Below are 144,179 nucleotides of genomic sequence, written 5' to 3'. Positions count from 1 at the left end.
AAGACAATTTTTTTACAATTTTTTCTTTTCAACTTTTTCACTTTTTCTTGAATTCTGACTTCAAATTCTGAGGCTGTACATATATATATATATATATATATATAGCAGATATATCCCCAAATCAATGCATAGGAGGACACCCACCTGCACTAGCACACTTTGTGTAATGGATTGTGCAGATCTCTGCCTCCCTCTCTCTTCTCAATGAAAAGTTGTCAGGATCGATGGGGTCAATCAAAGATTTTTCAATTGGTCAAAAAATCTCAGAAATTATCCCTTTTGCCATTGAAACCAATTGATTTTGCCTCCAAGATGCAGGGCCAGGACAAGGGGTAGGCATGAGGGGTGGCTGCCCTGGGCGCAATGGTTTATTGCAGGGATGGGGGCACCCTGTGCCAGTTGCTTTTGTTACAAGGCTGACCGGAGTAGTGATATCGACATCACTAAGAAGGGGGAGGGTCGCAGTTTGGCATCTTTGCCCTGAGCGCTGGATGACCTTGTCCCAGCACTGCCAAGATGTACCCATAAATGGCCCAGTCCTTACCTGAGTGTCATATCAGGCATTTGATCGGGCCAAAAGCAGGTCATTTATATGTAATATTATTATTAGGGCAACAATCATATTTTTTAGTAACACAGATGCTAAGAGCTCTTTATAATGGCAAAACTAATTGTTCAAAGTGCCATAAATAATAGCAGCCAATTTTAAATCTTTGAACATCAGTTTGACTGACCGAAGCTAATGAAAGCCGATTGTTATTAGAGGCAAGTCCACGCTATTAATCTTTGTAAAATGTTAATAAAATATAACGAAAGCCAAAACCTATTTTTTGTTTTGGATGCGGTGAGGGAGCTTTAAAACCTCACTTTTTTTTTTCTGTATTGATGTTGGAATGATTTTCAGTTACTTCTTGTTCCCTGCCACTGGGACAGGACATAATGGCCAATCTCTTCAACAAAGACTTTTTAAAAAAACAAATACATGCAACTAGAGCAGTCTAACTATAAATTGAATAACAAAAGAACTGCTGCTAACACCCAAAAAGTGATTTCATCACATTCATAACAGAAATATATAACTCAAACATACAGTGTAGCACAGCTCAGCTGAAATAATTAATAACTAACAGTATAGTGCCAGCAAACAATATCATAAGGCCTCTTGCACACTGCAGCTTGAGAAAGCTCAGTACAGCTTTTTGTTTTACTGAGCTAAAACACAGCCCAAAAATTGTAATGTGTCTACGCACACAGGCGGGTAAACAAGTGCCATGCATTCTTCAGTAAAATAATAGAAAAACCTGCTTTTTTGGTCAGTATTTTACGCCTCATGTGCGCAAATAGGTGCGCAAATTTCCATTTACATATTATGCAGAACAAGAACACGAGAATAAGTTTTCTTGCATTTGTGTGAAATATCCGCGTAAATACACGCACTAATGAAACAAACAAAAAAAAAGCGTCTGAAAAAGTAAATGCTCAAACAGGAGTATTATGTGCAAGAGGCCTTAATGTGTACACAACTACATCTATAGCTGAAATCAATAAATAAAGTGCATAACTGTCCATTCAGCCCTAGAAGGTTTTACCCCCTTAAAGAGGTTGTAAACCCCACATTTTTTTTTTCAACCTGCAAGAGAAACACATAATGAGCTAGTATGCATCGCATACTAGCTCATTATGAAATACTTACCTCAGAACGAGCCCCCGCCGTGCCGCCTGCTTACCTCTATGATGGGCGACATGTCCAGTTCTTCCGCGATCCCGGCATCCGGCCATCTGATTGGCCGGAGCCGCTGTGACGTCACTGCCGCGCACGCGCGCGGGAGCCGACGGTCACGGCACGGGGCTCTGAAGGAACGGCACCAGCAGACGTTCCTTCAGAGCGCATGCGCCAGTGACGTCACTGGCTGCATGTAAGGTAAATATCTCCTAAACGGTGCAAGTTTAGGAGATATTTACAGTACCTATAGGTAAGCCTTATCATAGGCTTACCTATAGGTAAAAGTGTCAGAGGAGGGATTACTTCCTCTTTAATGACCAGGCCATTTTTGCAAAACAGAACTGAGTTGCTTTAACTGACAATTGCGCGGTCGTGCGACGCTGTACCCAAATACAATGAATGTCCTTTTTTCCCACAAATAGAGCTCTCTTTTGATGATATTTGATCATCTCTGCGATTATTTTTTGCACTATAAACAAAAAAAGACCGACAATTTTGAAAAGCAAAAACAATTTTTTTTTTACTTTCTGCTATATAACATTCACAATAAAAAAATTCAAAAAATCTAATTTCTTTATCAGTTTAGGCCAATTTGTATTCTGCTACATATTTTTGTAAAAAGAAAAATCACAAAAAGCGTATATTAATTGGTTTGCGCAAAAGTTATAGCGTTTACAAACTTTGGGATATATTTATGGACTTTTTTTTTTTTATTATTGTTTTTTTTAGTAATTGCGGTGATCAGCGATCAGCAGGACTGCGACATTGCGGCGGACATATCTGACACGGTATGACCATTGACACCAATACAGTGATCAGTGCTAAATATTATGCACTGTTACTGTATAAATGACACTGGCAAGGAAGGGGTTAACAACAGGGGCGATCAAGGGGTTAACTGTGTTCCCTGGGTGTGCTTTCTAACTGTGGGGGGAGTGGAGTGACTGCAGTAAGAGAGAGATTGATGTTCCTGATTAGTAGGAACACACAATCTCTCTCCCTTCCTGTCTGACAGAACAGCCATCTGTCTCTGTTCTGTCAGTCTCCTTGACAATCGCGGGAGGCCAGCGGACTGGCTTCTGCTGTGTCTAATCACAGCGGGAGTGTGGCGTGCTCGTGCCCCCTGGAGCCTTAAAGTAAAATCACATACATATACATATTTTGCGCTTAAGGTCCGCCCTGCCGCAGTATATGTACGATGTACGATGGGCGGTCCTTAAGTGGTTAAATGATCTTATAAACCGTCTTGTGGATCAACATCATAAAAACTGTCCAAAAGTGGTAAATATTCCACCACCATATAACAAGTCAGTAAGTTAAAATATTGTGATCCCTGCGCTATGTAATATGTGGAATATGCTTACAAGACTGCTGCTGGGGTATAAGGCGTATGTTCCTCCCAGGCATTTTGTTGCATGTACCCAGCGCTGTCTAACCATGAAGTGCCTAATATATATCCCTATTCGTTATTTGTACAAAAACATAATGTTTAAACTACAATATATAATTATTATAGAAAAATAAAAGTGCAGTCAGTGCAAAAAATGTGCATGAAAAATAAGTCCTTTAACCACTTGCTGACTGCCGCACGACTATTTACAGTGGCAGTCAGCCCCTTACAGGCTGGGGGGACCTGTGGGGTAAACCCATAATGTGCTAGTATGCTATATTTATGCTAAACTTACCTGAAAACGAAGCCCTCCTGCGACGAGAAGTCAGCACTGCAGGCGCCTCCATCTCCATCTGTCTTGCTTCCGGGTTTTTAGGACTCCGGCTCTTTGACTGGCCGGAGCCACGATGACACCATAGCAAAGGGCTCTGAAGGAATGGCACAGGCAATGTAAATATTTCCTAAACGGTGACCGTTTAGGAGATATTTACACTACCTATAGGTAAGCCTTATTAGAGGCGGACCTATAGGTAAAAGCAAGAGAAAGATTACTTTGTCTTTAAGCAGTGCTGGCTGAAAAATCATATATCGGCTCACAACCACTATTCAAGATGATCGCGAGATGATGTCATGCTAAAGGCTCTGCCCCCCCAGGGCGGAGCCTGGAGCATGATGTCATCCCGCCGCCATCTCGAATAGTGGTTGTGAGCCGATATATACATTTTCAGCCAGCACTGCTTAAGTGCTTTTTGTTGCAAGCAGAGATGTATAGGAGGCAAGGAGGCAAATAAGAAAAGTAAACACGAAATCAAAATGGCTAAAATCAACTTTGAGAGACAAATAGCGGAGGATAGCAAAAAAAACCCAAAGAAATTCTTTAAATATATCAACAGCAAAAAAACTAGGGCAGAGCATATTGCACACATAATTAGCGATGATGGGGGGATGGTTACAGAGGACACTGAAAAAGCAACCGTGCTGAATGCTTTTTTCTCGTCAGTCTTTACACAGGAAACGGAGGGGTACACTGACCATGACTGTATGGTTAGTAGTAATACACAGGATTTGCCACTATGGCTAACAGAGGGTGAAATCAGGGAAAGGCTGGATAAACTTAACACAAACAAATCACCAGGGGATGTACCAGGGGATTGGAAGAAAGCTAACGTGATTCCGATATTCAAAAAGGGCCAGAGGCATATCCCGGGAAATTATAGGCCTGTCAGTTTGACATCAATAGTATGTAAACTTCTGGAGGGGATGATAAGGGACTATATCGTAGAGTTTGCTAAAGACAACAACATCATCAGCAGTAATCAGCACGGGTTTACAAATGGGCGTTCTTGTCAAACCAATCTCTTAGCATTCTACGAGGAGGTGAGCTGTGAGCTAGATAGGGGCAGACCAGTGGATGTGGTGTACTTGGATTTCGCTAAGGCGTTTGATACAGTTCCCCACAAGCGCTTAATTTATAAAATAAGGTCTGCAGGTATCGAAAGCAGGGTTTGCTCTTGGATACGGAACTGGCTTAAAGGGCGTGTCCAAAGGGTGGTAATAAACAGCGCATACTCAGACTGGTCTGAGGTTGTAAGCGGGGTGCCCCAGGGCTCAGTCCTGGGACCAACCTTGTTCAATTTATTCATAAACAGCATTGAGGACGGGATCAGTAGTTCAATATCAGTTTTTGCAGATGACACAAAATTGGGCAGGGCAATAACTGCACAGCATGAAGCAGATATCCTACAGAATGACCTGGACAAAATTACAGAGTGGGCAAGGACATGGCAAATGAGGTTTAACGTGGAGAAGTGTAAGGTTTTGCACTTGGGGACTAAAAACATAAAAACACAATACACGTTAGGAGGGGAACCCTTGGGGGAATCAGAAATGGAGAAGGATCTGGGAGTCTTGGTTGATGATAGATTAGGCAACAGCATGCAATGTCAAGCGGCAGCTGCCAAAGCCAGCAGAATATTAGCATGCATAAAGAAAGGGATGTATTCCAGAGATAAGACTATAATCCTTCCACTTTATAAAACTCTGGTCCGACCGCATCTGGAGTATTCTGTCCAGTTCTGGTCGCCAGTCCTCAGGAGGGATATGTTGGAGCTGGAGAGAGTCCAGAGAAGGGCAACTAAACTAATTAGGGGATTGGAGGACCTTGACTATGAAGAGCGTCTACAATCGCTTGATTTATTCTCCCTGGAGAAGAGACATCTGAGGGGGGACATGATAGCAATTTATAAATATCTTAATGGGGATCCCAGCTTAGAAAAAAAGCTGTTCAGTCGAAGGGATTCCATGAGGACTCGAGGGCATACAATGCGATTAGAGGAGAAGCGTTTTAATCACAGGCAACGTGGGGGGTTCTTTACTGTTAGGGCTACAAGATTGTGGAATTCTCTACCACAAGAGGTGGTTTCTGCGGGTAGTATGGTGGCTTTCAAAAGACTCTTAGACTTACATCTCAAGGATCAGAACATTCAGGGGTATGTGAGATGAGTACAGCCACACACACCTACACAGGTTGAACTGGATGGACTATTGTCTTTATTCAACCTCACCTACTATGTAACTATGTATAGTAACTAAGTAGAACTACTTCACTACTGTACTTAAGTACCGAAAGGCGGTATCTGTACTTTCCTAGAGTAGAATTTTTTTCTCCTACTTCCACTTTTACTTCACTACATTTTTTCGATGATTTCAATACTTCTACTCCAATATTTTTTTTTTGTGCTGCATAGTTACTCGTTACAATTATAAAAATTACCACTGCCAGAACAGTAGATGGCAGGTTTCATGAAGTTCAAAACATGTGTATTATCAGCGCATACGAAAATAAAAGCTACTGTATGTATAAATAAAAGCTGCATTTGAAATAATAAAAAATAATATGGTGTTCAAACTTTTGACTTCTTTCTTTAATAACTACATAACACAGTACTTGTACTTTTACTTTCAGTACTTGAGTAGCAAAATTTTTTAAAAAAACTACTTGCAATACTTAAGTACAAAAAATGTTGAATACTTTAGTACTTCTACTCAAGTCACTTTTTGATCGAGCACTTCCACTTCTACTCAAGTCACTTTTTGATTGAGCACTTCCACTTCTACTCAAGTCACTTTTTGATCGAGCACTTGTACTTTTACTCAAGTATTGGTTTCGAGTACTTTATACAACTCTGGTTGCAAGTAAGACTTTTATAAGACCATTTCCCAGTAGAGTGAAGAGGGGTTGGAAGGCTAAAACCTCTTCTTTTTTTTCTTCTTGGTCTTTTAATGCATCTATACGTGTCTCTGTCTGCACTGAATTTTATAGTCAGGTTGTTGTCCAATGTGCCTTTGAATGCCTTCTGTCACTGTTATTCACCGATGTGTATTAATATAGGCCTTTATATACTTTAAAGGCAAATCAAAAGTACATATCTGTGATATTTTTGTTTTGTTTTGAATAAAGGGACTTTATATATACTGTACATATTAAATATTGGGTAAGAAATAACTCCTCTTTGATTGTGACTTTAAAGGCAATAATATCACAGCATAAATATATATAAAAAAAATATAATTTATTTTTTCCAAAAATATAAATTGTTAAAAACATGATTACATAAACCATGATTGTATTCAACAAGCAGCCAAGATGACACATCATATATGTTGCAATGTTACTTTAGAAGTGGTTTTCCCCAGCCACTGCTGGACAAATAGCATGGTAGTTGGGGTTAACCAAGTATTTCACAAAGGATTGGGCTATCCAATGTTTTGAATTAAATATCAAAAAACATTCTTCCTCATGGACATTATATCCACTTCTGTAACATAAATTAAAATTGTTTTAGAAATACATACATCAAAATGTGAAACTATTAGCTCTTCATTAGCGGTTAATAAATACAAAATACAATGTAGTATCTCCCCCTCTCTGAACCAACATACATCCCATGTAGGGCAAAATTTTTGTTTCCAAAGGAAAAAGAGGTAATGTTTTATATGGTGGAATGCCAGAGTCAAATCCACTTCCACAAAATAGAAACATCATAGAGCAAGAAACAGACAATCCGTACTTACATTAAGAATGAAATCCTTTAAAGTTCCTCTGCAGGAACAAACTCCCAATATTCAACAAGTCTAGATAAAAATCTGACTTGTGTCTCCAAAACTCCTTTCCCCTCCGAGATGCGGGGAGAGAATGGCGCCAACTGCGGCCCCCGGCGTCCTCCACATATGGCGCATGCACGTCGTGATGACCTCATGCGATGCGGATGGGGAGATGACATTTGATTTGATGATAATTAATTATATTAAATATTAGGTGCCTTTATTTTCCAGTTACATTTTTTTTCGTGAATAGGTAGGGGTATTATGAACCCTTTACAGAATTACAAAAAGTGTCCGGTATCCAGAGGCTCCCTTATTTTTAAAAGAAATTTACAGATTCCAATGGAGTCCACCCCATATTGAGGGCATGTGGCCTGGTTCAGGAGGGAGCGGCACATGCTCATCTCCCCCTCCTTTCCTGGCCAGCCAGGTTGAATGCTCAGATAATTCATACCACACACCTGAAGGGCCTGGTAAGAATTATGGGGAATTCCCATGCTTTTTTTTTTTTAAGTTGTATGGAATCCCTGACCACTTTGTTTAAGAACAGAAATACAGTGCCTTGAAAAAGTATTCATACCCCTTGAAATTTTCCACATTTTGTCATGTTAAAACCAAAAATGTAAATTTATTTTATTTGGATTTTTTGTGATAGACCAACACAAATTGGCACATAATTGTGAAGTGGAAGGAAAATGATAAATGGTATTCAAAATTTCAACAAATATTTAAAAAGTATGGCGTGCATTTGTATTCAGCCCCCCTTAGCCAATACTTTGTAGAACCACCTCTCGCAGCAATTACAGCTGCAAGTCTTTTTGACTATGTCTCCACTAGCTTTGTACACCTGGAGAGTGGCATTTTTGCCCATTCTTCTTTGCAAAATAGCTCAAGCTCTGTCAGATTGGATGGAGAGTGTCTGTGAACAGCAATTTTCAAGCCTTGCCACAGATTTTCAATTGGATTTAGGTCTGGAAGTTGACTGGGCCATTCTAACACATCAATGTGCTTTGATCTAAACCATTTCATTGTAGCTCTGGCTGTAAGTTTAGGGTCATTGTCTTGTTGGAAGGTGAACTTCCGCCCCAGTCTCAAGTCTTTTGCAGACTCTAACAGGTTTTCTTCTAAGATTGCCCTGTATTTGGTTCCATCCATCTTCCCATCAACTCTGACCAGCTTCCCTGACCCTGCTGAAGAAAAGCATCTCCACAACATGATACTGCCACCATCATGTTTTATGGTGGGAATGGTGTGTTCAGGGTGATGTGCAGTGTTAGTTTTCTGCCACACATAGCGTTTTGCTTTTAAGCCAAAAAGTGCAATTTTTGTCTCATCTGACCAGAGAAAATTCTTCCACATGTTTGCTGTGTCCCAAACATGGCTTCTCGCAAACTGAAAACTGGACTTCTTATGGCTTTCTTTGAACAATAGCTTTCTTCTTGACATTCTTATATAAAGGCCAGATTTGTGGAGTGCACGACTAATAGTTGTCCTGTGGACAGATTCTTCCACCTGAGCTGTGGATCTCTGGAGCTCCTCCAGAGTTACCATGGGCCACTTGGCTGCTTCTCTGACTAATTCACTTCTTGCCTGCCCTGTAAGTTTAGGTGGATGGCCATGTCTTCGTAGGTTTGCAGTTGTGCCATACTCTTTCCATTTTCGAATGATGGGTTGAACAGTGCTCCGTGAGATGTTCAAAGCTTGGGATTTTTTTTATAACCTAACCCTGCTTTAAACTCCACAGCTTTATCCCTGCCCTACCTGGTGTTTTCCTTGGCCTTCATGATGCTGTTTGTTCACTAAGGTTCTCTAATAAACCTCTAAGGGCTTCACAGAACAGCTGTATTTATACTGAAATTAAATTACACACAGGTGGACTCTGTTTACTAATTAGGTGACTTCTGAAGGCAATTGGTTCCAATAGATTTTAGTTAGGGGTTTCAGAGTAAAGGGGAGTGAATAAAAAAATGCACACCACACTTTTCAGATATTTAGTTGTAAAAAAATGTAAAACTATTTATCATTTTCCTTCCACTTCACAATTATGTGTCCCGTGGTGTTGGTCTATCACATAAAATCCCAATAAAATACATTTACGTTTTTGGTTCTAACATGACAAAAATGTAAAACATTTCAGAGTATGAATACTTTTTGAAGGCACTGTAAGCGCCTGGGAGTTGTCATTTTCCCGGCAATGTAAACACACTTTTTTCTTTGTAAATCTCAGTATTGCTATAGTAAGCTTTATACATTGCACAGATGCGCCACTTCAAAGGTAGGGTCAGGGCATCCTCAGGCATGTAATTTATTGGAATTTAGCATTTTCAATGTTTCACAAAGCATTACTAAAATTGCTGCTAAAATTGCTTTTGTACATGTCCCTCAGGGGGGTACCCAGCCCCACTGACATTTTTCTCCTGCCTACTAGTCTGAAAAATAGGCAGAAATTATTTTTAATATTCAACTCCTATTGGGTTTTAAATGAATGCAGAACTATATGAATATGCCGCACATGTTGGTACCGCTATTAAAACAGGCAGCAGGAATTGTTTAATTTGATGCAAGCCATTTTAAAGAGCTATACTGCCAGAAAGGTGTAATTGGGTTTATTGAGTGTGTTTGCTGGATTAAAATAAAAATCACAGTCAGCCATGCCCAGTCCTTTGCTGAATCACCACTTACCTTCTTCTCATCTTCTAAACATAGGAGGGAGGTATTTTGTAGTCCAAGGGAAGAGATGGTAGGGCCAATTAAACTTCTTGAGATAATACAGGAATAGTGTACAAGACACAGGACAGCTGTGGATTTATAAGAGGATCAACAGGTATTTGATCACTTAAAGTATATGTGAACTATTTCTTAAAAAAAAAAAAAAAAAAAAAAAAGTAATGTGAAATTGTAATGCAAGACAACACATTTATTTCACAGTTAAAATCATTTACATGAGCGATATTTAGTAGAGCATGAAGAACGAAGAATGCCGGCACCTCTGTAAAATGCAGTTAAGAATCCATTTATTCAAGCTACGGTGGATACAGCACAAAACAGTCAACGCGTTTCTGTCTAACTGGCCCTACTCATGACTGACCCTACTCGCCTGAACACCACTTAAATAGATAACTTTCTCACATGTGTAATCCTAGTGAGGGCTCTAAGGGATGGGAAGGAGACTCCTTGTGATGATCAGCAGCTTTTGCCGTCACATAACCCAGCTGATTTCCATTAATTTTTTTAGGACTTGGCTTGGGAAGCCAACCCACACACCTGTGTCTTCCATGTAGAAGGGATATTCGCACTGGTCCCTCCTTGTCTCCCCTTGGGATGATTGACAGATTCTGCCAACGTCATTTCAAGCTGCCATACAGGGCAGGATGAGGGGCATGTCAGCAGAAGTCTTCCCAGGGGACCTTGGGAGCACAGCATCCTGTAACTCCCAAGTAGAAGCAATAGGCACAAACTAACCACACTAGGACAAATCTACTTCTGTTTTTGGCATGGACAATTTAAAACAAAAAAGAAGAGGTACAACCAGGGTCACCAGGTATTTAACAGCAGCTAAGAAATAAATAAAAATACGACAGGCTTCATTTATCAAAAACACAGTCACAAATCTGAAATACAGTAAAACCTTGGTTTGAGAGTAACTTGGTTTGATAGCGCTTTGCAAGACAAGCAAATTTTTAAAATAAATTTTGACTTGATATACAAGCGATGTCTTGATATACAAGTAGCGTCATGTCACAACTGGGTATAAAAGAGAAGAGAGGCGCCTCTAAGTGTAGCAATATTGTTACATTTAATGAAGGTTCAATATTTAGCAGCTCACATGGTTGATGATTAAAACAGGCACATCTAAGTATGCAGGCATCCGGGGTAAAGCTGTCCACATAGACCATCCTCTGCACCGCCATCTTCATCACACCCTTCCACGCTGCACTCCACGAGCGATTCAAAGTCTCGCTTTCAGATCACTCTACTGCAGGGTAGTCTTCCCAATCACAATTGCAGACTGACATCGGTGAGAGCCAGTGGTTCAGAAGATGGTCTATGTGGACAGCTTTACCCCGGATGCCTGCATACTTAGATGTCCCTCTTTAATCATCAACCATGTGAGTTGCTAAATGTTGTACCTTCATTAAATGTCCCCATAGGCGCCTCTCTTCTCTTTTATACTCTGTAGCTCCTGCTGGATTTTGCTTCTAATCCCCTTGTGGAGGCTCCATTTGTGGATGGACATTTTATGATGACACAACCTATCACATTGCTATAATCTTTGTATATAGACCAGTCAACCTTTTTCCAGGCGAGGCACACCCCAGAAATTATGGACAGTCTCAAGGCACCCTTTAAAATTATGGACAGTCTTGAGGCACCCCATCCTAAAATGTAAAAACAATTCTAATAGTTTTACATAATGCAGCAACATACACACACACACACACGTAGGACACCCAACGTTAGAGGTACAAGTTGGTACTGACTAGTATGCCAATGTTTCTCTTTTTCCTCAGTTTTCTCCATCACTCATCTAATAGGACACCAAAACTTATGGAGAGAAGCAGGGTAGAGTCAAACAAGCATGCTACGCAGGAGACTGACATCGTCCTTATCAACTGATGATGCCATAGGTCGTTAGCAGGTTGGCAGCTAGAAGGTTGTAACAGTGCACAATGAAAACCTGTGACTTTGTGTAACATAAAAGGCAGGCTTCATCCACCTGCTGCCTTGTATACAAATTTTGGTAAATTTTTGGGGCATTTTGCTGAGGCACCCCTGAAGAAACTTCAAGGCACACCAGGGTGCCTGGGCACCCTGGTTGAAAAAGGCTGATATAGACTATAAACTGAAAGACTTATGAATAAATGGTTGTGGAACGAATCATCTGAGTTTCCATTATTTCTTATGGGGAAATTCGCTTTGATATAAGAGTGCTTTGGATTACAAGCATGTTTCCGGAACGAATTATGCTCGCAATCCAAGGTTTTACTGTACTATATTTACAGTAACATACACTTTAACAGATATACAGACAGATATAACAAAATATTGTAAATTGCATCTTAAACAGAACAATTTTTAGGGTTTATGGCCATGTTAACATTGCTTGGGGGGGAGGGGGTGGAGAGTAATAAGTACAGTACTAGGAAATTTTAGTTGTCATTTACATGAGAATTCAACACAGATGTTCTCATCTTTTACAATTCATTCCATTGCAGCTTATAACGACAAATGGTTCACAGTCTGTAAAAAAAAATACAGATTTACCACTTATCGACCAGAAGGTTTTACCCCCTTAGTGACCAGGCCATTTTTTGCAATTTGGCACTGCGTGATTTTAACTGGTAATTGCTTATTCACGCAATGCTGTACCTAAACAAAATTTATGTCCCTTTTCCCCCACAAATAGAGCTTTCTTTTGGTGGTATTTGATGATTTCATCAGTTTTTATTTTTTTGCAAAATAAACGAAAGAAAATTTTAAGAAAAAATGAAATTTTCTCATTTTTCTTTTATAAAAAATATCAAATAAACTGAATTTTTGTCATACAAATAGGCCAAAATGTATTAAGCTACATGTCTTTGATAAAAAAAAAAATCTCAAGAAGCGTATATTTATTGGTTTGTGCAAAAGTTATAGCCTCTACAAACTATGGTGTATATACTGGACTTTACGCAGCTTTTACGTTCTGACTGCATCTCATTTCTTGAAGTGCTAAAATGTCAGAGCAGTACAAACCCCCTCACATTACCCTTTTTTGGAAAGTAGACACCCCAGGGAATTTCCTGGGAGGCATGTGAAGCCCACTGAAAATTAAATTTTTTTGTCACAGCTGTTTAAAAAAAATGATAAATATATATATATGCTTTTTGTACACAAAGTTGTCATTGAAATGATAGATTGCTCACGCATGCCATGGATAAATATGGAATTACACCCCAAAATACATTCTGCTGCTTCTCCTGAGTATGGGGATACCCCATGTGTGAGATTTTTTGGCAGTCTAGGACCCCAAAAACCAAAAAATCTTCAGGCTTTCTAAGGGCGTAAATTGTTGTTGTCACTCCTCACTACCTATCACAGTTTTGGGGACCATGAAAGAAGCTATTTGCTGAGAGGCATGTTGAGTAATTTGCAGATCACGTTTTATGTCACACAGTTTTAAAAATTGAAAAAAAAAAAAAAAAATTTTCTTTCTTTATTTTTCAAAACAAATGAGAGCTGCAAAATACTCACCATGTCTCTTAGCAAATACCTTGGGGTGTCTACTTTCCTGAAAAGGGTCATTTGAGGTGGTTTTGTGCTATCTTGGCATTTCATGGCCTCCGAAACTATGATAGATAGTGAAGCCCCGTACACACAAGTCGAAATTCGGCCAGGAATTTTTGTCCGACGACCGATCTGCCGATTTTCGGCTTGTTAGTATGATGCTTCCGACAACCGACTTCCGACTTTTCGGCCGAAAATATTCTGGTGTGCAGGCTATAAAATTTTTGTCCTCCGTCAAAACACGTCCGATTTTCATGCAGTCAGTACAGATTTCGACAGGGAAAAATCTTATGAGCAAGACTGGGCATGTTCAGAGAAGAAAGAACACAAAGAAAGCAAACCAACACATGACATCACTTCTGAAGTAGAATTCTGTCGTGCGGGAAAATTCATGTGCAGTCTAGAGCACATTCCAACCAACAAAACACAACTCTGGACAAAAGACAGACGATCGGTCGGCGGAAATTCGTTGCGTGTGTACTAGGCTTTAGGAGTGAAATCAACAATTTATGCCCTTAGAAAGCCTGAAGGTGGTGATTGGTTTTCGGGGTCCTGTACGCAGCTAGACTGCCAAAAAGTCTCACACAAGTGGTATATCTGTACTCAGGAGAAGCAGTAGAATGTATTTTGGGGTGTAATTTCCCATATAGCCATGGCGTGTTTGAGCAATAAATCATTTAAGTGACAACTTTGTGTAAGGAAAAAAAAAAAACACTTGTCATTTTCCCAAAACTTGTGGCAAAATATAAAATATTCCATGAACTCAACATGCTTCTCAGCAAATAGCATGGAATATCTACTTTCCAAAATGGGGTCATTTAGGGGGGTTTGTGCTATCTTGACATTTCAGGGCCTCCAAAACTGTAAAAGGTAGTGAGGAAGTAAAATGAGCAATTAACGCCCTTAGAAAACCTGAAGGCAGTGATTGGATTTTGGGGTCCCGTACAAAACTAGACCCCCAAAAAGTCTCACACATGTGGTATCCCTGTACTTAGGAGAAGCAGCAGAATGTATTTTGGGGTGTAATTCCACATATACCTATGGCACGTAATAGCAATATATCATTTAGTGACAAATTTGTGTAAAAAAAATTGTAAATTCCCAAAACATGTGGCAAAATATAAAATATTCCATGGACTCAACATGCCTCTCAGAAAATAGCTTGGGGTGTCTACATTCCAAAAAGGGGTCATTTGGGGGTGTTTGAACTGTCCTTGAGTTTTATGCCCAATATTAGAAGCTTATGCCACACATCACCCACTCTTCTAACCACTTGGAGACAAATCCTTTTCTGACACTATTTGTTTACATTCATTTTTTTTTTTACTACAAAATTACTTTGAACCCTCAAACATTATATATTTTTTTGAAGCAGAGGCCCTACAGAACAAAATGGTGGGTGTTGCAATTTTTATTTTTATTTTTTGTCACACAGTATTTGCACAGATTTTTCCAAAACGCAATTTTTTTAAATTTAATGCACAAATATACTATATATTGCCCAATTGTTTGGTAAAATATAAAAGATGGTCTTATACCGAGTACATAGATACCAAATATGACATCCTTTAAAATTGTGCACGCCCGTGCAGCAGCTACAAACCACATACATTTTTAAAAGCCTCTAAAAGCCTTTACAGGTTACCACTTTAGATTTACAGAGGATGTCTACTGCAAGAATTACTGCCCTTGATCTGATGTTCATGGTGATACCTCACATGCATGGTGCATTTGCTGTTTGCATATGACACCAGATCAATGCTTGCATTCGCCTTTGTGTGCAAACAAGATAGGTGTAATCAGATGCTTTCCCAATTTTCCAATGGCGCTGTTTATATCCAGCGAAAAACCAAAGTCATGAAATACTCGTAGCTTCCAGTATCTTAGGCCATAGAGATGATTGGAGCCATTTTGGTCTCTAATCAGCTCTATGGTCAGCTAATGGAACCACTGGCTGCAGTCTCGGGTTACCCGGTGGGACAGGAGAGCCCGAGAAAACAATGGAAGGCGGCAGGAAGGGGGGGGGGGGAATTCCCTTCCCACTACTTGTAAAAGCAGTCTAGTGGCTAATTAGCCACTAGAATTGCTTTTACATGAAAGCCAACCAGTGGTTGTAAAAAACAATACCAAGATTATGCCAAAATTTGCAGGCATCATCCTGGTATGACCACTCAAAGTCCAGCGAAGTACCAGTATTTTGCTGGTCCTTGTTGGGCATATATTGTAAGGTTCTTGTATTTCATGCAACCTGTGGGCTGAACAAAAAAAGAGAACCTAACAGACCCCCTCCATTCCCATTGATCGATGTGGATGAAGAAATCCCTGCCAGTAAGTGTGTGGTATGCCCACCATTAGACCTCCCAGCATTCACCCACTTCTTATGATGGGCATACATGCAATGTTCTTTTTTTCCTTCAGCCCAGATACCTCCATTCACATTGATCAATGACATTTCCGCCAAGAAAAGTGTTAAAAAATATATGGCGAAGCATAGGGGACTGCAGTGGAGAAATCAACTCCTACAGTGCTGCAATGATTGATTTATGTATATGCTGAGAGCAAATGCTGTTGCTGTCAGAATAAACAAATCAGTGCTGAGGCTGATGGGCATACCTGCAAAGCAAACAATGGTTAACAATAAAACACAGTAACAATAAAACATTACAATATAATAGTATAGAGTGCAGTAAAACAATAGAATGGGGGCATCTGCAAAGAAAACTATGGTTAACAATGAAAAATTCAGCAACAATAAAACAATACATTATAATAGCATACAGTACAGTAAAACAGTAGAATTGTGGTATTTGCAAAGCAAACTATGGTTAACAATGACAAACAGTAACAATACATCATTACAGTATAGCAGTATATTATAAAGTACAGTAAAACAGTAAGAACAGAAAAATAGCTCAATAAAACGACAAAGAGTTTTGGCTTTTCTATTTTTTTAAATTTTTTTTATATTTGTTTTGTAACTGTAAAAAAACTTTAAATGTTGCAGGCTAGGGTCTCTCAAATGCGATAGCCGTCTAACATCTTTCGAGACCCTGTGTGAAAGTGTGCCCTAGACTGTGCCGTGCTGTACCTTATACTAATACTCTACTGGTGTGTTTTCTACAGACATGACATCTTCTTTGGAGTGTTCTTTTGGTAGGGGTGCCAGGGAGGACATCCAGAAAATGCCTCTCATGTATCCTGCTCACTGGATTGTGAATTTGGGCCATTGCACCTTCTGGAAACAGATCTCTTCCTCGAATTTTAGGAAGGATCCACTTCTTCCTGACACTTTGTATAGCACATAAGCGTTCAGCAGAGCCAGTTGGAATAAGTATACAGACACTTTTGTGTACCAGCAACTGGCCTTATGGGCAATTAGATATGCCGCCATCATCTGGTCGTTGAAGTCCACCCCTCCCATGTTAAGGTTGTATTTGTGGAAACAGAGGGGCTTCTCAACAACACCAGTCGTCGTTGCAATTTGGACTGTCGTATCTGCGTGAATGGAGGACAGAACGAAAACATTCCGTGTGTCCCTCCACTTCACTGCAAGCAATTTATTACACTTCAAGCAGGCTCTCTCCCCCGTCTAAGTCGGGAATCTACAAGCCGTTGGGGGAAGCCCCAGCGATTAGGTCGCACGGTGCCACATGCACCAATTCCAGAATCAAAAAGGTGACTAAAAAGTGGCAAGCTTGTGTAATAATTGTCCACATATAAATGGTACCCCTTTACGAATAAGGGTTACACCAAGTTCAAAACAATCTTGTCGCTGCTCCCCATGTAGTCTGGGCAGCTGGGGGGGCTCCACGATGCTATCTTTTCCCTTGCAAATCCGGAAACTACATGTATAGCTTGTTGCCCTGTCACAGAGCTTTTACATCTTGACCCCATATCTGACACGCTTGCTGGGAAGAAATTGTTTAAAGCAAGGTGGACAGAAAATGTAATCAGGGCCTCAATAATGCAGACAGCTTGTTGGGGTGTATACAGGGCTGCAAACTTTTGGTTGAAGTGATTTACAAGGGGCCGAATTTTGTGGAGCCGGTCATATCCAGGGTCACCCCGAGGACGGCAGAGTTCATTGTCATTAAAATGCATGAACCGCAAGATTTGCTCGTATCACTCACTCTTTTTTGTAATGCCCATGATGAGGGATTGGCCCAGAAAGGCTACGTTGATACGTTTCCATGGCAAGGGACAAATTTAAATTTGCTCCAACAAATTGATTGGCATATAAATTGCTTTGATCCACAATAGATCTGTACAGATCTTCTGTAAAAAACAGCTTACAAGAATCAAGGGGAGTAAAATCGTCTGTTTCCACCTGATTTCTGGGTTGGCCAGTGAATGGGGGAAGTACAGATGCTGCAGAAGTGGTGGGCTCCCAATCAGAATTTGCAAGCGCATCAGGAAGAACACTATGGGCTCTACGGGCCTGTGTTCGAATTCTTGGTGGCTGCAGGACACTACTTGTGCTAGCCACCGCACCAGCTTGAACTGCACTTATGGGACATGTCCCCAAGTGTTACTGCAGTGCTGGTTTGACTATGACCAGGATGTACTAGGCCGCTAGTGCTTGCCAGTTCTCCAGAAGGTTGAGCGTTCCTAGTACCAACACTCTGCTGCATACCAGAACCCTGCAATTGTTGCACCTCAACAAAAGAACAGGGTCGGGTACGCCTGGCCTTAGCACGGACCACTACCCTGTCGTCAGAGCTATCTGTCAAGGTGTCGCTGCTCTCTACTGCAGGTGATTCCCTGCAACCACGTTTCCATGGGCACCGCAACACATTAATTTGAATAGGCTATGGTACCTGGGGAAAAGGTCCTTGCACCTTTTACAAAAGCACATCCACAGGAAAGCAGCATAGTGCTATGTGGTTCCAAGCATCGGTAATCGCACTGCATTTTCTAGTAGGTGGGGATGCCATTAAGGATTAATGGCACCCCCTATGCGTCTGCTAACAGCAAAATGTTTTTGATGCAGGTGTGGGAAAGTGTGTGAGTACATGCAGTCCCACACTTGCATATAGTGTGATCCTAGCCTTAAAGTGGTAGTAAACTCTCAAAGTTCAGTTTTCCTCATTTAAATAATTAACACATACTGTGCAAATCACTGTCTTTGGGTCTCTTCTATCCTACTTACTTTTCTTGTAATCCGTCGCTGTTAACTTCTATGACATCACCAGGGCATGCCCATAATGTCCTGATTTTACAGTACGGTTCTCGTGCCGTTAGTCCTTGCAAAAACATTCTGTGCCACAATCACGGCCTCTCTGTGGCATCACTCCACAATCCCGCAAGAGCAGGGGCTCAATTGGGATATTCACTATGTCAGGCAGGGTTGCCATAGTAATCACAACTAAAACGAGGCTTGGCTACAAACTCACTGTGCATGCGTGAGTTTACGTCAGGGAGAAACAGAAAGAACAGAAGCCCAAAGTGCTGCTGACATGCAAGACAGGACTCAACATGGCGCCAGTCGGACAACAAGCTGCAACAAGTAAGCGACATCACAAGGGGTCACTAGCTGGGCAGAATGTAATAAAAAACATGAACATACTGGCTGCATTGATAAGGAGCGCCCAAAGGGGCAGAGTTTACTACTGCTTTAAGCCTAGTACACACAAACAGAAAATCATACGACAAATACCGCTTTCTAAGCAATTGTACGATAATCTGATCGTTAGTACACAGCTTTCAAGAGTCAATCAGGACAGGTCCTGTAAATTTATCTGAAGGGACAAAGACAAAAAAATGTTCTCGTATGATACCAGATCAGACGATTTTCGTTTAATCAGAACAGTCCGAAAATAGAATATGAATACAATACAATACAATACGTTACATCACTTCTGAATTTTTATTCTGTCGTACGAGAATTTTCGTAACTTTAGTAACCTCTTAATTTTCGATATGAGCTAGCATGCAAAAAAAAAACAGACGATCATTTGACGGATAATTTCATCATGCGTACCAGGCTTTCGTTTGTTACTGGCCGGATTACCAGGTGAAAATAAGGGGAAATAAATGATTAACACTAATAAATACTAATGCATTTAATGATTGTTGAGCTTCAATATATTCGATTTTTATTTTTAATTAACTACTGCTTTAAGTAAAGCTGCTTACTGACTAAAGTGTATGTCAAGCCAAAGTAATTTATTTTTTTACATTTGGAGCGGGGAACAATAACTCCTGCTGTGTTTATACTGCTATCCGGGGCTTCGTTAAAAAGGTTTACTTTCACTCCCTGTTGCTGGTATAATGCCTGACGATGGAAATAACGTATTCCCAAAGCTTGCATCTTTAAAATCTTAAGCAAGTCAATAAAGGATTTCAATTCAACTTCAAAGTTTTGCCGCTATTAAATGTATACCATGGTACACGACTCTAGGTAAAAAAACATGTACAATATACTGTTTAACTAATGCACTATATTAATAAAACATTTTTATGAAAAAGTGCCCCCTGGTGGTTTGATTATTTTGTTCCAGAGTGATGACCTAAAGCCTGGTAACATTTTTGCTGTTCTCATTACAGGATTTATGTGGATTCGCCTCCAGAATCTGTTTCACTGCTTGATTATCTGCTGGGAATTTCCTTTTCCGTTGTAGGTTTTTTTATCGTGGTAAAAATGTATTTTACAAAAACAAAGAACAATGCTTCAAATTGAGTTCCCACAACATTATCCCTTTTTGGTCTGAGCACACATCTAGGGACATATTTAAAATAAAGGACTGCTTTTTTACCAATATTCTCTTCTAGGGTTTTGTTCAGGCATCAGATTCCAGCAGTTCAAAAATATATTGTTATTTTCACTTTGGACTGCTGTCAGGATTGGAATATAAAGTAATTGTAAATGATCACCTTGTAAAACAACCCATTCAAATAGAGATGAAAGGCAAAACATTTCTGTGTAGGTAAAAAAAATTATAAATACCTTTTTTCCCTTTTTTAAAGTGATCACATCTATAAGAGCTGGAGCAGGAGAAGAAACAGCACACTGAGCTTCCCAGTGAATGGCTGTGCAGTTGTGGCATGTCAGGACGAGTCTGATCATTGGAGGAGAGAAGGTTGAGTTGCCAGCATAGCTAAAGAAATGACCACAGTGTGTTCTCCTGCTTAATGCAATCAGTTTTTAACAGGAAAGCAGCGGGACAGGCGGGAACACCAGGTATTTTACACAAGGGAAGCAATATAGCGAGAACAGGGGACTTTTTCATACAAGTACATGATACGGGATAATGAAATGTTGGGGTAACAAAGCTTTGAAGCTTTTGTAACCCTAAAAAAGGGGTTCCGGGGTTTCTTTTGAACCAGAAAACGCCCCTGCCAAAACTGCTGATAACAGCCTATGTGTGCATGGACACATAGGATAACATGCTGAGCAGTTTACTGGCTGAGGCAAAAACGTCTGACGCCAAAATTAGCAGCTTTAAGAACGTCCAATGTGCATTAGGCCTAAGGCTGGTTTAGACTGTTGCATTGCGTTGCAGTAGCAGTGACCAGCTTTTATTACAGGAGACTCCTACAGGCAAAATGAAAAAGTTGTTTCCTACTGGATTACTGCACATATCTGGAAGAAATACAGAAAGACAACAAGTAAGGATACACCTGACTCTTGTATGTATACAATATTTGTTTAGTCCAGATTTCAGCTTTTAGGATTAAAGTGTATCTAAACCCCAAAGCAGCAATTTTATATATTGCAGCCACCAGATGTGGTGGCTGCCTTTGTTTTCTTTAATTCAGGCTGTTTTTCTTTTCTTTCACCTGGTACCAGTATAACATTTCCTGTCCTAGGGGGACAATGATTACTCAATGTACTGTATTTATGGAAGGGCAACATTGTCACCCTAATGTGGACTACAAACCCCTCTCCTCATCTCAATTACATAGCACCTTTAGGCCTCATTCATATGGGCACTGAGGCCCTTAGGCCATCTGCCAATGCGGCTTGAACCTCCAGGTGATGTGTCCCGGCAGCCTATGTAGGTGTATGGGGACGCAGTGGCTGCACATACACAGTCGCTTGTCCTAATTTGTCAGGAATGCTGGTATGGATGAGTGACCCCAAACACAAACAGAATGAAAAATAGAGGCTCTTGAAGCTTAGTTTTCATCCAGATGTAAGTCTTGTTGAATGGATCTTGAGCACTCAGGAGACATAAAATGGGGGGACAGACCCCCCTTCCTGAGGGGATTAGGTGAATGGAAGGAAATGAGCACCAAATAATCAATCAGAAGTCCATATATCTTTTATTCTTTATAGCAAAGTCACAACCAGTAGAAAAGAAATAGCCGACACATTTTGGGGGCCAAAGCATCCCTCTTCATTAAGTCTGGAATACAAATACATAAATAGTAAAAAAAAAAAAAAAAGTACATAAAATCAAAAATTAAAAACCGAGAAAAACACCTAAGAACAAGTGGATACAGTAACAATACTTCATATCAATCATAAAATATCAAATATTTCTGACTCACCCTTGTGTTTTTTGTTAATTCAGTCTTACCTTTTAACACAAGTTATCGCAAAAAAAAAAAAAAAAAAACATGCTCATGTGTCCTGTAAATCCAGTGTTGGTCTGCTGGGATTCACCGCTCTGTGCCGTACACTGGTTCCCACACCACCATCTTCCCTTCTGACATCATTAGGAGCCGACTGTTTCTTCCTGGTTCAGACAGCCAGCCCCCCCCCATGATGCTCTGCAGGGTCTGCCCTCCCCTGGATGGTGTATGAAAGCTGATGCATAGCCAAAACCTTAGGAGAGGAAGAGATGTCATTCTCTCCTAGGTGAGATTGGTTGTTAGGTGGGTTGGGGTTGGGTGGGTTGGGATGGGGGTAGAAGGTACAAAAACTGACCTGATTACCCCATCCACACATTTAAAGTGGATGGGGGAATCCTCCGCGCTGAGCTATCGTATTTTGATTTGCCTGATGTCAGAATACACTGATCAACATTGCAGGCTATAGCTGGTTACGCTGATCGAGCTGGAAAAATCCAAAAGAGTGGTCAGTGCCATCTTAAGAGCATTATAGGCCCCCGAGCAATGCAGTGCACTGGGGCCCCGCCTACACAATCACCCACGAGAATAAAAATGCAAATTATCATTAAGGCTATTTTTATTGGTACCTCCAACAAAATCAACGTTTAAAGATTAAATTAATAAATAATAAATCATTTTTTTAAAAGGCTATAAAAAAATTAATAAATTAATAAATAATTTAAAAAAAGGCTAAAAAAATGTATAGATATTTTTTAAAAAATGAAAAAAATAAAATGCACTGATATCCTGATTAATTTGGGCATCAATTGTATAGAAAATGAAAGTGACATGCAGATCTTTTGGCTTTCTGAACATACAATGACAATATACATTTCTGTACATAAAAAAAAAAAGTTTGTACTTACCGTTTCTGTCTTTCTAAAGCGGCGGGTGGAGGAACAAACAGGTCTGGGGGCCTGGCTACCAGGTAAATTAAACTGGAGGGAATCAGATTGGGGGAAATTTCCACCCTGCATGGGGCCCCCCGGGCAAGTGGGGCCCCCTGGGCAACTGCCCAGCGTGCCCATTCGGAAAGATGGCCCTGAGAGTGGTTGTACAGAAGTTGATCAGTAGACTGACTTCTGTATAACCAAAGTGCCAATACTTTGATTGAAATTGTGCTAAATACAAAGCTCAGCAAGGAAGATTTCCCCATCCACATTAAATGTATGAATAGGGAAATCAAGGTATTTTTTTTTGCTTAACCCACTGGTTGGATGAATAAATCTAGTCATCTGTGGGCCACTTTATGCATGCCTCCCATGTGGCAGTGCTTGGGCCTAAGGGCAAAGCCAGGCTGTGGAAAAGGATAAGTTAGCATGTAGGGCGGCATAGGAAAGCTTGCAATGCAACATTCCCAACAAGAAATGTCTCAAGAACAACAAAAAGCATTTCAGTCCTAGTAAAATATACAAACCAAACATTTATACTGTTTGAAAAATTAGAGTTTAGATAAACACGGCACTGATAAATGGAAAATATCTTCGTGCTAAGTTTTGGATTCATATTGGCCTCCTGCTCAGAAAGGAACATATGGTCATAGTTTAGACAATGCAAGGGACTTTTCTAGTATACAATAAAATATACACATTACACTTACATGTTTATACATTTCTTGGAAGCTGCTGCAGTAAAAAATAACCTAATTGGCTGAAGAAACTCGGGTGGTAAAAACAAGAGAGTATAAAGAGTAAAAATGACACGTGCATACCCTTGAGAACTATCCTGGAAGTGCTACTGAGCAATAGTTAAGTGGCAGTTCACATTTTATGATTTATTACAAAAGAGCTGAAAAGAAGTGTGTGCTCCAATCCAAACAGTATACATATAAAATATATGAGGTGCTAGAGGAATAGGTTACCTAATATACCCGGTAACCCTGTGTTTGCTTCTATACATGCTTCACACTTTTAGAAAACTTTTGCATGAAAATGGGGATTCGCATATATACATGTTTAAGCTATCCACTTACACCACCGTGATTCGTCTTTGGCCTTTCCCTACTCTACCAGCAAAGTGCCAAATACTTACATTCACATTTGGGTTGGTTTACTAAAACTGGAGTGCAAAATCTGGTGCAGCTTGGCATGGTATCCAATCAGCTTTTATCTTCAGCTTGTTCAATTAAGCTTTGACAGAAAAACCTGGATGCTGATTGGCTTCTATGCAGAGCTGCACCAGATTTTGGATATTCCAGTTTTCGTAAATCAACCCCACAGTGTACTTAAATATAAATCTAGAGGCTGATTTACTAAAGAGGTTAAGAGTCTTCAGACAATAAAATGTGTAAATATTCACTTCCATTATATTCAGTCATGTGAAAATTAAATTTCCTCTTTACGTATTTCATCTGTACACGATTGGACATTAAAGTGAAGATTCACAAAACTTTATGTTTGAAGATTCCCAACTTCTCTGGTAAATCAGCCAAACTCCAGGAGTTATTTGTTTTGTATACTTACACTGGTTAAACTTAGCACAATGTATGAATACCTCACACCTGATGAGTAACCAGGGAAGCTGAAAATCTCTGTAGTAGTACCATCAAAGCTGGTCCATCATAGTGTCATTAGGGGCACTGATTTCCAGGGAAGTAACAGAAAGAATGGTGCCAAATAGCTAAATGTGGACTAGTTTTAGCAGTGAACCTTCTACAACCCATGGGGGACCCCTGTTTTGGCCCAAGACTCAGACCATACAACATTTGGGAGGCACTGTCTGGACGTAAAAGGGACCCTCCCCACAGGCTGAGCAGCTCTAAGTACCAGATAATGTGGACTGACAGATGAGTCTGAGTGGCAGTATTCCATCTAGACTATATTACCAAAAGTATTGGGACACCTGCCTTTACATGCACATGAACTTTAATAGCATCCTAGTCTTAGTCCGTAGGGTTCAATATTAAGTTGGCCCACCTTTTGCAGCTATAACCGCTTCAACTCTTCACCTCTTCTGGGAAGGCTGTCCAAAAGGTTTAGGAGTGTGTCTATAGGAATGTCTGAACATTCTTCCAGAAGTGCATTTGTGAGGTCAGGCACTGATGTTGGAAAGAAGGCCTGTTTCGCAGTCTGCACATTAATTCATCCCACAGGTTTTCTATCAGGTTGAGGTCAGCACCCTGGGCAAGCCAGTCAAGTTCCTCCATTCCAAACTCACTCATCCATGTCTTTATGGACTTGCTTTGCGCACTGGTGTGCAGTCATGTTGGAACAGGAAGGGGCCAACCCAAAACTGCTCCCAAAAAGTTGGGAACATGAAACTGTCCAAAATGTCTTGGTATGCTGACGCCTTAAGAGTTGCCTTTACTGGAACAAAAGGACCCCTGAAAAACAACGCCACACCATAATTCCCCCCTCCACCAAATGATTTGGTCCAATGCTCAAATCAAGGTCCATAAAGACATGGATGAGCGAGTTTGAGGTGGAGGAACTTGACTGGCCTGCACAGAGTCCTGACAATTACCCGATAGAACACCTTTGGGATTAACTAGAGTGGAGACCTTCTCGTCTGTCCAAGAAAAGTTGAAGCTGTTAAAGCTGCAAAGGGTGGGCCAACTCAATATTGAACCCTACGGACTAAGACTGGGATGCCATTAAAGTTCATGTGCATTTAAAAGCAGATGTCCCAATACTTTTGGTAATATTGTGTATGTTGTCTATTCATTGTGGGGTTCCTTAAAGGTTAAAGTGATATTAAAGGCTTTCTTTCCTTTTTTTAAAAATAACAAACATATCATACCCACCTTCTCTATGCAGTGCTTTTCCACAGTGCAGCCCGCATCCTGCACTGCTCGAGTCTGTCACTGGCGCTCTTCTGCCTAGTGCCCCCAGAGTAAGCAGCTTGTAATGGGGTACCCAAGCAGGTTGCTCCTGATCCTTGGCTCTGCGTGTCCATTTAGCACAGAGCTTTGGCTTGGCCCTGCCCCCTCTCTCTCCTTATGGGCTCACTGGCTGTGATTGAAAGCAGCAGGAGCCAATGGCTCTCGCTGCGGTCTCAGCCAATGAGGAGGGGGAGTCCCTGGAGAGCCAAGGCTCTTGTGCACATTGCTGGATCCAGAAGGGGCTCAGGCAAGTATTAGAGGGGCTGGGGGAACTGTTGCACAGAGAAGGTAAAAAGCCATAAACCATTAGAACCACTTTAAGTTAACTCTTAGGAACATGTTACCATATTTAGGGTGTAACATGTTCCCAAGCACACACTTGCTACTACACCTGGAGCATGTAACCACTGGCAGGGGTTTGTCCGCACAGCCACATCATATATTCACAGAGTAAAATAAACTACAAGTTCCATCATTCACCGCGTCAGAAGGACTTTTAGTTCTCAATGGACCATAAGTTCCATAGTCAGCACACTCATAGTCATTGACACGTCCTCTAGTTCGGTAACTGAAACCCCATGTAGAGGTACGGGCAGAGAGCTGTAGAAAATGTCTGCAGGAGCCATACATTGCACCCGTGATCCACTGATTGCTGGTGCAATGCTTTGCAGACTCCTGTGGAATTAAAAAAACTTTTTTTCCTGCAAAACTATGTGCATTTATTATTATTTTTTTTTAAAAGGTAAACTTAGCCTTTTAGGGCTGCAGTGTATATTTGCCAGTTTTTACCTGTGAATAACAAATATAGAAAGCAAGTGATTTATAATGTACATGGTATCAACAACACTGTCCTGGTGAAGCAGTTTAATGCCATAAAATGTGCCTATTATGGTGTTAATTTAGCATCAATTAGAATGTGAATCTATACAATGGGTGGTTGATGTCATGTGGCATTGTTTTCTTACTGTATGTTTATATTTTTCTTTAGTTTTGGGGGGGACAAAAACTTTTTATCATATATAAATTCTGTAGATAAAAATTATCTTTTGAGAATCTTGCATACACATGTTTTTGTGGTCTAATATATTTCTTGTTTATTTTAAGAAGTACTGCATAGAGTGATAAAAGTTAACAGTTTAGTATACATTTCGACCACTAGGTGGTGATGATGTGTCATGTTTGACAGTTTAGAGAGCCTAGTGCTGACTCGGAGTGTCAACTGTTTTTGTTCTGAGTTTGCCAACAGCACTGCTCCCATTTGTGTAATTGTATTTATCGGCATTTTTTACTAAAAAAAAATGTATTCTTACAAGGTTATTAGAAATTAAATATTTAGTTCTTATCTTTAATGTTAAATATTGTATGGTTTTGTATTATAGAAGCAACACAGGTACAATGGGCTGGGCTAATCACACATTAGAAGGATACAGCCTTCTTCACTCTAACTGGACAAAAATACAACTGCATTGTGTCAAATGTACGTACTGCTTAAAATTGCAAATATGTTTAGTAAAAGCGTTTCTAAAGTCACAGTAAGCATGGTAAATCGACACTGGTATATAATCACAGGTACATCTAGTTGTCTGCAAATCATTTCAGGACCCCAGGAACCCCTGACTCCCTGGTATGCTAATTTTGACCAATTCCTATGGTCAAGAGTCTGGCCTGCTCCCTCCAACTCCTAGCACCTCAAGCTGATGGACCTATAGTTGCCCCTGTATTGTCACAATGTTTTTTTTAATTAGCTGTATTATACTGTATATTTGCACAGTAATGACTGTCAGTTGTTTTTGGGGGTTTTCTGAATATTATCACAAGTGCCCATTTGTTGCTCATGAATTGTCACCTCTGCCCGTTTATTGCCTGTGTATCATATAAATTCCCTATTTCTTGCCCGCACATTGCCACAATTGCCCATTTGTCACCTTTGTATTGTAACAATTGCCTGTTGTTTTCTGCTTACCGCCACAATGCCCATTAGTTGCTCTTGCACTGTCACCATTTCTCTTTGTTGCCCATGTATTGTAACAAAAGCCTCTTTCTTGCATGTCTGTTACAATTGCATGTTTGTTGTTTGTATGTATTGTCAGGATTTACATTTTTCTCCTATGTATTGTCAAGTCAGTGCTGAAAGTTTAGAGGACCATTTCGCTATATTTTATCCCCTGAATGCCTGTCACTATTAAACAGCACTGCTTAGAATGACAAGATCACAATCTGAATTCATTAAACGCATGGGGTATGAGATATAAAAGACTTAAAAAGTTCAACATGTAGCTTAACATGAGGCCCATGAAATTTTTACAAGGTGAAATACCTCGGAGGCACTTGTGCCATGAAGGGTAAAAGAACAGAAGAAAGAACCCATATTTTCATAAATGATTTCCAGCGACCACAGGCGGCTTAGGGACACTGCTACCATGGACAAAGTAAGAACTTTCTTTCCAGATGACTATCCTAAGTCCAACTGACTTCCAAATCCAGTTAAAAGCCACTTCTTCCTTGATCATTGATTTCTTCTATCTTTTTGATGTTAGATCAGAATTCTGGATCCCTATGACCCACTTCTGCAACAGTTTACCAGAAGCCGGCAACAAGAACGCACCGCTCTTCTGAGGAGTCAGGATTTAGGAAGGAGGGTGGGCATCAAATAATCATCTATTTACACCAGAACACAGTGCATACAAATATACGTAGGTGCAGTCTACATTTTATGCAACGCAGTGCACAAGACAACGATGGAGATGAATTTATGCAGACTGGCAGGGCTGCTGTTAGAAATCGCGGACCCCATCAGCCTACCTGGCAGCCCCCCGAATATATCAAGACAATATCTTCTGTGTGAATTTTCCCTTTTTAATTGTTTTTTACATTAAAAAATTATAATTTTTTTAAAAAAATGTTAAAAATTTTTACAATTATTTTATTTTACAATTTTTAAAAATGATTCATTACAATGTTTAAATATTAATATATTTTTTTAACTTTTTCTACAGGACAGGGAAGCCTGCAAAGCTGCGGGGGGGGGGGGGTGGTACAGTGAAAGGAGGACACACGCGGGGGGGTGGATCAGAAGTAGGCAGAACAGGGAGGGGGATCGGTGTCGGAAAAGTAATTACAGGAACGATGCCCTGTGTCTGTGTCTCTCCCTGCAGCATCTGAAAGCTTGCAGGAGGGGGAGAAACTGGCTTTCAGCTGTTGCAGAGAGCTGCACAAGGCTTCCTTCTGTAATTGCCCCTCTGACCGACTGCACCGATTCCCCGTGCTGTTGGGGCCCCCTGTGAGCCCAGATCCCCTAAAGCAGGACTGGTGCTCCCCCCCCCCCCCCCCTATCAGTGGCCCTGCAGACTGGTAAGGGAGAAGCCAAAGTGAGGTCTCTGGAAAATGGCATACATTTCAGGAAATTATAAAGTAAGCATACCTGAGAGAAGAATGAGATCACCATTTACTATAAGGATAAGATATAGAGGCAAAGGACACACCAAATTACTGGAGACCCGATCAGAGCCGAATGCGGCTTTGATCGGGTATTCGGCGGCCATGCAGGCTGGTTGCCCAGGTCTCCCGGTGGGAGTGGGGGAAGGGACCCCTCCCGCTCCTTGTAATGACAGCCGAGCGGCTTCTCAGCCGCATCGGTTGTCATTACAAGACAGGCGACCGTCGGCTATGGACACTGGTACCAGTGTGATGCCTCCAGCTGCAGGCATCACTCCGGTACAAGCACTTTTCCGAAATATCGGCAATATCAGTCACCTTGGTGGCCGATTCCAATATATCGGGGAAAGTGCAGATCGGCTTTCACACCTATATGTGTGTATGTGTATATATACATATATGTGTGTGTGTATATATACATATATATGTGTGTGTGTGTATATATATACCCCTATACAGAAGTTCAGATGTCATGCCTGCCTCCAAAGACGCCCAAAAAATGCACAATAAACGCCTGCAACAAAAACACCCAGGTGTGTTGTTGCAGGCGTTTATTGTGCATTTTTGGGCGTCTTTGTAGGCAGGCATAACATCTGAACTTCTGTATTGGGGTATCTATACACACACACATATATGTATATATACACATACACATATATAGGTGTGATAGGAGCGGAACCCCATCCCTGCAAATAATTTCATTAGCGCAGGCATAGGGTTCCGCTACTTTCACACCTATATGTGTGTATGTGTATATATACATATATGTGTGTGTGTATATATACCCCTACACAGAAGTTCAGATGTCATGCCTGCCTCCAAAGACGTCCACAAAAAAAGCCCAATAAACGCCTGAAACAAAAACGCCCCGGTGTGACAGGAGAGGAGCCCCATCCCTGCTCTACTGCAATTCTAAAACAAACAATCTTTTTTTTTTCTGGTTCTGGACATGCTACAAAGCTGAAACTTCACAGGTGCACTTTTTAGACCCTCCCAGACAATAAATCCAAAGAAATCTCATTTTTTTTTTCAATAATTTTTTCAATAATTGTCTCTCTATCTAAAACGACAATTTTTAAGAACTTTTTTTGTGTGATTAATAGTCCCTGGGGCATGACCCAGAACCCTAGGCACTTTTTAGGGGCATCAAAATGGTGTTTTTTGATTACCGAAGTTCGGGTCCCATCGATTTCAATGGGGTTCTGTAATCCGGACCCGAACTTTCGGGAAGTTCGGGTGTTCTGGTCGAACCAAACTTTTCAAAAGTTCGATCATCCCTAGTAGTAACTTCTGTTTGTGACAAATCAATGCAGTAGATTGGCAGGTGGTAGTTTAGTAATGGGATTACTGGGGAAGAATGCTTTAAATAACGTCCAGAAACAATTAGGTTTACCTTTATTTGGTTAACCAACACTTTTTTTTTTTTTAGTGGCATGTTTTTTGCAATAGATCACCTTCATAAGACAATTACAGTATTAGTGAAAAAACACTTGCATGCAAAAAAATATTTGCAGACGTATATTGCATATCATTCAGGCATTCATTCTGTTGTCCTTTATAGTGATGCATGTTGAGAAACAATCAGTGCCCAGTCTGCCCAGCCCTATGTTCATGTGATTAGTGCAGCTGATTAGAGGGCCCTGAAGCTGCCTTTTGCTATGGGAGTTGACAGCGAAAGGCAAGGAGCATGTGACATCAAGGGAAGGGCCTGCCCTGCTTCACATTAACACACAAACTGGTTTAACTAAAAGTCCAACCCAGACATTCCAAGCTGCAGCCAGTGAACAGGTAACGGAGATCCATGCTGTGAGAGTCTACTGGTTTTTCTTTAGTTAATGCTGGTGCCTTTTCTAGCTAATTGATAACTGACTGCAGGTGGTCATATACTTTTCATATAACTTTTTCACCTAGTGATATGTTTATGTCAATTATGCAAATTAAAATGTTATTTTATGGAATATATGTAAAATATAATGGGAATGCAAAGTTGTTGCTACATAGACAAATTATTTGTATGTGGAACATTTTCAGCAAGTGAGAGTGAAGTTTATAACTTGTAAGCACAGAGGCTGGGATGTTAGAGCAGAGATAGCTCAATTTTGCTGAGCTGCAGATGTGATCTGAGAGTTGTAATCATATAGTATCACCAGCTGTTTGAGAAAAGCAGAATCAAAATCAGCAGGATTGTCGGGGAAGCAGTCAGAAGGAAAAGCAGCATTTAAGCCAGAGGACACCGAAGATAACATGTATTTTGTTGCAGAGTCAAAGAACACTTTCCTAAAGCTAGCAATAGACTAGTGGAATTTCACTTTTGTTTTTAAATATTTGTATTGAATTTTAAATGAACAAACGAACAAATGCATACAGAGTAAATGCGATAAACTTGAAGCGGACGCAGCCGCAAATGTAGAGGATCACATATGGAATAATCATAAAGAGAAAAGAAGGCGAAGAAGAGGGGGATAGAGAAGTGAGGGTGGAATTTCACTTTAAGAGCATTTGTTCAACTTTTTAATCGTTAGTTAGGTCTAGTCGAACTGTTTGTTTTTCGGCCACAGCGATGAGAAAAGGAACAGGATGTAAAAAATGTTCTCAAATGAAAGAATTTCTAACAGTAAATGTGGTTTTCATTTGATCCATATGTTCCAAAATCAAATGTTAACAGCAACAAAATTCTGAATTTGCTTTTGATTGGCATTCATCAAGTCATCAAATGTACTGAAGATTTTTTTGTACATTCAAATAATGCCAGGTTAAGTGTACATATTGTGTATTAAGTCATTAATAAATAGAATCTAGGAATAGTAATAACTTTCTAGGGGCATCTGGCAGCTGTTGCTGCTGTGCATAGGGAGCCTCTAGAAACCTGGTGGGAGTATTTATTAGAACATATTACATGACAACTGTTTTGAAAGGCTATACCCAGAGTGCCCAAAATATGGCTGATACATGAGATCATCCTTCATCTGGTAGGTTGCATGACACATAACCCCTAAAGCAAGGAACATTAATAGATCCCAGAAATATGTTGGCGTATTTGATTAATATTTCCGCAAATAAAGGCCATATTGTGAAACATCTAGTCTCAATTGTAATTGCCACTCCCATGCTCATATTTATGTACTGGGCATTGATTGGTTTGCCTATCATTTATAACTGGGACTGAATAAAGCTGGATACACATTATACGGTTTTTGTTGTTCGATTTTCTTTAGAGTTACCTTCAATCATGTAGTGCAAGGGCCTGCCTGATTGCATGCAATTTAAAAGTGTTTAGGTTTGACCTCATATTATATGGTTTTGGTAAATCTAAAGAAAAGTTGTACAAGAATATTGTATAAAAATGATCTAGTGTGTAGCCAGCTTAAGATCTTTTGCAATTATTATAAAGCTTGTCCATCTGTATGCGATCACAAGATCATGCCCCAATCACTATCACCAGCCTTTCCTCTTGACCCAACATTTAATTTCATTTTTATGAATATGCCCTTAGCCAATAAATGGTAATGCTTTATTTTTTTTTCATTTGAGAATTTTATTACTACCTATGCAGTAAGATTTGGCTATTTAACAATTCTAGCTTTTAATTTGACACATTCAGAGAGATTTACTAAAACTGGTGCACACAGAATCTGGTGCTGTTATGCATAGAAACCAATAAACTTCTAGGTTTTAGCCTAGGTTCAGCTGAACTCGCAAAACATCAAATCCGCATTTCAGTCTGACTTCGGGGGCAATTTTTAGAGACGTCTATGTGGGTTCATGCACAGATGTATATTGAAATCGCCCCCAAAGTCACCAAAAGTAATGCAGGAACTACTTTTTGGAATTGGTGCAGCGCTACAAAGGCAGTGTCACACTGATTCGGACAGTGACATTGCCGGCAAGAAGCTCCAATGTGAACGGCAATCGGCCCGATGTGAACAGAGGCTCATTGTCAAAGTTTAATTGAACAAGCTGAAGTTAGAAGCTAATTGGCTACTATGCACAGCTGCACCAGATTCTGTGTGCACCAGTTTTAGCAAATCACCCTCATTAACTCTAAGGCCCCTTTCACACACTCCGTCCGTCGGACAGAGTCCATTTTTCTCAGCGGGGGATCGATCCGCCGATCCCCCGCTGAGCAGGAGGATGACAGCTGTGTCTCCGGTCCGTTCTCATCCGATCCGCTGGACGGACGGAAAATAGGGTTTCCATCCGTCCAGATTTGACGGATCGGATCGGGTGTCAGCGGACATGTCTCCGCTGACATCCGATGCCCCATAGAGATGCATGGGGGGACCGTTCAGTTCCGCCAAAAAAACAAACAGGCGGATCTGAACGGTCCGCCTGTGTGAAAGAGCCCTAATGCTGGCCATACACTATACCAAAAAACGTTCAAACTCATTTTCGAAAAACGAACACTTGGCCGTGAGAACAGACGATCGTGCCATCATGTAATGACTGATAAATCGTTCAATGGACATAAATGAGTCAGTTTTTTGTTTGTTTTTTTTTTTACATATACCTAGTGCAAACAGTTTGGACAAGAAACACATTAACCTTTCAATTTATCATTCGTTCGGCAGAAAATTTCCAAACTTGTCCTTCGTTTTTTCAGCTCAAAAACGTCACAACCGATTACCGATTTCTGCCCATTACCTGGTTGAAAAATGAAAGAGCTGTCCAAATTAACAAATTTGGGACGATTTTTCATATAGTGTATGGCCAGCATAACACTGCATATTGTCTATATTGTGGATATTTAGTTGTAACTGTAAAACCCTTACTTTTTTTTTTTATATATATATTTTTATTAGAAATTAGGTTTGGAAACTAAATAAATGTTAAAAGAGTTTGTCTACCAAGAAATGATATTTCTGGGGGTTTTTTTGGTAGATGCTGGAGAGTTATACCACTTGATACTTTCTTATACCTGAGATATCTGCACTTGAGTTCCTGATTCTGCACCCATAATGCATTTTATATTTTGTATTATGGAGATTGCAACAAAGGAGGAGCAGGAGCATGCAAAGGTGGTTGCAAACACCCATAAATTCCTGCTGAGACACAGTAGGGCGTTAATATACGAGAAATCTCCCTCCCGTTGTATCAAAGAGACATAGAAAGCCAGAGACTGCCTCTACTCACCAGACTATACCTGTAACTAAAGTATTACTTCTTGGTTGACTGAAGCTGAGGTTTAAAATAATAAATAAAAAATGTGCTACAGCTTTAGTCGCATTACTTACCCGTAATTAAGTATATCCCAGGGTGTGCAGGCAATTGGATCCTAGACAGGTATTTACTATAGGGATGCCTGTCTTCTTCCTGTCTCTGAAACTCAGTTCCTGCAATGGTTACCAGCTTCCGGTTATCTGGCAGAACACCAATACAGATGATCTGATGGGGACATCAAGCTCCTTCCTCCTTCTCCATTGCAAAAAGTTTTATCATTGATTATACAGCTTGTAATACAATCTATAAATGGAGGAGAGTCTGATCAGTCATTGGATTCTCTTCCCAATTCACAAGTCATGTTAAAGCAGTGTAATCAATGATAGAACTCAATTGAGGAAGAGGAAGGAGGTGGCGTTTCCCCATCGCATCTGTACTTCTGTTTTGCCTGAAAACCCAAAGCTGGTAACCAACCACTGCAGCACCAGAATCTCTGAGATAAGAAGAGGACTGGCATCCATGCAGTAAACATTTCCCCAGCATCCAGCTGCCTGCACAACTTGGAACGTTCTGCATTACAGGTAAGTGATTTGACAGATGTAAGTGAAGCTTTAGGGATTTATTTTTTTATCTAAATTTGAGCTTTAACATTTAATGACATTGTAACACAAGAATGTTGTTATAGAAGATTATTTAGATGACTCTAGTGCAATGTTTTTCAGTTTTTCATATACTAGTGTAACATTGAAAAACTGTAAAACACATTCAAGAACTCCTTATGAATTCTAATGTAGTGTCTGAGAAAGTGACTTACAGTGCCTTGAAAAAGTATTCATACCCCTTGAAATTTTCCAAAGTTTATCATGTTACAACCAAAAATGTAAATGTATTTATTGGGATTTTATGTGATAGACCAATACAAAGTTACACATAATTGTGAAGTGGCAGGAAAATGATAAATCATTTTCACATTTCTTTACAAATTATTATGTGAAAAGTGTGGCATGCATGTGTTTTTAGCCCCCTCAGTCAATACTTTGTAGAACTACCTTTCAGTACAATTACAGCTTTTTTGGGTATGTCTCTACCAGCTTTGCACATGTCGAGTGACATTTGTGCCCATTCTTTGCGAAATAGCTCAAGCTCTGTCAGATTGGATGGAGAACGTCTGTGAAGAGCAATTTTCAAGTCTTGCCACGGATTTTCAATTAGATTTAGGTCTTGACTTTGACTGGGCCTTTCCAACACATGAATATGTTTTGATCTAAACTATTCGATTGTAGCTCTGGCTGTATGTTTAGGGTCGTTGTCCTGCTGGAAGGTGAATTTCCGCCCCAGACTCAAGTCTTTTGCAGATTCTAACAGGTTTTTTTCTATGATTGCCCTGTATTTGGCTCCATCCATCTTCCCATCAACTCTGACCAGCTTCCTTGTCCCTGCTGAAGAAAAGCATCCCCACAACATGTTGCTGCCACCACCATGTTTCACAGTGGGGATGGTGTGTTCAGGGTGATGTGCAATGTTAGTTTTCAGCCACACATAGCGTTTTGTTTTTAGGCCAAAAAGTTCAATTTTGGTCTCATCTGACCAGAACACCTTCTTCCACATGTTTGCTGTGTCCCCCACATGGCTTCTCACAAACTGCAAACAGGACTTCTTATGGCTTTCTTTCAACAATGGCTTACTTCTTGCCACTTCTATAAAGGCCAGATTTGTGGAGTGCATGACTAATAGTTGTTTTGTGGACAGATTCCCCCACCTGAGCTGTGGATCTCGGCATCTCCTCCAGAGTTACCATGGGCCTCTTGGCTGCTTCTCTGTTTAATGCTCTCCTTGCCTGGCATGTCAGTTTAGATGGACGTCCATGTCTTGGTAGGTTTGTAGTTGCGTCATACTGTTTCCATTTTCGGATGATGGATTGAACAGTGCTCCGTGAGATATTCAAAGCTTGGGTTTTTGTTTAACCTAATCCTGCTCTAAACTTCTCTACAACTTTACCTCTTATCTGTCTGGTGTGTTCCTTGACCTTCATGATGCTGTTTGTCTGAAAAAAAAAACCTCTGAGGGCTTCACAGAGCAGCTGCATTTATATTATGAGATTAAATTACACACTGGTGGACTCTATTTACTAATTAGATGACTTCTGAAGGCAATTGGTTCCACTAGATTTAAGTAAAGGGGTATCAGAGTAAGGCCTCGTACACACGCAACGAATTTCCGCCGACCTCTCGTCCTTCTTTTGTCCAGAGTGGTGTCTGTTGGTTGGAATGTGCTGTAGACTGCACACAAATTTTCCCGTACGACATACTTCTACTTCAGAAGTGATGTCATGTGTTGGATTGCTTTGTATGTGTTCTTTCATCTCTGAGCATGCCTAGTCTTGCTCATAAGATTTTTCCCCATCGAAATCTGTACTGACTGCATGAAAATCGGACGTCTTTTGACGGAGGACAAAAATTTTATAGTCTGCACACCAGGATTTTTTCGGCCGAAAAGTCAGAGTCGGTTGTCGAGAGCACCATACTAACAAGCCGAAAATCGGCAGATCGGTCGTCGGACGAAAATTCCCGGCCGAATTTCCACTCGTGTGTACGGGCCTTAAAGGGGCTTAATACAAATGTATGCCACAGTTTTCAGATATTTATTTGAAAATTAATGTTGAAAACCATTTATCATTTTTATTTTCACTTTGTGTTGGTCTATCACATAAAATCCCAATAAAATATATTTACGTTTCTGGTTGTAACATGACAAAATGTGGAAAATTTCAAGGGGTATGAATACTTTTTCAAGGCATGTGTAATATCACAACAACCTACCCTATTAGAAGTAGAAGGTTTTTGTATGTGATTTGGAGAAGAATATGTGATGTTGGGCCAGCAGTTCTCTAAAAGTTTACAGAACTTAAGCCCCGTACACACGCACAGATTGTTGTCCGTAAATTGTTGGCCAACGTCCGATCTGCCGATTGTAGGCTTGTTAGTATGATGCTTCCGACAACCAACTGCGAATTTTCGGCCGAAAAAAATCTGGTGTGCATGCTATAAAATTTTTGTTGGCCGATTGTTCCTCAGTCAGTACAGATTTCGGCAGACAAAAATCAGATGAGCAAGACTGGGCATGCTCAGAGAAGAAAAAAACACACGGAAAGTCAACCATCACATGATATCACTTCTGAAGTTGGTTTTTGTTGGCCAACAAAAGTCCAGTGCAAGTCTAGAGCACATTTCAACCAACAAACAACACTGGACAAAAGTTGGCCGATCAGTTGGCCAACAATCTGTGCATGTGTACGGGGCTTAATACCATTGATGTAAAAAGTGTCTTTATGGCTTTTTAAACAATTTACCTCAATTACATAATAGCAAACATAAATTGCATCCATTTTTTTCATGGTAGGCTCCTTATTGAAGTAAAGTAGTACTATTTAGTGTCAGTTCTTTAGGCATTCTTGAACATTTTTAGGCATTTGATATGTCTAGAATACATTTCCTGGTGCTTTCCCACACCTGGGGAGGGAACTGCAGTAGCTGCATAAAGCCTGCTACTCCAACGAATGGCTATATGTAGACGTACTCTTGTAAACACCAATGTTTCCTTGAATCAGTGTTTATATTCATATGTATATATGGCTTCTATAGGCTCCATTTTAAATTATAGAAAGGATACATACACAAGGATTGTGATATGAACGCATGGTTGACATTCATGACAATTTACAATGGAACAACTGGCACTTAAAATATGGTGTAATAGGCACACAGCTGAGTTTAGAAAAGACTTCTCCAAGCAGGTTTGGATTATCTTTGATCTTTCAGAATATTTTACCTGGTTGTGCAACTTCCTCTACTGTGGTTCAGTAGCTCTTTGGTGTTTATTTGCTTTAGCTGGCTTTGTATAGGTCAATATTTATTTTTATGTTAACACCAAAAGCATAAGTAATACTTCTGGCTGGCACATATGTTCAATAGGGCAGAATTGTGGGCATTATAGGGTCATAAGCATGCAAATATATATAGGTACACTATATTCTGCATGTGTTAATGCATATTTGCAGCTTTATAATGTGAAAAGTTGAAAATAATGATATATACAAAAGAATACAAAAACACATCTGCAACTATTCCTAATCCTAGATCTAAAGAGCTCAAACACCTCCTTAATCTATCACATCCTTTGCATTGAAACATAGGCCAAGCAAATGCAATATTGTATTCAAACCAATTGAATGACATCATCATAGCAGGAATGGGGGGTTCTGTTAGGTGGTTACCAGTCTTTATTATTACTGCCTTGGGGTTCAGAGTATTTATTATTCAATGCAGGATATTGTTTACTTGGATAGTTTGTGCTAATTCTGCCCTTGTTTGGGATTAGCTTGAGTTATAATTACAAAGTATGAGCTGGTATATTTACTAAACATAAACAAATAGATTTGTCATTAGCCAAAGGGCTAAACTTGGTGCATTCACTGGTGCTTTGCAAATGAACAGTAAAGCTCTATTCACATATAGGCCCCCGACGAATTGCAAAGATATCGCGCAAATAGAATCGCGGTGCGCCAGTCGACCAAAAGAAGTTCTTGTACTTTTTTTGGGCGACAGGCGTCCTGCGATTCTCTTTGCGTGATTTTACCGTGATTAGTTGGGAGACAATTGCGGCAAAATCGCGCCACGTTTGGGGTGCCATTGCAAGTCACAGGAATTGCATGGGCATCCCCCGACTTACAGTGGTTCAGGATTGCGGCAATTCTGCCCGCGATCCAAGAAGCCTATATGTGAATGGAGCCTAATAGCAAACACTGTTTACTTTCAGCTCAGTGATCTTCAATTAAAGGGGTTAATTTTCATCACACCAACCTCTCAGACTGCTGAGATCAGAGGAAACATTAACCACTTAAGCCTTGGAGGATTTGGCTGCTCAAAGACCAGGGCCTATTTTGCGATTCGGAACTGCGTGGATTTAACGGACGATTGCGCGGTCGTACGACGCTGTACCAAAATTAAATTGAAGTCCTTTTTTTCCCACAAACAGAGCTTTCTTTTGGTGGTATTTGATCAACTGTGCGATTTTCACTTTTTGCGCTATAAACAAAAAAAGAGCGACAATTTTGAAAGAATAACAATATTTTTTCCCAAAAAAAATGTAAAAATCTAAATTTTTCAACATTTTAGGCCAATTTGTTTTTTGCTACATATTTTTTTGTAAAAAAAAAAAAATCGCATTTAGCGTTTTTGGATTGGTTTCCGCAAAAGTTATTGCGTTTACTAACTAAGGGAAAGATTTATGTCATTTTTATTGTTTTTTTTTTAACTAGTAATGGCGGCGATCTGCGACTTTTTTGCGGTACTGCGACATTGCGTCTGACAGATCGGACCCTTGACTGACATTTTTGACACTTTTGGGGGTACCAGTGACATTACTACAGTAATCAGTGCTATACATATGCACTGTTACTGTAAAAATGACACTGGCAGGGAAGGGGTTAACTTTATTGGTGATCAGTGGGTTAAATGTATCCCTAGGGGGCGTGATTCTAACTGTGGGGGCGTGGCTTGTGATGTAACCCCAGAGACATATTATCCTACATAGCAGGATCGTATAGTCTCTGCAGTTACATCAGGGAGAATGACAGACGGCTTTGTTTACATTAGCCGTCTGCCTTTCTCCCTCCTCTTGCGGGAAATCGCGAGTGGCTGGCAAACATCGGAGCCGCCGGTCACTCGCGCGGGGATGTCAGGAAACGAGCGGGGGCGGGAGCGGGCCTCCGGCGACGCGCGCTCGCCCCCTAGAGGCTCGTGGGCAAGTGACGTACTGGTACGTCACTTTGCCCAGGAGGGGCTGACCGCTGCAGTATATAGTCGTGCGGCGGTCAGCAAGTGGTTAATAACTTAAGGGCAGGAAGGTTTTACCCCCTTAATGACCAGGCCATTTTTGCGAAACGACACTGCATTACTTTAACTGACAATTGTGCGTTGGTACGATGCTGTAACCAAATAAAATTGATGTCCTTTTTTTCCCCACAAATAGAGCTTTCTTTTGGTGGTATTTGATGACCTTTGCATTTTTTTTTTATTTTGTTTTTTGCACTATAAACAAAAAATGAGTGACAATTCTGAACAAGAAAAACAATATTTTTTTATTTCGGCTATAAAACATTCCCAAATATCAGTTTAGGCCAATATGTATTCTGCTACATATGTTTGGTAAAAAAAAAAAAAATCCCAATAAGTGTATATTGATTGGTTTGCGCAAAAGTTATCGTGTCCACAAACTAGGGGAAAGATTTATGTTATTTTTAATTAATTAATTTATTTTTTACTAGTAATGGCGGCGATCAGCGATTTTTAACTGGGACTGCGACATTCTGGCAGCCAGATTGGACACCTAACTGACAATTTTGAGGGGACCAGTGACATTACTACAGTAATAGGTGCTAAAAATATGCACTGTTACTGTACTACTTACTGACACTGGCAGGGAAGGGGTTAACAACAGGGGCCATCAAAGGGTTAAATGTGTGCCTAGGGGATGCTTTCTAACTGTGTGGGTAATGAACTTACTGGATGAACACAGAGGCCTTTACTCCTAAATAGGAGGAATACAGGATCCCTGTGTTCATCACTGACAGACCAGCTGTGTTGTGTTTACTTCGGCAGACCGCCGTTCTTTCTCCATGGGGAGAGAGGGTGGGTGCCCGGCTGACATCGCGTCCACCAGACCCGCTGATTGGCTCCCCCTCTAGCCAATTGGCGTGTGCGCGCACCCCCAATATCTGCTACACTAAACGACGTATAGGTACGTTGTTTTGCGTAACAGAGCTGACCTCCTGCAGTATAACTATGGCGGCTGGTCGGCAAGTGGTTAAAGAGAACCCAGAAATGTTCTCTTTAAATTTTGGAGTACATTGATGCCAGAGAGAGTAAGTGCCTGTTCACACTTTTGCGACTTGTCATGTGACTTGAGAGTTCAAAGGCGCATAACAAGCCGCACCCTATTAACAGCAATGGAATAGTTCTAATAGGTGCGACTCAAGTCGAAGCGACTTAGAAAAAGGTTCCTGCACTACTTTTGGGTGGCTTCATCGTGACTTGCATTGACTTCTGTTAATGAAGTTGCAAGCAAGCCGCAGTGTAGTCGCACAGGATGTCACGCGACTTTGAAGCCACATAGATGTGAACCAGGACTAAGGCAACTAGCATTCTCAAAAGAAGGTCAATTATAGAATTATAGAAGCCCCTCAATATGGGTTATCTTTAAGGTTTATAGTATGTAAATCTAAAAAAAAAAATTATTTTGCAGCATACTATTTCTTGGTTGAGGTACCTGCATTAGTTTTCTTTTTTCAGGTTTTTTTCTCCTTTGTTGCCACCAGACTTGACTTTAAAAATGACTGATTTTCTTCTCTCCATTACCTAGAGCAGTGATGGCGAACCTTGGCACCCCATATGTTTTGGAACTACATTTCCTATAATGCTCAACTACACAGCAGAGTGCATGAGCATGATGGGAAATGTAGTTCCAAGCATCAGGGGCTGCCAATGTTTGCTACCTTTTGTCTTGAATTCTTGCTTTTATTTTGTTTTTTATTAATATTCAGGATTTATATAGCACCAACAGTTTGCGCAGCACTTTACAGCGTGAGGGCAGACAGTACGGTTACAATACATTTCAATACAGGAGGAATCAGAGGGCGCTGCTCGTTAGAGACTACAATCTACGAGGAAGGGTCAAGTTATACAAAAGGTAATAACTGTGGGAGGTGAGCTGATGGAGAAAATTAAAGTATAGTTGTAAGGTGGAGGCAAAATTGGCTTCTCTGAAGAGAAAGGTTTTCAGGGATTGCCTAGGATTGTATAGTCAGACAGATTGGGGTAAGGAATTCCAAAGAATGAGAGAGGCTCCGGAAGAATTCCTGGAGATCAGCACAGGGAGGGGGGTTGACAAGGGAACTAGAGAGCAGGAGGTCTTGAAAAATAGCAATTCAAATCCTGGTATGTGATGGTGCCTTAGCATTTCTGTACCTACAGCTTTATAGCTATATATCTGCTGTGTGAGAGGCACTGTGCCTCTAACTTCTCATTTTCCTCAAGATTTGATCATGTCACTCCTGTGCTGCTTGCTGAAGAGAAATCTGTACTGCCTGCATCTACCTGCTTCTGCCTTTTCCATTCTGTCTATCTATCCTCTGTTTCTTGAATATTCCCCTATTAGTCATCAGATCAGAAGTCACCACATAGGCAGCTTTGACATGAGGAACCAAATCTCTACCTCTACAAAGATGGTTACCACACAGAAACACAGTACAGAACAAGGCATGTTAAATTTGTCATGACCAACTGTTAGGAGCTTTGCCTCTGCTTGCTCTTTTTGGGCACACCTTTGACAGTTCAGGTCCTCTTTAAAGCAGGGTTCCACCCATTTTTTTAACCTGCAAGCATTCCCGTGCCCATCTGCAATTTTTTTTTTTTTTAAATACCTTTTTTTCATTTATTTCTTGCACCCGTCTGGTCCGGCCACCTAGGGGATTACCACACAAGGCGATTAATATGGACTCCTGCGTGACATTACTGCGTGACATTACTGCGTGACATTACTGCGTGACATTACTGCGCAGGCACAGAAGGCCAGCTGCAACGAAATCCTGGAAATAAAGACTAGTGGGCATGAGATGCCCACAACCCTGCAATGGACTGCTTCTGAGATCGGGATTTAAAAAAATGTAAAACAATCAAGATGTAATACGTTATTGACTATGTTGAAATGTTAGAGTAAAAGTAGGAACAATGGTGGGGACTGGGGAGCATTAAAAAAAATGATGTTTGGGGACTGGAACTCAGCCTTAGGTTTACAAGTACCAACCTTTAGTAATGTCCTGCTTTCATTACTGAATGTGGATGAGCAAGGGTTTGGCTCAAAGTTTGGTCCAAACCCAAGTTCAGCCAAACCCAGAAGGTAGTTCTTAGTGCCGGGCCAGTGAGCTGCCAGTGTGGGATTCTCTGCCCAGCAGCTGCTTGTACAGAAAGTGGCAGGGATGTTGGGGACATCATTCACCCAATATGGTCACATGGCCTTGTTAGGTCAGAGATGTCACAACCATCCTGCCCCTTTGTTTATATGCAGCCACAGGCCGGGGATTTAACTGCCCTCAGCTCATTGGCTTGCATTGACAGCTGCCTTCTGGGTTTGGCTAAATCAAGCCAAAGCCAATTTTTTTTACTTTTTAGTTTTTTTTAAAGACTTGAGAGACCTCTGATCGAATATTCACAGTAGCATAGAGAAGAGATAAATCTCCTACTGAGACAAAAATTCAGGTGTGGTAATACTAGCATGTTAGCTTTTAAATGGTATCTGCTAGTGTCAACAGAATTTATTATTATTACTACATTCTAGTTAACAATTATACTTATTTTTATTGATGACCATTGACTGTAAGTATACTAGTTAGGATGTGTTGAGTGGGGGAAGGATGTGTTCAGGATCTACCTCCTCCCTTATCAGGTGCCACAGAAATATTTTACTGGGCAATTAGCCATCATTTAGCTATCTGATAGAACAAACAGGAAAGATGAATGTGTAAACACTGTGTTCCCTGGAGAAAAATTGGAGTGGGCGAATAACAGGTATGTATCTAAGCAGCTATTGCCTGAGACACTAAGTTTTAATATTGAGCCAGAACTAAAAATAATACAGCGTGAAACGGCAAGGTTTCTACTGCTTGTCTAGTTATATCCACCCTAGTGCTTATAATGGCCTTGTCTGTACAGTAATTTGGTGCCCTAGATTATCATGTACAGGCCCAGGGCCGCTGATAGGGGGGGACCACCAGCCCTCTTGTAGGGGGCCCGAGCACACAGGGGGGCCCACACAGAGAGGGGGATTAGTGATGGACAACAAAAACAGAAATCTTCCTCCAGCACCTGAATCTGATCTCTTTCCCTCTCCCTGCTATCAGCTTTTATCTGTTGAGAAAGAGACAGTTGTCCCTCACTAATCCCCCTCCCTTGTGTGGGCCCCCCTCCCAGCACAGGCTCTAATGTTATCTCTGCTCAGGAGTTTATTTGTAAATTGTAACTTTGTTTCTCTCTCTCTGTCTCTCTGATCCCGGGGCTCCAACTGCCCAGCCTGTATATTTTTCTCATCTCATCTTTTTTATTTAACATAGCTTTTTTTTTAGATTTAGCTGGAATTATGTGAGTTATGTTATATTTGTGTCTGCTAATAGTGATTTTGTTGTAATTTTAGCTAAATATATCTTTAATATTTTCTTGGGGGGGGCCCTGCCAGGTAGTCTGTACGGGGCCCCGTGATTTCTAACAGCAGCCCTGTACAGGCCAGTAATTCTCAATGTCTCAATGCAGACTCTTTTGTATATCTCAAACACAGAGATGAAAGTTACAGCACACAGAATCATCTGATAAGGGGATGCAGTTCCATCCAGAAACAAACATGAAAGCTTGATGTATGTGGCAAAAATTCCCTAAATAAGGTTAAATTTAGCACAGTGGTTTCCTTTATAGTTTTTGATTGTTATTGGGTTTTTTTTTTAAACCCAAAGTCTTTTGTAAAGGACACTTAAAGGGTCCTCTCACACGGGCTTTTGGCCCGGCGGACTCAGTTTTGCTTAGTGGGGATCGATCCGCTGATCCCCTCTGATTAGGCGGATGACAGCTTCGTCTCCGCTTACTTTGCAGAGACAGACCTGTCAGATCCCTGCTCTCCTCTATGGGAGATCGGATGAAAATGGACCACCTGTCTGTTTTCATCCGATCCTATCCGATCCGACCCTCCAGACAGAGGGAAAATAGGGTTTCAATCCATCTGGATTTCATGGACAGGATGGGATTGGATAGCAGCAGGCGTCAGCAGACATGTCACCACTGACATCTGCTGCTCTATAGGGGTACAATTGCAACACAAGTAATATTGTAATTGAATGTTGTTAAAAAATACCTTTCCTTTTCAATCTACAGCTCTGTAATTTTCTGTAAAATGCAATGACTACCTTGAGGTGTTCTGTACACAGATGGAGTACAGAACGCCCCCCAAAAATGTGATTTCCAGCTAGTGTGATTGGCTCACTGATTTCCCAGAAGTCTACACTAAGATACAAGTCAGATTTAAAGCATCCCCTGCAACAAAAATGTAATTATGGATGAGATACTCCCAATAGGGTCTAAAAGGATGCAAACCCTGCATTTTACCTCATTAGAGCCCTGTAGGTGCAGCAGCTGATTGATAATTAGGAAACCACTCCCATTAGATTCACTTATCTCATGGACACAGACAAACACACAGAGATTTCTTAAGTATAACAAAAGGTAGGAATAGGCAACAAAGTTTGTTAAAATCCTTGTAATGTAAATAGATCACCCAGAGGGGAATGTTTTTTTTATCAGCAAAAGTGGAGTTACACTTTAAGTTAATGAAATCTTTTATGACATTATGTTCTTGTTATCTTGCACAGCTATTGCACCACTGTAAACTTCTTAAATTCTTAGAACAAGGTTGTTCAAATTCTCTATATCAATATTTCTTAAACTTTGGGTCAGCACCCAAACAGGGTTGCAGACATGTTTGTGATGAGTCCTCAGTTGACTGTGTATTAAACAGGGCCTAGTTTGTCCAAGTGCAAAACCAGTGGCAAATGCGGTATAGCACACATGTTTAATTTTCCAGTAATCTGATACGTATTCCCATATCATGTTTGTTTCTATGGGATGAAATGAAAACATAAAAAATATTTCTGCCCATGACTCTTCTCAAAACCTATGAAACAATAAAAACAATACGATTAAAAAATATGTCAACCCAACCCTTTATATTTCTGATATGTGCCTGCTGTACCATATACTTGTATGCAAAAGTATCCTGTTCTCTTTGTATTGCTTCCTTTGTGTGAAGTCCCTGGGGTTCCTGCAAGTCCCTCTGCTTCCCTATTAAAAAATAACTACATTAGGCATGAGAGCACAGCATGGTTAGTTTTCTGGCTCTCCTCCAATAATCAGACTTGCCTCTCCTCCCAATTGCCCCCCGCACAGTTATTCACTGGGAAGTTTAGTGTGCTGCTGTTGCTCTTCCCCCAGCTCTCTATGCTCATTGTGCTGCAGAGAACAGTATAATAGTGGTTATGTGATCACTTATGAAAAAAAAGGTATTTATAATCGTTTTTATGCTGTATGTATATACAAATGTTTTGCCTTTCTTTTATATTTTAAACTGAATGGGTTGCTTTACAAGGTGAGGGTTTACATATACTTTAACAGCATAGATGCATAAGGTACTGTACTAGAGAGGGTGCAAAAATGTGGTACAGAGGGAATTAAGCAGGCAAAGTTGTGAGGTGAAGAGACTCCAGTGCTTATTATTATTATTATTATTATTATTATTATTACATAAAATGATGTAATAAGAGTAGATGTCTATGGGTATTCAGTGTGTTTTACATCAACGGACACTGTGGGGTTGATTTATTAAAACTGAAGAGGGCAAAATCTGGTGCAGCTCTGCAGAGAAACCAATCAGCTTCCAGATTTTTTGTCAAAGCTTAAGGCCCCTTTCACTCCTGTCCGTTCCGTCAACGGAGTCCATTCTGCTCAGCGGGGATCGATCTGCCGATCCCCGCTGAGCATGCGGATGACAGCTCAGTCTCCGCTTTGTGTGCAGAGATGGAGCTGTCAGATCCCTGCTGTCCTTTATGGGGGAATCGGATGAGAATGGACCGCCTGTCCGTTCTCATCCGATCCCATCCGATCCGCTGGACGGATGGAAAATAGGGTTTATAACGTCTGGATTTCACGGACAGGATCAGATCGGATAGCAGCTGGTGTCAGCGGACATGTCACCACTGATACCCGCTTCAGGTCCGCCTGAAAAACTGACAGGCGGATTGGATCGAATCGGATCGCCTGTGTGAAAGGGGCCTAATAAAACAAGCTGAAATTAGAAGCTGATTGGCTACCATGCACAGCTGCACCAGATTTTGCGCTCCCCAGTTTTAGTAAATCAAAACTATAATGTGCTTGATTTTTTTTAAAGGAAAGTGGACTGTTCAATTTACACTTTGCAAAAATAATTTTCACTTAGCTTTTTGAATGTAGTGAAGCTCTGATGACATCCATCATCCAATCATGTTCAAGCAAAATTAGTTTTTTTTTGGGTTTTTTTTTAATTGCTTACCTGGCATATGATTGGGTATTCTTTGCAAAGTGAATTTTTCACACCAATCAATAAATTAAAAAAAATAAAAAAAAATAGCAAAATGCAAATTCTTTGCAAAGCAAACAGCCTGTTTGTCTTTAGTGATTGAACCCTTATGAATCTTTTGTACATAAATGAGTATGTATGGTGCATTAGCACCCTGTAGTTTGACTAATGCTTAACTTCCTCACCTACAGCCTAATATGGATCTAATCCATGCACTGGTAAAGATTGAGATCTGCATAGGATATGCGGATTTTCCTAGCTCACAGTCAATTTGCAGTGATCTATAAAATGGCAGCACTTGAAGTCTGTGATTGTACCCTGAGCTATGTCAACTAGCAGAATCATTTTAAATATTGCTCTTTAAACAAAGGATTCGCTTACATTTCCCTATGGGCCTCCTAGTATTCTTGCGTCATTGTCATTACTGTTTGCTACTACTGATTGCAATACAACTGTAAAGCAAGGGGCATGCAGTGAAGGGTAGAAAGAAACTTTAACCACTTCTGGACTGGAAGGATTTGTCCCCTTAATAACCAGGCCATTTTTTGCAATTCGGCACTGAGTTACTTTAACTGGCAATTGCGTGGTCGTGCAACGCTGTACTTAAAAAAATTTATGTCCTTTTTTTCCCACAAATAGAGCATTCATTTGGTGGTATTTGATCACCAATGAGATTTTTATTTTTTGCTTTATAAACAAAAAAAATTTCTGGAAAATAAAAAGCAATATTTTTCACATTCTGCTATATAAAAAAAAAATTTAAATCAAATTTTTTGATAGTTTTAGGCCAATTTGTATTCTGCTAAATTTTTTTGGTAAAAAAAAAAAAATATAGGCATATTTTGATTGGTTTGCGCAAAAGTTATTGCGTCTTCAAACTAGGGGAAAGATTTATGTCATTTTTTTTTTTACTAGTTATGGCGGCGATCTGCGATTTTTAGTGGGACTGTGACATTGCGGCGGACAAATCTGACCCCTAAGTGACATTTTTGATACTTTTGGGGGGAGCAGTGACATTACTCAGGGCTAAAAATATGTACTGTTACTGTAATAATGACACTGGCAGGAAAGGGGTTAACCCAGGGTTGATCAAAGGGTTAAGCATGAGCCTAGGGGAGTGTTTACTAACTGTATGGTGGAGGGCCTTGTGAAATGAGTACAGAGACCTGTGTTGCTATTTAGAAGGATCACAGGCGCTCTGTGATCATTTTAGAGAGAACAACCGTCTGCTGTGTGACCTGTGTTCTCTCTCAGCGGGGATCGATCGCGGGTGGCCGGCGGCTGCCGCCGGTCATGTGGATTGGCATCCCCACTGCCTAGTGGGGGCGGGAGTGCGCCAGTGGTGGCGCACGCTCTCCCAAAGGACAGCTCCCGCGAACCGACGTACCCATACGTCGATTCACGCAGCCGAGCCAGCCTGCCGCAGTATATCAGCGACGGGCAGTCGGCAAGTGGTTAAAGAGGATCTTCACTGCACTCGAGCACCACAAACCAAAAACACTGTTTTAAGTAATTTTTAATATTCAATGCAAACTTCCCCATGCATCCATGTCTCCAGGCTTTATTTAGTGAGAAATCTCTTTGAAAAACACCCCGCTAGCATTTCTGGCCGTGACCATCTTGAGTAATGGAAAATGATTCATGTAGCATTTACTTCCTGCCCTTAACTCAACTATGCATGCAGGAGTTCTTAGCTGAGAAAACCCCTCCTCCCCTTCTCCCCTCCTAAAGACTCCTGGGATGTATGACATCATTTGCCTAGGCATGGAAACCAGGAAGTAACTAAAGAAATGTAAACAAAATAGTTTAAAACAAGTAAATATAATATACTTTCCTACCTATTTACTAATGCTAGCAGCATGAGGATTAAAAATAATCAATGTTGATTGGGAGAGTGAAGTTCCACTTTAGGGGTAACGTGTTTTCTAATTCATATATAATAAATACATAATTTGAAGCCTTTTGAAGCCAATGTCTGGAATATAGTTGAGTGGTAATCTTATTGCTATAGGCCATACCTTGTTCAGAAATGTTTTTCCTCATACAGCAGAGCCCCTAGGCAGAACGCTGATGAAATAACTTGGAAAATATAACCCCATTTTAATGAATTTAACTTCAGAGAGTGTGTGACAAGGATGGTACATGGAAAGCTACACGCTTTAATACGCATCATTTAAGATGACAATGAGACTATTGACAGAAATGACATGAACTGGGCCACATGCTGCCTTCAGAAATCACCCCCCTGTGGTATGACTATCAGCTGACTGACTCTCGGTCAACTGTCTCATGTTTATTATGGATGAAGACAATCCAAACCCCTCTGTACTTAACTACTTCTGGACCGGAAGGTTTGACCCTCTTAATGACCAGGCTATTTTTTGCTAAACAGTACTGCGTTACTTTAACTGACATTTGCGCAGTCGTGCGATGCCATACCCAAATAAAATTAATGTCCTTTTTTCCCACAAATAGTGCTTTCTTTTGGTGGCATTTGATCACCTCTGCGATTTTTTTTTCTTTATGCCATAAACAAAAAAACGACAATTCTGAAAAAAAATATATATTTTTTACTTTCTGCTATATATTTTTCCCCATAAAAAAATTAAAAGTCAAATGTTTTCATCATTTTAGGCCAATCTGTATTCTTCTACATATTTTTGGTAAAAAAAAAATCACAATAAGTGTATATTGATTGGTTTGTGCAAAGGTTATGGCGTCTACAAACTAGGGGAAAGATTTATGGCATTTTTATTTTTATTTTTTTACTAGTAATGGCGGCAGACAGATCGGCCACCTAACTGCCATTTTTGACACTTTTAAGGGGACCAGTGACATTACTACAGTAATCAGTGCTAAAAATATGCACTGTTACTGTACTAATGACACTGTCAGCGAAGAGGTTAACACCAGGGGCGATCAAAGGGTTAAATGTGTCCCTAGGACATGCTTTCTAACTGTGTGTGGGATGGGCTTACTGAATGAACACAGAGACCTGTGTTCTTAAATAAGAGGAACACAGGATGTCTGTGTTCATAACTGACAGAACAGCGGTCTGCCGTGTTTCTTGTTCTGTTTCCACAGGGAGCGATCGCAAATTCCCGGCGGCCGAACCCGCTCATTGGCTCCCCCTGTGGCCAATCGGTGCGTGCGCGCCCCCACTAACGGTCCCGCGAAGCGACGTACAGGTATGTAGTTTCACGGGACATAGCCGATCGGCCACAGTAAAACTACGGCGGCTGGCCGGCAAGCGGTTAAACAGGCTAAGAAAATATTTGAGAAAAGCATATACGTCTTGTTAACCTTTATCCTTTTTAATTTTACTTTGATACAACTACCATTGCTCTCACCCTTCCCTCTACTATACTATCTAACTGACAATTACAGTATGTGAATTTTTAAGAAAAAAAAACCTTTTAGCAAGACTTTATCAGTCTACTCTGTCTCTATGTATTTCCTGTAGCTTCTTTTAACAGTCATTTTATCATTCCACATCTCCAGAAGAAGTCATGCGGGTATTGTGCAAATAATGAAAGTCATGTTTTTCAACTTTTTTTTTATTCTTTTTTTTTTTTAAATTATGTTTTACACCATTTACCATCCTATCCTCCCGTAGCAAACAAAGCTGTTCAATCACACTTCTCCGTTTTTGTTTTATCACAGGACTCCTGTTTCTGTCTTTGCCTGTTACATTGAGAATTGCCATGGGTAGGAAGCTGGACCTGTCCAAACTGAGTGATGAGGAGGCCAAGCATGTATGGGAGGTTGTCCAGAGAGACATCAGTCTGCGCAAGAAAGAGGAAGAGCGGCTTGAGTGAGTAGACCATGGATCCATTAAAGAGGTTGTAAACCCTCGAAACTTTTTTTTTTTTTTTTTTGCTGCAACCTGAAAAAGAAACCCATAATGAGCTAGTATGCATCGCATACTAGCTCATTATGAAATACTTACCTAAAAACGAGCACCCGCTGTGCCGCCCGCTCACCTGTATGACGGGCGACATGTCCAGTCACCCGTCTTCCGGGATCCAGTCTGCCATCTGATTGGCTGGAGCCGCGGTGACGTCACTCCTGCGCACGCGCGCAGGAGCTGACGGTCACGGGATGGGGCTCTGAAGAAACGGCACCAGCGGCCGTTCCTTCAGAGCGCATGCGCCAGTGACGTCACTGGCTGCATGTAAGGTAAATATCTCCTAAACGGCGCATGTTTAGGAGATATTTACAGTACCTATAGGTAAGCCTTAATATAGGTTTACCTATAGGTAAAAGTGTCAGAGGAGGGTTTACTTCCTCTTTAATATACAGATAAATGGAAAGGGGTTTTTGCCCTGTAGGAAATGTAGGTTTCCATCTGTAGGAAATGTAGGTTCAGAGGCAGGCAATACTAAATGCTTAGAAGACATCATGGGGTTGATGTACTAAAGGCAAATAGACTGTGCACTTTACAAAGTGTAATTGCACTCTGCAAGTGCAGTTGCTCCAGAGCTTAGTAAATGAGGTAAAGCTTCACTTTGCAAAGAATACACAATCACGAGCAAAGAAAATTGCAAAGAAAAAAAAAAACAGCATTTTGAAGTCTGCAGAGCTTCTGCTCATTTACTAAGCTCTGGAGCAACTGCTCTTGTAGCGCACAACTGCATTCACAGTCTATTTGCCGAAATAAAGTAAATCAACTCCTATTTGTTCCTGTGTAGGCTACTAATTATTAAAGCAGACCTTACAGTGTAAGAAAACTGCTTAAAGCGGAGTTCCACTCAAAAGAGGAACTTCCACTCATTTGCTTCCCCCACCCCCCCTCCGGTGCATTTGGCACCTTTCAGGGGGGGTGGGGGGAGGGGAACGGGTACCTGGGTACCCTTCACCACTTCCGGGAGACGGTGTCACGGCGATGTCCCTCGGAATTTTGGCCCCCTCCTCCTTCCCCCGTCGCCGAGCCAATCTGAATGCACAGGGCATTTCACGCATGCGCAGTAGGGACCCGCCTGTGAAGCCGCAAGGCTGTAGCTGTTGGCTTTTAATTTTTGGAGGGGGAGGCTGGAACACCACTATAAGTTTCCAAGACTCAGCATCCAACGTTTGGTTTGCCCTGCCCTAACCATTTAGGCTCCGTTCACATGTCAGCGTATGGATCGCGGGCAGAACCGCCGCGATTCCGCCCGCGATCCGGAGATTATTGCAAATCGCGGGACGCCTGTGCGTTGCCCGTGATTTGCAATAGCCCCCCAAATGCTGAGCGATGTTGCCGCGATTTCCGCCTGCCGAATCGCGGTAACATCGCGCAAAAAAAAAAATTGCGGGACGCATTACGCCCAAAAAAGTACAAGAGCTTCTTTGGAGCGTATTGCGTCCCGCGATTTTTTTGCGCGATGTTACCGCGATTCGGCAGGCGGAAATCGCGGCAACATCGCTCAGCGTTTGGGGGGCTATTGCAAATCACGGGCAACGCACAGGCGTCCCGCGATTTGCAATAATCTCCGGATCGCGGGCGGAATCGCGGCGGTTCTGCCCGCGATCCATACGCTGACATGTGAACGGAGCCTAAAAGCTCTTTTACTGCTTGTTAAGAATATATAAACAATTGAATGCCCGTAGTCTAGACTAGAACTCTAAAGCCCTGTGCACGCTATGAATACCGGACGAATGATCGTCTTTTTTTCTTTTTGCATGCTAGTGTCATTTAGAAAATTAGGAGGTTACTAAACTTATGAAAATTTCCATACAACAGAATACAACTTTGGAAGTGATGTAATGTAAAGTATTGTAATATATTCTTTTGTTTCCAAGCATGCGTGGTCTTTCTTTTCTGATTTTTTTTTTTTGGCAAATACCGTACTGAATAAAGGAAAATCATGCAATCTGTCATGTTTGTCCCTTCAGATAATTTTGGATGAACTGTTGAGATCGGCAAGCTGTGTACTATCTATCAAATTGTCGTACGATCGCTTCAAAATCGACATATTTTGTCAGATTTTCTGATTGTGTGTATTAGGCTTAAGCAAAAAGCTAAATACACCAGTAAAGTACACAAAACAAGTTCAGTGTTAATGAAAAACTAGTTAGCCCACCCTTTTTAGCTCCCTTGCTATACTCCAATGCTAGAGATGCTGGGGGTACAGTCCTCTAGATGTCCAGCACAGATAAGTTAAATAAAGTATGTCTTGTATTTTTGGCAACATTGTAGCTCATTGTATCATTGTTTGGATATGATCTGCCGGATTACTTGCACTTTGCATCTGCACAACTGGTCTTTCAACAATGTTAAAAGTCAGAAACATTGAGGCTTGCCAAAAGATCCGAAAGTAATTTTTCAGCTTAGTGGGTATACTGAGGGGTCTATGTATATAAATTGCTATGAGAATGTCTCAGCATTCATCAAAAAGTCAACATATTTCCTGTAATGATTGTAATATGTGTTTCCGAAATGTAGTGGGCTAATGTAATATTCCCTCGCTTTCATTCTTAAGTAAAAATATCCTTGTCCAATAAAAATAACAAATATGTTATACTTACCTCCTCTTTGCAGTTGGTTTTGCACAGAACAGATCCTCCTCTTCCCCGGTCCCTCTTCGGCAGTCCTAGGCCCCTCCCTCCCTTTGAGTGCCCCCACAGCAAGAAGCTTGCTATGGGGGCAACGGAGGCGAGTCACAGCTCCGTGTTTCCATTTAGACAATGAGCTGTGGTTTGGCTCCGCCGCCTCTCCTCATTGGCTAACTGACTTTGATTGACAGCAATGGGAGCCAATGGCGCCACTGCTGTATCTAAGCCAATGGGGAGAGGAGTCCCGAATGGCTGAGACAGTCGTGGACATTGCTGGATAGAGATGGGGCTCATAGAATGCATTAGGATAAAAAACTTTCTGACTTAACAACTCCTTTAGGAACATGTCAAACAAAATGTTTTGTTTTTTGTTTTTTTGTTTTTTTGTTTTTTTTTATATTTAATAATCATACTTACCTAGGTGGATGCAGTATTGGTCTGGTGCTGCATCTGTTCCCTCTAAGATTGAGAAACAAGCGATCAAACACCGCTGATCGATAAGTTCCCACAGCTTCCCAAGCAGAGAGCTGGTGACTGTCAGTCAGCAGCTCTCTGCTCTGCCCCCCCCCCCCTCGCTTACTGGAGAGTTGGGCTGTGAAGGGGGCGGAAGTGACCGGTTAAGGCTCTTAGCAGATTGCTGAGAGGCTGACCCGGGTGCTGGTCCAAGCATGTGGGCGAATCCAAACTTCATTGTCGCAATCTTGTCCAAGCCTGGACCAGCTCTATGATGTCAGCTGACAGCGGACTTCAGCCCGCTGTCTGCTGAATGCGGGTCACAGGAGTTCAGAACAAACTGGCACTCCTGTGATCCACAGGAGAAGTACAGCCAAATGAGCTTTGGCTGTACTTCTCCTTCAAATATATTCGACTAACAGGAAAAATAGCCTAACACTATAGGCTAAGTACAGTATATTCGACCAAAAGAAGAAATAATGAGTGAGACCTCTGCACAGTGTACAAAGTATATGGAGATTCCTGTGCTGTCTAGGGATGAACTACAGCTTTGTCATGAAGTTCTGTGAACCGCCAAACTAATAGGTGTTCGGCTGGGTGAACCTCTAGCTGCAGCAGGAAGTGAAACATTTAGCAGCGGCATCAGTAATAGTAATACCGCTGCTAAATGTTAGGCTATTTTCCAGTGGCGGCTGGTGAAGTTTTAAGATGGGGGGGGCGCAAGACCCCGCCCTTCCATTTTGACCCCTCCCATTTCTCAGAAGCCCCACCCCTTATAGACTCCACCCATTTTGTCCCCTGTATTTTGCTTGCGTGAACCAATTCTCCCAATATATCACATATTAAGGGGTCCATCAGTACTAGTATATCCCATAATAGGGAGCCTATTATGGGATATACTGTGAGAGACATCCCATTATGGGATACATGGACTGAGAGTGGCACAAACCCCACAGTACAGACCCCCCCCAGCACAAACCCCTCAAGCACAAACACCGCACAAACAACTCAAGCACAAACCCCACAGTACAGGCCCCTAGCACAAACCCCACAGTACATGCCCCCTTCAATATAGTGACCAGTATAAATGCCCCCTTTCAATGTAGTGACCAGCATACATGTCCCCAATGCAGTGACCAGTATACATGTCCCCAATGCAGAGGTATGCGTGCGTGCCTCCAATGCAGTGACCACCAGTGTACATGTCCCCAATGCAGAGCTATGTGTGCGTGCCATCAATGCAGCGACCACCAGTGTACATGTCCCCAATGCAGAGCTATGCGTGCGTGCCTCCAGTGCAGTGACCACCAGTATACATGTCCCCAATGCAGAGCTATGCGTGCGTGCCTCCAGTGCAGTGACCACCAGTGTACATGTCCCCAATGCAGAGCTATGCGTGCGTGCCTCCAATGCAGTGACCACCAGTATACATGTCCCCAATGCAGAGCTATGCGTGCGTGCCTCCAGTGCAGTGACCACCAGTGTACATGTCCCCAATGCAGAGCTATGCGTGCGTGCCTCCAATGCAGTGACCACCAGTATACATGTCCCCAATGCAGAGCTATGCGTGCGTGCCTCCAGTGCAGTGACCACCAGTGTACATGTCCCCAATACAGAGCTATGCGTGCGTGCCTCCAGTGCAGTGACCACCAGTATACATGTCCCCAATGCAGAGCTATGCGTGCGTGCCTCCTGTGCAGTGCTCCTGTGCAGTGACCACCAGTATACATGTCCCCAATGCAGAGCTATGCGTGCGTGCCTCTAGTGCAGTGACCACCAGTGTACATGTCCCCAATGCAGAGCTATGCGTGCATGCCTCCAGTGCAGTGACCACCAGTATACATGTCCCCAATGCAGAGATATGCGTGCTTGCCTCCAATGCAGTGACCACCAGTATACATGTCCCCAATGCAGAGCTATGCGTGCGTGCCTCCAGTGCAGTGACCACCAGTATACATGTCCCCAATGCAGAGCTATGCGTGCGTGCCTCCAGTGACCACCAGTATACATGTCCCCAATGCAGAGCTATGCGTGCATGCCTCCAGTGCAGCCAGTGACCACCAATATACATGTCCCCAATGCAGAGCTATGCGTGCGTACCAAAATGAGAGCAGTGCACTTACCTGTGAGTCACGGCGGCTTCTCCCTCTCCTCTTCTTCGTTCGGCGGCGGGAAGGTCAGCGGCGCTTCTCCCTCTCGGCCTCTTCTGTGGCGGGCGACGGGCGGCGGGAAGGTGACGCGGCGCCGGCTTCTTCTCCGGACTGGACTCCTCTTCGGCGGCGGGAAGCTGACCGTGCGGTGACGGTGAGTGACTGATGCTCGCACCGGCACCACCCCCATTGCAACATCAGCGGGGTCACAATCGGATGTCCTGGATGATGATTGGTCCAGGCTGGAGACTGGACCAATCACAGCCAGGATATCACGAAAGTGGGGGTGTCCTAGCGCAATTACTTGCACCCAGGGTACGCCCCCAGAAGGCAGCCAATCGGCGCCTCTTCTGGGTCGTAAACCCCCCCCCCCCTCCATAGCCACCACAGGCCGGCGAACGCAATTTTTTTTTTAAAAAAAACTTTATTGTTCTTTTTGTAATTTTTTTTTTTTTTTCCTTTTTTTCTATGCACAGGCCGCCACTGCTATTTTCTCTATTGTTTGAATGTTCTTTAACCGCTTTACCACTGGTCACTGTGCTGCTACTGCAGCACAGTGGCTCGTTATTGTCTGGCGACGTAGGTCTACGTCACCAGACATTCCCGTTTTCAGTTACAGCGGGAGTCAGGCCAGGCCATTTTTACAGTAACAGTGCATATTTATAGCACTGATTACTGCAGAAATGTCACTGGTACCCCCAAAAGTGTCAAAAATGTCAGTCAAGGGTCCGATCTGTCCGCCGCAATGTCGCAGTCCCGCAAAAAAAATCGCAGATCGCCGCCATTACGCGTTAAAAAAAAACCCACCAAAAATGACATAAATCTTTCCCTTAGTTAGTAAACGCAATAACTTTTGCGCAAACCAATCAAAATACGCTTATTGTGATTTTTTTTTACCAAACATGGGTAGCAGAAAACAAATTGGCCAAAAATGTAAAAAAAAATTGGTTTTTACATCTTTTTTGGGGGGAATTTCATATAAAAAAATGTTAAAAATGTTATTTTTTCAAAATAAACGCTCTTTTTTTGTTTATAGCGCAAAAAGTAAAAATCGCACAGGTGATCAAATACCACCAAAAGAAAGCTTTGTTTGTGGGAAAAAAAGGATGTAAATTTTGTTTGGGTATGGCGTCGCATGACCGCGCAATTGTCAGTTAAATTCGCACAGTGCCAAATCGCAAAAAGTGGCCCAGACATAAGACAGCAAAATGCTCTAGTGGTAAAGTGGTTAACCACTTGCCGACCGCCGCACGACTATCTACGTCGGCGGTCAGCCCCTCACAGGCAAAGTGACGTAGGGCTACGTCACTAGCTTGTGAGGGTCTAGGGAGCGAGCGCGCGCCGCCGGAGGCGCGCTCCCTCTCCCGCGTGGTCACGGACCCCCTCGCGCGTGTGACCGGCGGACCCGATGTCCGCCGGCCACTCTGCGATCGGCGGGGGAGAGGGAGAAAGTCAGGCAGCTTGTGTAAACAAGCTGCCTGTCATTCTCCCCTCTGTATGAGAGCTGATCATATGGATCTACTATGTAGATCCATTGATCACTCTGCATACAGCTGAAGCCACAGCCAATCACAGTTAGAAGCACGCCCCTAGGGACACACACAGCCCCTCCCTCTCAAATAAAGTTAACCCCTTCACTACCAGTGTATTTTTACAGTAACAGTGCATATATATAGCACTGATTACTGTAGAAATGTCACTGGTAACCCCAAAAGTGTCAAAAATGTCAGTCAAGGGTCCGATCTGTCCGCCGCAATGTCGCAGTACCGCAATAAAAATCGCAGATCGCCGCCATTACGCGTTAAAAAAAAAAACAACAAAAATGACAAAAATCTTTCCCTTAGTTAGTAAACGCAATAACTTTTGCGCAAACCAATCAAAATATGCTTATTGTGATTTTTTTTACCAAACATGCGTAGCAGAAAACAAATTGGCCAAAAATTTTAAAAAAAATTGGTTTTTACATCTTTTTTGGGGGGAATTTCATATAAAAAATGTTAAAAATATTGTTATTTTTTCAAAATAAACGCTCTTTTTTTGTTTATAGCGCAAAAAGTAAAAATCGCACAGGTGATCAAATACCACCAAATGAAAGCTCTGTTTGTGGGAAAAAAAGGACGTAAATTTCGTTTGGGTATGGCGTCGCATGACCGCGCAATTGTCAGTTAAATTCGCACAGTGCCGAATCGCAAAAAGTGGCCCAGACGTAAGACAGCAAAATGCTCTAGTGGTAAAGTGGTTAAAGTGGAACTTAAAGTGGATCTAAAGGCAGAAGTTTTTGATATCCTAATACATTCTATGCATTGAGATAAAAATCCTTCTGTGTGCAGCAGCCCCTCTCAGCCCCCTAATACTTAACTAAGCCCCATCTCGATCCAGCGATGTTGCACGAGAGCTTCGGCTGCCCAAGGACTCTCCCTCATTGGCTGAGACAGCAGCTGGTGACATTGACTCCCTCTGTTGTCAATTTAAAGTCAGTGAGCCAATGAGGAGAGAGAGGGGGAGGGGCCTAGCCATGATCCCATGTCTGAATGGACACTCAGAGCAGGGTCTCAGCCCTTAATACCCCCATAATAAGCTGCTTGCTGCGGGGCATTCAGCAGGAGGAAGGGCCCAGCAGCGCCAGCATAAGGGGAGGATCTGGGCTTGGTGCAAAATACTGCACAGAGCAGGTAAGTATAACATGTTTGTTATTTAAAAAAAAAGACTTTATTATAACTTTAACTGTATCTAAGCATCACAAACTGAAAATGCTATTTAATGAATTTTTAATATTCAAAGAAAACTGACCCATCCATCCACATCTCCATGCTTTATTTTGCTGGGAAATTACCTTGAAAAATCTCCTTTTTATATTGCGCTGCATGTCTCCCAGCCATCATTTCCACAACTTCCTGGATTCCCAGAATGCTTTGCAACTTCCCTTCTGTCCAAAGAAATGTCACAGATTGTTTAAAATAATAGGAGTAGGGCAGCAAAAATTGAAGTTCAATGGGGAAATAAATATAGTATTGGTTCAATTGTGGCCATAGATACATTTCAACACAGACAGGAGTCTAACCCTTCCCCACTCCATCCAAAAATAAAAAAAACAGATTTTCCTAGAGGTACACTTTAGGTTGGATATGGTGGTGCTATAGATTTATTTTCAAGTTTTTAAAAATTTGTACTAATATACAAGGAAGTACGGTCTAACAATAGTCAGATACCAAACAAAAGTTACGGACTTTAGCCACTTGACGACCGCCCACCCTTATATGTACTGTGGCAGGCTGGCTCGGCTGCGCGAATCGCCTTACCTGTACGGCTATCTGCAGGAGTGCTCCTTCTTGGGGGCGAGCGCTCCCGTCCCCACTAGTCAGCGGGGATGCTGATCCAAGGGACCAGTGGCACCGAATGCCGCCGGGCATCCGCGATCGCTCCTCGCTGAGAGAGGACGGTCAGCTGTTGTAAACACAGCAGACCGTTGTTCTCTCTGAAATTATCACAGAGTGCCCATGACGTGATCCTTCTATATAGGAACACAGGTCTCTGTGATCATTTCACAAGTCCCTCCCCCCACAGATAGAAAACACTCCCCTAGGCTCACAATTAACCCTTTGATCACCCCTAGGTTAACCCTTCCCTGCCAGTGTCATTATTACAGTAACAGTGAATATTTTTTAGCCCTAATTTCTGTAGTAATATCACTGGTTCCCCCCAAAAGTGTCAAAAATGTCAGTTAGGGGTCTGATCTGTTCACCGCAATGTCGCAGTCCCGCTAAAAACAACAGATCGCCGCCTTTATTCGTTAAAATAAATAAAAATGACATAAATCTTTCCCCTAGTTTGTAGACGCGATAACTTTTGCGCAAACCAATCAAAATACGCTTACAGGCGGTCCTCGGGTTACAAACATCCGACTTACAAATGACTCCTACTTACAAACGGAGGGAGACAACAGGAAGTGAGGAGGAATCTAGTCTTAGGAAGGGAAATTCACTCCTGTAAGAGTTCCCATGGGAAAAAGGCGTTTCCACTGAAGCTTTTTCACTAATCTTTGTCTCCACAAAACCCAACATTTTCAAAATCCAGTTGTCATAGGGACAGAAAGTGAGGTGAAATCTTCTGAACAGGGGTGTTAACCCTTCCCTATGCTATCCAAAAAATTTTAAATTTATTCTTTTGGCTGGAGCTAAACTTAAAAAATGTACCTGTTCCGACTTACAAACAAATTAGACTTAAGAACAAACCTATAGTCCCTATCTTGTTTGTAACCCGGGGACCGCCTGTATTGGGATTTTTTTTTACCAAAAATATGTAGCAGAATACAAATTGGCCTAAAAGGATGAAAAAAATTGATTTTTTAATTTATTTTTTTTATGGTAATGTTATATAGCAGAAAGTGAAAAATATTGTTTTCAGAATTTTTTGTTTATAGCGCAAAAAATAAAAATCGCACAGGTGATCAAATACCACCAAAAGAAAGTTATATTTGTGCGTAAAAAAAGGACATCAATTTTATTTATGTACAGCATCGCACAACCGCGCAATTGTCCGTTAAAATGACACAGTGCCGACTCACAAAAAATGGCCTGGTCATTAACCACTTAAGCCCCGGAGGATTTTACCCCCTTCCTGACCAGGGGGTATTTTGCGATTCGGCACTGCGTGACTTTAACGGACAATTGCGCAGTCGTGCGACGCTGTACCTAACCTAATTTGACGTCCTTTTTTCCCCACAAACAGAGCTTTCTTTTGGTGGTATTTGATCACCTGTGCAATTTTTTGATCACGTACTATAATCAAAAAAAGAGCGACCATTTTGCAAAAATAACAATATTTTTCACTTTTTTTTTATATGAAATTCCCCAAAAAAATGTAAAAATCTAAATTTTTTTAAATTTTTGGCCAATTTGTTTTCTGCTACCTATGTTTGGTAAAAAAATCACAATAAGCTTATTTTGATTGGTTTGCGCAAAAGTTATTGCGTTTACTAAGGGAAAGATTTTTGTCATTTTTTTTTGTTTTTTTTTTAACGAGTAATGGCAGCGATCTGCGTTTATTTTATTTTTTTTTGCGGTACTGCGACATTGCGGCGGACAGATCGGACCCTTGACTGACATTTTTGACACTTTTGGGGGTACCAGTGACATTTCTACAGTAATCAGTGCTATACATATGCACTGTTACTGTAAAAATGACACTGGCAGGGAAGGGGTTAACTTTATTAGAGATGCAGTGACTATGTGTGTCCCTAGGGTCATGCTTCTTACTGTGCAGGGATGTGGCTGTGTGTGTAAAAGCACAGATCAACGGTCCTACATAGCAGGACCGTTAGATCAGTGCTTTTACACAGGGAAGAATGACAGGCAGTTTTGTTTACATTAGCTGCCTGCCTTTCTCCCTTCACAGCGGACGATCGCGAGTGACCGGCGGACATCGGGTCCGCCGGTCACACGCACGGAGGTGTCCGTGAACGAGCCGAGACGGGAGCGCGCCTCCGGCGGCGCGCGCCCGCCCGCTATTGACTCCCAGGCTAGTGACGTATATACGTCACTTTGCCTGGCCGGGGCTGACCTCCGCAGTAAATAGTCGTGCGGCGGTCGGCAACCGGTTAAGGAGGCAAATCCTTTCGGTCCAGAACTGGTTAAAGGCTCAATATGGAAGCCCACGCACAATTATAAAACATAATAGATTTATTGTTCAACATTAAAATAGGATTTAAAGCATAGGCACAATTGCCTCCAAAACATCCACAAAGTAATGTTACATATGCTCTACTTAGGGTACTGGAAATCTATCCCTAAATAGACTTCTGGTGCCCTAAGTAGAGCATATGTAACATTACTTTGTGGATGTTTTGGAGGCAATTGTGCCTATGCTTTAAATCCTATTTTAATGTTGAACAATAAATCTATTATGTTTTATAATTGTGTGTGGTCTCCTATTTTGAGCCCTCTAAAGTCCGTAACTTTTGGTCAGTATCTGACTAATGTCAGAGCGTACTTCCTTGCATTTGCAGTCCGGATGTGGCCATAAGTTAAAAAACACATTTGTTTATCCTTTGTACTAATATAGTTAGTTATACTAACTATTGTTTTTGCTAGTCTATATCAGTGTTGCCAACCCCCCGGAGTAAAATTTACTGGCAGAATGCCAAAAATTTACGGACGGCACCAATTTTTTACTGACATTGCAAAAATGTACATAAAATAGCCGTTTTCAGTGCTAAACTGTGCAAATATGAATAATTAAACTATAAACATGTAGATACTGCTATTAGCAATGTGTTTAAGTTAAACAAAAGTTTAATGAAATTGTCTTGGTTTAGTCAGCAATAGAAGAGACTGGTGGGGGGCCCAAAAGGTGAATCTCCTCAGCCAGTCTGCTCTGCTGAGATGAGCTCTCTCCTCACAGGAGCTTTTAGGCTTCGTTTCCACTATTGCGACTTGCTGTGCGACTTGACACATGTCAAGTCGCACAGCAAGTCAAAAGCCATTGATTTCAATTCGGCCCGTTTTCACTGCCGCGACGACTTCAAAAGTAGTTTGTGCACTACTTTTGGGCCGACTTCAGTGCGACTTCCCTCTATAATGAGGGACAAGTCGCACTGAAAGCAGCAAACAACTTACACTACGAAGTCGCGCTAGAAGTAGCACGACTTCGTAGCCGCAGTAGTGGAAACGGAGGCTTAAGCTACAATGTAAAACAATTTTTCAGCAAGCATTAGGCTTTTAAATTAAAGTTCTTCTCTGGGCACTCTTAAACCACTCTCCCAATTTAAAAGCCTAATGATTGCTGAAAATGGTTTTACATTGTAGCTTAAAAGCTCCTTTCTAATACAATAAATTGTCTTCAGCTCTGACATTTGTCTTTGCCAGAGGCAGAGCAAACATTCTTTTTAGTAAAATGACTGAAATATACATTAACCCAGGTCCATCTACACAAAATAAATCTATCTGCTGCATTAACTTAACAGGAAGCTCTGAACAGCAAAGACTGCCTTTATGCCTTTATCTGACCGACCTGTGCCTTCCTGAGCTGGTGTCTGTGACTCCCTCTGTGACTGTGGATGGATGCTGGCCGTGTCCGACTCCGTCCTGCAGCACAGTCACACTGTCTCCTCTCCAGACTCCACCACGACGACACAAGGCTCCATATTCCGCCGCCGCGGCCGCCTGCTCAACTTTAAGCTCAGCTTTGCTCCACATTTTCAAATTCTGGCGCCTGGCGGTGGTGTGGCGGGAAATGCGCCATGACATCGAATCAGCAGCACTCAGCGGCGCCTTGTCACAAGTAGGCGTGCCGCACTCACATCTTCTGAGTCCTGACAGCAGCCAGACCCACCCCCCCTGGCCAGGGCTCCGCCCGCCTGCCCGAAAACAGGAAATGATCGGGTCATCTCGGGCATTTCCGGAACTGCACATGCGCAGTTCCGAACCGAGCCGATCGTTGCCGTTTTTCACGGGCACTTTTCTCCTGCTACGGGCATTTACGGGCAGGAGAAAAGTGCCCTGATTTTACGGGCTGTCCGTAAATATACGGACGGTTGGCAACACTGGTCTATATCTCCTTACTATACCATTTGCTTCTCTTTTGTGCGGTGTTACAACAGCTTGGGAGTGTTTAAAATATAACTAAAGGCAACATTTTCTTCTTTTGATAGAGTGGACAGAGATTACAAAAATGTCAGTGTTAGGATCCTTTCACACGAACGTTCCGATCAGATCCGCTTGTCATTTTTTTAGGCGGACCTGATCGGATCCTCCATGCATCCCTATGGGGCAGCGGATGTCAGCGGAGACATCTCCGCTGACACCCGCTGCTATCCGCTTCCGATCCTGTCCGTGAAATCTGGATGGATGGAAACCCAATTTTCCATCCGTTCAGCGGATTGGATCGGATGGGATCAGATGAGAATGGACAGGCGGTTCGTTCTCATCCGATTCCCCAATAGAGGACAGCGGGGAATCTGACAGTTCCATCTCCACACACAGAGTGGAAACGGAGCTGTCATCCGCCTGCTCAGCGGGGATCGGCGGATCGATCCCCCGCTGAGTAGAACGGACCTCTTAGGAAAGCGCATAGTGTGAAAGGACCCTTAGGAAGATTCACCCTCTCTATTTGTCCTGTTTACCATTATCGTTGAAAGTGAAAGTTAAAAGATAAAAAAAATCCCAAATTTTGGGCTGTCCCCAAAAAGTAATAGAGGGAAGATTTTCCAATGGGGACACGTGTTCTGGTGACCTGGGGGTCCCAACGAAATTCCCTTAATTTGCAGGGATCTCCTCTCACTTCCTGTTTGGCTATGGGACAGGAAGTGAAGGTATATCTCCACAATGGGACAAAGATGGCAAAATATAAACCTTACAGGGGTTATAACCCTCCCTTACTCTGTCCAAAATTTAAAAAAAAAAACGTTTTGCCCATAGTTCTACTTTACCTACCCTTCACTGAGGGGGTTATTGACATCACAGGGCAAGTAGTAGTTTAATTTAATGGAAACCAACAAAGCTGTGTGGCCAGGGGCTAAACATGCCTTGGCGATGTAGTGCCAGCAGTATAGACACTCCAGCCTCAGTGCTGCCACCCTCCTTGCTTCCATGTGATACAGTCAATTCAGGTACCTGTATATGCATCTGGTACAGGCACAGACATTTTTCATGTGGAGGAATGGTACAATTGAAGAGAGTGTCTGCAACACTCTTTTTGATATCAATGGATTGCATATAGAATAATAGTTACTATACAGAGAAATTTCTGTCATAGAGGTCAACACCAGTACAGTTCTTTCCCATGTACAAAAGGTACTTCTTGGTTAATCATTACTCTAAGCTCAGAAGATGTGTTAAACCAATAAGTGTATACTGTGACATGGACTGTGCACAGCTGGAAAAGGGTACAGTCCCTGTATGTTTTTCTCTTTTGTTTGTTGATGAGGTTTTGTGATAATATGAGTGATGTTCATGTAAAAGAGTGGTTGTAAAGATGTGTTATGCGTGCAATAAAATAGGATGGTGTGTAAGATGTCGTTTAATGATGGATAAGGCCTCATTCACACAGGCATTAAGGCCCATATACCCTGAAGGAACAGTGTACATTCATGGCCACTAACCTGAATGCCTGACACATAAGGATGAGCACAGGGGCCAACTGGGCTGAGGGGCAGGGTGGCAATTCCCCCAAGGAGGAAAGTGAGGCAGAGGCCCCAGCATTCAGAGCAGAGGAGAATCTTCCTCCGTGCCTAGGGAGCTTCAGCCGCTTCTCCTGCCCCATGACAAGTAGATGCATTATGGCATCTGTATGGTAGAGTAGTGTCCAATGGAGCTGTGTAAAGTAGTTTTGAGCCATGATATTCCCTGTAGGGGAATGCATCAGGCTACCAAGCAGGAAAATGAACAACGTTGTGGCATAATGCTATGCCTGGAATTTCAAGTCCTCCTGTAAGTTGTTGGAGCATCAGCATGTTAGGTTTGATTCTAGAGCCTTTATTGTTCTTATTTGAATGATGAGAGAAGCCTTTTAATAAGGAGATATTGGGAGGGATTTTATTGGGAATGCCCTGTAAGTTTTGCCCAGTCAGGGCTTAGACTGCAATATCCAGCGTGCAGTGCATTGCAGGCTGTTTCGGGGGGGGGGGGGGGGGCGAATACCCATCGAAAACACCCTGCAAATTCGGGGAACAGCCAATGTTCGGCCCAAACTCATGCTTGGGCCGAACCATTGGCCCAACTCTACTGATGAGGTAAGTGGAGATGGGCCACGGGAACCGCAGCTCTGAACATTGGTGTGTTTGGCAGTCTATGATATAGTAAGCGGATATACTTAATGTTTGGTTTGAACTTAGAACATGGAATGCTGAGAAATGTAGTTTGGGCAGTGAGAGGAGCCATTACCATTTGCTGGGTGAAAGAACTACTGAACCCATGTATATCTGGGAAGAGGAGGAGAAGACTGGGGGGGGGAAAGAAAGGAACAAGTGAGGTGTCCTTTGGGAACTAGTGAGGTGTCCTACTGCGACAGCCTACACCATCCTTCCCACCAGACAGCTGAAGTACATTAATGGGGGGGGGGCCCCCAGTGGATTGAACCCCCCCGTCAGAACACACCAGTTAGCACTAGCAGCCAATGGCTGCCGATTTTTCAGCATGCCCATTCGACAGAAGCAGAATGTTGGCCTGTTTCTGTTGAAGTGGTCAAAACCAGAGGATAGCGTATGTACCAGCCTTTACTTGCATGCTGGCTTCCCTAGTACCAGCCACATTTAGCAGGGTCCATATGTAAAAGTAGTAGAGGTGGCTAATCTCATTTTCCTTCATGCTTCTAGCCATAGGCAGAGTCAGCCTGCTACACAGCCCTAGTCACAAGACTAAAAGTTTATTGTAAGTCCCTTCAGAGACTGTTAGTCCCATCCTTCCGCTGGGGAATATGCTGCAGAATGTGAATTGAGGACTAGTTTGGGGGCTCATTCACACAGTAGATTTGAACTGCTTAGAAGTGTTTCCCTGTGGCAGATATGCACAGGTGTGTGTGTGTGTGTGCGTGATCACCCACAGCCAGTAGCATGCACAGTGTCTGACAGTTGCGGCATCCATTTGCAGGTTCTCACACATCTTGAGCATGTTAACGTGCATTGTGTCAGTGCAGCCTATTTATTTAAACGAGCTGTCCAACACACCAAAAATTGTGGAAGTGCAACATTACCCATGCATTTGTGGAAGTGCAACGTTAACCCATGCACACTAGTGCTTTGCTTGTTTAAGTTGACACAAAAGCCTTGCTCTTTATTTAATACAAGTACATAAATAGCACAGTCAATTTACACCATGCTTTACATATATATTGTGCATTCACATCAGTCTCCTTCCTCAAGGAACTTACAATCTAAGGTCCCTAACTCACATACATTCATCAACTAGAGCCAATTTACCTACCAGCATGTCCTTAGAGTGTAGGAGGAAACCCACACAGGCACATGGAGAACATGCAAAGTCCATGGTTAGAATTCAAACTGACAACTCTAGTGCTGCTAGGTTAAGGTGTGCTAACCACTGTGCTGCCCCTCCTGCCCTGTTATTTTCACATTACAGGACGTGAACTGGTAAATCTTACACAGTGTTGTAATTGCATTCCCATAGGGGATATAGAAGACTCCTTATCCTGAGGACATTGTAGAAGAGGTTCAGAAGCACATGAATATGTGTCGCCTCAGAATTGAACTGACCTGTTTACCAGGCCTTCCTGAGGATCTCTTCCTTAATTGTGAAGAAGTGGATGGGACACAGTAGGTTCTTTGGGGATGCTGGGGACCCTGTGAACCTTATGTATTTCCAGTTCAGCTGTGGGTGCTTTTTCTAAGATTAAGTTTCAAATTGCAGTTATGGTGGTTTTCTGGTCTTGTCTAGACATCACCTCAGGTATACCTCTGACACATAAGTTCTTGCACTTTCTCTTTTCCTTAAACTTTCTGCATAGGTGCAGTTGAAAGAACAATGTTGGTACCACCATGAGATGGGTTTTCCTGGGATTTCAGCTTTGATACCCTGTCATCTTGACCTCAGATCTCCTGTTGTAGCTTCCCAATGTCCTTGTGTAAAGTCTCCATAGTTCTGTGAGTCATATCCTTCAGGTCATGTTACATGGTAGAGGAGGACTCTAATGCCATTGGTGAGTGTTCTCAAGAGATCTAAAGTTTTCAGATCAAAGAAGTGATTGATCAGTAACTTGGTTATGACTCCCTGGCGAAACAGAGTAGCAAACCCAGCCTGGTCAGATTCTGTTTTTGCCAGCTGCCAATGAAACATGTAGGGTAGGCTCCATCCTGGCAGAGGTGCATGTTACTTAATAAGCCTGAACACAAGGGGTCTGATGGTCTGACTGTGTGCCTGTCTTACTCTTCCTGGGCAAGTGATGATAGAATTTATAGAATATCGTAGGAAAACACTATACTGTCTGTGTAGTGTAGAGCCCTGGAATGCAGAGATCCCCTTGCTAAGTCACTCCGCTCTGCACATGTCCCTTTTTCACAACACAGTGCACCACAATGCGTGGTATGTGCTTGTAAAACACATTGGGATCTCATTCACAGTGTATGGCACAGCAGTACACCATACATACAGTCATGCCATGCACTAGTGTGAATAGACCCTTAACCACTTAAGCCCCGGAGGATTTGGCTGCTAAACGACCAGGGGGTATTTTGCGATTCGGCACTGCGTGACTTTAACGGACAATTGCGCGGGTGTGCGACACTGTACCTAAACGAATTTGACGTCCTTTTTTTCCCACAAACAGAGCTTTCTTTTGGTGGTATTTGATCACCTGTGCGCTTTTTACTTTTTGCGCTATAAACAAAAAAGAGCGTAAATTTTGCAAAAATAACAATATTTTTCACATTTTTTTATATGAAATTCCCCCAAAAAAAAATGTAAAAATCAAAATTTTTTAACATTTTCAGCCAATTTGTTTTATGCTACATATGTTTGGTAAAAAAAATCGCAAAAAGCGTATTTTTATTGGTTTGCGCAAAAGTTATCGCGTTTACTAACAAAGGGAAAGATTTTTGTCATTTTTGTTGTTTTTTTTTTTACGCGTAATGGCGGCGATCTGCGATTTTTTTTTGCGGTACTGCGACATTGTGGCGGACAGATTGGACCCTTGACTGACATTTTTGACACTTTTGGGGTTACCAGTGACATTTCTACAGTAATCAGTGCTATACATATGCACTGTTACTGTAAAAATACACTGGTAGTGAAGGGGTTAACTTTATTTGAGAGGGAGGGGCTGTGTGTGTCCCTAGGGGTGTGATTCTTACTGTGATTGGCTGTGGCTTGAGGTGTAAGGACACTGATCAACGGTTCTACATAGTATAACCGTGTGATCAGTGTTTTTACACCGAGGAGAATGACATGCAGCTTGTTTACACAAGCCGCCTGACTTTCTCCCTCTCCCCCGACGATCGCGGAGTGACGCGTGGGGGGGTCCGTGACCGCGCGGGAGTGGGAGCGTGCCTCCGTGGGCGCGCGCTCGCTCCCCAGACCCTCCCAGGCTAGTGACGTTAATTAACGTCACTTTGCCTGTGAGGGGCTGACTGCCGCAGTAAATCTACTGACTGCAGTCGGCAAGCGGTTAAAGTTTTGGCTTAACTTTAATTGAATATGTATGATGCTAAAAACCTGCTCACAACTGCCTTAACAAGGTCACAGGACATTTTTCAGTTTTTTTAGATTCTTTTCTGTTTTTCTATTTTTGAGCAAGATTTTTTTACAGTCCACTGGGATGGGATGTAAAAAAATAGTAAAAAATAGTTTGATTTTGGCTTCCTCCATAACATAGTCAGGATCACTGCACCCGAACATTTACTTATATTACTTATTGTAGGTAAAGTAACACGTAGGAATACACATAAAGTATATCAGTTTAAAATTAATTTGCAAACAGCGGCTAACACTTGATTGTAATTTTTTGTGTTGAACTTGATGGCATTTAAATACCCACTAACTTTATTTTATTCAGTTAAAACATAAAAATGTCTCTTTGACGCTTCTCATTCACTTTAGGTGGATTTTACAATATAAACCAAATCAGGCAACTTTCTGCTTTTGAAAGGCATGTTGGGACTTGTAGTTCTTTAACAATTATCTAAGCCCCTCATAGAGTTTTGTTAAATCTGTAATATCTAAAACCAACAATTAATCAGAATGTACTGTACATGAACAATTTGCTGGTGATAAAAAAAAAAACAAGTTTGTGGAGAGAAAGAAATTGCATTCCACAGCTCTCCTTCACTAAACTCATCCTACTAGCCAAACATCATAACTACTCCACCTTACTCAAACCCAAAAAGCAAACAGCTCCTGGTATAAGCTGCAGAGCAGCAGAATGATTCATCATCTGGGAATTGTGCCAGCACCAGACTGCTGCCAGAACTGTACCTGAACACACAGAGCCATGAATTAATTTCCTTAGAATACTCTTATTGTACAGAAGGACATGAAATTGTCACTGCAAAAGAGTTTCAAGCATTTTATCCTTCTGGGGCAACCATATTGAATTGTTATTATTTAAATTTGATTGTTTATTTTCTGAAACTTCAAAAAAAAAAATACAATTTTTGCTCATGTCCTGACTGCTGCAAGGTGCCCACTTGCATTCAAAGTGGTTGTAAACCTCGGACTTGACCCTCTATAGTATTTGTCTCAATTAAGAGCACCAAGTGTTATTTCTGTCTGCTGCTTTGTTCGTCTGCTATCTGTATGATTCACTTCTAACAAGTTTTCTTGACACCGAGGGAAAAAAGGTGACAGAGGAGGGATCTCCAGGTAATTGACAGCCTCAGCTCTTTTCCTGTGTGCTGTGGGAAGGGGGGTGTGTTCCTTCCCTCCAATCAGCTGTCAGAGCTCCCCTCACTGAGCTACTGACAGCGCAGACAAGCTTATACATTTTGGAGTTTGAACAAATGTAGAGAAGAAAAGACTGCAGATAAACAGGTGCTAATAATGTCGAAGGATTTATTTTATCTCTGTGTATCACCTGAGACCAGTCACTTCACTGAGTATATGTAAGGGTTTTACAACCCATTTAAGTGGAAAAGTAGGGATCCTCCCTCTTTGATTGAACTTCATAGGAGGATCCGGGATGTAGAGGATGAAGTATTTGACCTCCTCTATCAACGGCACCTTAGAGAGCCATAACTTAGTTCTGGAATTGTTTCTCTGTGGAGCCACGACTGTGCATATATATCCGAAGCGAGGTCATGGCTACCCTCCTTGGATCACATTGTGAGCCAGGGTTAGTGGGCATCTTATTATCCTCCTCCCTTTTTCTCCCCCCCCCCCCCCATTTCCACCAGTTTTCTCGCTCACCCTCTTACTTTTTTCTGTCTCTTTATCATTTACTGTTTATTTCTAACCCTACATGTAAGCAGGTGCTTACAGGGTACCCTTGAATGTATTGCTGCCCCTTTGTTAAATTGTACTGTGTAGCTATGCAGTGAGTTCAGGCTGCCCCGAATTTGGAAGGGGTTAACTTAGGGACAAGGCCGAAATGCCATATTGGATGCCCATGATCCTCAGGCCCTCAGATGCCACTGTTTTAAAAACAGGCATGTTCCGTAATAGACATCACTGCATGAATACTTTCAAAAATCACTGTCTATGAACACAGTTTCCCATGCCATCCAAAAATGCAAGTTAACGCTCTATCATACAAAGAAGCCATATCTGAACTTGATCCAGAAACCCCACCATCTTCTCTGGGCCAAAGATCATTCATTTAAAATGGTCTGTTGCAAAGTGGGAAACTGTTCTGTGGTCAGACACCGCATCGTCCGGACTAAAGAGGAGGGGGACCTATCAGCTTATTATCATCGCTCAGTTCAAAAGCCTGCATCTTTGATGGTATGGGGGTGCATTAGTGCGTATTGAACGGACAGCTTGTACATCTTGAAAGGCACCATCAATGCTGAAAGATTTATGCAGGTTTAGAGCAGCATATGACCCCATCCAAACAACGTCTTTTTAATGGGAGGTCTTGCATATTTCAGAAGGAAAATGCTAAACTGAATACTGTGTAGCAGGTTTCCCAGGCCTGTGGCCTGATATGGGTCTGCCATCGTTACCGGTTACCTCTCCAGCCCATGTGAGCTGCCGCCCTGGGTGTGAGAACTGACACATTGACAACTCCGGCATCTTTGTTTAGTTGTTTTATTGTAGTTTTAGGGGATGGGAGAAGGGAATGAGTGGGATATTCCTTTAGGCTCGACTAAGTACAACTTGGGACTTTCTCAGGAAAATGTCTGTTAACGCTGTCTCGACGCCAGCCGATGCCAGACAATGCTCACTAACGCTCAGAACACACTGTAACTTGAATGAAGTGCTAGATCCTCGACCTTGAGTCTAGAAGATCCAGGACTGTAGAGCAATGAGCTACGGACACTGCTGTACCACAAAGTCACTAACTTCCTCCCCAGCCTTGCACTGGCTTGAAGTAGACTGTTGTGAAATCCTGTATGGCTGCAACTCTCAACTAAGACACTGCACACTGTCTCTTCAGGGCCCAAACTGCAGGTGCCCCCTTTAACTCTTCAGGGTCCCCTGACTAGGTACCCCCTCTGTCACTTCAGGGTCCTCTGACTAGGTACCCCCCTTACCGCTAGCTGACACTTGGATCCTAGAACCTTCTCCGGAGTGGTCCCCACTGACTCTATGCAGACCCCCAGGGGCAATCCTCAGTACTCACGACCTGTGTAGGCTTTCCTGGGACTGGACCCCTCTCGCTCTCCCTTGGTTCTCGGCACACCGTATCCCCCTCAGCTCAACTCAGCACTCTCTGGATTCTCCGGCAGCACCCGAGACATCCACCTCCTCTGACAGGAGGAGAGACAGCCGTCCTCTCCCTCCTGAGACTCCCACCAAAGATAATGAGTCATGCTCTCCCTCAAACTTATACCCACTCCCAGAATCCTTTGCGTCAGAATCTGCCTTCTGGGGTAGTTACAAGCCTGAATGTATCCCTGATTGGGTCTACTCCACTGCCCTATGAGAAGCCTCTGACAGAGCCAGGGGGGAGACTCCCCCTTCAGCAGACACACCTGGAAACCATGACACCCTACTAAAAGAAATCATGGTCCTGCTGTTAGGCAGACAAAGCCCACTATACATTTACCTAGCACCTACCTGTAGGGTGCTACACCTGCATCTATGACAACAGCATGGCTTCTTTGTAGAAGTGTCTGAGTGCTTAAAGCGGTATTAAACCCAATACCAAAAATGTAATATATTGCAGTTTACCAATCATTGGGTGTCAGTTTTCTTTAATTTGGCTTTTTTCCCTCTATTTTCACCTGGTGGAAGACGTATTATTAATATTGTTAAGCAAGTGGTGGAAGACGTATTATTAATATTGTTAAGCAAGCAAAGCAGGAAGGGGACGTGGATGTTCTTGTCCATCTAGGGACAAATGACCTGGCTTGCAATGAAGTGTCAGAGGTGAAAAAATCTTTTATCACACTTGGTAATGACGTACAGGATTTTGCATCCACCATTTCATTTTCTTAAGTTCTGCCTGTGCATAATATTCAGAATGATAGGCAGAGGCGCATAAAGGAGTTCAACATATGGCTTAGTAAATGGTGTCAAGAGCAAGGATTTGGCTTTGTTTCTCATGATAGCTCAACTTGGAATAGAAAGGAACTGTACAAAAAAGATGGTTTGCATCTTTCTCTCAAAGGAACAAATGTACTTAGTGAACAACTCCAAGAATTTGCGAAAGAGTATTTAAACTAGGAAGGGGGGGCAAAAGAGTGAAAATACAAGAGTCCAATTGCCCCCCGAAACAATGCCAGAACAGGTCAGAAGCACAGAGGTTAAGAAATGATAAGCTCAGAGTCCTGTCTACAAATGCTCGCAGTTTAGGTAAAAAAATCAATGAACTTGGGTCAATAATGGCATCTGAGAATGTAGATTTAGTGGCTGTTACGGAGACATGGTTTAATGAAAGAAATGACTGGGACATAACCATACCAGGGTACTCTTTATACAGAAGAGACAGAGAAGGCAAGAAAGGAGGAGGAGTGGCCCTGTATGTGAAAGATAGCATTAAATCTAACCTAATACAAGTTGGTGAGGCCAACATAGAGTCAGTTTGGGTTACGTTGCAGTTTGCTAATCATGCAGTAACTCGTGTAGGTGTGATATATAGACCACCTGGTCAAGTTAAAGAACTACTAGTTGAAGAAATAGCTAAAATGACAATGAAAGGAGAAGTTATCATTATGGGAGATTTCAATCTTCCAGATATAAACTGGAAAACCAAAATAGCAAGTTCTACCAGGAGTACAGATATTCTAAATTCCCTACTGGGGTTGTCTCTGCAACAAGTGGTTGAGAAGCCAACCCGGAGGGAGGCCATTTTGGATTTGGTATTCACAAATGGGGATTCGGTATATATGATGTCATTGTAGGCGAAACCTTGGGATCTAGTGATCACCAGTCAGTGTGGTTTAATATAAGAACTGTGAAAGAGTCACACCACACAAAAACAAAAGTTTTAGATTTTAGAAAAACAGACTTTTCAAAAATGAAATTAGTCATTAATGAGTCCTTATCAGACTGGAACTGATTACATGGAGTCCAGGAGAAATGGGACTACTTAAAAGGTGCATTATTGAAGGCAACAGAAAATTGCATTAGACTTGTCAGTAAAAGCAAAAAAAGGAAGAGACCACTGTGGTACTCAGCAGAAGTGGCCCAAATCATTAAAAATAAAAAGCTAGCATTTTGTAATTATAAAAAAACCCAGAGCAATGAAGATAAGGAAATCTACAAGATTAGGCAGAAAGAGGCCAAGCAAGTTATAAGAACTTCTAAAGCGCAGGCAGAAGAAAAACTAGCTCAGTCTATGAAAAAGGGGGATAAGACATTCTTCAGCTATATAAATGAAAAAAGGAAATTAAAATAAGGAATAACTAAATTAAAAACAATGGACGGAAGGTATGTAGAAGAGAATAAAGGGCTAGCCGACTGCCTTAATGAATACTTCTGTTCAGTTTTTACAGAAGAAAAAGAAGGAGAAGGACCTCCACTTGAAAGGATGACTAATGAATCGTTTGATGCATGTGTCTTTACAGAGGAAGACGTTCTAAGATTGCTGTCTAAAATGAAGACAAATAAGTCACAGGGTCCTGATGAGATACACCCAAAATTATTAAAAGAGCTTAGTGGTGAGCTGGCAAAACCATTAACAGATTTATTTAACCAATCATTAGTAACAGGAGTCGTCCTGGAAGATTGGAAATTGGCAAATGTCGTGCCCATTCACAAGAAAGGTAGTAGGGAGGAATCGAGCAACTATAGACCAGTGAGTCTGACATCAATAGTAGGCAAATTAATGGAAACCCTATTAAAGGATAGGATTGTGGAACATCTTAAATCCCATGGATTGCAAGATGAAAAACAACATGGGTTTACTTCAGGGAGATCATGTCAAACAAATCTTATAGATTTTTTTGACTGGGTGACCAAAATAATAGACGGTGGAGGTGCAGTAGACATTGCATATCTAGATTTTCATAAGTGATATTGCAAAAGGCCTCGATGGTAAGGTTTGTCTTTTTGCTGATGACACAAAGATATGTAACAGGGTTGATGTTCCTGGAGGGAAACGCCAAATGGAAAAGGATTTAGGAAAACTAGAAGAATGGTCAGAACTCTGGCAACTGAAATTTAATGTGGATAAGTGCAAGATAATGCACCTGGGGCGTAAAAAACCCAAGGGCAGAATATAGAATATTTGACACAGTCCTGACCTCAGTATCTGAGGAAAGGGATTTAGGAGTACTCATTTCAGAAGACTTAAAGGTGGGAAGACAATGTAATAGAGCAGCACGAAATGCCAGCAGAATGCTTGGATGTATAGGGAGAGGTATAAGCAGTAGAAAGAAAGAAGTGCTTATGCCGCTGTACAGAACACTGGTGAGACCTCACTTGGAGTATTGTGCGCAGTACTGGAGGCCATATCTCCAGAAGGATATAGATACTCTAGAGAGAGTTCAGAGAAGAGCTACTAAACTAGTCCATGGATTGCAGGAAAAAACTTACCAGGAAAGGTTAAAGGACCTTAACCACTTGCCGACCGCCGCACGACTATCTACGTCGGCGGTCAGCCCCTCACAGGCAAAGTGACGTAGGGCTACGTCACTAGCTTGTGAGGGTCTAGGGAGCGAGCGCGCGCCCCCGGAGGCGCGCTCCCGAGTGGTCACGGACCCCCCCGCGCGTGTGACCGGCGGACCCGATGTCCGCCGGCCACTCTGCGATCGGCGGGGGAGAGGGAGAAAGTCAGGCAGCTTGTGTAAACAAGCTGCCTGTCATTCTCCTCGCTGTATGAGAGCTGATCATCTGGATCTACTATGTAGATCCGTTGATCACTCTGCATACAGCTGAAGCCCCAGCCAATCACAGTTAGAATCACGCCCCTAGGGACACACACAGCCCCTCCCTCTCAAATAAAGTTAACCCCTTCACTACCAGTGTATTTTTACAGTAACAGTGCATATGTATAGCACTGATTACTGTAGAAATGTCACTGGTAACCCCAAAAGTGTCAAAAATGTCAGTCAAGGGTCCGATCTGTCCGCCGCAATGTCGCAGTACCGCAAAAAAAATCGCAGATCGCCGCCATTACGCGTTAAAAAAAAAAACAACAAAAATGACAAAAATCTTTCCCTTAGTAAACGCAATAACTTTTGCGCAGACCAATCAAAATACGCTTTTTGCGATTTTTTTTACCAAACATAGGTAGCATAAAACAAATTGGCCGAAAATTTTAAAAAATTTTGATTTTTACATTTTTTTGGGGGGGAATTTCATATAAAAAAAAGGGAAAATATTGCTATTTTTGCAAAATGGACGCTTTTTTTTTGTTTATAGCGCGTGATCAAAAAATCGCACAGGTGATCAAATACCGCCAAAAGAAAGCTCTGTTTGTGGGAAAAAAAGGACGCCAAATTCGTTTAGGTACAGCGTCGCACGACCGCGCAATTCTCCGTTAAAGTCACGCAGTGCCGAATCGCAAAATACCCCCTGGTCGGAATGGGGGTAAAATCTTCCGGGGCTTAAGTGGTTAACATGTATAGCTTGGAAGAAAGAAGAGACAGAGGGGATATGATAGAAACTTTTAAATATTTAAAAGAAGAAAAACTACCACAAGAGGACACAGTTTTAAATTAGAGGGGCAAAGGTTTAAAAGTAATATGAGGAAGTATTACTTTACTGAGAGAGTAGTGGATGCATGGAATAACCTTCCTGCAGAAGTGGTAGCTGCAAATACAGTGAAGGAGTTTAAGCATGCAAGGGATAGGCATAAGGCTATCCTTCATATAAGATAGGGCCAGGGACTATTCATAGGATTCAGATATATTGGGCAGACTAGATGGGCCAAATGGTTCTTATCTGCCGATACATTCTATGTTTCTATGGTGATCTCGACACCTCCTGTATTAGTGAGGCACAGCTCTGGAGGAATGAGAAGAGGAGGCACAGCAGACAGAAGCATTGTCAGTCTGGGGTGGGGGTAGCGTTAAAGGCATTAGCACATTTAAATGCACTAATAAACTGAAGCCAAACTCCAGCTCACACTTTATAATCACTTTCTCCTTTTCAGTTAAAGGTTTACATGAACAAATAAAAAACATTTTAATCAGCCCTGCCAGTTTTAAGTGGTTTGTCATATCCATGTAAACTGATACATTCTGCTGGAGTGCTTGAGCTTGTGAAAACAGCAGACTTGCTGACTGGATCACCAGATGAAAAATAGAAGAAAGAAAACCTAAAAATGAAAGTAATACAGCCATCACATCTAAGAATTGCTAAGCTGCAATATAATACTTGTTTGGTTTTGGATTTAATACTGCTTTAACTGAGCTGCCTATAGTCAAGACCTTTCACCAATTGAAATCAGTCATCTTGAAACAAAGTGATACGACTAGGACTAGCTAGGACTGTTGAGCAGTTAGAATCTTATATCAGGCAAGAATGGGACAACATTCCTCTCCCAAAACTCCAGTGTAGCACCCTCCTAGTGTACAGTGCTAGACAAATTTAGTTTTGGCTCCTTCTGTAGTCAAGGGAGTACAGTGATTGTTTGTTTGTTTTTTGCTTTTTCAAGGTTTTCCAGACTGGGAGTTTGATTGCTTCCCTCTGCCTCTGGAAGAAGCTTCCTGAGTTTAGGGAGGGAGATTCAAATAACCAGTCTCAATATTTATCATGTACCGGCAGATTCCTGGATGGGAGTGTCAAACAGGTGGCCGGGGAGGGGATATATAGTCTGAAGCTCTGGAGAGATTGTTCCTTTTCCCCAGGAGGGTTCCAAAGCCAGAGGGGCTGCTGCACTTAGGCAACCCATGGACTGTGCAGCTGTTTTTGAGACCTCAGCAGTGTTAGGGTTAAGGGCCTGGATGGATCTCTTGAGAAGCTGGTTGCAGAACTTAATCACAAAGGATCTGGTCTGAGGAAGGATTGTCTCCCTCACTGGACCATGTCTGGAGGAAGGTGGCAGCTTTTCTGGGGACTTGTGACCCTGAATTGATGAATTTGACTCCTGGTGACTGTGTGCTTTTTGGGGATGTAAGTGCCAGTGCTAGCTGTGGACTGAGGTCTGCAAATTTTGGCCATTCCCCGGCCCTCAGCTGCATCCTGGAGTGTGATCCTGGAGAAAGGGTGTCCCTGTTACTGTGCAATGTTCTGGAAGTCACACTGGGTACCAATAGTTGTGCACAAGGTAACCAAATGCAAGAGATCTTGCCTCATGTTCTACAGCTGTGACGCCTTGGACAATTCAATGTTTACAAATCAATTAAGGAGAAGATTGTCCTCTCGTAGCTATTTTCTTTTGGAGCATCCCACACCCTAACCCCTCTCCTGTTTGAGGTTCTTCAAGCAATACATTTTAAAAAGACAACCCCTAGACTAAGTTATTGGAGCCAGAGTGTATGGACTGAAGCTTTTGGTGGTGGGCAGCCTGTGTACTATTAGGGAAGAACCAGCTATTATCAGCCGCCCCTGCAGGGGTAGCACCACATCAGCAACTGGTCTCCTGAGTTCCCAGATGTTTACAGAGTTTTGTTAAAAGAAGAGCGTGGCTACACTGTGATAAACATGGCTCAGTCCCAACTTTTTGAACAACTTTTTTTGCTGCCATCAACTTCAAAATTACGCTTTTTTTTTTAAATGGTACATTTTCTGAGATTTAACATTTGATAAGATTTCTAATTTCTATTGTGAGTAAAATAAGAGTTTGAGATTTGCAAAGCATCGCATTGTGTTTTTATCTAGATTTACACAACATCCCAACATTTTTGGAATTGGGGTTGTATTTTGGGATACGGTGTCATGTGATCACCCATCAATCCTATTCTCTTACTATGCTTCTTTGTTAAAGGGAAGTTGCTATTACCTCTTGTGTAAAATCCATTTCTTAAAGGGGAAGTAAACTCTCATAAAAAAACGAGAAAAAAAAAAACCTGTAAAGACAAAGGCATAATGAAATACTTATCTAAAAACGAAGACATGTTTGGCCGTTCTACTTCCTTGTTCGCATCCTTCGACCATCTGAGTTACATCACTCCCGCTCATGCACGTGGGAGCCGCCGTTCATGGCATAGGGCTCTGAAGGAATGGCATGGGTGGCCGTTCCTTCAGAACTCATGCGCCGATGACGTCATCGGCTGCAAGCACTGTAAATATCTCCTAAACGGTGCAAGTTTAGGAGATATTTATAGCACCTATAGGTAAGCTTTAATATAGGCTTACCTATAGGTAAAAGACTTTAAAGTGGGTTTATAACCACTTTAAGTGGGGTACACAATATGGACACTATGGGAAAACTAGAAGAAAATTTTAGTACGAGACTCAATTGTTCGATTTTCGTATAGTGTGTACACAACTTTCGACATCCAATTCAGATTATCCAAACTAAAATTTACAAATGGACACTTCTCGTATGTGAACAGAACTAATGATTTTCATGTAATGTCTACTGTTTTCATATGTGTTTTTTGTACGGGAAAATGTAGTATGAGAATTTTTGTGCAATTAGTACCATCCTCAGTTTCAATCTGCTGTGAAACATCAAGGAAAACTGGACGAACGTTTGTCTGATTTTCCTATAGTGTGTACTGGGCTTTAATAATAAAACATCCAACATTTTTTTAGTTCCCAAGCATTGTTTGAACTCTGATTATATCTGTAATTATCTGCTTTCTGATTTTCAGGGACTTGAAGTTCAAGCTAGAAAAAGAGAGCAATAAAAGAGAATTGCTGTCCAATGAAAGTCACCTGAACAACACTCACTGCATACACTGCTTGCAGCCCTTCCAGTTCTTGATCAATAGTAAGCGTCAATGCAAAGACTGCCAGCTCTTTGTGTGTAAAAACTGCAGCCGCTACAACAAAAAGGAGCAAGGCTGGGTGTGTAACACCTGTAGGGCTGGAAGGTAAGTGACATATTTAATAGCCATAGGTCACTGATTTAAAGTGCTTTATCCATGTTGCAATAGTTTCACCTTAATCCTTACACAGGACATTGGAGTCTCCTCAAGTGACAGCACTGGTGCTTGGCCCAGCGCTGTCACATGCTTCTCCAAACCTGGAGGTACCAGGTCTTGGGTTGTTCACTTCCAGGAGGTAAACAGAGCTGTGGTTGAGCAAAGGAAAGGAGGTTAGATGCTGCTGGAGATGAGACTTTAAACATGGACTCCAGGCAAACACTTAATAAATACATATACAGTATGTGAACTGTTTTACTTGCCAAAAAAATTTTAATTCCGTCCATCCAGTTTTGAGGTTTGCACAGCTTTGCCACATACCAAGGTCCAGTCTGGTAAGGCAGAAGACCTGATTTGACTCTGCTGCTGAAGTGACAATTACAGGTCTTCTTGTATTTCCCCCAGCTTGGGACTTGGACAGTGGAATGAGCAGGCTGCTCTCTCCTCCTATCAGTGTGTGTTTTTTTAGCGAATGAGCACTGCAGAAGTACTGATTCGCCTATTATGATTCTTTTTCTTCCAGTCTAAGCTCTGCTTACAGGTATTGCAAGAGGCTTGTTCCAGGTCAAATTTAGGTACTTACACTGCTTGATTTTAAAACTAAATTTAATGATGTATTGATGAATATGGGGCTGCATTCAGGTGTGACGTTTATATCTGCCTAAAGCAGGGGTGTGAAACTCAATTTCATCACAGGCTGCATCAGCATTATTGTTGCCCCTCAAAGGGCCGGTTCTATCTGTCAGACTAGATTTCCAGAGCACCACACCCCTCCCTTAAATCAGATGTGAAGAGCCCCCATCCCCCCCCCCACCATCAGAAGTCAAAATCCTCTACCCTCTCTTACCTGTCAGTACACCCCCTTACCTTATGCTGCTGGCGGGAAGAAGCAGGGGGCAAAGTTGGGAAGCAGAAAGTGCAGGGTCTGTAGGAGGACCAGGGGAGGGCTGGAGTCTGCCAAATTGTGAGACGAGGGGAAGCAGGGACAAGGGGGTGCTGCACAGAGAGTCACAGGAGTCTTGTCCTCCGTTCTGCTGCTGACTGCTGAGATGGGGAAGGGGGGAGGGCAGAGGCGAGCCTCTCCGCAGCTGCACAGAGAAGCCTAGGATCTGGCGGAGGAATTCTGCTCTCCTCTCTGTAGTGTAGCTTTTTTTTTTTTTTGTAAATTATTTTTATTATTATTTTTCAATAAGAGAAAACAATACAGCTTTTGGTGAAAGTATGTTCTAAGATGTACACATGGTGGCAGGAGACAAGTGCAAGCATCTCCCTGCCACTTTCTGTTTTTCTTGATTCCCTTTTAGTAGCAGAGTGTGATGGTCTGCCCCACATAAAAGGAAAATATAATGTTCGATAACATTCTGAGCACATGTTTAATAAAGTGGATGTAAACCCTCACAAATACCCAGTGAAGTAAACAGCCTCAGATGACACAGAGAAACGAAAAAAAATCTCCCTACATAAGTTTTATTTGTATATCTGCTGTCTTCAGCTTTCTATACACTTTAGAAAGTGAAGCTTGTGTTCGAATATTTTCTTCCTGTTCCAGCACTGGGTGTGGTGTCTTGGCATACACTGTGTGACAGCTGATTGGAGAAAAGCCACACATCCCCCCCCCTCCCCACATAGGCAGAGGAAGGAAGAAACCTGCAGAGCTGTGCTGTGAATAGACCATCTCTCTGCTAATATATCGCTATACACCCTCCCCGAAACAAATTTCCAGCTGCTTTTATCTCGTGTGTTGGAAAACTTGTCAGAAGTTATCATGCTGATAACAGAGGAACGAAGCAGCAGAAAACCACAGGACTTAGGACTTTGGAGAAAGATAATTAAACACTACCGATATATATATATATATATATATATATATATATATATATGTGCCCAGGTGAAATTTTATTAAACAGGGATTACATCCACTTTAAGGCCAAGTTCACATATGTGCGGCCGCGGTTTCTAGCCTGGGGTCTGGTGCGTTTCTGTTCACCGGTTCAAGTGAGATTCAGGGCCAAATTTGTACCTGAATTTGCCACTGAACTGGACCCAAAAATGCACAGGACCCTTTCAGAAACTGTACCCTGGCCTTCCCAGACATGTATGAATGGGCTTCATTAAGAGCCAGTCACAATGACATGTCATCTGAATTTGATGCGGTGAAAACTGCATTCAATTCGCACATATGTGAACCCGGCCTAAGGGATATAGCCATTACACTTAATACCCTCTGATCTAAAAGTAAACCTTCCCTTACAACACCTTCATTAGTGGAATTTGCATTCCCCTGCTATAGAGGGATTTGCAATTATCAGGGCAGGTCCTCCTGAAGTTACACTCAAAACAGGAAACACCATAAGCACAAAATTTACTAGTGATTATCATTCTGACTTATGCACTCCCTTAAGAATATAATTTACTGCTGCATAGATTGATGCTAGAACACTGAACAATGGAGGCCCCTCTAACCTTCTGTATAACACATACAGTATTTGGCAGGCTATATTTTAACTCCTTAGACCATTTTAGCTGAAGAAAAGATGAGAGCAAACAATGTTAATAAAAAGAGAGGAAAAAAAAAGTAAAAGAAAAGTTAGTTTGAAACTGAGGAATTACTTAAAATGTTACAGTATACAGTGCCTTGCGAAAGTATTCGGCCCCCTTGAACTTTGCAACCTTTTGCCACATTTCAGGCTTCAAACATAAAGATATAAAACTGTAATTTTTTGTGAAGAATCAACAACAAGTGGGACACAATCATGAAGTGGAACGAAATTTATTGGATATTTCAAACTTTGTTAACAAATAAAAAAACTGAAAAATTGGGCGTGCAAAATTATTCAGCCCCTTTACTTTCAGTGCAGCAAACTCTCTCCAGAAGTTCAGTGAGGATCTCTGAATGATCCAATTTTGACCCAAATGACTAATGATGATAAATAGAATCCACCTGTGTGTAATCAAGTCTACGTATAAATGCACCTGCACTGTGATAGTCTCAGAGGTCCGTTTAAAGCGCAGAGAGCATTATGAAGAACATGGAACACACCAGGCAGGTCCGAGATACTGTTGTGGAGAAGTTTAAAGCTGGATTTGGATACAAAAAGATTTCCCAAGCTTTAAACTTTCCAAGGAGCACTGTGCAAGCAATAATATTGAAATGGAAGGAGTATCAGACCACTGCAAATCTACAAAGACCGGGCCATCCCTCTAAACTTTCAGCTCATACAAGGAGAAGACTGATCAGAGATGCAGCCAAGAGGCCCATGATCACTCTGGATGAACTGCAGAGATCTACAGCTGAGGTGGGAGACTCTGTCCATAGGACAACAGTCAGTCGTATACTGCACAAATCTGGCCTTTATGGAAGAGTGGCAAGAAGAAAGCCATTTCTTAAAGATATCCATAAAAAGTGTAGTTGAAAGTTTGCCCACAAGCCACCTGGGAGGCACACCAAACATGTGGAAGAAGTTGCTCTGGTCAGATGAAACCAAAATCAAACTTTTTGGCAACAATGCAAAACGTTATGTTTGGCGTAAAAGCAACACAGCTCATCACCCTGAACACACCATCCCCACTGTCAAATATGGTGGTGGCAGCATCATGGTTTGAGCCTGCTTTTCTTCAGCAGGGACAGGGAAGATGGTTAAAATTGATGGGAAGATGGATGGAGCCAAATACAGGACCATTCTGGAAGAAAACCTGATGGAGTCTGCAAAAGACCTGAGACTGGGACGGAGATTTGTCTTCCAACAAGAAAATGATCCAAAACATAAAGCAAAATCTACAATGGAATGGTTCACAAATAAACATATCCAAGTGTTAGAATGGCCAAGTCAAAGTCCAGACCTGAATCCAATCGAGAATCTGTGGAAAGAACTGAAAACTGCTGTTCACAAACGCTCTACATCCAACCTCAGTCTCTCGATGTGCAAAACTGATAGAGACATACCCCAAGCGACTTACAGCTGTAATCTCAGCAAAAGGTGGCCCTACAAAGTATGAACTTAAGGGGGCTGAATAATTTTGCACGCCCAATTTTTCAGTTTTTTATTTGTTAAAAAAGTTTGAAATATCCAATAAATGTTGTTCCACTTCATGATTGTGTCCCACTTGTTGTTGATTCTTCACAAAAAATTCCAGTTTTATATCTTTATGTTTGAAGCCTGAAATGTGGCAAAAGGTCACAAAGTTCAAGGGGGCTGAATACTTTCGCAAGGCACTGTATATACTACTGCCATTAATGGTATTATTCTGCATTTAAAAAATTATGAATCAGGTGCAAAACACTCTTAAAATACAACTAAAAGCTTCTGTACGACAGTCTAAACAAGTACCAAATCCAGATGCCATGTCATGCACAAGCCTCGTAAAGTAACAAAAACTTTCTTTATCTTTCCTAACTGAGCTAAAGCATTCTCCTTTTTGTGTCTCACAGGATCCCTTCCCCAGACACTATGGGTTTGATTTACTAAAGCAAAATAGACTGTGCACTTTGCAAAGTACAGTTGCACTCTGCAAGAGCAGTTGCCCCAGAGCTTAGTAAATGAGCATGACTTTTATCATCCAATCACGTGGAAGCAAAAATGCTGCTTTTTTTTTTTATTTTCCTTGCATGTGATTGGGTATTCTTTGAAAAGTGATTTACTAAGCTCTGGAGCAATTGCATTTGCAGAGTGCAAGTGAAATTTGCAAAATGCACAGTCTATTTGCCTTTTGTAAATCAACCCCTACATCTCACACGGGGGGGGGGGGGGGTATGTAGGAATACAGGCAATGCTGCCAATCCAGTGCTAAATGACAAGCTACAGGCTTGTGAACAATGCTAATAGCCATGCCACACCCCTTGCAGTATTTTTTCATCAAACTATAGTGAATAAATATCAGGCTGCATGAGAGTGGCAAGTCTGCTCTGAATTCAGGAGCACTGTTGCATCATTTTCATGTCTTTACAGGAGGCTGCATTAGACGGACTCAACAGGTATTAGTGGAACTTTGCACGGAACTAAAAGAAAACTAAGTGCTGACGCACCTATAATTAAGTGCTCCAGCAGGGTTGACTGCTTCCAGCTATCTGTCTGGAAAGGTTCTGGAAGATAGTGGGCTGGAAGAGTCAGAGCAATAGCTAAATACAGGGGCGTAACTACAGGGGTTGCAGGGGTTGCAATCGCTACCGGGCCCCATGCTCCAGGGGGCCCGGTAGCAAACCAGTGGGTGAACTTCTAGGATCTCAAAGGTCACACTTGCGACTGGGCCCTGGCATTTCACCACTGTGGGGAGGCCCCAAGATTGCAGGAAGGGGGCCCACTGCAGAACTTGTGAAAGGATCCTGATGCGGGACCATAATAAAAGGCCATGCAACGAGATTAAAGAGCCCCAGGATTAGTGGGAAGAGCCCCGGGCTTGAAGGGAAGGGCCCTGGCCAGGGGTCTGGGGGCCCTTCATGGTTTCTTGCATCGGGGCCCTGAAGGTTCTAGTTACGCTTCTGGCTAAATATTTATGCAGCCCTGGCCAATCCCTGGGAAGAGGCGCCCAAATGGTGGCTGGGAGGGAGCGTAAATAATCTGAGCCCTGGAGCAGAGGAGTTATTGTCCAAGAGGAGGAGCCTGGAGGGCTGCTGCTCTCCTGTGCAAGCTTCCCATGTGTCTTCTGTTCATCAAAATCTCAGCTAAGTCAGTTGAGGAGTCTATTTTGCTGAAAGTTGCTAGAGCTAACTGTGCTACTTTTGTCTGGGTATCTGGACTGGTATCACTGGAGAAGGTGTCTGTATGATTTTGGAAGGAGGTGTTCAATTACCCAAGGACATTAGTGAGTACAGACTGGAGTGAGAGATTCCTGAGACTGTTTGCTGCTGCTATCCCTTGAGTGCTAGAGTCAGCATTACTCAAAGGGGACAATGTGCTTGGCTTACTGGTTCAGCTTAGTCCACTAATTGCTAAAGGACTCTTCTCTATTAACCACTTCAATACCGCACCATAGCTGAAAAACAGCTACAACGCAGCTCTGTTTCTCTGGGAGGGCGTCCATGGATGTCCTCCCAGAACATGCCTCCCACGTGCCAATCACAGCGGCCCTTACCATGTAATCAACTGTGTCTAATTACAGCTGACCACGTGTAAACAAACCTGCTGACTATCAGCATTCCTTTCCTCACGCGCTGTCACAGCATGAGGAAAGGAGAGCCAGCAACCAGAAAGTGTGACAGCGACATTTACACTGATAAACAGGGCACTGATCAGTGCAGCCCCAGGAGTGCTCTTCAGTTCAGCCTATCAGTGCCTAGCAGTGCCAATCAATGCCGCCTAGCAGTGCCCTCAGTGCCACCTATCAGTTCCCATCAGTGCCGCCTCATCTGTACAACCTCGTCAGTGGCCCCTCATCAGTGCAGTTTATCAGTGCCCCCTCATCAATGCCCATCAATGCAGCCTCATCAGTGCGCATCGGTGCAGCCCCACCACTGCCCATTAGTGTAGCCTCATCAGTGCCCATCAGTGGAGCCTCATCAGTGCCAATCAGTTCAGTCTCATCAGTGCAGTTCATCAGCACACATCAGTGGAGAAGAAAAATTACTTATTTGCAAAAAAATATTAGGAGAAACTAAGAAAAACTTTTTTGTTTTGGACAGTTTTTGTTTGTTTAGCAAAAAATAAAAAAACCCAGTGATGATTAAATATCACCAAAAGAAAGCTCTATTTGTGTTAAAGAAATGATTAAAAAAATAATGTAGGTACAGTGTTGCATAACCGCACAATTGTCACTCAAAATGCGACAATGCCCAGTATTGAAGCGGTTAAGAGGAAGATTAGTGTCCTCAAGTTTCTGCTGAAGTTACTGGAGTATCTCACAGTTACCCTACTCCTATCCAAGTTCAAGTTCTGCAATAAAGCTTTAGAAAAGCATAACCGTGGATTGTTTATTGAGCCAAAGAAGTGACTGTGACTGTGTGCCTGGCTGCCAGTGCAACTATGGGAAAAAACCTTAGGGACCTTAAACTTCAGGCTCCTGCAGGGGCAATATTATTCACTGAGAAACTGTACTGTATATTTTATGTACCGTTACAGGTTACCTATACAAATAAGGATCTATGTCCACGAATGCGTCCCCACTCTCAAACTGATTCTGGATTATGTACTCATTAATAGGCCCCTGAGGAAGCGCGTAAGCGTGAAACATGTTGAGCATTTGTAGGATCAGGCACTGATGTTGGAGAGAAGGCCTGGCTCGCAGTCTGCGCTCTAATTTATCCTAAATGTGTTCTATTAGGTTGAGGTGCAGGCCAGTCAAATTCCTCCACCTCAAAGTCGCTCACCCATGTCTTTATGGACCTTGCTGTGTACATTGGTACAAATCATTTGCTATAAGGGGGAATTGGGGTGTGGGGTTGTTTTTCAGGGATTGGGCTTGACCCCTTAGTTCCAGTGAAGGGAGCTCCAAAGGCATCAGTATACCAAGACATTTTGGAAAATGTCATGCTCCCAACTTTCTGGGAGCAGTTTGGGGTTGGTCCCTTCCCGTTCCAACATGACTGCACACCAGTGCACACAGCAAGGTCCATAAAAACATGGATGAGTGAGTTTGGGGTGGAGTCCTGACCTTAACCCGATAGAACACCTTTGCAATGAATTTGAGTGCAGACTGTGAGCCAGGCCTTCTCTCGAACATCAGTGCCTGACCTCACAAATGCGCTTCTGGAAGAATGGTCAAACATTCCCATAGACACACTCCTAAACCTTGTGGACAGCCTTCCCAGAAGAGTTGAAGCTGTTATAGCTGCAAAGGGTGGGCCAACTCAATATAGAATCCTGGACCTATGGACTAAGACTGGGAATGCCATTAAAGATCATGTGCGTGTAAAGGCAGGTGTCCCAATATTTTTGGTAATATAGTGTATGTTGTATAGATGATTAAATAATTACAGAATGATCAGCTTTTGTAAAAAATAAAAAAAAAAAAACCTCTAAGCAGTTACAGTCCAATAAACATCACTTTACCCAATGTGACCTTTCTGATAGCTTGGATAATAATAATGAAAAAAATACACACTTTGCAGAAAATCAGAGTATGTAATCCATTACTGCCTAGAAATATGATACATCTCTCTAGTTAAGAGACTTTCGGAATGGCTTTTGTTATTGGGACCCCAAGAAATCTGCAAGCAGTCTATCCAGTTCTTCCTGTTCTAAAATAAGCAATCCTCATGAAAGAATCACATCAAGTGAGTAAAAGTTTACCTATGATGAAACAAAGCGTGGTTCTGACTATTCTTTGATCTCCATATGGTTTTCAATGATACAGTGTTCACTGTCTGGATAATACAGTTTTTTTGTTAATAAATACGCTTCACAAGCAAATCAACTTTGAGTTATTTTTATGGTCTCTTGGTGTTTTTTAGGTAGGACTTCAACCTTCTTAACTGTTTTGCTCCTTTGCTCAGAATCTGAACCTCAATTTCTTTTTGTGTAGAGGAGCAGTGCCTGCTGCAATATAGATAAAGGGAAAGGGCTTGGGTGGAGTATTATAGAATCAAAATAACTCCTGTGCCTGTGTCTGCAACTGCAATACACTACAGTTTCTGTATTAGTAGTAGTTCTGCTTTTTTCTTTTAAATGTATTGTCTAAAGTTTCCTTTATATTTTGCAGGGTGGTGAAGATCGGGTCCCATGAATGGTATTATGACCATGTCCGTTCACGTTTCAAACGCTTTGGCAGTGCCAAGGTAATGCGCTCATTATACTTGAGGCAACAGTCTGATCCAAGAGGAGGATCAGGTAAGATTGAATGCATCTATAAAAGGCCTAGCAGTTAAAAAATGCAGATATTGCTCCAGTTATTGTCTTGTTTGATGTTCACAGCAATGCAAGGAGCAAAGTCAAACATGTTTTCTGCCCCTCCCCAATAACAGTACCCAGGGCCGGCGCTACCTATAGGCAAGGTAGGCGCTGGCCTAGAGCGCACGTCAGTTGAGGGCGGCACCTGCGGTGTCCCTGACTGACCCCCCTCCTCCCTGAGCGTCCATCACTTGTGGAACAGCTAAACTAGTGTAGCCTTCTAGTTGCCAGAGTCAAAAAGCCTGTCTCCTCCACACTGCAGAGTAAACTAACCAGCGCCGTTGGACATGGGAAATCTTGGGTGCCGTCAGGAGGGAGGGACTTTTGAGAGCGTTCCAGATGCCCATTGGCTAAGGAGGCAGGGGACTGCCTCCTCAGCCAATGGGTACACATAATGTGCTGTCCATCATTGCAGCTAAGTCTTCATCCTGCGGGCTTCCTGTAGTGCGGGTTCAGGATGGAGTGGGTCTCAGTGGTGGCTCTGATTAGAAGACTGCACACAAGCTCTTCAACCCCTGCAGTGTTTGAGGTGAGGGAGAACTGGAGAGAGCAAGAAGATGTTTTCCCCAGCAGAAATGAAAGAAGATCAAGGAGCTGTTAGAAGTGCCAGTGCCCCTCATTAATATCAGTCATTGTAGTGCCACCCATATTCCTGTCCTTTTTAGCAGGGTGACAGCAACCCCACACTTGTGTAGCATAGGTCTCAGCTGACTGTAACCATGTTAAAAGGACAGGGATATGGGTGCCATTACAATGACTGGTATTAGGCTAGGTTCACACTAGCCATAGCTCTGAAAAGTGATCTGCAGTGGATCAATTTTCAGAGTGTGGCTAAGCGGCAACTGTCAGGTGTTCAGGAGACGGTCCTATTGCCCCCTGAATGGCTGTTTTTTTGTGAAATGGCAATCTATAATGGTGCTAATGCGCTACAACTGCTTGCCAAGTGTTTGGCTCATAACTGTGAGATGTCCCTCCCATCACGTGCATCCCAGTCTCTGGCTCCCTCCCTCTCGGTGCTGGCTCACCCCCCAGCCAAGCAGATGTCCTTCAGGAAGAGACCAGGTACTGCTGCTACCCAAATAGTCAGTAACAGCTGCCCCTTCCCCGCCTGGCTCCCCCAGCTCTGATTATTACAGAAGTCTCTGATTTGGGATCCCTCTAGCTATTGTAGGCTGTCCAGGGTCCCCTCTGACACTGTCCTGCAGACCTATCATCTACCCTGTACCCCTCACTATACACCCTGCCCCAAACCTATAGTACCCTGCAACCCTCTACAGAACCCTGAACCCCTCACTATACACCCTGCCCTCAACCCACAGTACCCTGCACCCCTGACTATACACCCTGCTCTCAACCCATAGAACCCTGCAACCCTCACTATACACCCTATGGTATTTTTATTTCAAGTTTATGAGCAGTCATTAAAAAGGTGGGGTATACATGGGCAGAATAAATGGGGTGGAGTCAGGGCCGGGGCCAAGGGGGCGTCTAAATTAGATCTTGCCTAGAGTGTCAAAAATCCTTGCACCGGCCCTGACAGTACCTGCATTTTCCCTATGCTTAAGTTAAGACAGCTTTCTGTATGACAGGCAAGAACCTATTCGTTCTGATTCCTTAACTCCTTAGAAGCTTTCCTAAGGGAAAGTGCTCACACCCAGGGCTGGGACAAGGGATGGGCAGGAGGGGGCGGTTACTCTGGACTCAATGGTTTTTTTGCAGGGATGGGGGGGCGCCTTGACCCTAAACCTAAGGCAAGGGGGCGCAGTTTGGCATCCTTGCCCTGGGCGCTGGATGACCTTGTCCTGACACTGCTCACACCTGTAAGGTGAATTAACATTACAGATTGTAGCTTTTTAAAAAACAAAGCCACTGGCTTACAGAATCATGGTGAATGATGGGAAAATGTGATTAAGGGACCTTAGATGAAAGATTTGGCTAAACACGTATATGTTGTAAATAAGTTATCAGTACTGGAGTGTGGTTTACCATACCCCGCATGAAGGAAAAAGCATTTTCCAGACACAGGAGTTGCACACCTTCTCAAGAAATTATGCATCCTTCAGACTCTCAGTTAATGTCAATTTTCTCAACCACCACTTCTAGATAAGTTTCAGGGTCCTTAGACTCATAAAACCATATCCCATTTTGGTCCATCCAGATTGAAATAAGAGATTTCAGCAATGCCCAATTTGTATATAGGGTTGTATATAATATATGTAATAAAAACTGACAGTTGCAGAAAACTATATTTGATGGGAAGAGGTGAAGGGAAGGGAAACATTATTTTTATGGTTAAGCCATATATTTATGACCCCCCCCCCCCCCCTGAACACTGTACAAACAAGGTAAATGTAAGAGCCCATCCTGTTTAAATCTCCAGCATTCACAATATGTCCACATGTCACAAATCCCTAATGGGATAAGCGCACTTTTATCTTTTTTCCCTGCATTTGCTTGTCCATCCATCCCAGATGCAAACTTAGCTTCCTGTAGGGTTCTATAGCGCTGTCTCATAATACAGGACACAACTCAGTTTAAATTATTATTATTATTATACAGGATTTATATAGCGCCAACAGTTTGCGCAGCACTTTACAATGTGAAAGAAGACAATACAGTTACAATACAGTTCAAAACAGGAGAAACTAGAGGGCCCTGCTCGTTAGAGCTTACAATCTAGAAGGGAGGGTCAAGTGAAACAAAAGGCAATAACTGTGGGGGATGGGTTTATGGAGAAAAGGAGGTACATTTGTTAGGGGTTGGTAGGATAGGCTTCTCTGAAGAGGAGGGTTTTCAGAGATCGCCTAAAAGCTAATAGAGAGGGGGATAATCGGACAGATAAGGGTAAGGAGTTCCATAGGATTGGAGAGGCTCTGGAAAAGTCCTGGAGGCGAGCATGGGAGGAGGTGATGAGTGAGCTAGAGAGAAGGAGGTTTTGAGAAGAACGAAGAGAGCGATTAGGTTGGTATTTTGAGATGAGGCTGGTGATGTAGCTGGGGGCTAGGCTGTGGATTGCTTTGTAAGATGTTGTAAGTATTTTGAATTTAATTCGTTGGGTGAGCGGAAGCCAGTGGAGGGCTTGACAGAGAGGAGCGGCGGACACTGAGCGATTGGTGAGGTGGATGAGTCTGGCGGCAGCATTCATGATGGATTGAAGGGGGGATAGCCTGTGTAGAGGTAAGCCAATGAGAAGGGAATTGCAGTAGTCGAGGCGCGAGATGACCAGGGAGTGAACTAGGAGTTTTGTTGTGTCTTTGGTTAGAAAGGGGCGTATTTTGGAGATGTTGCGGAGGCTGAGGCGGCAAGATTTGGAGAGCGATTGGATGTGGGGTTTGAAGGAGAGTTCAGAGTCCAGGACAACACCTAAGACCTTGGCATGTGGGGATGGGCTGATGGTAATGCCATTGATATTGACGGAGAAATCAGGGGAAGGGGCACGCGGTGGAGGAAAAATTATAAGTTCGGTTTTGGATGGATTTAGTTTGAGGAAGTGGTGAGACATCCAGACCGATATATCTGATAGTAAATTAGTGATGCGTGAGGAGACTGAGGGAGGGAGCTGAGGAGTGGATAGGTAGATTTGGGTATCGTCAGCGTAGAGGTGGTATTGGAAGCCGTGGGAGGCTATCAACTGACCTAGAGAGGAGGTGTAGATTGAAAATAGGAGGGGTCCAAGAACAGAGCCTTGGGGGACTCCAACAGAGAAGGGAAGAGGAGAGGAGGAAGTAGAATTGTAGGTAACGCTGAAGGTGCGGTTAGATAAGCAAGAAGATAACCAGTGAAGAGTACAGTCACGGAGACCAAAGGCATGGAGTTTTTTGAGGAGGAGGGGATGGTCAACCGTATCAAAGGCAGCAGAAAGGTCCAGAAGTAGGAGTACAGAATAGTGTCCATTGGTTTTGGCCGTTAGCAGATCGTTTGTCAGCTTTAGGAGTGCAGTTTCAGTGGAGTGTTGAGGCCGAAATCCAGACTGAAGAGGATCAAGGAGGCTATTCTCGGCAAGGTGGTCGCACAGTCGGTTGTAGACTAGACGTTCGAGGAGTTTGGATGAAAAGGGGAGCAAGGAAATAGGGCGTAGGTTGTTCAGATCGGTTGGGTCCAGTGAGGGCTTTTTAAGTATGGGGCTGACTAGTGCATGTTTTAGAGAGTTGGGGAAGATGCCAGAAGAGAGGGAGAGATTGAAGATGTGGGTTAGAGAGTGTAGAATAGGGCCAGAAGGTGAATGTAGCATTTGCGAGGGAACAGGATCCAGAGGGCAGGTTGTTAAGTGGACGTTAGCAAGTAGTTTAGCAACCTCGTCTGTAGTGGCGGGGTTGAATGAGGGAAGTAATGATAAATCAGTATATTGTTCTGTATTCTGTCCCCCTGGAAAAACCAACAAGCCACCTTGGCTGGATTCATGTAGTAGTGCACACAGGGGGTTGACCAGAATGGCCTCCTACAACACGATTTACATCTGTTTCTATATAAAGTTCAGAGATCTGGTGAGTATCTCCTGATCTATTGCTCTGGTGCTGGTTTCAATATAATCATTAGTGCTGATTGTTCCTCTTGGAATAAGAATATGTGGTGGATATTTATCAACATTCACTTATTTATATAAATATTGTTAAGCCTATGTAGTTGTCTATAGTAACTATGTAATAGTTATTAGTTTCAGCAGTGTCTTTTGCTACTGAGCTAAAAAAAAACTATTTTTTCTTATCATTCTTGACATTTCAACAAAGTATGTCTATATATAAATATATCTTTCTAGGTCTTCAGGACAGAGTTTACAGTCTACCTGACATTAGCAGTGAGTATTTCTCTACAGACACCACAATACCTCTCCATGGCATGATGTCCACTGCAATGTATTAGTATCACACAGGAAGGTTTGCTGATAAATTGTAGTTCATCCACCAAAAAAAAAATAGCAAAATGAATATTTGATGTGTGCAGAATATACTGTATATACTCCAGTGATAGTCACTTCTAAGAACATGATCACTGACACCAAGGACCAGAAGTGTTCACTCCTGTGAACTCCATGAGGAAAAACATAGAGAGCAGTGCTTTTACTAGACTATAGAGCTTTTGGAAGTATAGACCCCCCTAAACAGGGGCTACTAATCAAATTTAGTTCTCCTAATTGGTAAACAACCGAGCTGATTTATAGTTTACTTTTTCATTTGGGGTTTCCCCTAAATTTAGTTGAGCTGTGGTTTCTCCCTTCTGCCAGTAGGTGTCAAAGATACCTCTGGTATTAGTAGTGGGAAACTACAGTAAAACTGACTTATGAATATTCCTCCTTCCTGTAGCCAGCTAGTAGGAAGTTTATGGGCACTGGCGCATGCTGGGGGTGTATAAATATTTATCTCTCTCTTCTCTCGAGACTCTGGCCTGGGGTAGGTGTTTGAAGAGCAGCTGGGTGGTTAGGTCTGTGTGCCTGTTGGAAAATTTCCCTCTTTTACTTTCCTGGGGAAAACCCAGAATTTGGGATTTTCTTTTACTTTTACTTTCAATAATAATAGTAAACAGGACAAATAGAGAGGGTGAATCTTCTTAGCGGGGGCACAGGCAGCAAAAAGGCATTCTAATCTCTCTCTACTCTATCCAAAACTAAAGAAAATGTTTTGCCTTTAATTATGCTTTAAGTAACCTACCCATGGAGTAAATGTCAGCCCACCTTGTCTCTGGGGGTACCACCATGCCTCCATGGGTCAGGGAGGTGCTACAGAAATTTGGGGTATAAATAAGGGGGATCCATATGAGAGACCCAAGAGGAGATTCTATGCAGTTAAAGGAGATGCTATTCAAGTTAAAGTGTTAATATCCAAATGCTTTATGGACTCAGGGGCTTCTGAACAAAACCCTGCTCGGGTCCTCCCTCGCCAACCATTTCGCCCAACAAATGGGCTTAATCTTAACAAATGCAATCTGAACAAGTGCAAGTAGGTGGGATAGATAGATAGATAGACAGACAGACAGACAGACAGACAGACAGACAGACAGACAGATAGATAGCATATGGCATGGCACAGAGCTTAGGAACATGTCAGTTGACAGTCTTGTAAGCAAATTTACTGCTGACATTTTGCTGTTCTGCTCTCTATTAGGAGAATACCTGCGTCAGGCAAGGGCTGGAATGTTTGCAGATGATGATGAGGACATAGTGGACAGTGCAGAAGCTCAGCGGTACAGTATGGTAATTAAACAACGGCATTCGTTTATATTGGCTTGTTTCTGCATCAGCTCACAATATTGACTGATAATTTACATGTGATCAAGCACTGATTTTCAGTTCATATAAAATATCATTAATGGAATTTCAAAAAAATTATGCATTGGTAACTTTATGGTATGGGCCTTTTAGCTCACATGGAGCATACAATGGGGTATGGAGGAGTATTAAGACCATATCAGTTATACTGGCTTTCCATCAATCATTAAAGTGGGATATACATTTAAGCTTTAGGACCATTGATAAAATTCCAGATATTTGTAATTGGCCACTCTGCATTTACATTTTATACATTTAAAATGAAGGAGTTCTATTTAAAACAAAATGTATTCAATTATTTTGCCTCTGTAAGAACTGTCCATTGGTAGGACATGTTTTAATGGCAACAATTTACATCTTTGGTTTCTGGGAGCCACCAAAACAAGAAAAAAAAAAGTTAGGAGAAAGAGACCCTAACTTTTACCACTAGTTAGTGAGCTATGATGAACTGCCATTTTTACATTTTGGAAATATATATTTATAGACAACTTACAACAGTTATCAGTCTCCAGAGCAGAGAACACTAAGGCTTGATTCACACTAGCGCCATCTGCAATTTTAGATGTGACCTGAGTCACGTTGTTTTCAATGGTGCCCATTCACATCAATGCAGCACAGCATGGCGCAATTTTGGAAAAGGGTCCTATACGACTTTGACTTCAATGGAAAAGCACAAAAAATACATCTACATGAGATTTGATGTGTTTGTGATGCATTTGCTATGCAATTTCAGTGTTTTTTAACCCCATCTACTCTTCTCCTCTCAGACACATCCCTTTGCAAACAAATCCAACAAGGATAAGCATATGTACTCACCTTTTTATTATTATATGTGTGTAATTGAGAACTTTTCCCCATGTGCACAAATGTCATTATACATGACCTAGAACTAGCCTCTCTCTTCCCTATTTGCAATGAGTGGATGGATCCAGTAGCTACACTTGCTCCTCTTCTCCTGCTCCTCTTCTTCAATCAAGACTGCGGCGGTAGCTGCAACAACAGCTGACACGAATGCTTAACAAACAAGGAAGTTAAAAAATAAGGGGATGCTTTTAATTTATGTCACAGCAGATACCAAATAGTGTCAAAAAAGCACAACAAAGTTGCACTACATAATCGCACCAAAAATCCAATCAAATTGCAGCTGCACTATTGTGAACCTAGCCTACAAGTGAGAAATATTGTATAGGCTTCCCCTTTTTATTCCAAATTGTTGTATATTCTTGGTTGAAAGTATGCTCCTCCCCACCTCTGCATTTTTTTGGCAAACTTTCCAAATTGTTTTTTCACCTCCTCCAATTACTCTATTTCTAACGCTTTTATTTCCTTAAGATGCGCAAGACCAAGCGCCTGCTCTCTGTCCATCCGTATGACTTTGAAAATGACTCTGAGTATTCAGCCCAGTCTCGCAGACAGTCAGTGCAACTGTCTCCTTCTCTAGATCAAGATGTCTTCCAGGTATTTCTGTGGTTTGGGCCTGTCACTGATTAACTTCTCTATTTCTCATTATGATTGTTATGGTGGTCAATTGACTTTATTCTCTTGGTTGGTTAAATATATACAGTACATATACAGTTATCAGTCTTGGTTGTTGGAAGTCACTATATTTATCTATTCTGTTATACAGTCATTTTCTGAGTACACCAGCACTGGTAAAGACGTGGCTCGGAAAGAGTCTCTCATTGGAGAGGCAGAGCTGGCTTCTGTGTTCCACCAGCTACTCCAGGAACAGGGACAAACTATGGCTAATCCTGAGCAAGAGTTTAGTACTGAAGTCCGTCTGACAGTCAACCGACGCCGTAGCCTTGAAAACATTCGGAGGTCCAGTAAGTCACAAAACTCAGCAACCCTAGACTTCAAATAAAATATTTTTTAAACTGTTCTGCTATAATTATTTAGCAATGTGAAAAGTAGATGAAATATGACTGTAGTATATTTTTAGAGCTAATAATACATTCCCACTAGGCTTTAATTCCTTTTTTCAAAGACCCAGGTGAACATTGAAGATTTTAGAGCTGGCTTTCTATCAGAATCCCGCTACCTACCAGATTCTGCAACTGGAAGTGACGTTTGGACGAGAACAACTTATTGCGCATGCACCATGCGTTCCAACATGGCCACAATACGTTCCAATAGGTTTCCTAATGTGACAGAACATGAAGCAGAGGCGGACATCTTCTTACAGCCACGCAAGTCTTGAATTTTACATTTATTTTAGCAGTAAACTCCCCTATACTGAAATAGATTATTTCACCGCGAGTGAAATAGCCTATTTCACAAAATAATCAGTTTGTCGCTGAACAGTGCGGGGTGTACCAAAATGGCCGTCGCCACCTTCTACCTGCAGGTTTCTTGCTAGACGTACTAGAATACAATAATAATACAAATGTAATACTGTGATTCAGTATATAAGGTGAGTTTACTGCTAAAAAAAGAAATGTAAAATTCAAGACTTGCGTGGGTGTAAGAAGATGTCCGCCTCTGCTTTGTGTTCTGTCACATTAGGAAACCTATGGGAATGCATAGCGGCAATGTTGGAACGCATGGCACATGCGCAGTAAGTTGTTCAGTCCATACGTCACTTCTGGTTGCAGAATGTGATAGATAGTGGTATTCTCATAGAACACCGATAAATGTATTAGTATAGTATTGCTCAATAAAAAAATATGCCAGGAGAAATGTTGTTTTTTATTTTATTCAAGAATATACTATTGTTTACCCATCTTTCAAAATTAGCTATGTATTATGCTTCGAGCAATTAGTTAGCTTTGTATTTTGAAAATATGTCCATTCTCCTACCAAAAATATGAAGAATTCAACAAACAACTAGACTGTAGAAAACATATTTCTTAATTTATTAACTGAAATAAAATACCACTTTATCCTGTGCTATTTAAAAAATGAATGTAGACCTATGACCTCCCCTAAACTTGGAAGCCAATACAAAATCCCAGGGTATCCCATGTGAACATGCTGACCTTACTGAAAATGTGGAAATATGTTAGTCCAAATAAAAAGAAGTATAACAGACAGTTCTCAATTGTTCTTGTTACAAGTGCACTAATACAGCCACAATCACGTCAAGCATGACCTCCCATAAAAAAATATTTGTTACAGCCAGGGCTTTTTTTGTCAGGGAATAGGTACAGATACTCCCCAACAACCCCAGGACACAGACGACAATAAAAATACACTGCTTTGAATGGTGGGGGTGGCCACATTGTGGGGTTTTAAATAGGTATGGTTAAACACTTAAACCTTGTACATGTGGGCTAAATGTCAGAAAGGAACGGCCGGTAAAAGAAAAAAAACGCCGACATTCAGCCCGTGTTTATGTCCGTATGGAAAACCAGCATCCTACCGACTATCGATCAGCACTCTCAGCCAATGAAAGATGAGAGCACAGAGACCGCTCTGGTGTAGAGATGTCCTGACAATCAGAAGGGTGCTGGTTAGGTCCGTAATCCCGACAGCTGTACATTTAAGAAGTAGGCCACCGCACACCAACTTGAGAATAGAAAATGATAAAAAACATTTATTGAAAATCCATAAACGACAAACCAGGGACAGGAGGGAAGAAAACAGTTGACGCGTTTCACGAAACTATATTCGCTTAGTCATAACCGTGTTATACGGTTATGACTAAGCAAATATATAGTTTCGTGAAACGCGTCAACTGTTTTCTTCCCTCCTGTCCCTGGTTTGTCGTTATGGATTTTATGGATTTTCAATAAATGGTTTTATCATTTTCTACTCTCAAGTTGGTTTGCGGTTGCCTACTTTTTAATTGTACTCTCAGCCAATGGCAGAGAGCGCTGATCGGAGGTGGGGGGGGCCCCCCCCCTGTCAGAACACAATAGCTCAGCAGGTGAGATCACTGAGCAAACCAAGCCTGGTCACCATGGGGTTGCACAAAACAAAAACTAATAGTGTGTACATGGCAAACATTTAACACAGTTCTTGCACCCACACAGTCTGCTAATCACTGTGCCACAAGTTAGAGTCTAACAAACATGTAAAGCCCTCAGCACAATAATTTAAAAAAAAATGAAATTTTTACATAATATATTTTTTGAAACCTACCTCAACCTTTCCAGTCCCCAGGACTTTTTCTGCTCAAACTCACAGAGTTTGCTTTTGGCAATGCCTTGGTTCTGCACTACTACCCTTTAGTAATATCAGTGTACCCTAATGTATTATACATGTTTTGTTTTTGTTTTTTTGTGCAGAAAAAAAAGCTGTAACTTGGTAGCACAATTTTTATACATATATCTTTATGATTTGGTTTTTATTGAGACTAGATAATAAATAATTAGAATAAAGCATTTTCTTGTAATTTTTCATTCATGTAATTTGTGATTTTTATGTAATGTAGAGGAATGGTAGGAATGGAGGAACATATGCATTTTGTCTTAGGAGAGCTTTATTCCCCTTTCACCGCCACATTGCGGTGCACACAGGAGAGAAAAAAAAACATTAGTGTAAATTGTTGGTGTAAAATTAAGATAAGAGTAAGTTGGGTTAACATTGGCACAAACTAGCATGATAATGACTCTTTTAAAGGTTTGCGTTACCTAAAAATTAGAATCACATTGAGTGGAATTACGTGAGCATTTAATGCATGACAGTGAATGCAAATCCAGACCATCTGACATTGTCAGAGAATATTTGTATATTCTATTGTTGAGAGAATATTTATATTATTGATCCCTTGCTGGCTGCAATCAGTCTGCAATGCATCACAATAGTAGTGATCTATTGCTGCAGACTGAATGGCAGTGGCCTGACTTGTGGTGTCTCCACACCCCTGAAGTAAACAGAATGCAAAAGCTTTTATGGGGAAAAAAATATGACATTTGTTTATGATATACAATGCACACAGCAATCTAAATGCCTTCTAGTTAAGCTTTACATCTACTTCAGGGAAAAATTTTTCTTTTGTCCAGTTTTGCGGTAAACCCTTTATAATTTTGGTAATTATCTGCTGTAAGACAAACCGGACCAACACTTGACCATAGTAGATGGGTGTAAAAGCTAATATCCACCCAAAATGTTTTGTTCAATGTTTATGTGGATTTATATTCTCTTATTTGTGAGCAAAAGCTCTTTGTCCCTTATCCCTTGAAAGATAGACCCCTTAGCAACAGATATTTTCTTGTGCAACTGGTATGAATAATGCATTATTTTCAACCTTTTCCCCTTCCCACCCTATTTTTCCAGACCTTCCTTCTTTAACAGAATCCCAAGTAAATTGTCCCTTCCCTGATCCCCAACTAACTCGCACCCGCTATCTCCCTAAAGGCAGCCCTTCCCTTGTACCCAAGGGGTCACAGTACTCTGGGGATATGGACACTTCGGATGAAGAGAGGGGCGCTGCTCCCAAAGTTCCCCCAAGACGCAGGAGTCGTGCATCTTCTCAAGAAAATGTGCATCAATCAGGCACTCAGGTAATGTTTTGACTAAAGAGCTGATTAAGTTAATCCCAACCTTTAAATAAGATGTAAGGTTCTTAAGCCTGGTACACACGGGAAGTTTTTTCAACCCAGCAGTCTCATGTGTACCTAGCTTAAAACTGGTAACACCAGTCTACGCAGTGGCTGTTCCAGATAGAAACAATGCACCACTTACGTTCGGAGTTACAGTTATATATTCATTAAAAACTGACATTTGCATAAAAATATTTCATGCGGGTAGCGCTTTCTCATTTTGACAGGTGAAGGGGGAGTTTGTTGTTTAGAAACCACATTTCCATTGTTGAGCCATAAATAAACTTGGGGATGGCAAACCAGGCTTTTGAACTATTGAGCTTGCAGTCAGTGACTTTACTAAGCTTCTGTTGCAAGCATTTCTTTATAAAAATGTACAGATATGTAAATCTAGTATGCCAATGCAACTAGCATTGAGTAACAAATTTGATTTCACCTTTTTTAAGCTTAGAGTTGCCAAAAGTTGAAATTTGGATTGCATGTTGGCTGCTCTGGTTCTCAGTCAGAATGAATACACCTGGAACTATGTTTATAAAACTTTTTTTTGTTCATGGGGCTCTTAATTAATGTTAGCTTGACCATGAAACCAAGCCTGGTCACTGTTCCCATCCTTTTTAATATGACATTGTCATAGATCAGCCTGAAGTGTGCTGGGCATGATGTGTTTTCCAAAGATGTAATTAGACTCTTTTCAGTGCTTGCTCATTAGTTAGAATCACGGCTAAGATTTACTTTTGATGTCAATGATTTCCTTTTTTCACATCCCTCTTAAGCCCCTCTAGTTCTTTGTAGAGTTTTGTTAATTATTTGTATGTGCCTTGTTCTTGGAATAAGCATCTCTCAGAAGAAAAATCACATTAATGGCTGATTGTCATTAGAACAGTTCAACGATAAGCACTCAGACAGGAAATAACCAAATAACTTTAACCCTTACATCTCATTATATCTACACGCAAATGCAATAATGAAAGATATCCAGAGCAATAATGAAAGATATCCAGACACTGTCACTTAGGTTATCTACTTAAGCCAACCATAGACAGTTTGAATCTCAGCTGGTTCAGCAGGAACAACAGCAGATTCAAACCATGTATGGGCAGGCTGAATGTACCCAAGTTGATCGGTTGATCAACTTGGGTACAGCCAGGCTGTTCAATTTTACATGCGATTATTGCAACAATAACTGTTTTCTCCTGGCAGGGACTGATTTTCCCCTACCCCACCCCCCTCGGAGTGAGAACACAAGGTCTCCACAGGAGGGATTCCCCCATCAATACTGACTCTGTTGATGGGGGAATCCTGCGATTTTCTTGCAGGTTATGGGTGACAGGAAAGAAAATTACTTTCTTAGTCTTAGATGAATATAGTTTTAGATTAAGTCTTAGATGAATAAAGAGAATTATAAAAGTTACTGCCACCTTGGATTACCATCCTTGTGAGAAGGCCAGCCAAAGCCACAGTAAGTGTTGATGGGGGAATCCCTCCTGCAGAGCCATTGTGTTTTTCCCGTTGGGGGGGTGGGGAAAGCCACCCCGCTGGGAGACACAGTGACTATTGCTAGGGCCTATAACAGCCCCTAGTAACAATCACATGTAAAATCGACAGGCTAGTTGTACCCAAGTTGATATTCAATAAACTTGGGAACATTCAGCCTGCCCATACATGGTTCAAGTCTCAGCCGGTTCCTGCTGAACTGACCAAGATTCGAACCGTCTATGGCCAGCTTAAGGATGATGTAGTAACTAAAGAAAAATCCTTGCTAACAGGTAAACACACAGTTAAAATACATATATGTACTGTAAGTAAACAAGCACCCTAGACAGACCACATACCCAGGATCTAAGATCTCACTTTCCTGTACTGCAGTTAAAGCCTCTCTACATGGTTTCTTAAAGCGGAGTTCCGCCTGGAGAAAAAAAAAAAAATTAAAGTCAGCAGCTACAAATACTGGAGCTGCTGACTTTTAATATATAGACACTTACCTGTCCAGGAAGCCCGCAATGTGTAACGTTCATGCGTTTTTGTTTGTGGATGGATTTACAGCTGCAGAATTATTACACTCAGTAGCCTTGTAGAGAATCTGTTGAACAACATATCCAACTCTCAGGACTTCATCACCGTGTACAGCCTGTTATATACTATATATATATCAATAGATGTTTAATGGAGGGATAGAGTATATGAGGATATAGATGAGAGACAGGCTATTGTATGGTGAGCACTAGAAGTAGTATTAGGAGAGTTGCAGGTGATGGTAAAGCAGATAGGTTCTGATGTCAAGTATAGTGCAGATGGTAAGAGGACACAGATGGAGTATACTTAGACAGAGTAACCTAGTGCAAGGATAGTTCAAGGTAGTCCCAAGAGCTAACAGTCTTATGCAGGTGATAGTGAATAGATAGATAGATAGTCTTGGTTATTGCAGTAGATGACAGTAGGAGATTGGTAGCAAGAATCCCCTGCGGGGTACTTATCACTTAAATAGGTTTAGGAATAACAGTGTCCATTGGAGAGGGGTGATCCCGTAGCGAGATACGGATCACCAGCGAGGTTTCCGGCTTCAGTTCAGCAAGGAAGGTATGTCAGCAGCTCCGACTTCTCAGGCGTAGGTGCGATGAACATGTGGGTTTGAACGAGCGATGAGTGAGAGCAGAAAGAATTGCAAAAATGTTGGGACCGGCGCTACCACTTATAAAACATGCATGTGCAAAATAGAAAGTGCATATAGTGCTAAAGGTGCACGCAATAAATATAAATATATATATATAAAGTGCTACGTGCTGTTTATGGGCTGTGCCTTGTGTACCATACTGTAAACATCATATGTTATGCATATACTTATACAAATAAAGTGCCGAGTGCTGATATTGCCAAAACCCCGTGTAGTGATTAAGAAATCAAACAAAGTATGGTGTCGGTAGGTGATTCACCGAAAACACCGCTGCTTACCACACTCTTTTGGCCGATACCTCGACACTTCTTCGGTCACTAAAATAAAGGATAAGCCTCCATTGCGTAGCATATGTTATGTCCAAACAAACAAACGTAGCATCCACTCACAGTTAGGGAGTTCACTATCAGCTTGGAGAGGTGTTCGCCGGACCGCTTCCGGGTTCCACCGGCTCAAACCACCGTTCCCGGAAGTGACGTATTGACGTACGTGAACCACACGATTGAAATAGCCGCTCATAGCGGCGTTCGGCAGTGATGTCATCCGGTCTTAAAGGTATATGCGTCCTTTGTTATACAAGATGGGACGCAATTAAGAGAGAAGAAATATGGAAGCAAGGGTACCAGAGGTACCGGAACATTACACAATGTCAGCACCCCAGCATGCGCAAAGCATGCTGCGCTTGCTGATTGGCCCAGCGGTGGAGAAAGGAGAAGCGGGGCCGAACTTCCAAAGGGGCGGCGCTGTGGCGCTGTCTCTCAGAAGTGGGGAAAGGTACTTGTCAAAAACAGGTACCCAGGGAGCAGATCAGCAGAAGTTCCACTTTTGGGTGGAACTCCACTTTAAACTCAAATGCTTGTTATGTTTGGGGGAGATGAGAAGGTCGAATGACATGCCTTACCCCCACTCTAGCAGGTTATGGCAATGGCCTCTTTTTCCTCCAGCATTTCAGGTTGTGAGCGGTCCTTTAGCATCATCACGTACAATGCAGGGCTATTAAACCTGCATTGTCCATAGAGGAGGCAGGAGAGTTATCAGGGCCTCAGGCACTTTTTAGAGAAGGTTTCATGTGGTCAGTCACACTCTTGGAAGGACCCAGATGGAGCGAAGAACAGGGCAGGAATTACACCTTATTTCGCTACCACTGAGGAACAAACCCCTGCAGTGTGGGTGGGGCAGGGGTCTTTAACCAATGCAGCTTGGTCAAAGCTCCACCCTAGTCTGCTGACTGAACAGTAAAGGAGCAGTAGCACATCGTCGACAGTACCCTTGTGTTCTCCAATTCTTTAAACATGTTCACTTGTGCACTGTGCAAGGCAGAAGAGCCCTTTCTGAGTCACTGTGCTAGCTTTACATCTCCCAGTGTGAGGGGCCCTGCATGCAGAGATTACAGGAATCTAATAAGATACTGCTCAAAAAAATTAAAGGAACGATTTTCAATCACTGTATAGCATCAAGTCAATTAAACCTCTGGGATATTGACCTGATCAGTTAAGTAGCAGAGGGGGTTGTTAAACGGTTTCAGCTGCTTTGGTGTTATGAAATTAACAACAGGTGCACTAGATTGGCAACAATGAAACAACCTCCAAAACAGGATTGGTTTTAAAGGTGGAGGCCACTGACATTTTTTTCCCTACTCATCTTTCCTGACTTTTTTTCACTAGTTTTTCATTTGGATAGGGTCAGTGGCACTACTGGTAGCATGAGGCAATACCTGGACCCTATAGAGGTTGCACAGGCAGTCCAACTCCTCTAGGATGGCACATCAATACGTTCCATTGCCAGAAGGTATGTTGTGTCTCCGAGCACAGTCTCAAAAGCATGGAGGAGATTCCAGGAGACAGGCAGTTACTCTAGGAGAGCTGGACAGGGCCGTAGAAGGTCCTTATCTGCTCCTTTGTGCAAGAAGGAACAGGATGAGCAATGCCAGAGCAGTACAAAATGACCTCCAGCAGGCCACTGGTGTGAATGTCTCTGACCAAACAATCAGAAACAGACTTCATTAGGGTGGCCTGAGGGCCTGAAATGGGCCCTGTGCTCACTGCCTGGCACTGTGGCGCTCGATTGGCAGTTGCGATTGAACACCAGAATTGGCATGTCTGCCACTGGCGCCCTGTGCTTTCCACAGATAAGAACAGGCTCATCCTGAGCACATGTGACAGACGTGAAAGGGTCTGGAGAAGCAGAAGAGAATGGTATACTGCCTATAACAAAGTTCAGTATGACCGGTTTGAAGGTGTGTCAGTAATGGCCTGGGGAGGCAAATCCATGGAGGGATGCACAGATCTCTACAGGCTAGACCATGCCATTAGGTATTGGGATTAAATCCTTGGACCCATTGTCAGACCCTATGATGGTGCAGTGGGTCCTGGGTTCTTCCTGGTAAATAGTTACATAGTTAGTGAGGTTGAAAAAAGACTTCAGTACACCCAGTTCAACCTATGATGTGTGTGTGTGTGTGTTTGATGTTAACCGTAAATTGTATATCCCTTTATGTTGTGGTCTTTAAGGTGACCGTCTAATAGTTTTTTGAAACTATCAATGCTCACCGCTGATACCACTGCTTGTGGAAGAGAATTCCACATCCCCACTGCTCTGACAGTAAAGAACCCCCTACTTATTTTAGGGTTAAACCATTTTTCCTTTAGTTTTAGTGAGTGTCCCCGTGTCTTATTGTATTCCCTTTCTCTGAAAAGTTTGTTCCTTATGCAAGGGTCACCAGTACAGTATTTGTACATTGATGTCATATCCCCTCTCAAGCTACTCTTCTCCAGAGAGAATAAGTTCAATGCGTGTAGTCTTTCCTCATAGCTGAGATCCTCCATTCCCCTAATTATTTTTGTTGCCCTTCTCTGGACTCTCTCCAGTTCCAGCACATCCTTTCTGAGGACCGGTGCCCAGAACTGGACGGCATACTCCAGATGTGGCCGGACCAGAGTCTTGTAAAGTGGAGAATACTCTCTTTATTTCTGGAGTGAATCCCCTTTTTTATGCATGCCAGTATTCTATTAGCTTTTTATATGGCATTGCATGCCACTGCCAAGCCTGTTGTCCACTAGGCGCCCCAGGTCCTTTTCCATCTTAGATTCACCCAGAGGTTCCCCCCCAGCGAGTAGCTTGCATTCGTGTTTCTGACGCCCAAGTGCATTACCTTACATTTTTAAACATTAAACCTCATCTGCCATGTAGTTGCCTACCCCATTATTTTTTTCAGGTCTGCTTGTAAGGTTTCCACATCCTGCAAAGAAGTTATTGCCCTGCTTAGTTTAGTATCATCCGCAAATACCGAGATTGTGCTAGATATCTCCTCCTCTAGATCATTTATAAATAAATTAAACATCCAGGTACTCACCCTATGGTCCATACGTACGTACCTTAGTTTGTACAGGAAGCGTTTGTGGGGAACTGTGTCAAATGCCTTTGCAAAGTCCAGATACACCACATCCACAGGCCTTCCTTTATCTAGATGGCAACTCACTTCATCGTAGAAGGTTAATAGATTGGTTTGGCAAAAACTATTTTTCATGAATCCATGCTGATTACTACTAATAATACCATTTTCATTACTAAAGTCTTGTATATAGTCCCTTAACATCTCCTCCAAAATCTTGCAGACTACTGATGTTAGGCTGACAGATCTACTGTTACCCGGGATATATTGCGGCCCTTTTTTAAATATTGGTACCACGCTGGCTTTTTTCCAATCAGCTGGCACCATTCCCGTCTATAGACTATCCCTAAACATCAATAATAACGGTTTGGCTATCACCTGGCTGAGTTCTTTAGGAACCCTCTGGTGCAAGCCATTCGGTCCCGGTGATTTATTTATGTTAAGTTTCTCTAGTTTAGTTCTAAGTCTATCTTCTGTTAACCATGGGGGTACTTCCTGAGGTGTATTATTTAATTTAGCATTACAATTTGGGTTATTGTAGCCCCCCAATCCTTTTGTGAAGACTGAAGAGATGAAATTGTTTAGCACTTTCGCCTTCTCACTGTCCTCTGTGGCCAGATTCCCTTCATCGTCTTTTATGGGGCCAATGTGCTCTGGTCTTGCTTTCTTACTGTTTGTATACTTAAAGAATTTCTTGGAGTTTTTTTTACTCTCGTCCGCTATATGTCTCTCGTGTTCTATTTTAGCCATCTTGATTTCGCCTTTACATTTTTTATTACACTCTTTGTACTGTTTGAATGCTGCCAATGATCCCTCAGCCTTGTATTTTTTGAATGCCTTTTCTTTAGTATTAATATGCCTTTTTATGTTGGGATTTAGCCACCCAGGGTTTATTTTTGCTCTTTTAAATGTATTCCCCTTTGGAATGCACTGGCCAATCCCTTTGTTTAGTATGTTCATGAAGCACTCCCATTTTTCCTCTGTGTTCTTTCTTCCCAGGGTTTTATCCCATTTGATATTTTCTAGCAAAGAGCACAGTTTTGGGAAGTTGGCTCTTTTGAAATTCAGTGTCTTTTTATTACCCTTGTGTTTATTATTACTATGATTAATACTGAAGCTAATTGACCTATGGTCACTGTTTCCTAAGTTGCCCCGTATTTCTATATCCATGATCAGGTCCGTATTGTTGGTAATCAGTAGGTCTAGTACCGCATTGTTTCTTGTCGGTGCGTTCACCATCTGACCCATGAAATTGTCCTGCAAAACATTTAGGAACTGCCGAGCCTTGGATGAATGTGTGGTTCCTTCTGCCCAGTCTATAACTGGATAATTAAAGTCCCCCATTATAATTACATTTCCCATCCTTGCTGCAATTCCAATCTATGCAAGGAGGTTCGCCTCCCCCTCCTTCCTCTGGTTTGGGGGCCTATAACATATGCCCAATATTACTTTCCCCATAGTGCCTTCCCTTTGAAGTTCTATCCATAGGGATTCTACCTCCTCCTTAGCTCCATTATTAATATCGTCCCTCCTATTTACCTGTACACTGTTCTTAATATACAGATGTACCCCTCCCCCTTTTTTACCTTCTCCCTTTTTTACCTTCTCTATCTCTGCGATAGAGGGAATACCCCTGAATGGTCACCAGCCAATCATGAGAGCTGTCAAACCAAGTTTCTGAAATCCCCACAAAATCTATGTCCTCCTCATACATCAGCAGCTCCAGCTATCCCATCTTGTTAGCCAGGCTTCTAGCATTGGTATACAAACCTCATAATTTTGTCCGGTTGCATACTATATCCTCGTTTGATGTTGTTTTTAGGCGGCTCTTGCGATTTTTCCCCATACTCACCTTGGATTTAGGAACTCTGAACACCCTACCACTAATGTCCCCATTTGTGCCTGCTGAACCTTGCTCCCTGCTGGCTAATTCTACATCTGTACCCTCCCCACATCACCTAGTTTAACTTGTTAGCCATCTTCTCACCCAGTACGGTTGCACCCTCCCCATTTAGGTGCAATCCGTCCCTACTAAAGAGCCAGGAGCCGACTGAGAAGTTGGCCCAGTTCTCCAGGAACCTGAAACCCTCCTTTCTACATCAGCTCCTCAGCCACTTGTTTACTTCCCTAATCCCCTGCTGCCTCTCTGGTGTGGCTCAAGGTACAGGAAGTATTTCTGAAAATACTACCTTGGGGGTCCTACTCCTCAATTTAGCTCCTAAGTCCCTGAAATCGTTTTTAAGGACTCTCCATCTTCCTAGGACATTGTCACTGGTACCCACGTGTACCATGACAGCTAGGTCTTCCCCAGCCCCACCCAATAATCTGTCCACCAGATCCGTGATGTGCCGAACCTGAGCGCCCGGTAAACAACAGACAGTTCGCCACTTAAGGTCTTTTTGGCAGATTGCCCTCTCTGTCCTTCTAATAATTTAGTCCCCTACCACCAGAACCTGTCTTTCCTTTCCCTTTCTCCCGCCCTCACTGGGGGAGTTCTTCCCCTGGCAGCTAGGGGCATTGCTCTGCTCCAGCAATGCTGGTCCCTGACTGGTTTCCTGGTACATGACAATGCGCGGCCTTATGTGGTGAGAGTATGCAGCCAATTCCTGGAGGATGAAGACTTTGATACCATTGAATGGCCCCCACACTCGTCTGACCTAACTCCATTAGAACACCTCTGGGTCTTTATGTTTTGGACTATCTGACTCCGCCAGGTTGCACCTCAGTCTCTTTAGGGGCTCAGTGATGCCCTGTTCCAGACCTGGGAGGAAATACCCCAGAACACCAACCGTTGTCTCATTAGGAGCATGCCCCGATGTTGTCAGACATGCATACAAGCACGTGGGGGGCCATACAAACTACTGAGTACCATTTTGAATTTCAACAATTACATTTTAGAAAAATGGACTAGCCTGCTGCATCATTTTTTCACTTTGATCTTCGGGGTGTCTTAGAATTCAGTCCTCTGTAGGTTGGTAATTTTCATTACCATCAAACAATGTGACATTCTTTTGTTCCCAACACATTACCCAGTCCATAACAGTATAGATATCTAGCAAATTTTTTACCTATTGAGATCTGATGTGTTTTCAAAGTGTTCCTTTAATTTTTTGGAGCAGTGTATATTCAAATACTATATAGTATTAGTTGAATGAAAAATGCAATGCTAGTTTTCTACTAGATTTTCGAACAATTTATAGTAGTTGTAAAATAAATGTAATATTGTTTATCAACACAGATACCCAAACTAAACAGTGTTTTTTTATAGTTTCCTGCAGTTCAGCTTTACTATGAATTGCAAAATTGCAACCTTCACATTTCATTTGCTGACACCTAGTGGGCAATTGTGAGAGTGTTTTACATTTAAAGTGATTTACCTACCTTTGACAGGAAAATTATTATTATACAGGATTTATATAGCTACAACAGTTTGCATGTTTACAACATGAGGGCAGACAGTACAGCTACAATACAATGCAGTACTGGAGGAATCAGAAGGCCCTGCTTGTTAGAGCTTACAATCTAATAAGGAGAGCTAAGTGATACGTAAAAAAAAATGGTTATTCCCAAATATTATACATATGCAGCATATATATATATATATATATATATATATAATATATATATATATATATATATACAGTATAGTATGTATATATGTGTGTGTATATATATGTATGCATGTATGTATATATATATATATATATATATATATATATATATATATATACATACAGTGGGTACGGAAAGTATTCAGACCCCCTTAAATTTTTCACTCTTTGTTATATTGCAGCCATTTGCTAAAATCATTTAAGTTCATTCTTCTTCCTCATGAATGTACACATAGCACCCCATACTGACAGAAAAACACAGAATTGTTGCAGATTTATTAAAAAAGAAAAACTGAAATATCACATGGTCCTAAGTATTCAGACCCTTTGCTCAGTATTTAGTAGAAGCCCCCTTTTGATCTAATACAGCCAGGAGTCTTTTTGGGAAAGATGCAACAAGTCTTTCACACCTGGATTTGGGGATCCTCTGCCATTCCTCCTTGCAGATCCTCTCCAGTTCTGTCAGGTTGGATGGTAAACGTTGGTGGACAACCATTTTTAGGTCTCTCCAGAGATGCTCAATTGGGTTTAAGTCAGGGCTCTGGCTGGGCCATTCAAGAACAGTCACGGAGTTGTTGTGAAGCCACTCCTTCGTTATTTTAGCTGTGTGCTTAGGGTCATTGTCTTGTTGTAAGGTAAACCTTCGGCCCAGTCTGAGGTCCAGAGCACTCCGGAGAAGGTGTGACGAGACCAATCTTGCCCCATTGCATTGGAGGAGCCTGGTTGCCCGCCTGCTGCCTTTGGACTATGGACCAGGCTTTAAAAGACTTTGTTCCCCTATGTTTTAGCTGCTACGCTCCAAATTCCTTTAAAGAGGTTGTCACTATGTCTGCAAATTCAATGGGTATTAGCTGCAGATTGAGGGGGGGATTGCTTCCAGCAGCCCCCTCCTAAAGAATGTCTACTGATTAACTCAGTGCTTTTGTCTAAAATAGGACAGTATGTTAATAGAGTCTGAGACTATTGATAAGCATGTTAATGAGCTCACCTGGCTATAATTACACAGTCATTGTTCATGTGGTATTCTCAAAGTATATATAAGTGTGTGTTTCTTGCAATAAAAGAGAAGAGAGTTACTCTTGATCAAACCTCACTACAGAGCCTTGTCTCGTACTTGGGGGGGAATTATTGATGTGCTTCATGTATGGTGGATTGGAGTGGTCGATAGCTGTTCGGGTGTTTGGGAGTGGATTATCCTAGACGACTGTAACCCCTTTCATACTTTGGGGTGTCGTAACAATTGGTGGCAGCGGTGGGATCGATCCTACAGCCAGAAGGACAGCTACAGGGGACACCATTGCTCTGGATTTTACAATTGAGGGCAACGCATGTCCCAGTACAGCGACCCTGACAGCACCAGCATGGAACCAGCAGTGGAGTACAGATATTCTCTGAAAGAATATGACCGTATGATGTGGTTACGGATGAGCTTCTTCGGACCCAATCCACTGGAGAGATCCAAGCGGTTCGCAAAGAACTTAGTGTTCGGGACTCTGCTAGACCGGGCAGAGAGAGAGGGCCAGCTGGCACGTTGGGAGGAACTCCAGCGGCAGGTACAGTTAAGGGAAGAGGAGAACCCAGTCTCCATTCCCCAGCGGCAGCCTGATTTATTGGGAATTGGGAGCCCAGTCTCCATTCTCCAGCGACAGGCTGAGTTACAGGGGGCAGAGACAGTCAGTCCTGTCGCCCAGCAGCAGATTGATTTGTTGGGAATTGGGAGCTCAGTCTCCATCCCACAGCAGCAGAGTGTCCTGCAGGAAACAGAGAGCCCAGTCTCCTTTCCTCAGCAACAGGACACTGTATTGGGAGCAGAGACAATCGGTCTCCCTCCCCAGGGGCTGGAAGTATATTTGGGAGAGGAGCTTGTTACCCCCTCTCCCCATTGGCAGAGTGATATCCAGGGAATTGGGAGTGCAGTCTCCATCCCTCAGCGGCCGATTGACTTACAGGGGGCAGACACGGTTGGTCCTGTCCCCCAGCGGCAGATTGAGCTATTGGGAATTGGGAGCCCAGTCTCCATCCCACAGCAGCAGCTTAACATACCAGGGGGAGACAGTAAGCCCCCCAACAGTGCAGATGGGACCGTGGTCTCTGCACTCACAGCACAGGGGGTAGGGACAGTCGGTCCTGACCCCCAGCAACAGGGCTGTTTAGCCAAAGGGAAGACAGTCGGTCTTCCGCCACAGCAGCATGGTGGTGTATCTAAAGGGGAGACAGTAGGTCTCCCCCTCCAACAACCCGTCTCCAACCAGGCTACTTCTGTGGTAGCGCTGGCACCAGGGCAGAGTACCGCTGGTCTCTGCCCACTCAGCAACCCACCAAGGCAGTCTGCCAGTCTCCCACACAGCCAAGGTGAGGCACCTGGACATGGACAAATTTCTCCTCTACCCAGGTGTGGTGACCATTTATTGTGGGTGGGCTGTACTGTGTTTTCTGCTTTGTGGGTGGGCTGCTGGACTAACGAGGGCACTGACCGGCAGGAGGTCAGGTACCCTGTTAGTCTTTTTGGAAAGGGGGAGAGATGTGACGAGACCAATCTTGCCCCATTGCATTGGAGGAGCCTGGTTGCCCGCCTGCTGCCTTTGGACTATGGACCAGGCTTTAAAAGACTTTGTTCCCCTATGTTTTAGCTGCTACGCTCCAAATTCCTTTAAAGAGGTTGTCACTATGTCTGCAAATTCAATGGGTATTAGCTGCAGATTGAGGGGGGGATTGCTTCCAGCAGCCCCCTCCTAAAGAATGTCTACTGATTAACTCAGTGCTTTTGTCTAAAATAGGACAGTATGTTAATAGAGTCTGAGACTATTGATAAGCATGTTAATGAGCTCACCTGGCTATAATTACACAGTCATTGTTCATGTGGTATTCTCAAAGTATATATAAGTGTGTGTTTCTTGCAATAAAAGAGAAGAGAGTTACTCTTGATCAAACCTCACTACAGAGCCTTGTCTCGTACTTGGGGGGGAATTATTGATGTGCTTCATGTATGGTGGATTGGAGTGGTCGATAGCTGTTCGGGTGTTTGGGAGTGGATTATCCTAGACGACTGTAACCCCTTTCATACTTTGGGGTGTCGTAACAGAAGGTTTTTGTCCAGGATATCCCTGTACTTGGCCGCATTCATCTTTCCCTCGATTGCAACCAGTCGTCCTGTCCCTGCAGCTGAAAAACACCCCCACAGCATGATGCTGCCACCACCATGCTTCACTGTTGGGACTGTATTGGACAGGTGATGAGCAGTGCCTGGTTTTCTCCACACATACCGCTTAGAATTAAGGCCAAAAAGTTCTATTTTGGTCTCATCAGACCAGAGAATCTTATTTCTCACCATCTTGGAGTCCTTCAGGTGTTTTTTAGCAAACTCCATGCAGGCTTTCATGTGTCTTACACTGAGGAGAGGCTTCCGTCGGGCCACTCTGCCATAAAGCCCCGACTGGTGGAGGGCTGCAGTGATGGTTGACTTTCTACAACTTTCTCCCATCTCCTGACTGCATCTCTGGAGCTCAGCCACAGTGATCTTTGGGTTCTTCTTTACCTCTCTCACCAAGGCTCTTCTCCCCCGATAGCTCAGTTTGGCCGGACGGCCAGCTCTAGGAAGGGTTCTGGTCGTCCCAAACGTCTTCCATTTGAGGATTATGGAGGCCACTGTGCTCTTAGGAACCTTAAGTGCATCAGAAATCTTTTTGTAACCTTGGCCAGATCTGTGCCTTGCCACAATTCTGTCTCTGAGCTCTTCAGGCAGTTCCTTTTGACCTCATGATTCTCATTTGCTCTGACATGCATTGTGATCTGGAAGGTCTTATATAGACAGGTGTGTGGCTTTCCTAATCAAGTCCAATCAGTATAATCAAACACAGCTGGACTCAAATGAAGGTGTAGAACCATCTCAAGGATGATCAGAAGAAATGGAAAGCACCTGAGTTAAATATATGAGTGTCACAGCAAAGGGTCTGAATACTTAGGACCATGTGATATTTCAGTTTTTCTTTTTTAATAAATCTGCAACAATGTCAACAATTCTGTGTTTTTCTGTCATTATGGGGTGCTATGTGTACATTCATGAGGAAGAAGAATGAACTTAAATGATTTTAGCAAATAGCTGCAATAGAACAAAGAGTGAAAAATTTAAGGGGGTCTGAATACTTTCCGTGCCCACTGTATATATATATATATATATATATATACTTAGTGCATTAACCCTAGAGTCGCATCAGTCACAAAGAGTCACATCAAGCAAACTTTTTTACATGCTGACCTTATTTTCATGTGCACAGATTTATTGGACAGCAGTGGTGTATCTTCCATGGGTGCAATGTCTACCGGCCATTCAGACCCAAAAGAAGGTGGGGTCCACTGTGCCCTCACACATTGCACAACAAGTTTGAGGACATTTTCTTGTAGAGTAGGACAGAAAGATATTAGACTGTAATAGAGTGCTTGGATCCCTAATTGATTCTTTCTATAGTGACCCCATCACCACTAAGTACTTTTAGCCAAGAAGTCATCTTAAAAGGTCCAACTCTGGTCACAAGTCCTCAGAAGGGATGTGGTGGAGCTGGAGAGAGTCCTTAGAAGGGCAATTAAATTGGTAGACAAATTGGAGGACCTCATTTACGACAGGAACAACTGCAAGCACTGAATTTGTTCTCCCTGGAGAAGAGACTCTGGAGAGGAGATATGATAGCGGTAAACACATACCTCAATAGTGATCCCAGCATAGGAAGAAAACTTTTCAGTCTCAGGAAGTGTAGAAAGACACAGGGCCACACAATGAGATTGGAGGAAAAGCAGTTAAACCTTAAGCTACATAGAGTTTTTTTTCACTGTCAGGGCAATAAGGATGTGGAACACTCTTCCACAATTGGTGGTGTCAGCGGGGAGTATTGATATTTTTAAAAGACTCTTGGATGTGCATATTCGTGAACACAACGTACAGGGATATGGGAAATGATTATCAACATTGACACACACACACACGTACACAGGTTGAACTGGATGGAGTATTGTCTTTATTTAACCTTACCTACTATGAAACTATGAAAAGATATAAAGTTCCTACTTCCAGTTTGTACGTCACTGCAGGATGTTCACTAGCAAAATAAACCACAGTGACCAGCCGGAAGAGCAAGTATTTGGCTCTTCTGGCCTTCAAATTGCATGCAGTGGTTGGGTAGCCGAGAAGTGGCCACTCTTTAATACCTGGGCCTCCAGATAGATTAGCACATAAAGGCTTATTTTACAAGTGACCACTTGACTAATAGTGACCTTGTGGTGACAGGGTTACGTTAAAGTATTTGAAAAGCCAAAACATTTTACCTTTGTTTTTGGGTGATTAGGGTAGACATGGTAGACTAGAGAAATGTCTGGTTCTTTATGTGATTTTTTTTTTTTATACAAATATTAAAAACAATGCTGTGTCTGTTTTTTTTTTTTTGTGCGCATCAACAATTGAGGTATAACATCATCACAATGTGATATAAACATAAATCCACAGAACAAAATGTATTATTTATAAAGCAATAAACCAAATCTAGGAACAGAAAACTCTCATAATAAGATTAAATAGAACAATATATATATTGCTATTTTTGTATGTATTCTGGTATCATAAATTATTCTTATTTCTAGGAAGATCTAATTTTTAGGGGATAAGTTTTCTAATTTTGGACACAGTAGTAAGGGGTCAGATCCCCTGTCAGAATTATATACTGTGCCCTCCCTGGGGAGAATCTTTTTTTTTTTATTTATTTTTTTGTCCCAGTGAGCTCACCTCTCACTTTCTCATGTGTCTACATGACAGGGAGTGAAATCTCCTGAATTAAATACAAACAAGACAAAACTGAAATCTGTTTTAGCCATTGGCTACTCCTTCCAAAAACATTAGCTTTAGATACACATTAAAGATCAGGTAACACAACCTTGTAATTATCAGGAAAAAATGTAAAAAATAAAGTGACTGCTTTAGTTATACTCTTAAGTTGTCCTTTGACAGGCAAAGCTCTCTCCAATAACAGTGAATGGAGGGATGCTCTGCCCTTGCCTCTGTAGCTCCTGGACCTGCAACGGTTTTTGCTTAGCTTGACAGACAGATTGAAATGCTGAAAACTTAATGAATGAAAACCATATCTGGTTTGAAAAAAGTGATTGTGTCATACAATGGCCCTGTTCATGTGGTCTCTGCCATAGAGGGGTAATATCATTGAAGCAGAGCACTGACCTGCTTTGCCTGGATGTAAGTCTTATTTGAGCTTCTAGCAGACCAATCCAAAAATTGGCTTTAATATTTTTGCTTTAACATTTTTATCACTTTTGGTCACTTTTTATTATAAGGGGGAACTTGAATATGCAAATGTGAAATATTTTATAGTCTAAATTAGGGATTGACCGATTATCGGCAATGCCGGGGGCCGATATGCACTTTCCCAATATATCTGAATCGGCCCCTGAGGTTACCTATATTGCAGATATTTCAGGAAACCTGTACCAGAGTGATGCCTGCAGCTAGAGGCATCACCCCGATACTGGCGTCCATAGCCGACGGTCGGCTGTCTTGTAATGACAACCGTTGCGGCTGAGAAGCCGCTCGGTTGTCATTACAAGGAGCAGGAGGGGACGTCTCCCCCCTCCCGCCGCCTTCCACAGCTCGCCCGGGTCTCCTGTCCCACCAGGAGACCCGGGCATCCTACCTGCACGGCCGCCGAAGAGAAGACCCGATCAAAGCCGCATTCGGTCTTGTCCGGTCTCCATGTAAAAAAACCTCGGCAGCAAATTCAAAAATGTGAACAGAGGAGGGGTTTGGGGTCTTTTAGACCCCCAGATCCCTCCACAATAGTACCTGAGAAAAATAAAAAATATCGGCCAATATCGGCCGATACCGACATCCGATGACCAAAATATCGGTATCGGCACAAAAAAAACGATATCGGTCCATCACTAGTCTAAATCTACTTCAGTATGGTTCGTTCTTATCAATTTTTTTAATTTCCAGATGACTTCTAAAACCAGTGTGCTAAATGAAAAACAGCATCTAATAAGTGTTAGGAATTTTGATATAATAAAGTGGTCTATGTTCTTCTGAGAACAAAAATGCTGTTGGCTAAGAATGTCTCATGCAGAATTAAGTATTCCTGGAATTCTCAAATGTTGACAACTCATGGGCTACTGCTGTGGCTGTTCAATGAAGGTCTAATTTTTTTTATTGACAACCTTATATAAATCACTGCATTGCTGCCCAGCAAGTTGAAATGATGCCTTCTGGTGGCCATGAGAGTATCTGCTGTTTAATGAATCTAATTATTTTGCTAGAAACTTTGCTATAATAAGACATTCCCAAACTAAAGTAATGAGGATTGTTGGATTTGGGGTAGGGAAGTGCAAAGTTCTAGGCTACCTTTGGGGCCTATGTTTTGTGGCTTTATCACTATAAATGTCAGACCTGAAAAGGTGGTCACAGCCTGCAGGTCCCAGTATTTACTTAAGTTTTTGCCAAGAATAAGATAGAGAACATAGATATGAATGAATGTATGTATTGCCTTTACCTCTCACCTGCTCTCCTGATTTCTACTTTATTAACTTTTTTAAAGTCAAGTTGTTCTTGAAAGAATTTAATGGTGGTGGTAACAGATTCCTTTGGTGGTGGGCTCTTTCCTACATGCTCCATTCTCTTCTTTCACAGATTTCTGATCTCAACAAACGCATGTCTGCCATTGAACGCATGCTAAACCGTCTAGAGGAGAGAATGTCTGTACATTCAGATGAGGTAACTTTGCCCCATTGTTGTAGGCTTCTCACAAGTGAAGACAATGTTCTGTATACAAACTGACATTGTTTAATCTTTTAGTCAACAAGTCATGGAGTGCACACAGATGCTGACCTGGAGGAAGAAACTCTGAAACGAAAGATTGGAGAACTTGCCAGTAAAATCTGTGACAAAGGAGGATCCTCAGATGAAGAAAAAGCCCCTAAATTTAAACCAGCACTAAAATCATCCACTGATATTGCAAATCAAAAGGTAGGCCCAAGAAAATGATTAGAGAAGATCAATAGATTAATATTAATGGAGGAACTTACTGCAAAATACTGTAAACCTATATGATATGCATCTTGCATTCATTTAAACCTGGATCACTTTAATAGACTCTCCATATCTCCATACCTATCTGAAGTAACAGACCTATCTTAGGTCATTTAACATCTGAATGAACTTTCAAAACCCGAGGAACCTCTCTATCTGCACACCCCACCTCTTATTCTATTATATCTTTAAACCTATCTACCTCTTTGGATACATAATGTATCAGAACTCTCTATCCCACCTTGCCCTTCTAGAGGGTTTCAAGATGACCAGTCCAACCCACCCTCCATTAACCCTCATAATAAGTCCACCATTGTTATGGTCCCATCAAGTGTAGGGAGACAACACATGTAAGGTAGTTATTGTGGTGCTAAACTTTGAATACTGTCTATTGGAAACATGGCACCAACTTGGTGGAAGAAGCCTGATTATAAGGATCAGATTCTGTATGTCAATTGTACCGCTTGTTTTAATTTTTATGTTATGCTGGGACCTGACTCTATATTGTTAATAAAAACATATTCTTTACAAAAGGTCAGAGACTAAAAGCCAAGGAAGGCAAACAAAATGCTCTGATACACTGTATGTTCTGCAGATCCTATTTAAATTATAATTTTTAGAAGTTAGGAACCACAGCTTCAAAAGAAAATATGGAATAGATTAGGAATGGTTGCACTCAAGGCAATGCTCAATAAAGCATTTTTATTAACAGTGTGCTTACAAGATGTTTAAACAAACAGTGCAATTTCATACAATGAACAGGATGCACAGGCAGCTTCTACGTTTGTTATAAAAAATGATATAGTAGCATTTTAAAATCTTTAGTGAATAATAATCTATTAATAATAGTAATCTAATAGTAATCTTACCATTACTATTGCTATTAAAAATCCCACCATTACTAGTCTATAAAAGGAGAGAAGATTGGAAGATCAAGTTGTACAGACCAACCCTAGATCAAAAATGTCCCCTCTTTAAATTCTCAACAAAAACTTAAATGTATTATTTGTAATGTGCCTATTATTGGTAGGGATGGGTGAATGGTTCAGCCCAAGCATAAGTTCGGGCCGAACATTTGCCTGTTCAGCTGTTCGCTGAACACTCGAATTTGCAGAATTCGCCCCAACGAACACCCTGCAATGCACTGAGCACTGCACAGTGCATTCTGCTCCCTGATTGGCCAAAGCTTTGCCCATTCAGGGTGCAGTGTAAGCTGGTTGTTAAGGGGTGGGGCCAGAAAGTCGGCCACAGGCTCCTTAACAACCGATGAGTCATTAGCTGTCAATGGGTTTCCCCACTGACAGCCGAATAAAAAAATAAAGAAAATAACGGCACGTGGTTCCCCTCCCAGTCCATACCGGGCCCTTCGGATCTGGTGTGGATTTTCAGAGAAACCCTATGCCAAATTTAGAAAAAAAAAACGGCATGAGGCCCCCCCCCCCCCCAAAATCCATACCAGAACCTTTTCCTGAGCATGCAGCCCGGCAGGTCAGAAAATTGGAGGGGGATGAGCAAAAACACCCTCCCCCCAAGCCATATACATGCCCTCAACATGTCCGCCGGACCCAAAAAATAAAGTGTGCCACCACTAGGTGATGTAGCCAGGTGTCTCTGCCCCTTGCCTATATATATATATATATATTTTTTTTTTTTTGGTCCGGCGGGTGTCGTGATTGTTGATGGATTTACATTGAGGGACACTATTTTTTATTTTTTAATGAAAGACTTGTCAAAAACTGTTTCTTGTGGTTATTACTTTTTGATACTTTTTTGGTGAATGGGTAGGGGGTACGATACCTATTCACTTGGGGGGGCAGGATCTGGGGGCCCCCTTGTTAAATGGGGCTTCCAGATTCTGATAAGTCGCCTGCCTGCAGACCCCGACAACTACAGTCCAGGGTTGTCGGGAAGAGTGATGGGGTTTGCCATTTGGGTTAGAACATTTCCCCTGTTCGGGAGTTCTGCTGTGAACCAAGCAGGGGGTATTCAGCCCATCCCTAATTATTGGTCATACATTCTTTCATCCATACAGTGACAATTTGTTCCTAATATAGCATTACTTTAATTTTCATAGTGTTTGCTGTATCTGTCTGTAGAATGAATGTCTAATGCTAGCTGTTATAAATGGGGAAAACCAATGGATTTTTAAAATGACACTTTCAAACTCATCATAGTCACATTATTTTTTATATATACCCTTTTGCAAGTTTAGTACTTCATAGTTTTAGCGTTGTGATTTTTTTACTGCTGAGCTGTGAATAAAGACTTATGGGTCATACACACTATAAGATTTTCTGAAGACTTTTTCCTTTAGACTTACTAAAACCATATAATATGAGGTCAAACCTAAACACTTTCAATTTGTATACAATCTGGCAGGCCCTTGCACTACATAGAAAAGGTAAATCTAAAGGAAAAAGTCTTCAGAAAATCTTATAGTGTGTATGGCCCTTTAATAGCAAGATCCCAGGGTACACACAAATAGTTGAAGTAAGGACACATTTTTCTCCCCTTTCTTAACAAAGATGATGCCTTCCAGATCTTAATTTGCAGGATCAGCCAAAAAGTGCAGGCATTCCAGCATACACTGCACACCCCAAACAAATGATTATTTGTAGAATAAGGATTTTATGTAAGCAATGCAAATATATAAAACAACAGTCCGAAATTTGAAAAGATGGTTAAATTGACCACAAAAACACTATATTTTCATCTGTAGCCAAATTAATAAAGTTATATTCAAGTTGCTTATGCTCAACTATGTTGTAAAATGTATTTATAACCTGTAAATTTCATGGCTTTGCATGTGAAATCACTTGCAGTTTCTCCTATTGTAATCACATGCAAGGCAGCAGAATCTTGTAGCCGATGTGCAGCTTTTCCAGCAAACAATGCTTCCTCTGCACACCCCCATTTCTTACAGTGCCTTGAAAAATTATTCATACCTCTTGAAATGTTCCCCATTTTGTCACGTTACACACAAAAACGTATTTTATTGGGATTTTATATGATAGACCAATACAAGGTGGCACATAATTGTGAAGTGGAAGGAAAATGATAAATGGTTTTCAAAGTTTTTTACAAATACAAATCTGAAAAGTGTGGCGTGCATTTGTATTCTGCCCCCTTTACTCTGATACCCCTAACTAAAATTTAGTGGAGCCAATTGCCTTCAGAAGTCACCTAATTAGTAAATAGAGTCCACCTGTATGTAATTTAATCATAGTATAAATACAGCTGTTCTGTGAAGCCCTCGGAGGTTTGTTAGAGAACCTTAGTGAACAAACAGCATCATGAAGGCCAAGGAACACACCAGACATATAAGGGATAAAATTATGGAGAAGCTTAAAGCAGGGTTAGGTTATAAAAAATATCTCAAGCTTTGAACATATCACTGTTTAATCCATCATCCGAAAATGGAAAGAGTATGACACAAATCCACCTAAACTGACAGTCCAGGCAAGGAGAGCATTAATCAGAGAAGCAGCCAAGAGGCCCATGGTAAATCTGGAGGAGTTGCAGAGATTTACAGCTCGGGTGAGAGAATCTGTCCACAGGTCAACTATTAGTCATGCACTCCACAAATCTGCCCTTTATGGAAGAGTGGCAAGAAGAAAGCCATTGTTAAAAGAAAGCCATAAGAAGTCCCATTTGCAGTTTGCGAGAAGCCATGTGGGGATCACAGCAAACGTGGAAGAAGGTGCTCTGGTCAAATGAGACTTGTAAAACGCTATGTGTAACGGAAAACTAGCACTGCACATCACCCTGAACACACCATCCCCACCGTGAAATGTGGTGGTGGCAGCATCATGTTGTGGGGATGCTTTTCTTCAGGGACAGGGAGGCGGTCAGAGTTTATGGGAAGATGGTTGGAGCCAAATCCAGGGAAATCTTAGAAGAAAATCAGTTGGAGTCTGCAAAAAGACTTGAGACAGAGGCGGAGGGACACCTTCCAGCAGGACACCGACCCTAAACATGCAGCCAGAGCTACAATGGAATGGTGTAGATCAAAGCATATTCATGTGTTAGAATGGCCCAGTCAAAGTCCAGACATAAATCCAATTGATAAACGGTGGCAAGATTTCAATATTGCTGTTCGAAGCTCTCCATCCAATCTGACAAAGCTTGAGCTATTTTGCAAAGAAGAATGGGCAAAAATGTCACTCTCTAGATGTGCAAAGCTGGTAGAGACACCCAAAAAGACTTGCAGCTGTAGTTGCAGCGAAAGGTGGTTCTACAAAGCATTGACTCAGGGGGGCTGAGTGTGTGCCACACTTTTCATAAATTCATTAAAAAAAAATTTGAAAAAAAATAATTTTTCTTCCACTTCAAAATTATGTGCCATAATGAATACTGTAATTAACAGAGCATGTAGTATGTGTTAATGAGTGGGCGAGTCATGTTTTCTTGCATCCCTCCCCCTCCTAATGTGCCAGTATTAGCACACCAACGCTAGCCAGCTTGCTTGGCACCAGTTTTTATTTTTTTTAATTTTTAATATAGAGAATTTGCAGCAGATATTAAAAGAATGCATGACTCTATACAGGTATCCAACAATTGTTCCAAAACACTTGCAAATTACATTTCCAAAAAATCCACAGAGGGGTACAGCATTAATTATAGCCAAACTTGGTGAAGGGATTCAGGTAAAAGTGAACAGTAAGGCCTCTGTGAATGTGAGATAGGCCACTAAGTTGGAACCTATGCCTAAAGAAAATACAGAGCACAGTATATAGGAACTTATAAAAGTCAGATATGTTTTACTGATTCCGCGCACATCCAAAGGTATTTTAATATAACACAACGGGGAAGATAGAAAAAAAAGGAAAAAAGAGAGAGAAGCGGCAAAGAGAAGAAGAGGAGGGAAAACAAAGGGGTAAGAAGGTAAACACTGGGGGAGCCCAGACCATGACTCAATAAAGAGCAGGCACCAAGACACTGCGTGGATCAAGTATTCATCAGAGAAGTGAAAGGGATTTAAATAGAACTACCTGATCTTATGTTTCTTGGTTTTGTCCCAAAGGGCCAAGGTATGGTCCTCTAGTTGCTCGATATCATTAACCCTTGCGAGCCATTGTGCCACTGTTGGAGCACATTGTTGTTTCCACACACCAGAGATGCAAGCTTGTGCTGCATTCAACAGGTATTTAAGCAAAAATTTGTGGGTACTGCTTGTTTGACAGTGGCGTGAGATTAAGCAGTATCATAGCTGGGTCATCCTGCAAGGAAATGTCATTAAATTTATGAATAAGGCCCCTTTTACACATGCTGTCCGTTTTTCATCCATCCGTTGACGGATGAAAAACGGACATCAATGTATCTCTATGTGAAAATGGATGACAACGGATGATCATCAGTTAACATCCGTTTTCATCCGCTTCCGTCAATGTCCGTTTTTTGAACAGATGAATGCCCCATTTTTCATCCGTCAAAAAAACGGATTGGACGAAAAACGGATGAAAACGGGTGAAAAATGGATGAAAAACGGATGGAAAACTGATACATTTTGACGTGACTGAACTGATGAACTGAACTGTATGTGTGAAAGGGGCCTAAGTTGGAGCACAGGTTGCCAGAAAGTGCTAAGCTTAGGGCAATCCCAAAAAATATGTAAGAGAGTGCCTTCAGACGAGCCACATCTCCAGCATCGATCACTCTGTTGAAGGAACAGCTTGGGTTCCACAGTGAGTATAAGAAGCATGCTTTACTGCATATACAGACTGATTTTACTGTTGTGAGTTTAGTAACACTTTAGGCCTAGGCAAGAGAGTTAAACACTTATTCAATGTGCTACAGGGTTTAAAGTTGAAGTGACCCTGTCGATACACCATGAAATAAATGAGTGACCAGCAGCTTATAAAAGAAGATTACTAATACATACCTGTCCAGTGGCTGCATCTCCAATCTTCACTCTCATCCAGAGCTACAGCTGCCTCTAAATCCAACACTCTTGCCTGGGCTTAGGTACTGCTAGGAACACTGTATAGAGGTTGTATTCTCTTCCGATGTGTGCACCAGTTTTCTCACACAATCCAAGAACATACTGCTAAACTAATTAGTTTACAATTAAATCCCCCCCCCCCACCCCCACCCCCCAAAGCTGTGCAAGTGTATGACTAATGTAAAAACTTGAGATTGCAAGCTTGTTCATGGCAAGGAGAGATGTGAATGATTTATTGTTCTTTAGAAAGCACTGCGAATGAAGTTAGTGCTGCATAAACATGTCAAATACATAAAATGCAATACAAATACAAAAGATACAACATTAGTAAGGCACTTCAACATCTGTAAACCTCAAACCATAGTAATCCTATAAGCTAGAGCAATTTTATATAGTACATTTTATCCTAAATTTGCAGCTGCTTTTAAAGAAATGTTATTGCATGGCTCAAATATTTGAAATAAGCTTTGCCCCATGGTGCTAATATGTATGTATATATTCTTAATAGAGTCTTTTATTAGCTATGCAGTCATACTTTCTATAACAGAGAAGGTTTATTCCATAAAAAGAAATACAGTTGTTTACGTGTATGTGGGTTTAGTTAAAAAAGGGATTAACCAAAAGTCAAGACTATGATGCAAGCAAGTTTGTTTTGGTGAGCATAGGGGTTGGTAATCTCTTTAAATCGGAGGAAAGTGGAACCGGGCATCCAACCATTCCTGCATCCTGCAATAGCAAACTGCTAATGGGAGCTTTCTATCCTCCTAGTGCGTACAGTTAAAGATGCTTCATGAAGATCAAAGTACCTCTTGAGCTGGGTTCCAAGGCTAAAGCTGAGAGCTCTCAAGGAGCTGTGCCAACACTGGCAATTAGTGTTGTACCAGCTCTCTGTGCTCCCACCCATATGCATCCCCTTTTTGTCCATTTATCATGACATATCAGTTGGAAGCTGAAGCCTAAGTGTCAGGGAAAGCAGAATTTGTTTCAGGCTAATGGATCTATTTAGCTTGAACTAAAAAGAAAAAATAGCAAATATGGAACGCATATCTTTGTGCTTAACTTATTTTTCATCATGATGTTACTGAGTCACCGTATACTATAGCTTTGCTTGACATGCTTTAATTTTATACTCCAGTTTATATACTTCTTGTTACCCCTCATTTATATCCCACCTAAAGTTTAAGGCATGTGTGTATATTTTCTCATTGTAAACTCTTCTATTCATCTTACTTTTCTAGCTGGTGGGTTAGTAGATTTCAGTTTATTTGGGCCAGAAGGAAAATGTTACAAGGCAGGCAAGGGTATCACAGCATCTGCTACTTCAAGGAACATATTACGCGTTTCTAGAATAAACCCCGCCCCCCCAATTATTTATGTTTGGACAGTAACTTCTCCCATCTGCAGAGAACTTCAGCCCAGGCTCTCTGTGACATCACAGCCAAAACACTGAGGACCATTAATGCCACTGAAAGAGCCATTCAAGAGGTCCTGGGTGGTCAAGGTCAACAGCTTACCTTATCTTGCATCCAACCAAGGGACACCAAGAAGGCACAGGCTGAATTCCAGAACTTAGAGCAAAATGTAAGACATTGCAAAAACTTAGGTTTTCTATAAATTCTGAAGATATTGGTTGTTATTCATACAAGGTGCCCTCTGTAATATAATAGGTTCTTGAATCTTGGATTAGATGGGCATCACACCATACTAAGTAATTCAATATATTTTTATGATAATAATACAGTACAGTATATGAAATGTAAAGAGTTTTAGTAGCTAATCCCAGGATTCAAGACACTAGAGCGAAGAAAAAGTAATTTGGACATAAAAATACACTAACAAGAAGAGAGGATAAAGGAATCCTCTGAACCTATACCGTGGAGTAAATAAAAGAAAATTCTGAATAACTTTGCAAACTCTAGACCAATAGTGAATAACCACCTGAAAATAACATATACAAGCTAGTTTCCGCATAAAAGTGGTTTTCACAACACTAGAGAAGATTACAAACAGCATATTTGCTAGACGAATGTTGTAATATAAACCATGAGCAATAAAATATTAACCCAAATCAAATATTATATAAAAAAAGCCACAGCCATATTAATACAGTATTGGCTATAAATGTTTTCATCAGATAATTTACAAATCACAATTCAAAATATATACAAAACCACAGTGTCCACAGTGCAGCACATAAGTTATATATGCATAAATATCCTTCACAGCTATCCATTTCCAAAGATTGCATATGTTGTAAGATACCAACCCTAAATGGCAACTAATAGAGCCCCCCATACAATTTGACAGTTGTAGCATGATAGTTTCCCATGACATTGTCCATTACAGACTTTCCAGATTTGGTAATTAATACAGAAGGTGCAAATAGTGTTGTACAATCCAAGTGAGGAGAGTAAGATGATCTCAACGGGGAATAAGTCTGGCTGTATATTAGCTCACAGCCTTAGATCTCACAAACTCACTGCTAACCAGTAGCCTCCTGCTGATGAACCTTAATATGCATAATTCCAGGCCTACCTACAGTCTTACACAGTTGTACAGGCTCCTCTCCTGTACTGAAATTGCATAGTATGACTTTGGTGCAGGCTATGAGCTTCTACCAATGTGCATTAGAAGCTGCTGCAAGTTAGACAGTCAGATAGAGACCCGACTCATTTCCTGGCTGGAGTGTATCTCCAATTAGCATCAATTAGCCATTTCCACCCCAGCTATACTGTCCTTGGCTTGCTTCTTTCATTCATTGGATTTCAGTTCAATCATGAAGGCTTAGCATAACATATAGGCATGCAAATGCAGCCAGCCTAGGATCACCTACTCTTGCAAACTGACATTCACCCAATCACGGCATTTTGAAATTTGCTCAACTTCTCTCATGAGCCAGCCCATGCCTTGCATAATCCAGCTAAACCTAAAATATAAAACTGTATTCAGTTCATAAATAAAGTTCTGTGTATAGATGAGGTCTTGCAGCTCATTCACATAGATGCTATGCCCTGTATAGTGTGAATCAGTTTTTTGTGGGTTTTTTTTATTGAGTCTATGGATGCGTGCTGGCAGCCTACGTTACTATATAGGGACGCACCTAGCATCCCCCCATCCACAGCTCTCACCCCTATGCACCTAAAATACGCTCCCCATTCACATCTCTCCCCTCTGCACTACAGCTTACCCCTCTGCACATAGAATACTCCCCCATCTGCAAGTCTCACCGCTCTGCACCTAGCACCCCCCCCCCCTCCATCCACAGATTCCACCCCTTTGCACCTAGAATACACTTCCCATCCGCAGATCACCCCTTTGCACCACAACTCACCTGACTGCACCTAGAATACCCCCCCCCATCCACAGTTCTTCTCTCACCCCTCTGCACCTAGCACACACACCCCTTTAATCCACAGCTCTCACCCCTTTGTACCTAGAATACACCCCCATCCACAGCTCCCACCCTCTGCACCTAGAATACCCCCCCCCCCATCCACAGCTCTTCTCTCACCCCTCTGCACCTAGCACACACACCCCCCATCCACAGCTCTCATCCCTCTGCACCTAGAATACACCCCCATCCACAGCTCTCACCCTCTACACCTAGAATACACCCCCTACCACAGCTTTCACGCCTCTGCACTAGAATACACCCCCATCCACAGCTCTCACCCTCTGCACCTAGAATACACCCCCCTACCACAGCTTTCAAGCCTCTGCACCTAGAATACACCCCCATCCACAACTCCCACCCTCTGCACCTAGAATACATCCCCTACCACAGCTTTCACGCCTCTGCACCTTTAATACCCCCCATCCACCACTCATACCCCTCTGCACCTAGCAGCCTCCTTGCTTCCTATCCATAGCATTCCCTCCTACACTCAGCACTCCGCATTCACTGCTCTCAAAATGTGCTGCGCATTCCAAGACCCCTCCTACAGAAGCTGACACGCTAGTGCTTTTTTCAAAAACACAGGAGCACACTCCCTGCATTGCCTCCCTTATGCAACAGCAGTGTGCAATGGACCATGGTGGTGTTAGCTCCAAAGGCTCAAGCCAGGGGGGTACATACACAGGGGCAATTACAGTACAAGGCTCTATGTCTCTACCTGCAGCAGCTAAAAGCTGATGGGAGGGAGAGAAACTGGCTTTCGGCTGCTGCAGGGAGAGACACAGACACAGGGTATCGTTCTGTAATTGCCCTGCCGCACCGTTCTCCCTGCGTTCCAGGCCCCCCTCCCCCCATGTGTCAGGGCCCCCTACAGGAGGACCAGTGGTACCCCCCTATCGGCTGCCCTGGATGATGTCACAGGGTCTAAAGTAAGGTATGTAATGAAAACAGTAAAATTTTATTTAAAAATGTCCTTAGCATATTGATGAATGGGGAAATAAGATTCCAGAGAACTAACCCATATCAATGAAAAGTAATAATTTAAAATTGTATTAAACCCAAAATCAAAAATATAATATATTGCAGCTTATCAATCATTAGATGCGGTAGCTGCGTTTCTTTTCTTTTTTTTCTCCCTCTGTTTTCACCTGGTGATCTTGCCAGTAACACGCCTCCTGTATTAAAGTGCCCTCACTCTGAATGAAGGGGCACAGGGGGCACATTTTTACATCAGCATTGTTAATCTGAAGGGAGGGGAGTGTTAGATTCATTAGCAGATTTAAATACATTAACAAAGTGAAGCCAAGCTGCAGCTAATACTTTATAGGAAGTTACAGCAAACAGTTTTTACCTTTTGCAATAAAGATTTTACACAAATAAATAAAAGCTGATCGTCATAAGCACCACTGTCAGCGGTAAATGGTTTCCCTTACCCCTGTAAATGCAACATTTGCTGGAAGGTTGGTTCTTTTGAAAAACAACAGATGTACTGGCAGGATCTCCAGGTGAAAATAAAGGAAAGATAAAAAAAAGGAATGCAGCCATCACATCCAAGAATTGGTAAGCTGAAATAAAATAAATGTTAACTTTTGGGTTTAATACCACTTTTATCCTTACATCATAATTATTCATTATTTTATTTTAAAATTAAAAAAACATTTTGTATTGATATGACTGTAGTAAACTATCATTGTATAGGTCAATATAGGTTCTTTCAATTTACACAATGTAATTGCTTTTTGAATCTTTAATAAATAAACCCTTATATGTACATTAGTACATCAGATATCATCCAGCATACTATCATGATGCCCATCATTTGCTGTACAAACATCTAGTACACGGAACAACATATTATGAAACAGTTATAGGAAGTAAAGCACATTTTTATCTTTATTATTTGGTGTGGACCTGAAGTCATTTTTACATAGGGTCCTACTTGAGCAATTGGATAATACAAGAAACTGAAATTTTTTTTTTTTTTTTTTTTGTATTTTTTATTTATAATTTTCATTACAATACATCCGAAAAGCCAGAAAATAGAATTAGAAAACAAAAACTGCTGTGAGGTATGATCCCATAAATAAAACTAAAATAATATATGGAGCACATTATTAAAGGATACACAGATGACCCCTGTAGGAGATATGAGAGTCAAACATGGTTCCAGCTAAGGCTTGTGCAAAACAGAGTGCAACGAACATATGCACTCAAGAGCTAAATGTGCAATGATAAACAGTCAAAACATAGCCCACAGTTGGATGTCTAAGAAGACCCCACGCCAAAGCAATGGGTAGATAGACTATCCACCAGAAATGAGTAAGAGAAACAGGAGAGTGAAAATGGGGGAAAAGAAGAAAAAATAAAAAGAGGGGAGGAAAAACTGATGATTTTTAAAGAAACAGAGAATGGTTACAAAGTCGCAAAAAGAAAAAAATATACAGTATATACAGTATAAAGTTTATAACCATGAAAACTATGATTTTAGCAGTAGTGTCAAAAGACAGCTAACATTTCTCCTAAAGCTATTCTTCCTTCCCACTGTTTAGGTAAAATAAATGTTGAGCTATATCTTGTCTCTTTATCTGTTAAAATAGATTTCAAAGTGTGCCTAAATCTCTCTTTCATCTGAAGCCCGATTCACATTTTGGCCTTCAGATGTGCTGCAAATGCGTGCATTGTAAAGAAAGTGCTCACAAAGCCTGCCCCAATAAAAGTGAACAACCCCAAGCGCTTCAGGACAACCCAACTGCCAATCCCTAATGCTGCTACTTAAAATTATAAAAAGTAAAAGGGCAACAAAGCAATATGTAAAAACATATATGTCTGACCAGTAGCGCAAAAAATGGTGATAAAATCACACCACCACAGAAGTGAATAGTCCTTCTATTCAATAATTACACATGAGACCACATGAAAGGCAATCTTCAGAAAAAAGTCCATCATAACATCAGAATGTCCATCCATAAATAAGTGCATCCAAACATGTGAACTTGATGGGATGTAGATTAGATAAGTGGATATAGCGGGTCACCTCTTAACACCACCACCGTGCAAGCAAGGGGGAGTAGATCACACTCACCGACACTAATGGCTCAGCCACTCTCGTGGATAAGCAAACACGCCAAATCTCAGCAATTCCACCATGGATAAACCCAAATGCTTGTCAAGATGAAGGAGGATCAGTGTACTCCTTGTCCAGCTCACCTTTAGGCCATCCTGACCCTCCCGCCTGTCCTCTGTAGTGAGGATCACATGGAAGGTCTGCAGACACTGGGAAGGTGGAAGAAGCCCAGCACACCCGCCCTACTTTCAGGAACTGGGAGGAAACCAGCTGGGACTGCCCCAGGTCCTAAAGCTTGACTCCTACAGCTGAGGGATCAGTACTTCGGGGACTGCAAGTGTAAAGTAGGCTCCTTCATCTTGCAGCTTAAGGGGGGCAGTTGGCGAGCTGCAAAAATGCAACTTCAACATGCTTTTTTGCCACCTCCCAAAAGCATGTTCAAATGTATATATATATATACTGTATATATATATATATATATATATATATATATATATATATATATATATATAGTTTTCATACTGTGTACTCCAACATGTATTTAGCATGCATTTAGGTGTTCTTTTGGTATTCAGCTGACAAGTAGAATTTTTTAGCTCTCATTGTTCCTATGTTCTGTATTCCATTTCAGGTGTACATGACCGCAGATAAGGCATTTGGTCTGGAGAAGAGCCTGCAAGAGCTGGAGGAGAGAGCTCTACAGAGTGGAACCACAGATTCTGAGCTTTCAGAATTGGAGGTCAGCGTGGCATCTGCCATGGCACAAGTGCAACAAACTGAGAGCGAGGTGAAGGTCAAAGAACTGATCTTGTCATTTTGAAGAGGCTTGGAGATCAGTCTGTAAATATAAGTGTTTTATCATTTTAGGTGTCAGATATTGAATCTAGGATAGCAGCTTTGAGTGCAGCAGGACTTACAGTCTCACCTTCAGACAAACCCAAAAGGAAGACTAGCCCTCGGGTAAGATTTTGCTACCACTAAAGGCAGTCAATGTATACCAGCCTCAATTAATGCTAAAACAATGTGTGCCAAAATGGCTGATCATTTGTTCTCTAGGATACTCTTATTTTGTTACCAGACAGCTTATAGTAGAATTGTCCTGAAGTGAACAAATAGAGTGGACCAAGCACCAGCCACTTATCTTGTACTGAATTTAATATCAAATCATAAGAACACAATTATGTGAAATCTGGACTTTGTATGCAAATTATAATTTACCTATAGTATAATATTCTGTACAGAATCCTGGCATTGCTAATGTAGAAATAGAACTCCTTTTTAACTAAATGCCAATGCTACAGTGGGCATTATGAGTGAAAATAATGATAATGTGAATCTATTGAAGATTGCTGCACAATAAATGTTGAGTATATAACTATATGTAAAATGTTTATAAACTTTTAAAAAGTATTTTATATATTCTTTCTGCTTATCTAAAATATATTTAACTCAGTTGCCAAGGATATGCTCTATTAATAGCCTACCTTACTTTTTAGAGTTATATTGCATTAAAAAGTGTTTCATTTTCAGTTTAATTTTTGCTAGAGATTACACTGTTTGGCTGGGTTCACACTGGTGGGAACACCAACATTGCATGTGATCCGCACTTCTTTGCTGTGTAGATCACATGCAATGTCTGTATGATGCAAATTCAGCCATACAAACCATATGGTTGAAATTGTACAGGATACAAGAGAAATGGCCGCACACCAAACGATGGCTCACAATGAAAGGCTTTATTTAACAAGGATGCAAGGTACAGCAAAAGGAACAAGCACGCTGTAAAGTGGTGTGAAACATGTCTACCATCCATTTTGCTGCACCTTGCATCCTTGTTAAATAAAGCCTTTCATCCTGAGCCATCGTTTAGTTTGCGGCCATTTCTCTTGTATCCTGTTTGCGGTGGCGATCCGAGGTCCTGCACCCATAGCTGGCTGTGAAGCTCCAACTGCCTGAGCGGTGTACATCTCTTTCCCTGTGTCTTGGCTGAAATCGTATTCGCACCAAAATGGTGCAGGCAGGGCCAGGACAATGGGTGGGCAGGAGGGACGGTTTTCCTGGGCGCAATGGTTTATTGCAGGGATGGGGAGGCGCCTTGACCCTAACCCTAAGGGAAGGTGGGGCACAGTTTGGCATCCTTGCCCTGGGCGCTGGATGACCTTGTCCCAAAACTGGGTGCAGGACCCTTTTTTTGGTCCACACTGGAATCAGAGCGCATTGGGTGTTTACACCCATGTGATCTGATTCCTGTACCATTTGACAGTTCGCACTGCGATCTGCAAAATTATCTGGGGGGGTCATTAACTTTCTATTGACACCCGCAGCGGTTTGCAGAGGGCAGTATGAACTGCCTGCAAATAACATGCTATGCAGAAACCTGCACAGGTATTGCACTCGTTCCCGCATCGCTAATTTGTGAACACAGCCCTAATTCTGCAGTACATGCATTATACTGTGGGATAGACAGACAGACAGATAGATAGATAGGTAGACCCCTCTCTGCTCTGATCATTTGAATAAAGTAAAACATATGACACACAGATATACAAAGATACAAGGTATGCACATAAATTTGGTTGTAAAGTTTGTACTCTGAATATGATGTTTTTTTATGCTATATTGTAGCTTGCTGCCGCCTTATCCAGAAGTACGGAACCATTTGTGTCTTCTTACCCAGAACAACCCAACCTTACATCAACACCAAGTGAAGCAAAGGTTAGCAAAATTCCTTATTAGTATTCAGTCTCAGTGTGTTTTCTGCCGTATATACTGTAGTTAGTGGTCCCTAATTGTTCTTTAATATCCTTAAAATAATTACTTATTCTATACATGCAAATAAGTACAAGTGTAAAAAAAAAAAAAAACAAGTTAGTCTTCGGTTCTGTGTTACCCTGTGTAAAATTGAAGAGAAGAAAGTGGCTCCTTGCTAGGTGCAAAGGGCACAACTGCAAATGCATTTACAGCTGAATTTTTATCTCTTTTTTCCCCAAATATTTTAGATAAGACTAAGTAATGTGTGCCTACTACTGCAAGAATCTGTGCTAGAACTTTGTCCTCCTATTGACCGTTTTGGAGTATCCCATCCCCATCCCCGCATGCCAAGGTCTTAGGTGTTGTCCTGGACTCTGAACTCTCCTTCAAACCCCACATCCAATCGCTGTCCAAATCTTGCCGCCTCAGCCTCCGCAACATCTCCAAAATACGCCCCTTTCTAACCAAAGACACAACAAAGCTCTTAGTTCACTCCCTGGTCATCTCGCACCTCGACTACTGCAATTCCCTTCTCGTTGGCATACCTCTACACAGGCTATCCCCCCTTCAATCCATCATGAATGCTGCCGCCAGACTCATCCACCTTACCAATCTCTCAGTGTCCGTTGCTCCTCTCTGTCAAGCCCTCCACTGGCTTCCGCTCACCCAACAAATTAAATTCAAAATACTTACAACATCTTACAAAGCAATCCACAGCTTAGCCCCTAGTTACATCACTAGCCTAGTCTCAAAATACCAACCTAATCGCTCTCTTCGTTCCTCTCAAAACCTCCTGCTCTCTAGCTCCCTCGTCACCTCCTCCCATGCTCGCCTCCAGGACTTTTCCAGAGCCTCTCCAATCCTACGGAACTCCTTACCCTTATGTGAAAACCCTCCTTTTCAGAGAAGCCTATCCTACCCACACCTAACAAATATACCTCCATTTTCTCCATCAGCCCATCCCCCACGGTTATTGCCTTTTGTTTCACTTGACCCTCCCTTCTAGATTGTAAGCTCTAACGAGCAGGGCCCTCTAATTCCTCCTGTTTTGAATTGTATTGTGACTGTATTGTCTTCCCTCACATTGTAAAGCGCTGTGCAAACTGTTGGCGCTATATAAATCCTGTATAATAATAATAATCCTGAAACCCCTAAACCATTCTCCGGTTTCATGTTATTCAACAATAAGTTCTATAAAGACATCCACTAAACCCGGCTTTTCAACTAGTGTGCCCAAGCACCCTGGGGTGTCTTCAGGTTTTTTCAGGGGTGCCTTGGCAAAATAAAAAACCCCAAATTGTGTACAAGCCTGCATTTATGTTACACAAAGGCACAGGTTTTAATTGTGCACCATTACAACCTTCTAGCCGCTGACGTCCTAACAACTAAGGACGCAATTGGTTGATAAAGAGGACGTCGGATGCCTGCACAGCATCCTTGTTTGCTCTTCCCCTGCCCCTCTCCATAAGGACTGGGGTCACATTAGCTGAATGAGGAAGAGAAACTGAGGGAGAAGAGAAACATTGGAATACCAGTGTGCAAAGATGTATTTGCTTTAGAAGAATAAATCACCTCTACAGTAACGTTGGGTGTCCTAAATGTATGGATGCTGTTGCGTTATGTAAACCTATTAGTTTACCTTTTTTTAGAATGGGGTGCTTCGAGAGTGTGCACAATTTTAAAGGGTACCTGGACTGAAAAAAGTTTGAGAAACACTGCCCTAGACTGAGCCTGTATTGTCAGTGTGCATGGAACCACGTTTGTGGCTGGCAACCTCTGTACAATACTAGCAAGAGAGACCTGGGTAAGGGTATATTCTCAGTGGCCACTCTGGGTGTAGCTATGCATTTGGATAGATGTGCAAATAATTCCTTTTTAAAAAGATAGCAAAAGCAACCATGTTTTGAACATATTTCTCATTCTGCATTTTTAGATCATGTCAATGCAGCAAGCACTCCAAAAGAAGTTTGGTATAGATATGGAAGGTAAGTGTTTTTAAAAGGTACCTCTGCCTGAGCATGATTTTTTTTTTTTCTAAGCTGTATCTAAATATTTTGCTCACTGTCAAGTGTAACTACTTTTATTCTACCCTGTGTAAGATAAGCATGCAGAATGAAACAAAGGTTTGCCTGGAGCATTGCGGTCTTCACAGAATATTCCTTCTACTGCTCTTCCCTGATAGAAATATTCTGAATTCATCTGACACAGCCAATTTATTGAGAATGATTTCCTTATCTTTGTATCTAATCAAACTGTTGTGTCTTTCTATTTAAAGTGTTACTAAACCCAGGACCCTGCATTCACTATATCTGGTCTCCCACAGTACACAAAACATGGAAATGCAATGGTTTTAGTAAATATAAACTGCTAAATACATTTTCTTTTCAGTAGTATAGCAGTTTTGTGACTTGTGAGCTTTTTGTGAGCTTGTAAGAGGAGTTTTCATTTTGCTCTCACTGTTCTATAAGACTGCAGGACCCCTGACCCTCTATCTGGACAGTGCTGATTGGCCCTGTGCTGATCACATGCACTCTCCCTAGAAAAAAAATAAAAAACCTCTCTAGCCATAGGGGTGCGCAGCCTATTGCATTAGGGTGTGCCTGCCAAAGCTCAAACCACATGACTTTCTCTGCAGCCTCAGCATGCAGAATGGGAAGTGCTCTGCACTAAGAGACTTCATGTTTATTTACAAACTGAAGCATGTAAGCAAATTCTTATAGTTGCTGCTCAAGTCTTTAAAGTGTTACTAAACCCAGGACCCTGCATTCACTATATCTGGTCTCCCACAGTACACAGAACATGGAAATGCAATTTATTATTTATTTTCTCATTAGCAGTATATTGCAGTCTTGTGACTTCTATCAGTCTCTGGTTAAAGCTTGTAGGAGGAGTTCTCATACTGCACTGGCTTTCCTATCAGGATGCAGGATCCCTGACCCTCTGTCTGGACAGTAGTGATTGGCCTTGTGCTGAGCACATGCATTCTCCCAAGAAAAAAAAACTCTCTAGCTATGCCCAACAAACTGAGCTTGTGCAGGAGGGACTCCAGTAACTCTGTCTTATTTGAACATAATATAGGGGCAATTCAAGAAGAGAAGGATCTGTGCATACAGGATCAAACAGCTTTTTTACACAATGCAGAGGATTAGCCCCTTAGGTTCCACAGTGAGTTTAACAAGCATGCTTTATTGCATATACTTGCATGATACAAACTGATTTTACTGTTGTGGGTTTAGTAACACTAAATCTTCAGCTCTGAAATGTGTAGCTTTTTTCTCTTTGCCTGTATGCGGAGGCCTGTTTCTGTTTCATTTTTTTTTCCTAGTAACAAGCTACAACCAAAGCCCATTGCTATTTAGTCCTGTGGGTCCAGATAACAAATCCTTCTGATTCATACTTTTTACTCTGCAGCTAAACTTTTAAATGTTACAATAAATAGATTCAGCAGCCTGACCTGCAAGGACTTTAATTAACCTCACCATGGGGCCTCATCTTCATGGAGGTTTATCTCAATAATTCTTATGGTTCTTAAACTGAACTCGCTGTTCTTTTTTACTGCATTATCACAATCGCTAGCACTTAGAGGAAGGCAAGAGTTGCTACATTATGAAAATTACGTTTATTGAGGGTTTGCAGCATTTGGTGAGAAGATTTAGCACAAGTTTTCATTACCAGCAATTCCATTGTCTGTTTGACTGCTTCAAAGCTAACATTGCTCATAGTAGTAGAAACAGGTAGTAAATTAATACTACTGCATACACTTACCTTAGACTATTCAAAAGCTAGCCCTAAAGTCTTTTAGCTGCAAAAGGGAAATGTGGTACTTTTTGAGTTAATAAAAAAGAATTACAATGAATTTCATAATCATGCAATCGTTCCTAGAGGTACACCTCTAAATATATTATATATATATATATATATATATATATATATATATATATATATATATATATATATATATATATATATATATATATATATATATATATATATATATATATATATATTATGTATAACAATGTGAAAATTTTCCCAAAAATGTTTTAAAGTAATTAAAAAAAGGGAATACGGTAACACCAAAATGGGAAACAAGCCTTTCTTCAGCATCCTTTGTGAGTATTCCTTTTTCTTTTGCAATTAAACTTTGTTGGAACCTACTACACCAGAGTGGTTGCGCTGTCTCCCTCCCTTCCCCCCTGTCTTCAATATTATCCTGCTTTTATACCTCAGCAGTATAAAGTCTGTAAGATGACCTAAAAATATCTACTTCCATAATTCCCACTAGAAGCATATTGTCATATTGAAAAACCAAATGCCACTTCAAAAACATCCACAATGAGTTCTTTACTTACAAGATGACAGAGGAAAATTCAGTTTTTAATAAGGGAGAAGTATGACCATAGCTATTTTGGTCCTTCTTTTCCTACAAACTAAGTGCACTCCTGTGACCCGTTTTCAGCCAAAAGTGGGCTAAAGCCTGCTGTCGGCTGACGCCACTCAGCCAGTCAAGGCTCTGGTAAGATCCCGACTTTACAGTTGGTATCCACCCAGAAGCCTGGACCGGCAGCTGTCTCAGCCTCTCGGCGAGCTGCTGGGAAACTGAGCCAGCCACTCCACAGCCCAGTGCTCCAGTGAGCGCTGGAGGGGGCAGAGCAGAGAGCCGGTGACTGACAGTCACCAGTTCTTTGCAGACTGAAGACTGAGAACTGAGAATTCACCAGTGTTTGGTCACTTTGGTCATTCTCAGGCTTAGAGCCGGTGGGGGGCTAGCTGCAGCATGGATCAATGCTGCATCCACTTAGGTGAGTATAATTTTCTGTTTTTTTTTTTTTAATTCCCGCACTTTTCTTTTAAAACAAGGATGAAAGAATTCAGCTAACAATGGATTGATTTTTTTTGCATCTTGTCAAGATTTATTATCACTCTGTCTTTTCAGATGGGTCCATTGAAAGAAATTCTATTTATCGAGGCTCCTTAACCCAGCGCAATCCAAATAAAAAGAACAGCAGGGCAGATCGTATCTTTGCCGTAAGAGCCATATAATATTGTTTAAAATTAAGAAATATGGGTGATGTGTGCAAATATTTTTTGTGTAAAAATAAGGCATGTAGATTTCACATATCAGTATCCAGACTCGTATCTGAAGCCTGAAAACTCATAGCTCAAAAATGTTTGTCCCCAATCACCCACTGGTTTAATATGGACATGGTGACTGCCCTCAAAAATTCCTGTTTGCTTCCCAGATTTGTACCCAGTAATATAATCAGTGGGTATTTGTGGTTCTCTATGCGATGCAGTCAAATCCTGGCTGGTGGAAGGGACCAGCAGGGTGCTAAAACATCACAGCACCTTTACTTCCATCAAGATTCCTCTGTACTCCCATCAAGAGCCCTCAGCCTTAATGCAAGCAGTGGGCTGGCTCTTAGGAGGAGTTTCACAAATATAAAATGTATTGAAGGGTGGATATCAGTCTGGAGGATGAGCTGTATTTGCATGCAGAGCTCTTACATGAGATGCTGAGCCTCCATTATTGAAAGAACTAAAATCCAGTGGGCAAAATGAGCAGGTTGGGGACAGTAAGTCTGAAAAGATAAGAATTCGATGATGCACACTATGAGAAGTGCATAGTGTGCAGTTAAATTGGAGTATGCCATTTCAGTACAGGAGAGGAGCTCATATAACTGCAAGAATGAAGGTAAAGTTGAAGTTCAGCTTAAAGAAAATTTTATACAAAAACTTTCAATAAAAAGGACTTGAGATAAAATATAAGGCCTTCATGGGATTCAAGTGAAAGCTATTTCACCAGTTCCCAATTTTTTTTTTCTGGGAATACCATGTGTGCATTAGCCCAGGTGGCCAGGTGGATCAATGGTAGTAGTAGTTGTAGATGTCTGATCAATCCTCTTGTATAAATGGAACATTGTACTTTTGATGAATTCCAAGTTTGAGAAGCACTTCACTGAAGATGTGTACAGTGTATGTGATTACAGAAAAATCATTATGTTGTATTTGTCTTGCAGAAACCTGTTCTTCAGAGATGAAAGAAGCTCTTGACACATTGAATGGCTTCGTCTGCATTACATCTAACTGGATTACTTCAAACAGCAATCTCTGATTTAGTTTATGGCTGAAACACAACCACAGCTATACAGCACAAACCTATACCTTTCTGGGATATGTAGGGCATGCTAGTAAACCTAAATGTTACGGAGTCGTATATAATATATATAATTTGATACACTAGGTATTTGATAACATTAGAATATTAGGTATTGAGAGATTGGAGCGTTATACAGCTACTTTATACCAGACATGTGACTTCTGGACATTTTCAGGAGGTACCAGTAGCCTTAAAGCTTAAATCCATGTTTTCTTTTGCTTTAAATAGATTGTTTGGGCCAAGCTCACCCAAATAAACTATTTCCATAACTATTTTCCAAAGTTATTCTGCCGCTATCAGTGCTGTATCATACTGTCATAGCATTAGCTACATATAGTATTCAACACTGTGTTGTGGCAGCATCACAAGTGACATCCCATTTATTGCAGGAACAACATCAAGTCAGGCTGAGTGCTTCTCAGCCATTCAGAGGAAGCCTTGTATTTTTATCAATGAAAACAAGGCTTCCTCTGATTGGCTGAGGTGGAGAGGTAGGCAGATGGTGTCATAGTTTCCCCCTTGGCCAATCAGAAGAAGCCTTGTATTTTTTAAAATACAAGGCTTTGATTTTGTTCCAGTAGCAGATAGGAGGTTGTTTGTGATGCTTTCAGGACACAGTGCTGCATACTGTATGTAGCTAATGCTGTAGTGTACAGTATGCTACAGCAATGACAACGGAAGATTAACTTAGTCATGGAGATAGTTTGCTTGGGCCAGCTTGGCCAGAAATAACTATTTAAGTAAAAAGAAACATGGACTTTAGTTTAAATGCAGAATGCTAAACTTGCCTGCTAAATTGGAGCTCTGAAAGAGTTGATTTTGAATGACTATAGGCATTTTCATAAATGTTTTAGCATGTTAAAGTCGTTTTTAAAAGCATTATTATTATTTTTAAGCTGAACTTTAGGCGAATAGCTAAATGCACACCTGAAATACATATATAGAAGCTGTTTTAGCTGCCAAAGTATTTGTATTTCTGTCCATTCAGTTCTTGGATTTACACAGCCTTGATGCATTTCAAAGCCTTGTCGGAAAGCCAGGGGACTTCTGCAGTTAAGCAACACCTATAGGTCTTGTCCATTGGCTTGTGACTGGACAGAGAAAGGAGACATAGCAGGCTTATAAGCTCATGTCTCTAACATGATGATGTGCAGCAGTTGCTGGAGTGCATGTATGTAGATATGAGATGAGCAGTGCTACTAAGGAAGAAAAATCACAAAATAAAATGATGCACAGTTATTTTATAAAGTACAGACCCTTTCACAGGGCCATTCTGATCAGATCTGTGTTAGTTTCTCAAGCGGAACAAAGCAGAAGCTCAATGTAAGTCTATGACATAGGTGTGCGCAGCCTAATGCATTAGGGGTGTGCACCTCAAAACCAAAACACACATGCATGTCTATATATATATATATATATATATATATATATATATATATATATACATACTGTGTGTATATATACACTCTTCTAAATAAACATTGTCACTAGGGTAGTGGATAGTGTCAGTAGTTTTTTTATTTTTATTTTATTTTTCCAATTGTTTTTAAAATATTTTTTTCTACAATTTTTTGTAGGAGCCCCGTTGGGTCTAAACAGATCCCTGATATCTAATTTTTGAGACAAAGAAAGGAAGTAGAGGCAGAGGGAATCTGCGCCGCACGGGATAATCAGGTCATGCCCAGGCACGCCTAGAACACTCTGTGTGCATGCCTATGGTCTATGAGCAGGCAAATGTAAATGTTCATGCATTTGTTTACATCTGATTCCCCCCTCGTCCGCATAGGTTGAAAAAAAAAAACACACAAAAAGGTTTGCGACCTTTTCCTGGTTTATCTAAGTCTAAAAATGACAGATTGGAGATAAAAAGATGGAAATGAATGCACATCCATTTACATTCACCTGCCCATAAGCCTAATGGCTCCAGTAAGCTCCATTTCTTCCTCCACCACAAAAAGGAGATAAAAACATAACAGACACAGATGTTCACAGATCCCCTGCTAATCAGAATGGACACCTCCCATGTGAACAGACCCTAAATGTCATCCAGTAACGCTTTACATCCACTTTAATATTGCTAGTAGTAATCTGACTTCTGGATTATTATGGTAGTGGTACAGGCATACCCTACTTTTAAGTACACAATGGGACCAGAGCATGTATGTAAAATGAAAATGTACTTAAAGTGAAGCAATACCTTTTTTTCACTTCTCAATGCATGTAAATACACTAGCTTTATAGGAAATCTTGGTCAGCTTGACATGGCACTGCTCCCGAACCAAGCTGACCAAGATTTCAACTAGACGCCAATGTTAGACAGGGAGTATTGCAATGCCAAGCTGACCAAGATTTCCCATAGACGCCAATGTTAGACAGGGAGCAGTGCCATACCAAGCTGACCAAGATTTCCCATAAACACCAATGTTAAAAACCAGCAGCAGTGCCATGTCAAGCTGACCAAGATTTCCTATAGACGCCAATGTTAAAAACCAGGAGTAGTGCCATGTCAAGCTGACCAAGCTGTGTCCATACTCGCAAGTGTATGTAAAGTGAGTGTACGTAAAACGGGGTATGCCTGTATTTCTTCTTGCATTCAAAGATTTTCTAACGTGTTGGAAAATATCTGCAACCACTTATTGACTTTCCATTATAGATAAGGAAACAAGCTTTGCTCCACTGTGATTAAGCAGCCAAATTAGGAACATAGATTGCAGAGATGGGCAGCCATGTGTGGTTCATAGTTCTTGTTGAAATAACTGCCTGTCTGGAGCCTCCCTCCCAATTAATTCTATACTGTATGGCCTATAAAGTATGCTTACCCATGTTTAAACTCAAAATGTTACCAAGCCAGAAGAACCAATATTATTTACAGCGCCACTGCCATTTGTAATTGAGGAGCCCAAGTGAAGAATGTGCATACTGTGAACTGAAATCAGAAGAGTCAAGTTGAGTGAAGAGAATCCTACAGAAAATCTCCCAGATGCGTCGGAACTTATGTTGTATGCCATAACTGCCATATGAAGGCCAAGAGGACAAGATGGGACAAAATAAGGAAATTAGGACATGTTTTTGGATTTGTAAGTGATGCACATTTAGATGCTCCCAATTAGTATTACAGCAGTCATCTGCTAGTGCTAAAAAAATACATTTAAATGTTCTAGCTTTGTCTGTTAGAAATGGCAAGATTAGGTCATTCAAGGCTTTGATGAATAAAAATGTTGCTGCTCTGAGGTTAACATAGCTAGAAGAACCAAAGAACATTATTGTTTGTTGTGTCTGCTTAAATTTTTTCTGCACATATACCGCCCTCAATTTGGTGAAAGCTGGCCCTACATGGTTAGATTTTTGTTTCTACAGAGATTCTAAAAAATCACTTGAACATTATTTTTTTCCATTACTTCTAAAGCCCTTCAAATTTAGGCCAGATCTGCTATTTGAATAGAATCCCAGATGTACAATTTCCCTCTAACAAAAACCACATTCACAGTTAGAATTTTATTTATTCAAGAAAAGTTTTCCATCCTGCTCCTTTTAATTTTCTTGTTACTACTTTTGAAAACATTAAATTGATACTCACTCACTACCCATTACAAAATTGAATAAAATATTTTAAACAAATTTCTATTGGTGTATGGCCAGCTAAAGCTTCCCTGTTTCCTTTTTCTAATACAAAGGTGTCATGTACACTATTCCTCTATATTCCATACACTGTATACTGAAATGCGTATGTCTTCT

General features: G+C 41.7%; 1 protein-coding gene across 1 annotated transcript; it reads left to right on the top strand.

Moving 5' to 3' along the window:
- Nucleotides 1-30,968: 30,968 nt before the first annotated feature.
- MLPH (melanophilin) lies at nucleotides 30,969-140,710 on the top strand. Its single transcript, XM_082262045.1, has 17 exons — nucleotides 30,969-31,083; nucleotides 51,322-51,472; nucleotides 80,548-80,769; nucleotides 89,452-89,579; nucleotides 94,396-94,434; nucleotides 95,738-95,826; nucleotides 97,234-97,359; nucleotides 97,529-97,727; nucleotides 101,122-101,348; nucleotides 118,736-118,819; nucleotides 118,901-119,071; nucleotides 132,165-132,320; nucleotides 132,401-132,493; nucleotides 134,159-134,248; nucleotides 136,218-136,269; nucleotides 139,221-139,312; nucleotides 140,305-140,710. The coding sequence occupies exons 2-17, from the start codon at nucleotides 51,363-51,365 to the stop codon at nucleotides 140,323-140,325; spliced, it is 1,899 nt and encodes a 632-aa protein (XP_082118171.1). The 5' UTR covers nucleotides 30,969-31,083; nucleotides 51,322-51,362; the 3' UTR covers nucleotides 140,326-140,710.
- Nucleotides 140,711-144,179: the final 3,469 nt, after the last annotated feature.

This window comes from Pelophylax lessonae, assembly GCF_965119305.1.
Source record: "Pelophylax lessonae genome assembly, chromosome: 6".
NCBI classification, from domain to species: domain Eukaryota; kingdom Metazoa; phylum Chordata; class Amphibia; order Anura; family Ranidae; genus Pelophylax; species Pelophylax lessonae.
This window is presented reverse-complemented; position numbering and strand designations above follow the sequence as displayed.

Coding starts and splice junctions, on each gene's coding strand:
- MLPH (XM_082262045.1), top strand. CDS start 51,363: ATGGGTAGGAAGCTGGACCTGTCCAAACTGAGTGATGAGGAGGCCAAG. Junction 94,435..95,737: donor CAGTCTACCTGACATTAGCA/GTGAGTATTTCT, acceptor GCTCTCTATTAG/GAGAATACCTGCGTCAGGCA. Junction 119,072..132,164: donor CTGATATTGCAAATCAAAAG/GTAGGCCCAAGA, acceptor ATTCCATTTCAG/GTGTACATGACCGCAGATAA.